Raw genomic sequence first — 144,179 nt, 5'->3', positions numbered from 1 at the left:
CTCTGAGACGGTAAGGCTCCGTTCAGACTGCAGCCGAGTCTGATTTTAGTTTCACAAATCGGACCTTTTGACTGTCGGCACGGTTATTTGCAAGTGATCAGATCGGATTTGTGCTGGCTTTCTAGTATCATGCAATAGATCTGTAACAAGTCTGTCTGTCTGTCGTGACAGATTCTTATGTAGCGCGATAAACTCTGAATGTTTTTCCTCCTTTTTGAATCTCAGATGCTCAAAGTAGGTTCTTTTAACCCTTGTGTGTCAATTTACCGTCCTCCTGGCAACGCAGGCGTTTTACTGACTTTTTATCGTCTATCATCAAACTAGAGAAGGTCTTAATTATTGGGGACTTTAACCTGCATATTGATGATTCTATATGTAACACAGCTGCTGATCTCCTTTCTATCACAGACTCTTTAATTTTACTTGGTATGTTACTGGACCCACACACATTAAGGGTCACACCCTGGCCCTTGTCTTCTCTCTTGGTCTGCATATAGTAAATGCACGTGTGGAAGATGTTCATGTGAGTGATCATAGCTGTGTTCTTTGACATTAACTTTCCTCTAGATCCTCCGCCCCTGAGAATTGGGGCCCAAAGGCAGATTATTTAATCATGATGCTGCTGAGAGGTTCTCTGCCCTGTTGGACCCATGTTCACTGATGGGATGCAGATGTGTTTATCCATTATTTTAGATAAAGTAGCACAAGTTAAATCAAGCATTGTCTCCCATTTAATAAAAATAAACAACCTTGTCCTTGGATTGATGAAGCAATCCAGAGTTTTAGGAGAAATTGTAGAAAACCTCTTTTGGAAATGTTCTGAACTCGAGGTTCATAGGCTTCACCTTTTTAAAGCACTAAGGGTTACCTTAAACGAGATGCTGAGAAATGCAAGAACTTGCTTCTTTTCTCAGCTTATATCCTTTAATAAGCACAATCCCAGACTCTTATTTGACACCATTAATGCAATAGTTTCTCCTTCTGGCCCTCAAGCAACTGTCATCTAAATTGGACTGTAATGAATTCCTCCACTTCTTTGTAAATAAGATCAGAGATGTTAGGGCAAACATCTCACCATCACTTTCTCAGAACTCTGCCTGTAACTTGTCTCCCACTCATTCTTAGTCCACTTTTAAACCTGTGACATTACATATCACCTCTCTGCTACATACATTGAAACCCTCATCTTGTCCTATGGATGTTGTCCCTACTGTGCTATTTGTACAAGCGTTGACTCCATTGGCCCCTGTATTGTTGAGCTGCTTGATACTTCACTTTTAACTGGTGTCGTTCCTAGTATTTTTATTTATTTATTTATTTTTTTAAACATGCTTTTGTTAAGCCTGTACTTAAAAAGCCCAGTTTGGATCCACTACAACCTAAGAGCTACAGGGCAATATCCAAACTTCCATTCATGTCAAAAATTCTGGAAAAAGTTGAAGCACAGCAACTCACCCTTTTCCTACAGAATCACGAGTTGTTTGACAAATTCCAGTATGGTTTCCGTTAAGCATTCTACGGAAACTGCACTACTTAAAGTTTCTAGTGATATTATGTCAGCTGACTCTAAGGAATATACAGTTTTGGTCCTATTGGACCTCATCTGCTTTTGACCCTTGATTGATCATAATATTATGATAAATAGACTTTGTGATCTGGTTGGGATGTCTGGATCAGTTTTAAAATGGTTTTCATCCTACCTTTCTGGTAGAAGTTTTAGTGTTTATGTGAATCAGATAATTTCTGAAACTGCAGAGTTGTTGTGTGGGGTACCTCAGGGTTCTGTCTTGGGACCTATTCTGTTCCTCTTGTAGCCATTTCCTCTAGAACAAATAATTAGTCAATTTAGCGACATATCTTACCATCTGTATGTGGATGATATTCAACTGTACTGCTCGTTTAAGGAAACAGTTCTATAAACTGTCTTCTTTAATTAACTGCTTGACTAGTATCGAACAGTGGTTATGTGACAACTTTTTTGCTTCTGAACTCAGATAAAACTAACACTAATTATCGCCCCTGAAGTAGAATCCCTCAGATAAAGCAGCATATTGGTGACTTAGGCTCGTCTCAGGAGCTTAGGTGTTTTTTTGATTCAGCCATGTCCTTGGAGCACCACTCAACAATTAATTATTAACGGTTTCTTCCAACTGAGGAATATTTCCAAATTAAGAACACTAGTCTCAAAGGGTGCGTTGGAGATGATCATTGATGCTTTAATTTCCTCTCGTTTAGATTACTGTAACAGTCTTTTCACCTGTTTTGAGTAAGAAGGAGCTTTACCGTCTCCAGGCTGTTCAGAACTCTGCTGCAAGGCTTTTAACTAACATTAACGAAAGAGCACACATCACATCTGTTGTAGCATCACTTTACTGGTTACCAGTCTAGTCTAGAATTCAATTTAAAATCCTGGTCCTTACTTTTAGAACCCTTCACGGTCAAGTTCCTCCCTACATCTCTGACTTGATACAGCTTCATACTCCCACCCGTAGTCTGAGGTCATTAGGTCAGAGGCTATTGGTGGTTCCCCGCACTCATTTTTAAAACTAGAGGGGACCGATCACTCCAAGCAGTGGCTCCTAGGCTGTGGAATGACTTGCCTCCCTCTTACGTTGTGTGAAATCTGTCGAATCTTTTAAAAAGCAATTGAAGACTATTCAAGCAGGCTTTTAGTTAGTCGAGGGGGTTTTATGGTTGTTTTCGATTTGTATTAAAATATTCTTGTATTTTAATTTGTTGTATTGCATTTTATTGTGAAGCACTTTGTGATTTATCTGTGAAAGATGCTATACAAAAACTTTACTTACTTACATCTTTTGGTTATATTGCTGTCATGTGACCCAGATAATGTAATAACAGAAGTACACAGCCTATGAAGTAAACCACGACTCTTATTTGCAGATTAATTGTGGTTTAATAAAGAAATGGGGATTACTTAAATATTCAACAGTTATTAAATAATTGTTACAGGCCTATCGTGCAATATCTAAATATTAAGTGTCAGAGCTCATTGACTTTACAAAGTGCTTCACAATTCAGGATGAAATCAAGTTTATTGACACAAGGAAATAATGGCTGGAATTTAAATAAATGTTTTGTTCATAAAGTTAAATCGATCACCTTAATTTCTTGTCTACCTTATATCACCCGCAGCTATCTCTTAAAAAAATGCGTGTTCGCCTGGTAGGAAGTATACGTAAGGGGACACATTCTCACTTTATAAATGGGTGTGAGAAATTTGATCATGCATGGTTTTTGTGTTTTGCATATCATTTATACATCTGGCTCCTGAACACATGACTAACTTCTGTTCCTGTAGACCCAATCGCCAAGTTTATTTACAATAACGTCCGGCTAGAAACCTCCTGCGTCCCGTACGTACAACTTAACGACGCTGAGGAATGGATGGCAGCATGGTGGCCCAATGGTTAGCACTATGGCCTCACAGCAAGAAGGTTCTGGGTTTGAATCCAGGTCGTGCCGGGCCTTTCTGTGTGGAGTTTGTATGTTCTCCCCATGTTTGTGTGGGTTTCCTCCCCCACCATCAAAAAACATGTACTAGGTTCTCTACTGGCTCAGATCTGGAGTTGGTCCCCAGAAATGGCTGCCCACTGTTCCCTTGAGGGATGGGTTAAATGCAGAGAATGAATTTTGCTACATGTATGTGTTATGTGACAAAGTACCTTTACCTTTGACAAACGTTAGCTTGGAGAGCTAATGTACCTGTTGGCTGGCCACAGACTAAAGAAAATGACACCACCCAAACTAGCTGTGAAGTCATTCAACTGCTCCCTGTCCTGTTTTGTGTTTCCAGGAGCAGCCACTGGGTGGTTGGGTGGTCCGGAGGTTGTACCCCGGCTCTGGGGACCTCTCCTTCTACATCCCCCCCTCCTACATCCTGGCTGCTGGGCAGACTCTCACAGTGAGTAGAACATTATGTGTAACTGTATTTCCATAAGCCCCCTTTGCACAGAGAAATAAACTCATGATAGGGTTTCCCCCCCAGTGTATTGTAAACTTGGTGACCCACTGGGCCTAAGTTGCCCCCCATCAGGCCTAAGCTTCTGGCAAGGATTTTATTTATTTTTTTATTCTTTTAAATGTATTAAGTAAACTTGGACGTAGCTTTCAGCACTGACTTAATGTAGGCTCCTATGGAGTCTGTCTTATAGCCTTTTTAAATTCTCAGTTTTGCGATTATTCTGTTATCACAGAAGCTGTTGGGCTCTACATTAATGCTGCCATCAGTCTAGGACTGGGCCGAGCCTTGCCCTTGGGGGGGAAAAAACCCACTGACACTTGCCACTGGGCTAAACAACTTTTCTGGGGGAAACCCTGCGTGAGAACATTAGACAGAGATGCACCTAGATTATTAGTAGCGACATAGTCTTGCATAGCCAGACCTATCTCCACAGCGCTGCAGTATGGTCTGGCTACACTGCATATCTATTCTGGGATAGGAGGGGGAAAAAAAACACCCTGGCTTGTTTTAGATTTCTTTAAACCAATTACGACTATCCTGGGCGACGTTAAACACCGATTGGCAGAGATGGCGAGAGGGGAGGGACATCCTGGATGTCAGGCTTTATCCTAGCAATGTTCATCAGCTGGCCCAGACTAGGGGTGGCACGGCTCAGGAGGTAGGTCTGTTGGTAATCTGAAGGTCACCAGTTCGATCCCTGGCTCCTCCAAAGAGGGTGTTGAAGTGTCCTTGAGCAAGACACTGAACACTTAAATAAATAGGGGACTTTATAAATGCAGTCCATATTTGGGGGGGGGGAGGGTCGAGTTTCAGTTTTTCTTGGCGCTCCCACATGTTTTTATTGTATGGCTGTTATTTTTTTCTCATGTTCGGTCTCTGAATTTGTTTAATGTATTTTATGCTTTGTGGTAGTTGTGTATTTTGTCAATCTGCTGTACAGACTTTTTTTTTTTTTTTAAGTGCTCTGTCAAAGGTGTGTGTGTGTGTGTGTGTGTGGTCAGATCTGGGCAGCAGGTGCCGAGGCGGAGGCTGATCCTGGGGACCTGATTCTGCAGGGCCACACGAGCTGGGGCCCCGTCACTGAGATCAGGGTGATTCTTCTGAACCCCAACCAAGAGGTAAGTGGAGCAGTGTGCACGCGTGCATTCTAGGAGATGTACTTTGCTGCTAAGACCATTTTTGATGCAATTTTCTTGAAAATAAAATGCCCCTTGTAGTGCTGATGACAGATGCTACATTTGACCCAAACCTAACCCTAGTGTTGGATGTAAGTCACCATAGGAGTAATGTGCTACACTTTTTCTTTTTTTTCAGGAAGTAGCAGAGCGCAGGGTGTGTATGCAGCACAGGGGTGATGAGGACACTGAATTGGAGTTTGATGAGGAATTTGTGGCGGGCAGTGACATCCAGCACTTTCGGAGACAGGTAAACATGCTGACTCATGAAACCAGCCCCAAAACCAAGAGTTCCATAACCTCAATATGAAGTGTGAAGTGCTCTTACAGATACAAGCACACATGCTTTACTATATAAAAATGTACGTCCCCTTTTTTTCTGCCTACACTGAAGCCAAAGAGGAAGAAGAAGAAGTGCTGTTCTGTCTCTTGAGTGCAGACAGACAGCGTGCTGTACAGTAGGTGAGAGGGCATTTCCACCCCCCCCCTCCCCCCGCTAGTCTCTGCTGTGCACGGCTCTGTGTACCAGTCACAGGATGCATGGCATGTTTCATAAATAGCTGCTGCCGCCTTTTTTATTTATTTTATTCAGCACGACTTCAGCATCACGAAGCAAGTTCAATTCTGTCTCTGTCTGGGTAACCTTTAAGTTTTATCACGATACGATATTGTATCCGTTCTTCGGACAATGATAGGATACTTTCGGATGTCTCAAAGTCTGCCACGGTACGATTTTGATTGAACTCGGGGGGGGTCGGGGGGGGCCTGGCCTGGGATCGATATGAGATCATTCATGACCATTTAACACAATCTGTTCCATTCATATCAACTCACAAAAAGCAACTAAAATAAGATTTAACAATTTTTGCAATGCTCTGGTCTGAAACCTGCCAGTCCTTGGTTTAAAGAAATGCCAGTTACCAGAGCACGTTTTTCCTCCCATCCTGAAAATGCTGTGGGGAGAGCTGTGGTTAATGTTAATGTGGTGCAAGGCAAACAGGCCATGAACAATCTAAATGAGCCGCTTACTAAACTGCTCTCTTAATGCACTTTTGTTGTGGACGAGATGCAACGTGGCATCTGCAAACTGCCTGCTAAACGCCTGACGTGTTAAAATGCTAATTTTCCAACCATTTGTGTACAAACTTAATTGAAGAGCAGTATTTCGTAATTTGCACAAATTGGTATAATTACGGCGCCCAGCTCCATTGTATAAATTTTCATGTCTATGTAACGTTTAATTGTATAGGTACAGGTACAACGGACACAGTAATGCCTGTAATGCAGTAACACACTGTGAATCAAACTGAAGCATAAACTACCTTGCATTTTAAGTAATATTAAAAACTTTTTAGTAAAAGACCTGCTGAATACCAACGTCTCAAAAGCTAAGTTTGGTTTAAAAGGATTTCAAGGCGCCCCAAGCCTCTGAACTTTCCCAAACGTCAATCCTTCAATTGGTAGGAGAAACGTTGATCTGGATTACCTGGATCACGTTCAGCCCCGGTAAAACGTTAGCTACACATTTTTAAAACTGCAACGGGGGGTTCGTTGAAAACCCTGTTGTGTGCGCAAGCGCTCTGCCTTTTAATACCACGAGTTTACAGACGCGTCTCTGCTGATTGGGTATCACCTGTGACACAGCCACCAAACGAGAGAGAGAACCTAACTCAAAGCCCATTTCACACCGTTCCGAGGAAAATGTGTCGTTCAACACAGTAGCTACACCGTGCACGCTGTTTTGAGATTGAACGTGCCCCTGGTTTACCACACGATGCCAGCTGTTTGCTGCCCACCAGTACCAGCCTGCTCCAGACTCATCTGCCGTACCTTCCCCTAACTGGAATGCACGTTCAGCGCTAACCACACTGCCTGTATGAGACCTGCATGTATCCCATGGTGCTAAGTGATTCAATATAATGCTGCCCTTTTTTTTTTTTTCTTTTTCAGGATCTATCTGGATCTAAGGAGGCGAGCTGTGCGGTCATGTGATTTCTGCTGTGCGTCTAGGAAACATGGAGCGCCTCTGGAGGACAAAACATCTGCTGCTGTCTGGTTCCGCTGTTGTCTCGTACAACAAACTGGACTCTGACAAACTGCAGTACATGCATACAGGACATTGAGCTGTTAGTGTGACTGTGACCAGCTTCGAGGCCTTAGAGCAACAGTACCCACCTCAGTTTTCCTCACGTTTCATCGCTCTAACTGCACAAGATATGAACTTTGCCTTGATTTAATTTCATTTTAAATGTGTGTGTCTCGAATAAAACTTGTTTAGCATAATAGTTATAAATAAATTAATAAAGTTATAAATGCAGTTTGGTCAGACACTTGTATTAAGACTGTTTATTACAACAAAAGCATTCTAGTTAAATTTTGCAGGAGAAGCTGTGCTGGAAGGCTCACACAACACTTAACTTACTGTTAAGAACTAAAATGAATAGCCGGAGGAAGCAGCACAGGTTAAAGGGTTGGTTCACCCAAATACCCAACAAATGTCATTTGCACATTTTCAAACACCCTTTCTCACTTTCCTCTGGTATTTACCATGCAGATTTTTAGAAACTGTATCCTGGTTTCTCAGGGTAGTCCACAAAACGCAACAGGTTTGATTCTTCCACTTTTTGATGTGCATAAATTTTGCGCATATGCATAAGTGTTAATGCAGGAAATGGCTTAAATATTGCAAAATGATTTTGCGTCTGGCTGCTGTGGTAAAGTTGGAATACTAACAAAGATCTCTGAGCAGCCCACAACTATTATTTTAGAGTGCCAAAAAATAAGAAACTGATGGCCGGAAACCTTCCTATCAATGAAATGATTACTAATTTTCATAGGGACTACTTCAGAAAGTAGTTCCAATGAAACGTCACAATGAGATCGGTGGATATAAGGGACACTGTTTCTGCAAAGACGTCATTGCATCGCTCTCGACTCTGGGGGGGGGGAAAGTAGGGAGAACCTCACCAACACAGCCACCACCATCCAACATGGCTGCTCTGAGCTTTAACAGTAGTAAAAGCTGTGGTTGTATACAGTTTTTGAGCACTTCTGTCTCATTAAATCAATCGTACACACAGTTCTGTCCAGCTTCTATTTGTGGGCATGTTGCTATGGTGTTTGACTGCACAAAGTACAACGTAGTGCGTTGCTATCAACTGGTATTGCTGACAATGGCTAGCCGGGCGGGAGTACCCCTTACCCCCGTTTTTTCCGACTTTTAACTAGAGAGGTACCGATACCAGTATTGGGAAAAGCCTCCGATACTGCCTAAAATGCTGGTATCAGTATTGGAACTCTGGATCTCTATGCATCGATCTGATACCACGTAATTTAGACCTCAAGAAAATCTACTTGGAAGTAATTTTTGTTCTTTGTCCGCTATGACAAACTGGAGAGTAAAATAAAATTCTACGGCATTCGTTGTTTGTTTGTGTTCCTGTTTCACAAAAGCTTTAACCCGAGCCAGACTGTACAAAAAATTATAGAAATCATATCACATCCATACTGGTATCTGATCGGTATTAAGTATCGGCCGATACTCAAAAAATATTATGGGACCATCTCTAGTTGTAACTGCGGTCAGCTCGGGTGTGACGTCATTTCCGACTTCTGAGGTAAATGGAACGCCGTAGAAACGCTACGATCAGCTATGTCATGAATAATGAGCAAAGCCTAACTTAAAAGTTTGTAATAGTATGATTCAAATCTGAACAGCTGAAGAGCTACAAAGCTGGACTTTAGTTCTTCTAATTATAAGTTAAACACACTCGCGTTGTAGATATTAGAAGTGCCAAGTTGCAACAGATTTGTCTTCATGAGCTTATTCCACGAGGAGGAAAAACAACTGGATTGTCAGATAAGTCCAGGATGCTTCGTTGTCTTCAGGAAACAATGATACTGATTGTCACTGTAGACTCTAGAAGATACCGAACATGTCCACAGTTGCCAGAATGACTCTTCTTATTTTGGGACAATGTCACATTTTATCGCTGTAAGACAAGTCAAAGGTTGCGAGGAGTCTCGGTTAGTCTTTGCTCCTTTAACTCAATTGTTCCCGAAAAGGTTCCAGCAGCTCTTGAAGGAGTCTTCCAACCCTGGCTTTAACTCTGCTGTTATGTCGGGATTGGGGCATGTCCTGAGTTTGGGTCCCCTCTTCCCTTCTATCTGAGGTATGTTCAGTAATGTAGACTGCAGTCTACTACACCATAGTCTCTTTGTTGGGGGCTTTGCTGAGGAGGTTTATGGACAGGGTCTGTTGGGTCGTTGTGGTATGGGGGGGCAAGGGAATCTGCAGTCGCACTCTCTGGTCCGTCTTCTTCCATGTCTGGAACAGATGCATGTGGTAGCGCACAGAGACCTGAGGGACAAATAAGCATGTTTCAGAACAGCGGTCAAAGGCCAGATACAGTAGCATATTATGTGACCAAAGTTCCATACGTAGGTCCACACTTATAACCTTTTTCTAACAAAGCTTACCGTGTATATGCAGGTTTTTTTAACTGGTAAGCCTGCTGAAGATAGCCGATAGACTCCTTTGCCAGTGATGCAAGTATTTTTTTTTCTGTTTGACATGACAAATGCGCCGGAAGACAGTGGTTCACTTTTCCTGCTACAGCTTTTCGATGCAGAGCAAAAAAAACTTGCAAACTCTGCTGTACATACACTTGATATCTTCACTTAAACAATTAGGGATTGCACAGTTGGTGCGTTTCGTTTCGGCAGGTGTGAATGCAGCACTCACACTTGGATGCGCGCCAAAAGCAGACCAAACAAGCTTCTCGCTACGCTTTCAAACTAAGTGCCGACTAATTTGACGTTCGGGCGGAGATGGACGGAATTTGTGGCCGAGACGACCGAAGTTACGACCACGGCATTGCACCGGAAAATGGCAGAAAATGAGTGTGTTTCCATCACTGCAGACCGGAGCCTACAGCAGAGTGTATGTGTGTGTATATGTATGTCTAATGTATTTTATTTCCTTCCTCTTGGTGGGTTTGCTACTTGTCAGGTTGCCATTGCAAATAAGAACCTGTTTTTAATGACTTGCCTTGAAAAAATAGATTTGAAAGTAACAAAATAAAGTAATTTGTCCCAGGAGAGAATGCTGATTGCAACATTTCCAAATGCAAACAAAAGCCAGATGTTAGTGGGTTTAAGTGGGTTATTTGGCCAGTGGGAGAGGGGTATTAGTTCAGCTGAGCAAACTCCAGTCTCTGATGAAGACCTTGTTGAAATTCTGGAAAAATCTGGTAAATTGACATTGAGCTAAGCTATTATTTTGTCAAATGGCTGTCAATCTCGCACTTTTACTCTGAAAAATAGAGTTTACAGTTTTGGATGTAACATCTAACAAATTATTTAACGGATTGATTTAAAGGGCCTGTATTCGATATTCAGCACATTAATATAGCAGCAAACAAATATTGTCTATGTAAAAAGATAGTGGAGTAATGGCATCCTGAGCAGAGAATAAAGCCCCACTCCCTCTGCGTGTGTTGTAATCTGAGCTCTGTTCTTTGTTCGGATAGCCGATCGGGCCGCACGTGCGTGTAAGTGCGTGTGAGTGCCTTGTGCGTCGGTATCAGACTCCGAAGGCGTGGAAATTTGATGAGGTGGGGTACAGGGTTAGGGTTAGAGTTCATGTGTCATGACAGTGTCATGTGTTCATGACAGAGGCATGTCACTCTTATGTAGATACCTTCAAGTAAAGTGTTACTGGGTACTGTCTATGAAAGCTGTGTGAAGGCAATCTCAGACCCCTTTTTTACTGAATATTAAAAAATGTCAGTAGTTAAAGTCAGGGTTGGTAATGTTGAAAAGCTAGCAAGATTGGAAAGTAGCATCTCCTCGGGGCTCCGTCTAACACCTCCCCCTACCCTCGGGGCTCAGCCCACACACAGACATGCATGAGCACCGCTTCTTCAGAGCAGAGCGGAGAAAACGCCGCAGCTTAACTTCCTGTCTCATTCACCGGTAAGCAGACACCTAATATTAACATAGCGGATGTTAAAGCAAACATGACTACTGTTAGCAATGCAGCGACGACGAGCATTGAGCTCAGGCTCTCACACGGGAGGGGTAGAGTACGCTCAGCGGGGCAAGGAGGAATTTCATTGGTTCTTTCCAAGCCGACCGCGAGGCAGTGATTGGTGGGCGTTTTTACAGGATTACAGCAGTTACCGATGACGGAACTTATTCGCTCCTTTTTCAGAGCACAGAAGTTACTTATTGCTGTCTGGCTGGGAAGACCATTTCAATGAATATACTGTAGTAAAAAAAATTGTATATTTGAAAAAGTTATCAACCCTGCCTTTAAAGCTGCTAAATTAAAACCGAATTAAAATACTTTGTAAAGTGAACGGGGCTGCAGTTCCCCTCAGCTCTAGAGTGCATTTGAACATCTTTCAGCTCATTGCTGACGTTGTACCCATGGTTGGATAAAGATCACATGTACTGTCTGAGTGAGAAGTTACAGACCCTGAGCGTACCATGGTCCAGAAGACGTATATGGTGAAGAGGGCCAGCGTGAGGACCAGCAGCCCAAGGGCCTCCATGGCGTTGGTGTAGTACAGGTCCATGGCTCCCTGGACACACAGCCATCCTGACAGGCTGGCCAGCGGCGTGATGAACAGGAAGCACACCGCATCGCCACACAGCGTCCTCCGCTGCTGCTGCACGGAGGGAGCGCACAGCCACTAGGAAGGGGTAGGGGGGGAATCTGGTTAGAAGCACATCAAAACAGCTCAACCTAAGGTCATGTTGGTCGGCATGGTGTGGGTCGGGCTGTTTTTACTGAAATATGGATGGGAAATTGAAGCCCTAGGGGGGTGAAGTAAAGCATTTGGCCAGCAGGTGGAGCTGAAGGATGGATCCTGTCAACTGTTGCATGCAGTTAGGAGAAGTATTGGTAATAGTGAATATAAAACCCCTAAAATATCTAGTACAGAAATGCTATCACACTACTTCTACTACTACAACTACTATCATATGCATTAATATAAATACATATGACAGTATTAAACTGTGTTCCATTTTAATGTTATATCAGACAAATGTAGAACTTCTTTAGTGTTTAATGCCAGTTTACTAATGCCAGTTTAATGCCAGAATTATTCAGTCACTACCAAAGCCAACATGATCTAGAGGAAAATATCCAATATAGTACACCATGAACCTGTCAATTTATATTAATATGATGTTTAAAGCGCTTGTGAGTGTATGTCTGCCTACCACCAGGCTGTGTGAGAGTGTCAAGATATAGTGTGAAGTGCGTGGGAGCTGGGGTGGGTGGGACTAGCACAATATCGGTGTACTGGGTGGATTAGCCATGGAACATTTATCACAAAACTTCTTCGCTTTTATTGTCACCCTTGTCAATTTGTAACTGTTCAATTCTTTGCAAAAACAACAACAATATAGACACTTTGAATAACAATGTGTGACAGTGATGTCACACACAAACTGTCAGACATTACTAATGTAAAGTATTGAACCTGTGTTTCTGTGCATGTGTGCGCATGTGTCCAGCGTTGCCCGACAGCAGGCTTATGGCGTTCACTGTGTAGCTTAACCTGGTGGAGAACCTGGTGCTTAATCAGCAGATTACTGGCTGTGAGCACACATGCAACAGGGAGACGACGAGGCCACTAATACACTGGCCTGGGCTGTGCTCCGCAGAGCAACATGGGGAGGAAACGTCTTCTAATCTGGCTCTCAGGCTAAGTCGCTTTAGGGGTGCAAGCGCTCGAGCTAATGGCAGCAGGTCCTCCAACGTGAAGGCAGTAACTCGCCAACAGGCTCCAATAGTTCAGTATTTTGTAAAATACGCTAATTTTGTTTTTTGAGAGTCAGATGAGATCTCATGACATGATGAAACCGATAAAAATCTTCTTATCTCACTCTTGGTAAGAAAGAGAAATAATTTCTACAAAGCTCTTCCTTTAAAGGTCCCATGGCATGAAAATTTCACTTTATGAAGTTTTTTAACATTAATATGCGTTCCCCCAGCCTGACTATGGTCCCCAATTGGCTTGATATGGTGATAGGTGTAAACCGAGCCCTGGGTATCCTGCTCTGCCTTTGAGAAAATGAAAGCTCAGATGGGCCGTTCTGGAATTTTGCTTGTTATGAGGTCATAACAAGCAAGATTACCTCCCCTTTCTCTGCTTTGCCCGGCCAGAGAATTTGGCCAACCCATGAGAGAGAGGCATCATGGCTTTCAAATGAGCAAAGTGGCAGTTGGTCAAAGCCTCCACCTTGCCCCTCCATCTCTCCTCCTCAATAGCTACAGGCACAGAAATGGCACATCCTAAGGAAAGTTCATTGTGGGACTGGCTCTAGTGGCTGTAATTCTGCACCAAGGCTGAATTTCGGGAAAGAGACTTCAGATACAGTATTAGGGGACCACTAAGACCTATAGAAAAGCATTCAAAGAGCACCATGTCATGGGACCTTTAACTGAATAAAAGGAAAGACTTGAGTGCATACTTCAGTGAAAAATTGTAAAAAAAACAAAAAAAGTCATACCACACACAGTGACCAAACTAAACCAAAGAAAGAAAGATTACATGCCTGTGCTAGAAAAAGGGAAATCTGAGGCTCAGATTAAAGTTTAGACTGCCTTAAAACCTTTCAGCATGGCTAACACGTCAGAATTCTTGACTTTCTCTCGTGCTTGTGCTTTTTTCGCCTCACAATTTGTTTGGATTGCGGTGGCACCCCCGGATCGTGGCTACGGATGCTGCCGTGGTCCTGCTCTTATAATTAGTCATAGTTCTATTATCTTTACTGTTATTATAATTGACACTGTTCATCATGTCATTCAATTGTACCCACTGCTACGAGCCATGTTCTGTCTGAGGTTTCTGCCTGTTAAAGTTTTTCTTTGCTGCTGTTGCAATGAGTGCAATTGCTCTTGGGGGTAATTGTTGGGGTCTGTAACTTTTAGACTTTGGTCTAGACCTACTCTATCTGTAACCTGTCCGGAGATAACTTCTGTCATGATTTAACGCTATAAAGAAAATTAAATTGAACTTTAATTTGAGCAGAAATAGCCTCAGTCATTAAATTTTACTATTCACAGTGAAAACTGTACTAATGTACAGTTGAGGACAATGTCATTCAGTCAGTCAGGGCTTTTACATACATTTTAGTGGATTTAATGGAGATTGCCTGTGAAACAAGCTAAAGAAGGGCATCCTGCCAATAAAAGTATTATTGGAGTGCTGTCCAAATTACCTTTGTGTATTTTATTGGACCATCTGACATATAGATATTTCTCAATGAGTGTTATGCTTTCTTTAAACTAGTCAGTCATATATCAAAGCCTGGAAAAATAAAACCGATGTGGAAGCAGTGTGTTGAATGGGCTACGTGACCATGCTGTGTATTGCGAGGACCTACCTCAGTAAGAGGTTTTGGCAGGCGCTCCAGTGCAAACTGGTGGTGGCAGAGTTCACAGTGGCTGCTGTTGGAGGCGGTGAGCCAGTGCTCCAGGCATGTGCGGTGCACCATGGCCAGGCTACCGCAGCACTCGCAGGGGGACAGCAGCTCCCCTGAGGCCCTGCCTTCATGGCAGATCCTACAAAACGGCTCGTCGCTGCACAGACTGGAACACAGAGAGACAACAGTCATGTCAGAGGAGAGTCTATGTCGACGCGGTTTCATTCAAGGGATTGTTCCGGTGCCGCTGGAGGATCCGCCGCATGTCCCTCACCTTCCGCTTTCTTTTTGGCATTTAAAACTCTGGTCGATTCGGGAAACATCCTCCGAGCTAGAACTGACAATCAAATTATATTTATCTTTTTTTAGGAAAAATTCTCATCACACACTCGACAGCCATTCAAATTCCAGAGCTTGCCTTCCCGAGGCTATTTTGCAGAGGCGCCACCCAAGACGATTGTGCACAGTGCTGTGGAGATAGAGCTGGCAATGCACGATTAAAGGAGAGTTAGTCTTGCAGGAAGGTCTGGCTAGTCCACACAACATTCCGGGATGGGAGAAAAACGTGGTCCGGCTTATTAGCATTTCTTTAAGCCAATCACAATCGTCTTGGGCGGTGCTTAGCGCTTGACGGAGCCACGGTGCCTCTGCAAAATAGCCTCGGGAAGGAACTTGTTTTGGTGGAACGTGTACGTTCATAGGTTGTTTTAGTCGTGCAACAGAAAACTCAGATTGGACAGATAGTCTAGCTAGCTGTCTGGATTTACCCTGCAGAGATCTGAGGAGCAGTTAACCATAGTCCTCATAAATCAACCAGAGTTTAGAATTCCAACACAAAGAAAGAGGAAGATGAGGGACATCTGGCCAAAAATGAGGGACATCCGGCGGAATTTGGTTTTGCTAGCTGCATAGAATTTGTGCAGACTATGTGTTGCTGTCAGCAGTTTGCTGTTATGTATTGTTTCTGTTCTTTGCATCATGCTGTGATTGTATTTTAACATTTAAAAACTGTAACATCTACATTTTCTGTATTTTCAGTTTTACAGCTGGTGGAGCATGCACTTCCCACTGGCCTTTCTAAATATATTTCTTCCACTGAGTGGAAGATAACACATCCATGGCACTAAGTGATTCTTCAAGTGGAAATAGGACCCTCTTTAACAAGACAAAATCACAATACTAACAAGTAAATATACAATGGCAGAAGACGAGAACACACACACACACACACACACACACACACACACACACACACACACACACACACACACACACGCCCCCATACACACACATTTATCCTATGTATATACAAATCTTAACAAAGTTTACAATAGTTAAGTGTTAACAGTCACTTACTTTATGCTCTCAGACCATTCACAGTTAACAATGACTTTGTTTGTCAACTTTTTAAGTCACAATGAGTCTTCTATGCAATACACTAAATGAATCCTGTCCTAAATAGAGACGCACTGTTGCCACATTTCAACATGAAATTGTTTTTTATAAAGTTTTTTGTAACTCTGTAATTTAGGGTCCAGGGAATAAAAACCTAAGATTTATTGAAGTGGATTCAATCACACTCTAAGTATTAATATATAACAGATATTACACTCAACCTCCACATTAGGTGAATTTATGCTTCTGTGCCGTTTACATTCAGCACAAAGCAGAGAATATGCTGGATAATATTTGCTCCTGCAGTCAGGTGTTAAATTGCATTTCATGCTACTGAAAATCTGAACACTCACACACACTTTCATTCATCTGTACATGCATTATACCACAGACCACTTCCTTAAATCCACACCCCATCTTATTATTCCTATTAATTTGTGTGAACTCCCTCTTGATTACGAGCCAGAGCTACGTTTGTAACAGCAGTAACACATGCCGAATTCCAATCGTCTGCATTGATGTGAATACCAAAATCCTGCTGCCAAGTTAGTCTATGACTATATGTATGTGATTTATATAAAGCCATCAGGCTATTATATATATGATTTTCTTTTTTGGCAGAGAACAATCAGGACAAAACAGATCTCCCAAGTTGTTCCTCACATTGGAAGATAATTTAAAAATGAGCCTTACCATATTCTATTTAACTTTGTTGAAATGACTTTAAGGTGCCATTACAAACAAATTTAAAAGTCATTCCATCAACCAGCTCCAATCCAATCTGAAAATGCCTGAACTAGTCATTAATGGAGGAAAGTGAGGATTGTTTGCCTGGGGGGCATATGATCCATATTTATGAATATATGTTTTTGATTTTTTCAGGGGTTTATGATCCATGTCGAACGACACTTTCAGTGCCAGTTCTAGACCATTTCAAATGGAGGGGCCAGGCTGGGGCCACATGCGATTTTAGGGTTACCAAATATATTAAGCCCAAGTGTTACATACCACCAACCCTCCATAGGTTTGGTTCCAAGACTAACGATACACATGTAACAAGAAACAATAATACTCATTCAGTGTTAACTAGTTTATATCCTTGGCGTTCCACTTCCGGGATTGCTCGTTGCCCGTTTCCTTCCTCTTTCTTTGTGTTGGAATGCTAAACTCTGGTAGATTTATGAGGACTATGTTTAACTGCTCCTCAGATCTCTGCAGGGTAAATCCAGACAGCTAGCTAGACTATCTGTCCAATCTGAATTTTCTCTCACACGACTTTTTCTACAGCAGCTCCGTGCTGAGTTTAGCGCCGCCCATGACGATTGTGATTGGTTTAAAGAAACGCCATCCCGGAATGCTATGTGGACTAGCCAGACCCTCCTCCGCTCCGCAGCGTGTGGATGGTCTGGCAAAAGTGTTAACCTACAATTTATTTATCAATGCACATGGATAATATCCCTGACTCCGCCAGATGGATTGCTTCGCATTTGCTCGGCATATCCATCTGGGAACTTTCCATTGGCGAAAATACTAGTTAGCTGATTGGATAAACCATCTGTCTATCACCACCTATGTTGGTGATAGACGGGCCAAATCAACCAATCAGATCAAACTCTTGCCGAAATCAGTCGGGAGAAGAGCAAAAACATCTTTTCCTCCGAGAAAAGGCTCCAGTGCCGTTTTTTGCTCTTCTTTCAATAAAGGAATACTTTCTAATTCAGATAAAACTGGCGCAATAGCTACGCTCATCTCATCCGTGGAAGCCGCCATGTCGTTTAGACTGAACAGTTGCTTCTCGTTGCATCATACCTAAACCCGCCTCAAAACCAACGCTGATTGGTCAATTGTTTGGCGAACGGCTCCAAATTTTCTCTATCTCAAGATGCCAGACTGATCTGCGAGTGGAAAACTGGAGCTCGCGAGATCAGTTAGGGGGGGGCAGAGGGGGGTAGAGGCTTAATATTATGGGGGTACTGGCCACCCCCCCTAGAACCGCCACTGGACTCTTTGAATAACCTTAATTAATGCATCATGAACCCTTAAGACAGAAAGCAAATATACTTTCCCAGAGGTATTGTGCATGCAGTTCATCTTCCTATCAAACAGCTGGACAGAAGAGATCAGATTTTTTGTGTTACCTGTCAGGGATTGCTGCACATTCCTCAGTGGCCATGTCACATGTGTGATAGTGCATTACTTCTTGGTTGCAGCTGTTGAGTTGCTCCTCCAGCCCGTCTTCAGGCAGTACCTTGACCTCCCCGACAGGGCTGGGCACCCACGGGCCCAGGGGTTCCTCTGATGTCATGTCTGCTATGTAAGGGGCCATTCACTCATGCCAGGAGCCTCACATCTGTTAGCAGACAGCGACAGGTACGCTATATACACACTGTTTCTCCTTTTATCATAGCGTTCATCATGTGCTATGGCAACAGCCAACACTTCAGAGACTATTACACATTTACTGAATGGATGCGGAAAAATACTATATATATTTCACAAAAGTATAAACCTAACAATTCCGCAATTAGTTCAGATAATAATACAGGCACAATTAATGATCCAAATGAGCCTAAGAGAGTTTGATACAGGGACCAACAACTTTTACTTTTGTTCGGCAGAGATACAAAAACAATGCTATCATTCATCTACAGCAAGGGTCAAACTCTGTGGTGTTATGTAGCAGTGGTTCCCAAAATGGGGTCTGGAGACTCCCAGGTTCTAGGGGTCCCCAACAAAAAGGGGGAATCATTTCATAAGTAACACAATGAGAGAATGTGTGATTATTTGGCTCAGGGGTTTCAAACACTTTCTGTTATAAAACATCTAAAAGCACAAATGCTATCAGACGGGGGACCCTGGGAGAAAATCTAATCAAATGGGGGTCCGTGGTCTAATTTGTGTCAGTTTAGGGGTCCTGGGGTAGCAGACAGATTTGTAATTGGGATTTGACAGACTAGAGCAGAACGGGCTGATTGCTTGGCCTCCTGTATTGCTCCAGAACCATTGACCCCCGAAATAACTCACAGAAGGCCCTCAAACCAACCCAACTGTATACTACTGACTTTCTGTGTACTTTAGAGGAAAACATTGTACTACTCCATTTACTGACTACTCTCATCGACATCACTTCAGTGAAAGCTCCAAATAACCAACTACATGCTAGAACCAAACAAGCAGACAGACAAAGTTAACAACCCTCAGCCTGACTAACTAATGATTTAGTTTTTACGGCCCGTAACTTTACGGTATTGTTTTAACTGTCAGTAGTGGAGCATTGAGCAGCTAAAGACACACAGGAGTTGATGGAGACCAAAAAACAGACTCTAACACAACTCCAAATGAATGCTCATGCTGCTCTGTGTCTGCTGGCTGTGTTCATAGGCAACTGTTTGCAAGCATTAACTTTATAAGAAAAAATATTTCAGCTTGTTCAGCTGCCCCAAGTTGACAAATTAAAAATGGATTCAGGCAGCTTTAAAATTTTATTTACTTAGACCAAATGAAAGTACACTTAGAAATATAAAACTATATATATATATATATATATATATATATATATATATATATATATATATATATATATATATATTTATATATATATATATATAAAATGACTGTATATATATATATATATATATATATATATATATATATATATAAAATATATATATATATATATATATATATATACATACAGTCATTTCTGGAAAATTCTTGAAAATACAATGGAATGTTCTCACTTCATTGGCAAAATTTCATCTATTTTTTAAGAAAATTAGTTTTTACAATGCAGATTTGAACTGTAAATGTACTTACCTGTCTAATGCAACAGACAGGTGACTCCAACTCATAACATTTGTACTAGAGTTTGTTCTCTCTTTTCACTTCAATAGTGTTAAGAGGCTCAACCTACAGGCCACTCTGTTTGAAATAAGCATGCATGATATCAGACTCGGTTCATGACAAGCTGGAGTTCTCCACAAACACAGAAGCCCCAGCAGTGACGCAGTGACACCCATAAACACAGCAGTGAACGGCTGCAGACAGAGCCTATCACACACATACAGTGCAGCTAATGACAGCTAAGCCAATAGGCTTCAAACAACACCTTGTACAAAAGTAACACGTCCATTTCTAACAGCAGTCTTACCACTAGCTTGGTATCCACAAACACCGTGTGATGCTGTGTGCTCCCGTACAGTGGACAGCAGCCCGTTTCCCCTCTGTTTATCAGAGTCTGTGTGTGCAAGCTTCTCCCCTTAAAGCAGATTAGCGTGGCTGACGGACGCACGGAACGGCGGTGAGAATAGTGAGGGATTAGACGCAGGGGGAAAGTAAGGGCCAGGCCAGACAAATGGAAATCCCATCAGAGTGAGTTACACCAAGCAGGAGCAGCACCTCACCAGGTCCCCCCTTAATCCTGTTAGGGGGCTCCGAGCCTTTCACTGGCCTCCCAGCTCCTATGGTAATGTTGGCGGGCGGAGGCTGGTTGGAGGCTGAGGCCGCTGCCACAGATGGGGAACTACAGGAGAGACTCTTGGTGGTATTGTCTTTGTTGTTGTTGGGTTTGGTTTTAGACAGGTATGTCTGTGGAGGGGAGAGGACCTCGTTCATTGCTCTATACACCAGTCAGTAGTCTCGCTGAGATGGATTTCTGATGGCAAGTGTGGACAAAAGCACAAATGTCCCCATTTTGAATGGATTTTAATGCCATTTGTTTGTTCGTAAAGCTGCCTACAGTGCACACACTCTGCTGTTTTGTGTGCCTTCACTTTCACTCGGATCCTCGACTGCAGATTTATTAGATGATCAGAACTACAGGCATAAGAAAACTGAAGATTTTTTTTAAATCTTTTCCTTTCCAAGGAATATTACATACATACAATGTAGGCTACATTAACAAGACACTTAGCTATAAACATGGCAGTGCATTTCCCTTGTTCCTACCTATTTGTAAAAGCAGCGCTGGAGTGTGGGAGTGTGAGAAAAACACAAGATGAGTTGTCATTGATGACTTTCTTTGCACTCTTTCCTAGTTTTACTACCACTTTCCGGGATGGAGCCCACCTTGACGACAGTGATCGGAAAGTTCAGAGATATATGCTCTAGTCTGGACACTTGGTTGTATAAATGGTCCAACTTTAACCTGTTTGGATATGTACAGAACAAAGTTCCATCCAAACCCATCTCCTAACTTAGTAATGTGTTACTAGTAATGTGTTAGTAATGGTGGGGTTGTTAAATGTTCTGCCATAATTTCATATTGTCAAATCTGTTTGATTTCTTCATGTTTACAGAGAGTTGGTTAAATGAAACACGTCCTCCTGGTTTGTATTATTTTCACCAGCCTGTCAGGTCGTGGAGGTGGGCTGGCTGTGATCGTTTTTAAGGGGACATAAGCGCTTGTGCTCATACATTTGGGTGTCTGGAGTGCCTACCAACCCACAAACCGTGAAATAAGACAACCCAGTCAGTGTTTTGTGGGCTGCCTGGATCAGAACACATGGGATTCAACAAGCCATTCTGATTTGGCTCCCCTTACTGTGTCACATGCAGGCTCATTATTTTTTACATGTTGCTTTTATGGAGTCTTGATTATGACTTAGGTGAACATGCATTTATTGTTTTGATTTATCCTGGAAATGTAGCATAATTTAAGGGTGATTGGGACAGTTTTAGAATTTTCATCTTGTCTACATTCTCTTGCCATAAATTCAAAGAAGTTGCCCAACACATGACGCATTATTGTCATACTGAAGGTGTTAACGTTACCTATCCATCTGCGGAGGAAAAAACGTCATATCATATTCCAAAGAGATGTGCCATACACTTTTGTGTAAACTGAGCCAAAAACCTTTTTTAATGTAACATTTGGGTGATTGGGACAGCACATCTCGTAATTTAATTCACACTTTGATTTCCCTTGCCCCTTGCATTTCAGGGTCAACTTCCTGTTTGATGCTTGCCCCGCCCACCTAGGTGATGTAACACCAATGAGGGCATGCAATTTTGATTATGAGGTTTCACAGCTAGGGCTCAGCAAAAAAAGTTATTTTCACTTATCAGGTGAGAAAATAAACCCTATATAGTTACACTGTCCCATTTGACCTTATGTCCCAATCACCCTTAATTCCCCCTACTTCAGTTGATCCACAGTCTTGTCCTTATGATGAAAACAGCCTGGAGCAAACAGAGACACATTCAACACACCTCCAACAGAGCAGTACCTCTGAAACTCTCATTTTGTTTTTGTCTCAACCTCTCTGCTTCCCAAAATCCCCAAAGCACTCCTGGCTATCCCCAGCCAGTGTTTCACTTCTCATATGATGCTGAATCCCACACACGTATGCAGTGAGGACTTTTACATTTGTCAGGAGCTTTCCAGCCCTGACAAAAATAAAATGTGTAATGCAGAAGAACTGTGGGTAATCTGTTTTTAATGTGAAAATATTCCAAAAATTTTGATTGTTAAATGGTAACTACTGTTTTTTTTTCAACCCGGACCCTATTTTCCTATGTTTTTGTGTCTAAGTGACTGATGGGAACAACAATCTTTGAAATGAATCCAGTATTAAGCAAGAACGCTGCAGTCGGCAGAGGCGAAACAAGCTACAATGTAAGTTAATAGGGCAATTGTCCAGCTTGTATTTACCTTCACAAAAGTGCTCGTTTTTAATAATATATTAATATAATAATAATTAATAGATAATATTCTAAGTGTCTGACAACATTATGGAAAGGATTTCTAAGGAGGTCGACCTTTCTGTTAAAGAGTAAGATCCTTTTTTTAAACATAAAAAACATCCACGAAATTAAGTTTGCTAAACCCACCAGACTCCATGTAAATAAAGAGTAATTTTAGCATCTTAAAATACACTTCATTCAAAGTCGACAGGAAAACAAAACTATGAAAAGCCGTTTTGGGTCGTCTTTCCACTTTTCCAATCATCACAACTCTAGTTTTTGTTGAAATAAACACATAATTTACAGATTTACATGTGAAAATGTGCTGGCTCTATACACGCTAAAGTATTACTTTTTTAAATGGAGTCTGGTGGGTTTAGCGCCTAGGTTTTTAAAGGTCTATCTCTGAAGGGATCCTTTCCATAATGTTGTCAGATACATAGAATATTAATCTGAGCCTGTCAGCGACAAAATGAGCAGTTTTGTGAAGGTAAATACAAGCTTGACAATTGCCCCATTAACTTACATTGTAGCCTGTTTTGCCTTTTAATACTGGACCAATGTCAAAGATTGTTGTTCCTATCAGTCACCTAGACACATAAACATAGGAAAATAGGGTCCAGGTTGAAAAAAATAGTAGTTAGCCTTTAAGACATATACAAATTTAAATTGAAAATGGTGATGTATTCCTACCTTACTACAATACTTATGTATTTTATATCAGGAAAACAACTGTCCTTAAGTGACACTAACTAAACAGAGTAAAAAAAAATTTCTCTCTTGGTATTTTTTTAAGAAGAAACTAAAGACTTTTCTTTTTAATCTGGCTTGTAAATTGGAGTAATGTTTATAAATGTTAATAATTGTTTTTTTAAATATATTTTTTAACCCTGATGTTCATTTTATCCTGTTGGTTTTAACATTTTATTGTCTTAATGTTGTAATTTTTAGTCTTGCTTTTTTTTCATTTCGTCATTTTGTGATTTTGTCATGTTGTTCTGTGAAGCACTTTTGGGCTGCATGCTTGCACGAAAGGTGCTATAACAGTAAATCAAAGCTAAAGTTAAAACATGTCTGTGTGGAGCCTGTGTTCTAAAGGAAGCCCTTCCATTCATATTTATAGTCTGTTTCCCCCTTTTTCTGCACATAAGCTCAGATAAAAGTCCTGCTGAAAAATAACTCCTATAAGCATCGAGGAGAAAGAGAAGGACTTTCTCTTTCTCTCCGTCCAGCTCTAATCCTGTCTCTTATTCATTCCCAGGCTGCTGCGGACAAAGCCCAGAGGGAACGCACATCGTTGGCAATTCCTTTATGAGCAGGCTGAGAGGGTGGAGAATTCCTTTGACACTGGCGGGACAGCAGCAGCGCCGGGAGCTCCAGACGTACTGGGTAAAAACACACACACACACACACACACACATATATATATATATATATATATGGCCCCGCCACCCCACTCTGGAGGGAAGCCACTTCCTGTTTTCTCTGTGGCTGGTGCTGGGTGCAGGCCTTTACAGGTGGAAAGTAACAAATAACAATTACTCACGTTACTGTAATTGAGTAGTTTTTCTGTGTACTTTTACTTTTTAAAGTAAAGGCTAAAAACTGCACCTTGGATAAAAAATTAAATAAAAACTTACAGTTGCACTTCTAATATGGCTCTTTGTAGTTTGGCTTATTTGAAGCTAATGTACTTGCACTTACTTCTTGCATTATAATTGAAAGTCGCTTTTGGATAAAAGCATCAGCCAGGGCTGTAGTCAAGTCCACCTTTGTTGAGTCCAAAACCAGGACTAGTCGAGACAGAGACAAGACCAAGTCCAAAGAGGTTCAAGTCCAAGTCCAAAAAACTTTGAGTCCAAGTCAAGACCGACTCCAAATGAGAGACAGTCAATACTGAGACAGAAAAAAAAGAATCCACTTCAAGACCACTTACTTACCTGTTTATAATTGATGTGATGTGAGAGACAGTATATCTTCTATTTTAAGATGATCATTTTACTTTATTATTTGTAATAATCAAAAAGCAATTGCAGAGTAACACACTATGGGATCAAATTAGGCCATATTATTTACTTAAAATACAAAATGGAAATGTTCCCATTCTTGAACTTATTACTTGTCCTGAAGAATTCATAGTATAAAGTGCTTCCTGACATTGTATCTGTGGCCAAAATCAAAATGATTGATACCTGATGATTGAGGTAGCCTAATGTATATGATGCAGCCAGGTGTATACCAGTTCTAGATGGATTTTTAATTAAACTAATAACTGTTTTCTGAATGAGCGCGCTTCATCAATGGCTTTGTTTTAAGATAAGATAAAATAGACTTTATTAATCCCACACTGGGGAAATTCCTGTGCTAGGAGGAAGTTACTTTAGAAGAAAAGCATATAGTGCTGGACTCGGTTGAGACCAACTAGAATTTTTGGCGAGTAAATGACGTGATGTAATGTAATGTGAAGTTTTTACAATCTGTACTTTTACTTTGACGTAAGTATGTTTTGTAGGTACTTTGTATTGTACTTTGCAACATTTTTAAATCACATCAAAGGAAGACAATAAAAATATAGACATAATGAACATCATACAAACAACACACTTACACACTATACAAATGTCCCTAAACTAAATCATATGCCAAAGAATAAAAATGTGTTTGAAGACGAGACTTAAAGATCTCGGCAGTAGAGGAGGACCTAATATGAATGAGAAGTTTGTTGACCAGTGAAGAGCAGCCAATATCAGGGAGATATGATGCCTTTGTTTGGTACCAGTCAACAATCTAGCAGCCGCATTCTGGACAAGCTGATAAAGATGATTGGCAACTCCCAGAATACAAGGAATTGCAGTAGTCAATACGAGACAAAATAAGAGCATGACTAACAGTCTCCAAGTCCTTACGACAGAGGAAGGATTTTAGTTTAGTAATAGTCCTGAGACGAAAAAAAGCTACATTTGACAACAGAACTAATTTGTTTGTCAAATTGTAATGCTGGGTCAAAGATGAAACCTATATTTCTGGCAAAAGGGTGCACAATTGAGGCTAAAGTCCCCAAATTTTTTGAAAGTTCTTCTACTGAATTTGGGGGGCCAAACAACATGACTTCCGTCTTCCTTTCATTAAGTTGGAGAAAGTTGTTAGCCATCCAGCACTTAATGTATTTCAGGCAGTGCAAAGGGGACTTTAAAGAGTTGGTATCACCTGTTTTTAGAAGCAGCTACAGCTGTGTGTCATCAGCATAACAGTGATAAGATATGTTATGTTTGTGAGGAATGGAGCCGAATGTGAGCATGTACAAAGAGAATAAAATTGGCCCTAAAATCAAACCTTGAGGTACACCGCATGTAATCGCTGCCGAAGAGGAGGAGATATTTCCAATTTCAACAGAAAATGTTCTATTTTATAAAAAGAACTGAACCACTGTAGAGCAACACAATACATTTTATTTCATGTTGTGTCAACAAAAACGAAATGTTTTCCAAAGGACTTCAAACATTGGGCTGTTTGGACTATTATTATTGCAACTTGCCAGCTGATATTAGTTGTTATAAAAAAAATTGGGAATTAGTTGGAGGGACAAATTATTTTTGTACCCTCAACTATTATCATTATCGTTATCGATTTGTTAAAACTCAAAGTAATTCATGCAACTAGTTCACTCGTTATTTTAAGTTGATACAACTAAGCACTTTTTACAGTGTATCTGTCAACAAACGAAAATCTAAAGCAAAAGTATAAGTATAAAAAATATATTAAAGAAGTATATATACAAGTATATCTCACCCCAAACTTTTTACTCTGAGTAAATTTTAAATGAGCTACTTTTAACTTTTACTTGAGTAGATTTTTATACAAGTAATTGTACTTGTACTTAAGTAAAAGTTAATCAAAGCAATAGTACTTTTACTTAAGGAGAATATTTGTGTACTCTTCCCACCTCTGTGCCTGTTGGCAGCGCCTCTGGGCCGCCCGATGTTGTGTCTGGGCTTTAGTCAAGGTCCATTTGCGATCGGCGGACCCTTTAACCCCCCTCCTCCATTTGCATTGTGTCAGATGGGACCGGGGCCCTCTCTAATCCTGCCTGGAGCGAGGGGCCACTCTCCAGTCTATCGATCCCTCGCTCCATCAGGTCCCATACCAGTCATTAAAAGATGGTAATCCAGCGTGTGGCTCAGTCTGGATCGATAGCAGACAAAAGCTCTGTCGGAGGCTGTCTGGACATTTACTCACACTCTGTGCGTGATGCTTTACCTGTACACCATCTTCATCAACTTCCAAATATTGCTGCCACCCCTCTGATGCTGCCATCACATTCACACGCTGTTAGACGATCCCACAAGCACTTTATTTGAAGCATATCTAAGAATATATGTAAATTCTATTCAATTTGACTTTTATTTCAGACACACAGGTCAATATCAGTATGACAATATGTAAAACACAACAACACAGACACGACAAAAAAGTTATATAAATTGAATTTCATAAGATCAAAGTGATTAAAAAGACATACAGGCATTTGTTCCAATGTTTCCAAAAGCAAGAAGTGCACCTTGTGTCACTCTGTGCGGGCTTAGTGAAAGCCATTATAATAAAATTTTTAGAAAAAGTTAAGGGACACATTCATTTGTACATGAAATTTCACAACACAGCATGAAGGTGGGAACATTACTAGTCGCTTTGCCAGACCCTCCTCCAAAGTGCGCTGAAGGAGGGTCTGGCTACTCCACATAGCATTTGGGGATGGGAGGAAAACGTGCTCTGGTTTATTGGCATTTCTTTAAACCAATCAGAATCATCATGGGCGGTGCTAAACTCCGCACAGAGCTGTTGCAATATAGTCGTGCGAAAGAAAACTCAGATTGGACAGATAGTCTAGCTAGCTGTCTCAATTTACCCTGCAGAGATCTGAGGAGCCATAGTCTTCATAAATCCACTGGATTTAAAATTCCAGCACAAAGAAAGCTGAAGGAAACGGAAAATACATGCATCCGGCGGAATTTCCTGCAGCACCGGAGCAATCCCAGAGGTGGAACGTGAAGGATGTAGACTACAAACATATGACTTGCATTTGGCAGTTTGAGAAATAATCTGAATGCATCATTAAAGCTATAGTGCGTAGTTTCTCTCTCCCCCATGAGGAATTCTAAGTAATGACAACAAAACTGTCGGCGCGTCCACATGATACAAGCCTTCCGTGAACACGCACTGCCCCCTCCAACTCCTCCTTACACACAGTTGCTAGTAGCCAAGGAGGATGCGGAGGATTAAAAAAACATGGACTCTTTGGAAGAGGTAATTATCTTTACTTGAGTTTCTGTGCACGAAAGTCGCCGGACGCCACAATCTTCTGAAGATAGCCATACTGAGAAATACAGAGAGAGTTGTGTGGAGCTGATAGTCTTAGCTGTGTAGCAACTCATTTGGCTATGACTTGAATGTAACGGACGTTCATTAATATCAAAAAGTTACGCACTAAAGCTTTAAATGCCACCTGAAGCTTTCTCATTTTTGTCTCGCTATAGCTGCACCACAGGTGGGCTGTATAGAGTGGAGTACAGTAGGCTCTAAAAAGGGCAGTTTTAACATCATCTGTGCACGTGAAATTTACATGCCAGCATATTGGCTTGTGCATACAGTTTGCAACGCTGGCACTGCAAATCATCATCACATGAATCATTTCTGATGATGCAACCCACATATCTCACTTTGTTTACCACATGTAGTGCTCGGTCTGCCATAAAGAGTGAGTGAAAGGGCATTTGAATCTCATGCCACACCAAATGTTCCTGTTCACGTCGTAAACAGCGAGTGGGCAGAGCTCTGAGAGCGAGACTGAGACGGGGCTTGGCCAGGACTGTTTGAAGTGAGGAAAGGGGTCACTGAGTGTTTTATCTGGGGACACGGCCATTTCATGCTAGCAGACCTTTCAATGGTCTTTTTTTAAAACACAGATAAGAGGATTGGCAAGTGGCTGGAGAGGAGCAGTCACAACAAGCCCTGGAACAGAAAACCAGACACAGGACAGCAGATGGAACCCCATTCAAATTAAAAACAGTTTGCGTGTCTAACACATCATTTCCTGCATTATGGTGATTTCTTTATGCCTCAATTTATGGTGCAAATGTCTTTATTTATGTAAAGGAAATTATTATTCTCGTGGATTGTTCAAAACTTTCTGCATATTCAAAACATCACACTTTTTACGGGATGTTTATTTTAGGAATCATGTACAGCTCAACAACAAATCTGTTAGAGAATGAGACCGTGTTAAAGCCAAAAGGTCCATAGTTTGAATCTACATAAATCTCTTTATTTGTCATCTTCCTGTTTGTGTTCTTTAAAGCGTTAGATAATGCCTCATTTGCATATTCAAACCTTCAGGAAACATGTAATGCAACATAGATTGTCTTAATGTCAGTAATCGACTGGGTAAGTTTCATAAATGTGTTACCCTATTCACCCGTAGTGTGTTGCACAATTTATGGAATTTTACAATCCATATCTTTAAAGGCCTTTTTCACCAGATGAATTTTTCTCAGACTCTGAGCCAGACATCTCCACTTCAGTAGCACTCACATACACCAAACTTTCCGCTATGAAAGTATCCTGTCTATATTCTAAAGCTTTTAGCTGAGGGGTCGTTCATATATCATTCATAGCTTGATTTGTACAACATTTTATAAAAAAAATAGAAATAATTGTCTTATGTCAGTAATCAAGAAGTGAAGCCATAAAGATATGCATGCTAGGTGACTGAGACTACAGTTGGAAATTAGCCATCTGGCTAACACTGGCGCATTTTACAGAAATGTTGAGTATTGTGCATTGTCTTAATAAAAAATAAATAATAATAATAATCAACTGGGGAGGTTTCATGGTGATATGTCAGAGTAACCACACTCAGTCGCACTTCTGTGACTGACTGGTTCAAGAAACCCCTTGACCGCATGTTGTGTGTAGACTAATCTCGTTTTGCCATACCTTCCTCCACAGGGCTGCGGAGGAAGGTCTGGCTATAGTCCACACAGCATTCCGGGGTGGGAGAAACACGTGCTCTGGTTTTTTGGCATTTCATTAAACCAATCACAATTGTCTAAGCTCTAAGCTCCGGACAGAGCCACGGTGTCTCTGCAAAAAAGCCTCGGGAAGGAACTTGCTTTGGTTGTTTTAGTCGTGCAACAGAAAACTCAGGTTGGACAGATAGTCTAGCTAGCTGTCTGGATTTACCCTGCAGAGATCTGAGGAGCAGTTAACCATAGTCCTCAGAAATCCATGGGAGTTTAAAATGGCAACACAAAGAAAGTGGCAGGTAAGGGACATCGGACGAAAAGACATGCATCAGGCAACAACCTTTGAACCTACACATCTAATTATTGATACTGTGGTACTTGCACCATTTTTTAAACCTGATGTTACTATAATTGATCTTAGTAACAACACAAGTTCCTTCCCGAGGCTATTTTGCAGCGGCACCGTTGCTCTGTCTGGCGATAAACCAATAAACCAGAGCACGTTTTTCTCCCAATGCCGGAATGCTGTGTGGACTAGCCAGACTATGTACTGGTCACTCATAAAGTTGGCTCACAGTAGCTCACACGCAGCAGACTACAAAAGAATAGCATGTTATTTTAGCAAAGAGGCTAGCTAGAAAGTGCAGTATGCCTGTATTTTAACATTTTAGCACTTGAAAAAGTACAAAAACCCACTTGTAACTCTTTTTATTAATATTCCCATTAATCACAGTGCACATATGTTCATACAATGAATATACAGACATAAATACACAATAATTGTACACCGTGCTGCACTGTGCAACTGACTTTGGGCACGTCTGTCATCATTGGCAATGGCAGCCAGTGGCATTTAACAACTATCTCTAGAGAGAGGGTGCCCTTAAAGGACAATTCCAGCGCAAAATGAACCTAGGGGTTAATATCATATGTGTACAGAGTCGAACGTTCTCTGGGATCTGTTTTCATGCTAACTGAATGTGTCTGTAGCTTGAAACTAGCTACCGCAAACCGGTGTTTAGCTGCTAACGCTAGCTTCCACGAATGCGGTGTTTGAGCTATATTACTGGTTACTGGTTGCCCGGCGTTCGTCGTTTGACTGGTCATGACTGTTATCCAAGATGGCGGCCGCATGTAAACATTAACGCTACTGTCTTTATAATCTATCTTTGTAATAAACTGTCTGTACACTTACAAAGTTCTCAATGCTTTGGTTTGCATGTAGGGACCCTCATTATGCTACCGTTTAAGTGTGGTGCTATTTTGAGCCTTGTTAGTGGTATGGAAATAGTGATTTACCCTGAAAAGCTAGCGTTAGCAGCTAACCCCCGGTTTGCGGTAGCTAGTTTCAAGCTACAGACACATTCGATTAGCATGAAAACAGATCCCAGAGAACGTTCGACTCGGTACACATATGTTATTAACCCCTAGGTTCATTTTGCGCTGGAATTGTCCTTTAAGCCAATACATCTATACAAAATGATATTAAAAAACAATAATGGCAAGTAGAATGACATAATATATAAACCCTGTTACATTTGTTCAAAGTTTGACTCTATTCACCTACAGTGTCTTCCCTTCATTTGCTCAGTCATGTATCCTGACACAAACTTCTTGATGTCTTTTAGTATATAAAAGCATTCACTGTATGTCATCCAGAATTTAAAAGTGATTATCCCCTTCCATACAGGTCATCATTTAAAATATGCCTCTCCATTAAAGGAAGAGCCCGTTTGCTTTCAGAGGACTAATCTGTGAAGAATGCTCTATCAGCCGGCACTATCAGCAGCTCCTCCAGCAGAGGAAGGCTGATGTCTCTCAGGTTTAAAATGGATCCTCCAGGCTGGAGAGAGACGGGAGCATGCCAAGTGACTCATGTCAAGTGGACATCCTTATCTGTGAAAGATGGGGTGGCTCTTTCTCTCTCGCCATGGCTCCAGTGCTCTCAGGGCAGCCTGGCAGAGAACAGGCTGAAGCCAGGGAGGGAAGCTGCTCTGATTTCAGACGAACCTTAAGAAGAAGAAATGAGAGTAAAAGTTTCTAGAATTGAGGAGGGGGGAAAAAACTCAAGAGCTCAAGAAGAAGTAGTGTAGGCTAGCAGAGCCAATTTGGTGCCCTAGGCAAGATTTCAACGTTTTTGTCGGGTTTGTTCGATGTTTTTGGCATGCTTTTTATCTATTGACTTTTTTACTCTTTTGGACTGCCGGCGCCACTAGCATTTGCCTATATTGCCTATGCCCCGGGCTGGCCCCGTAGATTAGGAAGGATCCGGTGGTTTAAGATGTCAGCGAGTGCAACAGGGTAGGAGTTGAGGAGGAGGAGAGAGCCCCCCGCCCCCCCCCAGGCCGCCTGCAGCCACAGGCCACCATGACGGAGTGGACCTTGCTCAAACGCCTCCTGGACGCCGTGCACCAGCACTCCACCATGATCGGCCGCCTGTGGCTCACCGTCATGGTCATCTTCCGGCTGCTCATCGTCGCCGTGGCGACCGAGGACGTGTACGCCGACGAGCAGGAGATGTTTGTCTGCAACACGCTGCAGCCGGGCTGCTCCACCGTGTGCTACGACGCCTTCGCGCCCATCTCGCAGCCGCGCTTCTGGGTCTTTCACATCATCAGCGTGTCCACGCCGTCGCTCTGCTTCATCATTTACACCTGGCACAACCTGTCCAAGCTGCCGCACAGCTCCACCCAGAGGCAGGGCCAGGGCCCCGTGGCTGGCCCGGGCCAGGGAGGCCCCGCTGGACAGCAAGGCGACGGACGGGAGGTGTACGATCGGAGCTGCGACTCCGACAGCTGCTCCATCCGCTCCCATAAGCATCTAGGTAGGGGTGTAACGATACAGCCATCTGGATCCATCCAATGATCCATGGTTAGGACTTGGCATCAAGAATTGGCTCCAACTTGGAATTGTAATTGTTTGAAAAATGTGGTCCGTATCATATCACAGTATCCGATCATTGGTTCCAAATTTTACACGGGCAAGTTTTGGTTTCTGCAGAGAACGCCGTATTTCCAGGCGTTTGTTGTGTTGCAGCCATGGAGCACAGAAAGCTTTGCTCTAGTGTGGCTTTATTTTACGTTGAAAAAGCCCGGTAAAACTGTAAATCACCATTGAATCAAAAATAAAATTTTCCTCTTATCTGTGAAATGAGCATGTGACCCGTTTCAACTCCATCTCTCAAAGAACCGGAATCCAGAACCGATAAGAACCGGAATCAAAAGGAAGATTTCGAATTGCATTCAGAATTATTAAAATTCAAACGATCCAAGATTATCGATGCAAAGTGAAAATATCGTTAACGTCTGTAAGATGTTCCTTTATTTTAGATCTCCATTTTATGTTTATTCTTTTAGAATAGTTCTAGCTCATTTATAAAATTGGCAAATCATATTTTAGTTGCTTTTTTGAGTTGTCATAAATGTAACCTCATCGTAGGTCGAATCGAAACCTTCGCTTTTCAAGTTTTTTGTCCCAAGTTTTTTAAAAAACATTTTTGACACTTTCTACGACCGAATCGAAAATCGTATCGTGACTTTGTGATATCAGCAAGTATCGTCTTGGTCTGCCAAAGAATCGATATAATATTGTATCGTGATAAAACGTGTGATTTACACCCCCTATACATCTAGGTCACAGCCTGGCAGACGTGCTGCAGGGCATCACCGCCCAGAGTCTCCAGACAGGAGACCCAAACAACATGGCGCCCGTGAGCCACGCCCGAGCCAGCTACTTCAGGGAGCGGGGTGCACAGGGTCCCGAGGCCTCCGGCGGGGTTCTGTCCAAATGCTATGTCTTCCACGTGTGCCTGCGGGCCGTCCTGGAGCTGGGCTTCGTCCTGGCCCAGTGGAAGCTGTTTGGCTTCCGGGTGCCCGTGCACTTCCTGTGCACATCGGCGCCCTGCAGCCAGCCGGTGGACTGCTATGTCTCCCGGCCCACGGAGAAAACCATCTTCCTGCTCTTCATGTTCTGCGTGGGCGTTTTCTGCATCCTGCTCAATCTGCTGGAGCTCAACCACCTGGGCTGGAAGAAGATCCGGCAGGTGGTGCGGCTGAGGGAGCGGGGGGCGTCCTGGGGAGGGTGTCCCGGTATGAGGGGGGGGTATGAAACCTTCCCTGCGGACAGCCCCTCTCCCACATCCTCCCTAGGCTTTAGGGGCGTGACCAGCACCACCTCCCTGCCCACCCTGGACCTGGTGGTGGGCCACCGGGCCGACTGGAGCTGCGCTGCACCCGGGGACACGGGCCCGGGGAAACCCAAGAGTCAGGACTCCCAGACAGGAGAGAGGCAGCCTCTGAAAAGTCAGAGAGCCGTCAGAGAGTCCAAACAGAGGAGCACCGAGGTCTGGATATAGTCTTCGACTACGGGGACGCACGCCGCTGCCTTTCTTTGTGGAGGTGGAAATACAATTACTCAGGTTTCTGTAATTAAGTAGTTTTCAAAATATGTACTTTTACTTTTACTTAAGTATGTTTTGTTTGAAGTATTGTACTTTGCTACATATTAAATCACATCCGTTATGGGGTCAAAAAAAATTAAACATAAAAGGTCTCTAACGTTTTGCGCCATTGCTTTGGCAAAATATCTGTCAACAAACTAAAATGGAAAGTAGCTTGAAATCACAAAAGACTTTGATTTGATTAAAAAAAAATATATATATATAAGAACTATAAAAAGTACTATATATCTCCCCCCGAGGTTAAAACGTTTTACTTTGAGTACATTCTAAATTAGCTACTTTTAACTTTTACTTGAGTAGACTTTTATGCCTGTAATTTTACACGTACTTAAAGGAGAATTCTGGTCAATTTCAATACATAGCTCTGTTGTTTGTAAATTTGGAGTGCTGTCACTAGCAAGAAAAATGAAATCAATCGGTGTTGCCTACACCGTGTTATCCACCTGCTACAGTTTGCACCCAGGAGGCTGAAACGGGGCAAGTTTTAAACGTGCTTTCAGCCTTTTAAGATGTTTGAGATGTCATTACATGTGCCTACCCATGTGAAGTGATTCCTTCAAAGTGAACACAGTGAATCTGACTGCAGTAGATGTGAAAGAAATGCATAAAAGTTGTGCTAATTCAGTTTAGTTCCGGTGTTGAGACGTCAAGACTTAGGGACCGTCTACAAACTACAACACCGAAAAGAGATACAACAAAAATATTTACTAATTTAATGATTAAATAAGATAATGTCTCCAAACTTACCTCAACTATAACTTGTATCCTGCTAGTTGTACTATAGCACTTACTTTAAAAAAATAAGCATATGTCTAGTTTTGAAAATATTTTTGTATCTCTTTTCGGTGTTGGAGTTTCAATTCAATTTCAATTCAATTCAATTCAATTTTATTTATAGTATCAAATCATAACATAAGTTATCTCAAGACACTTTACAGATAGAGTAGGTCTAGACCACACTCTATATTTTACAAAGCCCCAACAATTCCAACAATTCCAGTAATTCCCTCAAGAGCAAGCAGTGCGACAGTGGCGAGGAAAAACTCCCTCTTGGGAAGAAACCTCGGACAGACCCAGGCTCTTGGTAGGCGGTGTCTGACGAGCCGGTTGGGGGTGTGATGAACAGTGGCGATAGTAGTCACATTAATAATGGAACAGTGACTGGATGTAGCGGGAAGCTGCAGGGTTCAGCAGGACGCAGCATGACATTGCAGGGCATCGCTGAGCTCAGCAGGGAGTGCAGCAGGACCACGGCGACAGCTGCAACCAGGGTCTTGGTGCAAACGTTTTCTCCAAGGAAATACGCTGGGGGAAAAAGCATAAGGACTCCGGGGAGTAAACTCCCCAGAAGCTAGGATTAGTAACAAGCATTTCTGGGACGGGCTGCACACAAATAGTAATAGTAATAGTAACAGTAATAGAAACAGTAATAGAAAGGGAGAAGAGAGAGCAGCTCAGTGTGTCAAAGGAAGGAAGTCCCCCGGCAGTCTAGGACTATAACAGCGTAACTATAACAGGTAACTAAGAGAGACAGGTCATAAGGAGAGGTAGCTTTTTCGGGCTTAGAACTCTCCCCCTGCCGGATCTGGCTTGGCTGGCCTGCCTCCCTCTACTTTGTTATGTATTATTAATCTAACAATTATGAAGAGAAGCAGTTGGGCCAGTTAGGTGAACACTGCAACTCCTCACTCCCTAACTATAAGCTTTATCAAATAGGAGAGTTTTAAGTTCATTCTTGAATGAGGTGACAGTTTCTGCCCCCCGAACCCAGATCGGGAGCTGGTTCCATAGGAGAGGAGCCTGATAACTGAAGGCTCTAGCTCCCATTCTACTTTTAGAGACTCTAGGTACCACCAGTAACTCTGCATTCTGGGAGCGCAGTGCTCTAGTAGGACAATAGGGTATTAGGAGCTCTTCTAAATATGATGGTGCTAGACCATTTAGAGCTTTGTAGGTCAAGAGAAGGACTTTAAACTCAATCCTGGATTCAACAGGAAGCCAATGCAGAGAAGCTAATACAGGAGAAATATGATCTCTCTTTTCTTAGTTCTTGTGAGAACACGCTGCAGCATTCTGGATCAGCTGGAGAGTCTTAAGAGACTTATTTGAGCAACCTGACAGTAGGGAATTACAATAGTCCAGCCTGGAAGTAACAAATGCATGGACTAGTTTTTCAGCGTTGTTTGAGACAGGATATTCCTAATTTTGGCAATGTTACGAAGATGAAAAAAGGCTGTTCTTGAGGTTTGTTTTAGATTGGCATTAAAGGATATATCCTGATCAAAGATAACTCCTAAATTTCTAACAGTGGTGCTGGAGGCCAGGGCAACACCATCCAGAGTAGCTATATCTCTAGATAATGAAGTTCGGAGGTGTTTAGGGCCCAGCACAATAACTTCAGTTTTGTTAGGGTTTAACATCAGAAAATTATAGGTCATCCAGGATTTTATATCCTTAATGCACTCTTGAAATTTTGCTAGCTGACTGGTTTCGTCTGGTTTGATTGACAAGTATAATTGGGTGTCATCCGCATAACAGTGAAAGTTAATTGAGTGTTTTCTAATAATATTGCCTAGAGGAAGCATATATAAGGAGAATAGAATTGGTCCAAGCACTGAGCCTTGAGGAACCCCATGGCTAACTTTAGCGTGCGTGGAGGATTTATCATTAACATTCACAAATTGAGATCGATCAGAGAAATAGGACCTAAACCAACTCAGAGCAATTCCTTTAATGCCAACCAAGTGTTCCAATCTCTGTAACAGGATTGAATGGTCAATTGTGTCAAATGCAGCACTAAGATCTAGTAAAACAAGAATGGAGACAAGACCTTTGTCTGCAGCAGTTAAAAGGTCGTTAGTAATTTTCACCAGTGCGGCTCTCTGTGCTATGATTCTTTCTAAATCCTGATTGAAAGTCATCAAATAAACTGTTGCTATGTAGAAAATCACATAACTGATTAGCAACCACCTTCTCAAGGATCTTGGATAGAAAAGGAAGGTTAGATATAGGTCTATAGTTTGCTAAGACCTCAGGATCCAGGGTGGGTTTTTTTCAGAAGAGGTTTTATCACAGCTACTTTAAATGACTGTGGTACATAACCTGTTAATAGAGACATATTGATCATATCTAGTAATGAGGTGTTAACCACAGGTAATGCTTCTTTGGGTAGTCTCGTTGGGATGGGGTCCAAGAGACAGGTAGATGGCTTAGCTGAGGATATCTTTAACAATAATTGTTGAAGATCTATAGGATAAAAGCAGTCTAAGTATATGTCGAGACTAGTCTTTATTTCTACGACTCTGCGTTTAGAGGTGAACCGTTAGAAGTTGAGTGTAAAAGGTGATGAATTTTATCTCTAATTGTTGTAATTTTATCATTGAAGAAGCTCATGAAGTCATCACTACTCAGAGCTAGAGGAATAGATGGCTCAGTAGAGCTGTGGCTATCTGTCAGCCTGGCGACAGTGCTGAAAAGAAACCTTGGGTTGTTCTTGTTTTCTTCTATTAGTGATGAGTAATAGTCTGATCTGGCCTTTCTTAGGGCCTTCCTATAGGTTTTGAGACTTTCTTGCCAATCCAAAGGAGATTCTTCCACCTTGGTGGAACGGCAGTTACATTCGAGGTTTCGCGAGATTTGTTTTAATTTGCGAGTTTGGGAGTTATACCAAGGTGCTAGTTTCCTTTGCTTCATCATCTTCTTTTTCAGGGGGACGCGGAGTCTAAGGTCGTCCGTAGGCATGTCGTAACACCGTCTACAAATGCATCAATTTGAGAGGGACTGAGGTTAACATACAGGTCCTCTGTTATGTTAAGGGCTACATAGAGTCGAATGCTGTTGGAATATCTTCTTTAAATTTAGCTATAGCACTGTCAGATAAGCATCTGGTGTAGGAGCTTTTATCTAATTTAATATAATCAGGTAGTAAGAATTCGAAAGTGATTAAAGAATGATCTGATAATACCGAATTCTGCGAAAATATTATTAAATCCTCAATTTCAATACCATATGCCAGCACAAGGTCGAGGGTGTGGTTAAAACAGTCGCGTCGCCTTGTGCACACCTCTGACTGAAACCGATTGAATCCAGTAATGAGTTGAAAGCAGTACTAAGGCTGTCATTGTCAACGTCCACATGGATATTAAAATCACCTACAAGAAGTACTTGGTCTGATTTAAGGACTAAACATGATAAAAACTCTGAGAATTCAGATAAAAATTCAGAATACGGACCTGGAGCCCTGTAAATAACAACGAATATAATTGGCTGTAATGTTTTCCATTTTGGATGTTGAAGATTAAGAACAAGACTTTCAAATGAGTTATAATGTAATTTAGGTTTAGGAGTAATTAGCAGGCTTGCATCAAAGATGGCTGCAACTCCCCCTCCTCGGCCTGAGCCTCTAGGAATTTGAGTATTAATATGGCTGGGAGGAGTGGCTTCATTTAGACTAACATAGTCTTCATGGCCCAGCCAGGTTTCAGTAAGACAAAATAAATCAATTTTATTGTCTGATATCAACTCGTTTACCAGTAGGGTGATATCAGGTAAATTGGGCCACTTTTTGGTAAATCGTTTGGGACAATAATACAATACCATATATGCCTTTTCCTTGTGTTTTTATGATTACTAATGACTGTTTTTGATAATTTTTTGTTGAAATGATGTAATAAAATATAATTATTTAGGCCCTACAGTTCTTGAAACATCAGCTGTGCCAACTTTTTTTGCATGAGCAGTTTCAGGTAAAATGGGCCAGCTGTTCAAGTAAAATGGGCCAGTCAAACTACAAAGGGAAATAGTAATTTATCATCAATATTAATTTTAAAACACAGTTGCTTATACAGCCACATAACATTTAAATTGCATTAAACAAACATTCATATGTGCCATTAAAAAAAAAAAAACATTTTGGGTGCAAACCCACATATTCAAATGTGCAATTAAAAAAGTCCATTATGGAACAGCATAGATCAGTGAACTGATGTCAGTGGTGTGTGTGTGTGTGTGTGTGTGTGTGTGTTGTGTTCTTGTTTAACTATATTCGTGGGCCCAAAAACCGGGAGTCCAGTATACTTGTGGGGTCCCGACAGCTTTGTGGGGCCAAGATGCTGGACCCCACAACAAGTTTAAAGGGCTGTTTGAGGGTTAAGACTTGGTTTTAGGATTAGGGTTTTAGTTAGGTTATGGTTAGGGTGAGGGTAAGGGGTTAAGGTTAGGCATTTAGTTGTGATGGTTAACCCTTGTGTGGTCCTTCGGGTCCCAGTGACCCGAAGGACAACACAAGGATTATGTACTTCCCTTTACTTTGTTGAGAATTGCTCTCTAAATCCTGTTTCTTGTAAAGTAAGTAAGTAAAGTTTATTTCTAGAACACATTTAAACACAGTTTAAGCTGACCAAAATGCTGTACAAACAAGAACTAAGGTGCTGTATTAACCCTTGTTTAGAGAGCAATTCTCAACAAAGTAAACGGAAGTACATAATCCCTGTGTTGTCCTTCGGGTCACTGGGACCCGAAGGACAACACAAGGGTTGGTTAAGGTAAGGGGCTAGGGAATGCATTATGTCAATGACGGTCCCCACAAAGATAGTGCCGCAAACCTGTGTGTGTGTGTGTGTGTGTGTGTGTGTGTGTGTGTGTGTGTGTGTGTGTGTGTGTGTCACGCACGCGATGCATTACATACACTCACTCACTCACTCACTCAAACCGATGTATGTGTGTTTGTGAGTGACACAGATGATGGCCCATTTTAGCTGAAACCATGTTGCCCATTTTACCTCAGTGGGTTAAGGTAAATTGGGCCGCCAAGAAAAACATTGTTTTTTTTAAAAATATGTTCATATACCAAACTAACAACATTGTTTCTGATTGATGCCATCAAGACAGATATTAAGCATAGTTTTTTTATGTGCATTTTTTTTATATAGATTTATCATCCTTATAATAGTTTAGTTAGATTTGGTATGCCAGGCTACTTACCATGCAGCTTTCTGGTGCAGTCTTGATTTGAATTATTGCCCCGCCCACCATAGCAACCATAAACCAATCAAATCACCTGTTACTTGTCAAGTACAGTTAAGACAACAGTTTGAAATCCTTTGCAGTCATTGGCTCTAAATTCCAGAGGGGCTGGGACCCCCAAACCTTAAATGGCCCATTTTACCTGATGGCCCATTTTACCTGATATCACCCTACTGCTTTAGAAGACAGAGATCTAATATTTAATAGTCCACATCTAATTTTCCTATTTTGTTCTATTGCAGTAGTTTTAATTCCAATTAGGTTGTTAAGTATAGCGCATCTTTTGTTTACCTTTGATTTAACCGATCTGAGCCGGGGGACAGACACCGTGCTTATTAGACTATGAGTGGGCGACTGCTCCAACGGAAGCACAGAGGGGCGCGTAGCACTGCACCTCTGATTACTAATATCAAACTTGGGTTGTCATGGTTTATGTCTGATAAACTCGTTCAGATTTTTTGATATGAGAGCGGCACCGTCCCAGGTGGGATGAATGCCGTCTCTCTCAATCAAACCAGGCTTTCCCCAGAACGCCCTCCAGTTATTCACATAGCCCACATCATTAGCTGGGCACCACCCCGACAACCGCGGTGGAAGGATGACGTAGGCTGTACATTTCATCACTGGTCAGGTTTGGCAGGGGTCCAGAGAAAACTACTGAGTCCGACATTGTCTTTGCGTATGCACAAAGTGACTCAACATTCATTTTAGTGATCTCCGATTTACGACCATTACCACCCGGGGACGAAGTATGATCTTACTGTATTTACGGTTCTTTTTGCCAGCAGCTTTAGATGGGTTTCTATATCGCCCGCTCCAGCCCCGGGGTACATATGACCGTAGGTAGGCCTACTGTAGCCGCCCGGGGCGCGGCTTTCACATATCGCAGTATAGAGCTCCCAATAACCAGAACTGGCTTCTCAGCGGGTGTATCGCTGAGTAGGGAGAACCTGTTAGAGAGGCGAAGACGCTCCGGTTTAGAGCGACCTTCATCATGTGCACTCCCTGGTCTAGATCTAGCGTCACGCTTCCCTCGGACAGTCACCCACTCGCCCGGCTGCTCGGGGTCTGCCGGGGGACAGCTAGCAGAAGCTACAGAAGCTACAGTATGTTGGCCCGCATTAACTACATGGTGCTGGCGGCTACGGAGAGCATACGATTCTGATTCCATGGTGCGGAGCCGTGACTCAAATTCACTAAGCCTTGCCTCCAAAACAGCGAATATACTACATGTATTACATGTATCGTTATCACTAAAGGAGGCAGGGAATAGCTAAACATTTGACACACAGAGCAAGAGAGAGCAGGAGAGGGAGAGGAATTAGCCATTGCTAATGGCTAAGCTAAAGTAGCTAACAGTGTTTTAACAATTGTAAATTCAGCGAGTCAGTCGCTGTAAGTGAAGCTAAGTATAAGTGCTTGAGTAAAACAATTGTAATTCAAATGCAATCCAGGCAAATAGCTGCTAATTTAAACAGTGAAGCAGAGTTCAGTAAGTTTTTGCCGGAGCAGCAAACTAGCGTTTGTAACACGGGAACACCGGAAGTGACACAATACGCTCACCTTACACGTCGGCACGTCACCTGCCGAAGGAGGGTCTGACTAGTCCACACAACATTCAGTGAAAGCTGCAGATCCTAACACCAGTTTGTAGGCGGTCCCGAAGCACTCATCTTGCCGTCAAAAATCAGACCCGGGCAGAGGCATTAATAAAAACTATATTAAAATACCGTTCTTTTTGCTGTTAGTCTTGTTTGCTGTTAGAGGTCATTTATGATCATTATAAGAAATATAACACAGTTTCAGAAACATTTAAAAGTTACTTATAGTCACTTTAAGTAAAAGTTCATCAAAGTAATAGTACTTTTACTTAAGTAGAATATGTTTGTACTCTGTCCCCCTCTGGTCTAGACTGATTGATTGACATCTTCCTGACTCTGTGGAAGCTCTGTTGACCCCGACAGGGCGGGACATTCTTATTGGTAGATTAAGATTTGAGAATTAAATTAAATTCCCATCCAAGATCCAGCCCACCTTCCCTCTGAACAGAGGTCTAATAAGCCAGAAGAACTGAAATCACTTGTGTGGGTGTTCAGAGGCTTTAAACGGTCCCTTGCTAAATGTAATGTTTAAAGCAGTGGTCAAAAAGCTTTTTCAATTATGTACCAAACTTTGAAATATATTTTTATCCAAGTACCTTTACATTTCCTGAACAAAAAAACAATACTAGCTATTCAAAGAGGCACAATATTTTCATTTCGACAGGGGACATTTGTTGAATGTCACCTCTCTCATGCATTTCCTGTCTGTATCTCTACAGAAATAAAGGCACCAATGACCAAAAGTGATTTCGCATTGTCAGACCCTTCTCCACAGCGCTGCGGAGGAGGGCCTGGCTAGTCCACACAGCATTCTGGGATGGGAGAAAAACGTGCTGTGGTTTATTGGCATTTCTTTAAACCAATCACAATCATCTTGAGCGGTGCAAAGCACCGGGCGGAGCAACGGTGCCTCTGCAAAATAGCCTCAGGAAGGAATACAATGATGTGTACTCTGAAGGCAGAGTGATAGACTGAGTTCAGAGGTTCAGAGTTGAAGAGGATGCGTGCCTATAAACATCACTGTAGTCCAAGACCGACGTGAAAACTGCCTTAACAACCGTGTAGAAACGTGGAAAAGATGTTTTTATTTCTGTAGAAATAGCCAACCTTTTTCCTCGAGCCAGCAGCACACAAGATTATCTGTGTGAAATTTGAATGAGAGGTTTTCATCAATCCAGATAATTGTATTTGGTGACTGTCTTGATAGTAAGCTTGTTCGTAGTCTATAGCACTGGCTCTGGAAAAAAGCATGGACTTTGTTTTCATCAACATTTAGTCCAAGTCTTAGGTCTCTTGCAGAATGTTAAAGGAATGCTGTAAGTTTTCAACTGCTAGGTGCACAGAATCAGCAACATAATACAGCACTGTCCTCCGCATACTAGTCTGGATCAACGGAAGTACATTTCCAGCATAATTGCCTGACATCCGGCGCGGGTTGGCACGCCTGATGTCCCTCACTTTCCGCTCTCTGTGTTGCCATTTAATATTGTATGTGGCGTTTTCTTTTGCGGGGTACAAATGTTCCACCAAAACAAGTTCCTTCACGAGACTATTTTGCAAAGCCACCGTCGCTGCATCGAGTGGCTTTGCACCGCCCAAGACGATTTTGATTGGTTGAAAGAAATGCAAATGTTTTTTCCCCCTCCTATCTAGGAATGTATGTGTGGTGAAGATAGGTCTGGCAACGCGAGACTATCTGCATACAGATGGGCACAGCAGTTTGCCAAAGATGAAATAATACTGTTGATAGATAGTGAAAAGGACGGGACCTAAAATTGAACCCTGTGGAACACCTTTTGTTACTGATAAAACAAACTTTACCAATTTAACAGATGTTGTCTTTCAACACTGATTGTAGGTGATAAGATCTGGCTCCAGTTCATCCCAAAGGTGTTAGATGGAGGTTGAGGTCAGGGCTATGTGCAGACCAGACAAGCTTTTCCACACGAAACTGGGAGAGTGTTTTTTATGGAGCTGGCTTCAAGCACTGAACTGCTGACACAAATTTAAAAGCACACTGCGGTCTAAAATAACAATGTGTACCGTAACCATTGGAACTACAGGGAGCCTACAGCATTACAAACAGCCACACAACAAAAATACACATTATTTTGGCCATATTGTATAATTCAAAGATAAAGACACACAAACAAAAGCACACATGTGAATGGTGGCTCAATATTTGCTTGTCATTTATTTACGCAATATATTTATTCATATATTCATTCATATATTCATTCATATATTCATTTACAACATCTATAAAACACATTTTGCATAAATTATGCTACTGGAAAAATAAAACGCAGAACTGCGCAGCCAGTTTCCTTTGCCCAGTATGTGGTTGTAAAATGAATAGTGAGGAGAGACGTGTGTGAACTGCAAAGGCAAACAGAGGTACAGTGCTTGGAGAGAGATCTTGTTTTAGTGTATCAAAAGTCAGCCATTCATACTGTGGGGCTAACTGCAAGAAGTATTCGTTTAAAACCTACTCAGTCTTAAATCTGTAAACAAAGTTAAACACTTTGGAAATGGATGGTTACTATGGATGGTTTCACGATGACTGCATAACTGCAGTCTTCTTCCCTGCTGTTTTCTGGAGACTGAATGGAGGAATAAACTTCTGATGGACATTCATTTCTGTGATGGGTGTTGTTGTAATGTGTTACAGATGGCACCCTGTGCTTAAAGCTCCCCATTATCCAACATCCAAAATAACAATCTTTAGAAAGAAAAATGTATCATGCAATATCTTGAACATCTAAGCAATTGCAAGCTAATAGTAAGTATCCGATACATTTTCTTTATTTTCTCGCTATTGTATAAAGTCTTTGTTGTTTTATTGGTCCACATACGATAACAAAAAAAAACTTAATAATGTAGATTAAGAATGTAGTCCATTGGGTACATTTAGTGACAAACACCCAATATAAACTAAGGAGACATACACACAGTCCTGGAGAGAAATAGGTGTTTTGTGGAATTTACGAGAATAATTTTGGGTGCCATAAAAAACGGTATTCACATAGTGGTTGAACAAATAAAGGCTGGCACTAAAAAAGGCAGCTAAACATTGAGTTGGGGTGGGATTACCTGTGCTGTGATGTCATGTCATACTTACCACTGTGCTCTTTGTTTTTTTTTTTTAAAAGAAATGCTGTTTTCATTCACTGATTATTAATCCCAATCATGTCTGATTTGCCTTTTTTTTTATTGAGCGCCGACAAGTTACTATCAAACTTAACATTTCCTGCAAATCTTTCAAACTAAGAGCTTCCTATGAACAGCATGTTATAATAAAAACATTTTTAAATACTATCTTCAAGGTTCCTTAACACATAAACCCTGGGCTCTGCTGGATAATCCAAAAAAAACCCACCTTTATTTAACCTACAGCTTATCACTAGCCAATCAGAGAGCTGGAATGAGCTTCACAAGACAACAGGATCATCTGCTTCCACGGACATCTGATTTTAGATATATTATTCCCAATCTACATCACAAAAATGTAGATAGTGGATTCATTATACAGTAGTACAGTCTTAAGAACATCTGTGGTTATATAAATCTAAGCATCTACCACTGTGACTTCACGTATACATGTGATGCGGCAGTGATTCTAACCCGGTTGCGAACAACACAAAGTGCAACGCTGAAGAAAAGGAGAAAGTAAATATCGAAAAACGAAAAAGGTGCGTGTCCATGAACATATGTGCTGGGTCGATTCTAACATTTCAGTGCAAACAAAGACAACATTCCAAAAAAGCACTTTCATATGGTTGCAGTGTGCCAAGGCATTCATCCCTATCTGACACAGAGTGGGCCGTTCAGTCCTTACATTATGTCACAATAAGTCAGAGAATGTAAACAGTGAGAGAGAGAGAGAGAGAGAGAGAGAGAGAGAGAGAGAAAAAAAAAAAAAAAAAAAAAAAAAAAAAAAAAGGAGTTCAGTTCCTCACAGTCGCAAAAACAGGCGACACTTAAGAGCGCAGCAGGCAAACAGGCAAAGTTAGTTTGGGATAGGAGAAAAAACTAGAACGGAAATGTACAGAGTTACAACACGAGACGCCTGAACACAGGCAGAGTCTAACAGAGGAGCCATTTACATCCACTAATGTCTGCCATGGTCCCACTGGAATGTAAGGCTGTCAAGCACCAACTGTGACTTAACTCTAGCTAGGTGGGATCACTGTCCGAGAGCTGTGGCTAGAAAAGTTCACAAAATCATAACAAAGCATGTCTAAAATAAATAGTTTGTGTGAAAAGAAAGTTTGTCATTCAGCAAAAAGCCTACATGGACCAAATGTTGTATTTTGATATTTTAAAGGATAACTCTGGTTTATAACAAACTTGGGTGTTATTTTTGAAACCTTGGCCATCATTTCTATCACATATCAAACACTTACATATAACGGCCTTACAAACTGTTGGCAAACAGTTGCCCACGCACCCAACAGACACGGAGTAAAATACTAGCATTTATTTGGAGTCGTGTTTTCCTCTGGTTTTGGTCTCCACCACTCTGGATCAACAGAAGTACATATCCAGGATAACTGCCTGACATCCAGCGCATGGCAATGCATGGCGGTGCATGGCGGGGTGTGTGCATGATTGTAAAGACTTGCGAAGAAAATGTTTAGGACAATCTCAGCAGTTAACTTCAGGAGTGCAACGTTATCATTACTGATAGAAATAACGGCCAAAACTACGACAACAACAACAAAGCTGTAATCAACTGGAATAATCCTTGATCTTTGGCAAGACTTCCCCATGAAGGCCTCACAAAGAGTCATAAGTAAAAGCATAACATTGTTTTAAAATACAAAAAAAAAAAAATCTGTGGAAAACAGCACTGCGGCGGCCATATTGGAGGGCTTTTAGGGCTGATAAAATTAGTTTTTTTCTTAAACGTACAGGCTTGACTATCAACTCATCAAGTCTTCATCTCTTTTTTAAAAGGTCTAGTCCACCCAAACTTGAAATTTTTTTTTAATTTTCTTAGCCACCTTTCTATTATATTATATATATGTATATATATATATTATTCTATATTCCCCTCATTGTATTGGGGTGGAGCCATAAACCTTAGAGACAAACTTGTCTCAAAACTTGGACAAATAAAACCAGAACTTTCTGCATGGCTATCTTGGTGAAGCGACTCTTTAAACGGCATGCTGACTCATCTGACTACATTTGTACTTGGGTAATGTTAGCTTCTTAGTGAGCTAGTCTGTTGTCAGCATGATGCGGGACGTCTATGACAGTTCAAGCAATCTCTCAAGGCCTCTATCTTTTTTGGGGAAACTACTGTATATGACAATGTAATGGGATGGAAAATATCCTGAAAGGCATATAATGTTCCTAATGTTCCTATGATGTAGGGCTGGGCAATACATCGATATTATATCGACATCGATATATGAGGCTAGATATCCTCTTCAATTTTGGATATCGTGATAAGACACAAGTGTTGTCTTTTCCTGGTTTTAAAGGCTGCATTACAGTAAAGTGATGTCATTTTCTGAACTTACTAGACTTACTAGCTGTTCTGTTATTTGCCTTTACCCACTTAGTCATTGTATCCACATTATTGGTGATTATTTATCCAAACTCTCATTGTGTTAGTATTTTGTGAAAGCAACAATAGTCAATACAATATCGCCGCGTGATATGGACATTGATGCATTTGGTCCAAAATATTGTGATATTTGATTTTTTTTTTTTTAAATCACACAGCTCTACTATGATGCAAATGAAAGCAAATCAGTCGTTTGTAGTTAGAAAAAATTTGGTCATGATGTGCAGCAGTGAACTTTAAAAGATGTTAATGAGCCTCGGCTTGTGGTGAGGCAGGCAGTTTACACAGATCAAGCAGATCAGCGTCATCGGAGGGGCTGACAGGATGGATTACAGAGTTTGACGACTGTTAGACTTTTTTTTTTTACCTTGGTCAGGACCCAAAGGACACAAAGGGTCCAGCCAGGCAGAGCGTCCCACTTAATGGCTTGGGTTTCAGTTGGCTTCAGGTTCAGAAATATCATCAGAGAAAAACAACGTAATCTGGGAAATTTGAACTTAAGTCAGTTTGGGACCAAACTACAGTACAACCTCTCTGGCTCGGTTTGAAAATCAGAAGACTGGATTTGTTTTCCCACCTTGGGGCTGAGCTGGCCCCACGTGCATGTCGCGTCCCGAGTCGGGCTGAGGCCAGAGGCCAAAGAGGCTGAGTGGGGCGAGGAAGGCGTTTGGAGTCTGTGCGGGACTCCAGGTGCCGGCGTTCACTGAGGCAGGGGTACAATCACCTCCACGTAGTTGATGGGGAAGAAGCCCGACTCGCCGTGGATCATGCCCTCGTACCAGTTCTCGTCTATCTGGTTGGTGAGGATGATGATGTCGCCCTCCTTGAAGCCCAGCTCGCCCTCGTTCTCCGGCTCAAAGTCGTAGAGCGAGCGGCAGCATGGCTGGTCCAACAGCTCGGACTCTGCAGCACAGGGAGACATTAGGACACGATCAAATCGTTATTTCACCTCAGCACAGGGATGATGACAAATGGCTCCTTTACTACCTGGTATAAGTGTAAATGTATATATTAAGGGTGGGGAATTCCCTCACAATCGATATTTCTTTTTAATTTAAAAGTCAGCTAAATATGTTCTGTTTATATGGTACCACTGACAGCGACTACATCATATTGGTTTCCAGCGAAACAGAGAGAAAGCAGAAAATCCATGTTATCTTCTTCTTTACAAATATATAATGGAGAAAGAAGAAGAATTTAGGAGGAAAAAAATAGGATATTCTCTGAAATTATAAACAGACTGACTGACGTGATGTGCATTTTTCTTAGTTTTTACAAATGTCTCATGATGTATGGTCTCTATAAGTGTATTATTTAAATCATGTTTTTGTTAAAGGGGTGATAGAATGCAAAACCGATTTTACCCTGTCATAGTTGAATAACGACAGTTCAGTGGGTAAAAAGGACATACATAGAAGCTCAAAATCCCATTGACACCCCTTTACTATGAAAATCTCATATTTTGAAACTGCCGCTGAAAACGGGCGAATTTCAACAAAGCTGAGTTGCTTGCGTAAGCATCTCAAAATCCGGAACCTTAAGAGAACAGTCACACCCCAACATTTACATACACAACTGACCTGAGATCAGGTAGTCTTCTGAATCTAGCTAGGTCACGCAGATCTCTGCTATTCCATTACAAAATTCACTTCTGAAACTTTTTTATGTGAGAAATCAACTATGTAAAGCTCAGATATGGGCCGTTTTACAAAAATGGATGGCTAATTGCAAATTTTGTCCGACTGTGGGTCGGAATTAAGCAGCCGGTGCTGCCTGGGTTGTTGCCTCGCCGCCCGGCCTGCTGTGAGCTCCGTTACGGCTGGCAGCCATACCCGCGCAGAGTCACCGGTAACACCGCTAATGGACCAATAAACGCCGCGGCTCTGACAGAGCTCCAGGGCCTGCAGCTCCCCTCTTCCTGCTAGCTAAATGCCCGGTATGTGTGAGTGAGAGCGCGGTCAGCGAGCTTGTTACACCAGCAATCTGTTACCACAGGTTCCAGTTACTCTTTTAAATGTGTGTAATTGTAATGTGTTGAGTTATTTAAACAAACGATTGGGGAAATAAACGCCGCTTGTCCGCGAGTCTCATTGATAGCGCCTGCGGCTGGACGTAGCTCTATCAATGAGAGCTAGCTAGCCACCTCTTAGAATTCCTCTGGAATTCACAAATATTCATTAACTTGAAATCGGACACCGTTGTTAGCTTTATAAGACCTTTAGTTAGATGTTGTGTGGCTAAGTGGCGTGACGAAATTCAAACTGTAATATAATCGAATTAAGGTGAAAAGGAAGCTAACTATCCGTGATTTGTAGCTAGGATTGAAGGGACAGTCACAGCTAACGAAACACCTAGCTAGTCTTCACAAATATTCATTAACTTGAAATCGGACACCGTTGTTAGGTTTATAAGACATAGTTAGATGTTGTGTAAGTGGCGTGACGAAATTCAAACTGTAATATAATTGAATTAAGGCGAAAAGGAAGCTAACTATCCGTGATTTGTAGCTAGGATTGAAGGGACAGTCACAGCTAACGAAACACTTTGTCTTCACAAATATTCATTAACTTGAAATCGGACACCGTTGTTAGGTTTATAAGACATATAGTTAGATGTTGTGTAAGTGGCGTGACGAAATTCAAACTGTAATATAATCGAATTAAGGCAAAAAGGAAGCTAACTATCCGTGGTTTGTAGCTACACATAGCTAGGATTGAAGGGACAGTCGCAGCTAACGAAACACTTTGTCTTCACAAATATTCATTAACTTGAAATCGGACACCGTTGTTAGGTTTATAAGACATATAGTTAGATGTTGTGTAAGTGGCGTGACGAAATTCAAACTGTAATATAATCGAATTAAGGCAAAAAGGAAGCTAACTATCCGTGGTTTGTAGCTACACATAGCTAGGATTGAAGGGACAGTCGCAGCTAACGAAACCTTTAGTTAGATTTTGTATAAGTGGCGTGACATGTGGGTAACATGAGGTAACAGATTGCTGGTGTAACAAGCTCGCTGACGGAGCTCTCACTCTCACACAACGGGCCATTTAGCTAGCAGGAAGAGAGGAGTTGAAGGCCCTGGAGCTCTGTCAGGGCAACGGTGTTGGTAGTCCCTGCTGTGGGCTGCCAGCCGTGACGGAGCTCCAAGCACTCATAGCAGGCCGGGGTCTGTGAAGGAAGGCAGGCTGGGCGGCGAGGCAGCACCGGCGGCTAAACTCCGACACACAGTCTTACCAAATTTGCAATTAGCCATCAATTTTCGTAAAACGGCCCATATTTGAGCTTTATATTGTTGATTTCTCGCTTAAAAAAGTATCAGAAGGGAATTTAATAACGAAATAGCCCGATAAACAATGTATAACTTTGCAATGAGACCTGCTGTCGAGTTTCCCATGTGTTTCTATGTAGTTTGCTCAAACCAATCAGCGCGTAGCTCATTCTGAATATTCATCAGCATACCATATTTGGAAGAAAAGCTCTTCTTCCAAATAGAGCCATATTCACAGGGTAGTTAAGGGCCTAATAAAATATCATTCTGGCAATTTTCAGCCCAACCAATGTTACATACCCCATTAGGAGACCTTAAGGAACAGTGTAAAATACCCTATATAATCATTCTATCACCCCTTTAAAGAAGATAAAGAAAATCGCAATACTCAATACTATCGAATCGCAATACTTCAGGAATCCCAATACATGAAAATCGCAATACAAATCCAATCAGCACTTATGTTTCGTGAAAGAATCAAATCATATTATCCCAGCCCTAGTACATATACACATATATATATATATATACATATACACATATATATATATACACATATATATATATACACACATATATATATATATATACACATATATATATATATATATATATATATATATATATATACACATACATACATACATACATACATACATATATATACATACATACATACATACATATATATATATATACATTATATATATATATATACACTAAGGTGGCAACTAATGATACATTTCATTATCAAGAGAGTTGGGCTGGGAACCAGAAGGTCGCCGGTTCAAGTCCCCATATGGACCAGAGTATGGTGGTGGACTGATAGCTGGAGATAGCTGATAGCTGAACCGGGGTTCGGAGCAAGGCACCGAACCCCCAAGTGCTTGGGGTACCTTTCAATGGGCATCTTTCCATTAGTGCGTGTATAGGTACTGAGCATGTATGTAATTCAGGCCTGTATGTCATAACAAAAGAGTGAAAACATTTTATTAATTTCCCCTAGCGGGATTAATAAAGTATACATTATTATTATTACATTATTGCCGTCTTTCAATTCAAATTCAAATTAAATTGCCTACACAAAAGAAAGAACAAACCACCTGCTGATGAAGACTGTGGAATGTGGTTAAAAGCCCAGAAATGCTAACACTGTAAGGGGACATTGACTGGATGGAGTTTGCTCAGTTGCAAATACTCAGTACTAGTACTGAGCCATCTCCATGACAACCAGAGCAAACTTCATCTGCTGATGAAGATCGTGAGATGCGGTTAAAATCAAAAATCAAAAGCTAGTAGGTGGACCTTGAGTTAAGATTTTCTGAAAGTATTTTATTTTTTATTTTTTTTTTAACGATGTATTTTGCCATCTCCATGACAACTGAGCCATCTCCAGCTACTGATGCTAACTGTGATATAAGTTTGAAAGTTTGGGAGAAAAATAGTAAGTGGACCTTGAGCGGGTGATTTCCTTATTTGTCATTACTCAGTACTAATACGGAGGCATCTCCATGACAAATGAGAGTACTACATCTGCCGATGAAGACCCTGAGATGTGGTTAAGAGCTCTGGAAAATGATAGTAAGCCTACCTCGTTCCAAACTATCGTTTCTAAGATCACGAATGAACTTCACACTTTTTAATTGTTTGGTTTTAATGAGACTGACAGTCCAAAACCCAAAGACGCTTACATTTGAGCAGTTGAAACCAGCTGCATTATTATATTATTATTATTATTATTATTATTATTATTATTATTATTATTATATATAATATGTTTGCCTGACAATTCAGGATTTATTCATCAGCAAATTGTTGTTGGTTAACTGTCTGTGGATGAATCTTTTCAGGACTGATGCAGAGTTGGTGTGTGTTACTCACGGTGAGCGTCGCCATTGGTAGTGGGGCTCTCGGGCCATGTCAGAGGAACAGAGGTTATATGATCAGCTGGGTGACATGGAGAGACACATGGAGATGGTGTTGAGCACAAGACAACACAAAAATAATGAGCACACTCAGTGAACAATGGAGAAATCAGCCCTAATGTGCTTTAATCTACAGCGTATCACTCTACACAGCCTGACTTTTACCAGAAGAGGGCGGCAATGTGCTACGGGATAAATGTAGTCTAGAAAAAAATGAAGTTAAGCACAACTATGAATGAACTGATTGCACAGGATCCAGTAGGCTGGCCCTTGAAAAGACAGTCGACCCACATACTGGCGTGTGGGGTCGTTCAGTTCAGTACAGGAGTTGAGTGTGCTTATGGCCCGGGGAAAGAAACACTTTAAAGTCTTTTTTTAAGAACACCAATTAGCTCATATTTAGTGATATAATAGCCACATTACTTACTTTTGACTGTAATTCTCATTTTTCAGTGGTAACTGCTATGTAGCTTTTCACTTTTGTAAATAAGCACAAACTGCTGGTAAGTCACATCTTTTTATGAAGCTGAAATCAATTGCTCATAAAAAGCATACGGACGGCTCAAATAGCAGCAAACTATGTGGTTTTGGTTCTACTGGTGGTTGGGGAACAAGAGAAATGTTTACTGTCAGTTTCAAAAGATCTAAAAGATGCCTTGCACCTAAACACTTTATAAAGGGATACCTACTTTTCCCATTGACTGCGGGGTGGATCTGGATATCTGTAAGGCATAACAGAAAAAAAAGCCTAACTCAAAGCAAACAATGGGGATGGGGCTGACAGAGAACATTACAGAAAAAAAAAGAAGCAAAGGTGAAATGAAGCCAGGGCTGTGTCAGCTGTACCAGTGGATCGGAGCGAGGAGCGGTAGGACAGGCCGTTGTGCTGACTGTTGTCCAGGAGGTCTACGTTGCTCCTGATAGACTTTGGTTTGAACTCTCTTTTGGGCCGGCTGCTGGCTGTGGATATCCTGGGGGGAGAAGACAGCAGGGTAAAAAAAATGTACTCTAAAAAAAAGACTGTTTTTGATATCTTATACGTCAGTAGTCGGTTCTTATGTCTCCATTTTTAAATTGTTATGTTTGTTTCATGTCTGAAAGCGTGTTAACTGAAAAAAATGTAATGTGTTCTCTTAAAGGTGCACTATGAGTTCCTGCATGGTTTCAGCGCAATTACATTTTTGTCTCAAATCGCAGGCATCTCTCCTGGATCCGCTAGCTGCCTGCCCCCCTGAATACACTGTGAAAAAGCCCGATCTCGGGAGACAACACGTCAAACAAACACTAGGGGCACAGGCTGTGCACCAAAATACAACAAACCACGTCAATCACCGACAAGATGGTTGGGGGAGGGGGTGCTTTTAGAGCAGCAGCCTTAATTTCAGTGAAAAATACGCACTAACCCCCTCCCCCAACCATCTTGTCGGTGAATGAAATCGCTCTGAAAACCATGCAGGAACTCAAAGTGCACCTTTAATAAATCGTTAAAACGTATCTTGTTGATGCTGTGGTCCTTGCTAGTGAATCGCTAGTTGTAGCACTACTCCAAAACGACAGAGAGCATGTAGGTTGCATGCTGGGAGTCAGTGCCAGGGAGCTGTAGCACAGCACACTCATTCAAGTACATACGCCACCTCAGTTTCTAAATCTACTGCTCAGAGACACCACTTGCATCGACGCTTTTAGTGTCACAGCCACTCTGAGTGAAATTACTTTTTTCAGAGTGAGCCTGTGATTCTCACAGAGGGGATGAAAAGCTGCAAAGTAATTACCAGTGTGGCCTCCAGCCCCTCCCTCACCTCTGCTGCAGCTTCCCGCTGAGCTCCTGCAGGATCGCACACGACTGCTTGTGGTAGTCTACGGCCGCCTCGATCAGCGCCGCCAGCTGGCTCACCTGCTCCACCTGTGGGCCGTGGGCGCGCACACACACACACACACACACACACACACACACACACACACACACACACACACACACACACACACACACACACACACTTACCCTCCAGCTAAGTGACATAACTCCTTTGGAAAACTCATTACCCTTAATACTGTATAATACTTACATACTTAATACTGTAATGACTTTGTATACACTGAATGTCAGTGCATTGTAAAATAAAATCATGCCTACTTTTTAAGCATGTGACCCCTTTGACCTGAGATCAGGTAGTCTTCTGAATCTAGCTAGGTCACGCAGATCTTCTTGTAATATTCCATTACAAAATTCACTTCTGAAACTTTTTTATGCGAGAAATCAACTATGTAAAGCTCAGATATGGGCCGTTTTACAAAAATGGATGGCTAATTGCAGATTTTGTCCGATTGTGGGTCTCCATGTGTTTCACAATGTGTGTATCAAAGTTCTCTGCATTATCTGCTTCAGAAAACTGTAAACTGTAGGCGTCAACAAAAAAAGGCAGTGTGGTGCGCCTGGTTCTGTCTCAGAATGTCCCGATGCATCATTTCAATGGATACCTGCCAACCAATCAGAAACAACTATACTGACTCCATCTAAACTATTTTGATGTCTGTCATATGAATTTCTATGGAGCCCCCCTGGGGTCAGCTGAGGACAAAAAAAAAACTAAACCGTGTGCACAGAATAAAAATCCGTTCCCTCGGTTTAATAAATGTAATGTAAATGTAATGTCACGGATTCATAATAATAATATTATTATTATATATGCATAATATTCCCCAAAATTATGCATGCGCCTATTTTTCAAAAGTAAGTGATGTAGTACAACCAGCAGAAGAGTCATTATCTGTGAGGTAAGTTTAGAGACACGACTCTATTCAATTATTAAAATATTAAATGTTTTTGGTAAAAAATATTCCCCAAAATTATATTATGCTTATTTTTGAAAGTTAAGGTGCTGTAGTACAACCAGCAGGGGGCCTTCTATGTGTGGAGTAGTTTTGGAGACATGACTTTGGATTTAGGACATACATTAAATTTTTTTGGCAAAAAATATTTACCAAAATTATGAATATGCTTATTTTATTAAAGTAAGTGCTGTAGTACAACTAGCAGGAGACAGGTTATAATTGAGGTAAGTCTGGAGACACTACATTATTTAATCATTAAATTAATAAATATTTTTGTTGTATCTCTTTTCGGTGTTTTAGTTTGTAGACGGTCCCTAACATTTCACTGTCGAGTAATTGATCCCGGAAGTTCAAATTTGTGAATATCTTTCTAACTTTGCGCACGTTTATAAAACTGAGGGAACAGATTTTTATTCTGTGGGCACGGTTTAGTTTTTTTTTCTCAGCTGACCCCAGGGCGGCTCTGTAAATTTCTCACTTATTTAATATCAATATATCTACCCTTCATGGTAAACAGCTGGCTGTTCACGATTTCACAATTCTGTAACTCATATTACATTTTATATATATATATATATATATATATATATATATATATATATAATTTCTAGGTATTTGCATGTTTCTAGTTGGTAAGTTGACATGTTTAAATGATGTTTAATACTCCCTATTGGTCTATTGTTCCTTTAGAAGATCTACGCTCTCGTACGTCATTCTCCAGGAAATTGAACATGCTCCTCTCGGCCAGCTCTTTGCTCTCGTCGAACTTCTCCACAGCCTGCCGGATCTCCTCGTCAGGGATCTTCCCCTGACGCTTCCTCTTATAGTCAAAGTCCAACCGCCGGCCCTCCAGCTTCTTCAGGTGGTGCTGCAAACACAGACAGGACCATGTATCTTCATCCTGTGCAACGGATCATTCTTCTAATGTGTCTTTTGTATCGAAACTCACACAAACATAGTGTGCTAAAAGTAAAGTAAAGTGTCATAAAAAAGCACTACATAAATAAAATGTATAACATAATAAGTTATTTGTTTGTAAGTTCTCTGAGAATTCAGATTCATGAACACATCAGGATCAGTAAGAGCTGAATGACCAGCTGTGAGTCAAGGAGCGGACTATACCATTAGGGTAGGTAGGCAACGCCCGAGTCCCCCAACTAGAGCAGCGACAGTATGGATACTACTACTATTCTCACTCATTTTAGTACCGCCTCAGCGTGGCTGGTCCTCATAGCGGCGCCGCAGTAAACTGCCGTGACCTAACGCGACACACACGCAGAACGTCGAGGGTGTGTTGTTGTAGCCACAGCCAGAAGACACCTTTTGTTTCAAATGAAGCTGGAGGCAGCAAAAAAAAAAAAACACAGGACACCCCCCTTTTCATGCTGGCTTGGAACCTCGACTGAGGTGGTACTAAAAAAAGGACCTGAAGGCAGGTACCAGGCGAGTAGAGTCGAGGCGATGTGAGCAGGTAGCAGGTAATGGAAAAGTGCCATTAGTCAGTCCCTCCAGAAAAACGTGATTATGCGATTGCATAATTCAATGCATAATCAGCCAAAGTCCGCATATTTATGCGGGGGCTGCACTTTTTCAAATACGCCGCACTTTCGTCGCATAAATTGCCGATTTCCGTGCAAAATACGCGGGGCTTGCATGATTTCATAATCTCCGCATTTTCGTTGCAGAAAAGTCACATATATCCTAGTAGAAAGTTGAAAAATGTTGTGTTTACTTCACACAAGAGCAGCCATTTTCCCCTGTTGCCATGGGAACGTTATGAAGTGACGTAATTACGCGACATGAACATCATAGAAAAGCAGGGTGTTGGGGGAATCACTTTTTTTCTCTTTTTCATCAAACCGCAATTTTTGCAAGTTCCCGCAATTTCATCGCATAAAATTGCATAAATATCCCGCATATTCCATAGCATTTTTTAAGCAAACGTGCTGCATAATCAAGGAGTTTTGCCAACAACAATCACAAAAAAAACTCTGCATTTTTCTGGAAGGACTGATTAGTGGTTACTTTTTAGATTGAGATTTGATCTACAAAACATATGATCAAACAAAATGTAATACAGTATTAGAGACTGTGAACTGTGAAGTTATTGAAGTAATTAAAAGTAGCTCCATCTCGAAGAGACTTTAAATACTTCTGATCCTGATGATTTTCTAAATAATACTTTTGTACTTTGACTTAAGAATTGTTTTTGTTTGTTTGTTTGAAAGCAGGGCTTTTACTTTTCACGGAGTATTTTTTATAGTGTAGTATTAATGGTTGGAACTGAAAACCTAAGACCCACTGTGTGCATTCTGTAGATGAAATGAAGGCAAGATTCAATGCCTGACAGCAGATTACCGCTCTTGGCACACCCTGGAAGTGTTGTCACGTTTCCCCTGTGTTGCAAACATTAGTCTCTCACAGTGCAGTTTGTGTACCCTGCCAATCATATATTTAGAAATGGCACACGGCTTGTGTTTTCACCTTGTATGAGTTCAGTTACCAGGGCACAAGCTGCTGCAACGTACCGTGATCTCTTTCAGGTCCTTGTCCTGTAGAGTCTGCAGCGGGTCAATAAAGTTCTGTTTGACACTTATGTCCAGAGAGTCCTTCACGTCTGCCATCTGCCTCATGGCCTCGCCCATGTCCAACAGAGCACAGCCTGCAGGACGCAGAGACAAAGCACATCTTTTCAATAAACCTGTGTGCTCGTCTCAGCGGGATACTATGACACGGAAATCATTTGGACACGTGCGCCACGTCTTAGTTCTAGCCTCACAGGTTTGCTGTGTGTCTGTGATAGTGTTTGTTTTTAAATACTACCTTTTTGAAATCCTACAAATATGGGATTCAAAGTCTGAAATTGTCAGTAGAGAAATATCTCATTCTCCCTATTTTAAGCTGCTATGGGTAGAAGGCAAAAATCTCCAGGATTTGGTGTAGAGCACACAAGAGTGCGGATCGGGCCACATTTTTCTGTCAGAGCCCGGCCCGCGTCCGACAGGCATTAAGATATTTATATCGAGCCCGACACAGTTAAAATCTTGTTTTTTTTCTCATACTAATGACACATTAAGCAATGTGCAACTGTAGGAAGGCATTCCGAAATGCCAACAGATGAGCGCATCAGCGCACACGGGGCAACAAGCGCACATTAACACAGGCGCGTACCTACATGATAAGCTTTTTTAAATTTAAAATGTTCAATGCCTTATCGCGCTGATGTGACCGAGCCTGACCCGAAATCCGAACATAATTTCTAAATATCTGTCCGAACCCGGCCCGGCATGTTGGGTACTGTCGGGTCCTGATGGGCTCAGTTGAGGTATCCATCCTCTATCCAACCCGGCCCTTCGCAAATTTTGATCCGGCCCACAAATTATGGCCCGCCTTGTTGTGCGCCAAACCAAAAGGATGGGAAAGAGTTTTTCAGACTGTAATTATGCGAAACTCAAAGCAGAATTTGGCAGATTTGCCGACTTTGAGACTCATAAATTCCCACAGACCCAGAGAGTGTGCATATTCAAACCTGTGAAACAGGTGTGAGTCGGGTAGCCTTTTAAAAATGTAATCATGATTGTTTGCTTGACTAAACTCTATGATAGCTAGGGAAAATCTTTCCTGACTTTTTTTTAAGGCTTTTGTGTGGACCAAACTGTAAGTGGGAAAAGCTATTTGAGACATGCAACAATCCAGTCAAAGATATTTTGCTCTTTCGACTATATAAAAGCATGTCAATAAACTCTACACGTCTGGACCTTGATGGGATTCTCATTTTCCAGTGTGGCTCTTAGTGAGATAGAGTTTGACATCCCTGATGTAGAGAGACCTCTTCTTTAAAATGTCAAGAAAAATTGAATGTGGATCAGTGTTTCCCAAAGTCCAAGATGATTGTCCTCCAATGTCTCGTTTTGTCCACAACTCAAACATATTCAGTTCACTGTCACAGAGGAGGGAAGAAAACTAGAAGATATTCACATTTAAGAAGCTGCAGTCAGAGAAGTTTTGATTTTTTGTCATACAAAATTAATTATCAAACCAATTAATTGATTCATCAAAATAGTTGCTGATTAATTAAATAGTTGAGAACTAATTGAATGATTGATTTATCTTTGCAGCTGTAACTCCTAATTTCCAGCGGTTGCGGAACGGCTCCGTGGCTGAACGGCTCCATGCTCCGCCGTCCGTCAATACCCACCGGGTCTGGATTTGTTGCGGAACGGCTGCGGCCATGACTGACAGCTGTAGTCACGAGGACCCACGAGATCTCGCGAATTCACGTAGAATAGAACCACGAAACCAACAACAGCTTGTTTCCATCCAGAGGAGTAGAGGGGAAACAGCTCTGTGCTGTGTTTTCAAGGTGTAGTGCGGGGAAATATGATCCGCTGTGCGCACGCTGTATTTTATTTTGAAAATTAACCGGATGTTTTTATTTTGTTTCTGTGCTCGACTTCCTGTCCCGCACACAATCTGAATTGTGCTGAATTGCTGCGGAGCTCTCTGGTGTCCGGCAAAAATAGAAGCTCTGCGTATCTGCTCCGGAGGGCTGCGGACCACCAGAGCTGGGCCCTGGAACGCAGCCGTTCCGCAGTCTAGAAAATAAACACATTGACTTTAATGGAAACCTAATGACTCGTTTCGGAGCCGTTCCGCAGCCGTTCCGTAACCGGTGGAAATTGCCAGTAATACAGAGCCAGGAGGAGGTGCAGAAGTCTAGTTTCCTCTCAGACCCCTTACTCAGACCCCTCCCAGACTCCAAAAATAAACTGCTTTCCACGGCTTTAATCACTTAAGCTGTAAGCAGTCACTAAACAGTTCAGAACTCTCAAATGTGCATAGGGGGGATTTTCATGAACCCATGTTTACACCAAAAACTTCCATGATGCAAAAGTGTGTGTAATGCTGTATTATTTATCAGTGACAGGGGGATCATAAAAAGAGACTCTGAACACCATAATATACATTTTTCACGGCAGACATGTTGACAAGCCATAGTAGGAAAAGCACAGGTGTATTCAAAACCATTAATGATGGCTGCATTCCACTTAGGAGAGGCCCTGGTATTGTGCATGCTGACTCACTGAAATAGCTTACTGGGACACTTGATGGAACTGAGCCATCGTTAAGGTTATCAGTTTCAGCTGTGCTTTTCCTACTATGACAAATCAACATATCTGCTGTGAAAAAGGTCAATTCATGTCGGCAAGGGACATAACGTTGCCCATCTGTGGGCAGCACCTAAATCATGTTTCACAACGATCAGTAGTTCAAAACTCTAATTTTCAGGACAAACAGGACAGGATTTGGGACAACTGCTCCTAATTCGGGCCTGCCCCGAATATTTTGGGACGTCAAGTCACCCAACTGTGAAATAAATTCGCCAGGCCCTATGATCAATACTTTTGGGGATCAGTTTCATTGCGGGACTCTCTGAAACAGTGTGACAGCTGCAAACTAATGGCTTCGGCTGGAAAATGCATCACGATGTTTTGCTTCGAATTTTTCAGGGAAAGAAATGTGTGCAGAGTCTCATAAATGAAGCCTGCATTGACAGTTTGTTAGGAGTGAAGTTGTGACTGTATACACTTGCAGGCGTCGGTAGTTTTGCTGAGATTACAAATCTAAAATCTGCAAATTAAAAAAAAAGTTGAAATACTCCATCAGGAAGACAGGAACTGGGGAGAGTTGGGACGGCAGGACACGCTAACACGACGTGGTTGAACTGTAATGCCTGCCTAAATTCTCTTCCTAATTGAGCGTTCATTAAATGCTCCTGTGTAATTCATCAAGGTCTCCTGAATCTTCTTCACGTATGTGAAATTAGTTGTGCTGTTCCTGAGTTTTTCCTTGACAACACTATCCTGCAGCCCTGGCCACTATCTAAGAAAGTCTGAGAATGTGAGAACGGGTACCAAAGACAGAGTCCTCTCCCAGGTCCTGGCCGTAGCGCAGCATGCAGTCTCCCAGCAGGCCTTCGCTCTGAGGGTAGCCCGTGGTCTTCACCTGCCCTCGTATCTTCGACACCGTGTTCAGCATGTTCAGTTTGGCTCGAGAGGCTGCACGGGAAAACAATCAATACACCACGCACTAGATTCATTTTGCCAGACAGTGTTGTGGTGGTAGATACAGCACAATAGAATACACAGAATAAGATAGGATCCATATATATATATATATATATATATATATATATATATATATATATATATATTTTTTTTTTATACCTGGGTTAGGCTGGAGGTATTCTGTTGTTTTGGACAAAAGGTCAAACACCGACTTGTTGGTCACCTCAATTTTCTAATGGGAGCAAGATACGAATGTTAAAAGAGACGAGATATTGCAGTTATGTGTAAATACATTCCAGTTCTATAGGATATTTGAAACATTACATTCAGTTCATGATTCAGTTGTCCAAGCTGGGCTCATGGTTGAATATTACAATGTTTTACAAACTGTGAATGACGATACTAATGACTGCTGATTTTTTTTTAAAACACAAGTGTGACGACTCTTCAACGTGATCTATTCCCCCACACCTACAATTCACAAGAATGAATACTATTGTTTTTATATTACTAAGCTAAAATAATTCAAAACTTCTTTTTTTCTTTACTAAAAACATTTAATTGTAAATTGAATCAATCTGTCACTCTTAGTTTTTAAATGCATTAATAGGAATTGTAATTATCTACCAAGGAGGTTTATGTTTTCGGCTCAGTTTGTTGGTTTGTTGTTTGTTTGTCGATTTTCATGCCACTTGGTAGAAGGGTGTAGCACGGGCCAAGGAAGAAGAACCTGTGGGTGTCAGGGGGTGCATGTGTAGGCTCGGCGCGGTTGTGTGTGCGGTACAAAAGTATTTAGGCTCTGCTACGTTCTCATGTGAGTACCTATACATTTTTGTGTTTATTTGCACTTTCATAACAACCATAATCTGCATCCTCCGATGTCAGCTCCATTGTACCGTAGTGTGACCAAATGAAAACCTTAAGATTATCTGCCTATCATAGCTTTTTTTTCTGAAACCAAACAGAGATCAAATCCTGTTCAGAGGAGATTATTGAAAAACTTTAAGTTAAAGGGTAACTACCGTTTTTTTTTTCACCTATTTTCCTATGTTTTTGTGTCTAAATGATTAATGAGAACAACAATCTTTGACATTGGTCCCGTATTACGCCAGATCGCTGCAGTCGGCAGCGGCGAATCAAGCTACAATGTAAGTTAATAGGGCAATTGTCCAGCTTGTATTTACCTTCACAAAAGTGCTCCTTTTGCCACTGACAGGCTCAGATTAATATTCTAAGTGTTTGAGAACATTATGGAAAGGTGGACCTTTCTGGTAAAGAGTAAGATCCTTTTTTTAAACATAAAAACATCAACCCACAATTGGGTTTGCTAAACCCACCAGACTCCATGTAAATAAACAGTTATTTTAGCATCATTAAATACACTTCATTCAAAGTCGACAGAAACAAAATCAAACTATGAAAAGCCATTTTGGGTTGTCTTTCCACTTTATCCAACCATCACAACTCTAGTTTTGGTTGAAATAAACACATAGTTTACCGATTTACATGTGAAAATATGTTGGCTCTATACACGCTTAAAGTATTGTTTTTTTTAAATGGAGTCTGGTGGGTTTAGCGCTAGCGACTTCAGAGCAGTTTCTGGTTAAACAGAAAGGTCTCAAAGAGGTTTTAAAGGGCTATCTATGAAGGGATCCTTCCCATAATGTTGTCAGACACTTAGAATATTAACCTGAGCCTGCTGATATTTTCTTTTCTATTTTCTTCTTCAACTAACAAAAAATCTCTGAGAGTCTTTAGCTATGTGTCGCAGCCTTTCGCGATGTGGTTACTGCGCCAGTTGATATTGCGATGGCGATAAAAAACAACAACATATATTGAGCAGCCCTATTAGGAGCTCTTATCTCCTGCCTGTACTATATAAAAAATAACCCCGCACTGCCATGTGTGACACTATGCATCCACCATGAGAGCATGTCTGCTCTGAACTCAACTCACCCTCTCCATCTCCATGAAGTCTTCATCCAGCTTGGTCCCCTCGGCCCCGCTGATCTTTTCACTGAGTAGCTGCACACAGAGAGCACAGAGAGCATTATGGAGGACTGAGAAATACGAGTTTTTGGAACCGGAGCGAAGCCAGCAGGTGACGGAACCGGCTTCAGCAGGCTTTACGGACATCACGGCAGAGGCAAAGAGACTGAAGAGGACACTGAGGAAGCAGTGGTGTAGTCTAATGTATTGTAGTGGGTATACTGTACTGTATATGTATGGGCCAGAATGGGACTTTGGGGGGGGTGGGGTCTGGGTGTCCAGCCCCAGGGAAATTTTGAGCGTCAAAGACTTCATTTCTTGCATTTTGATACACTTTTATGCACCAATTCACAGCTGAAATACCTTTATTTAGCCTATGCAAAGAAAAAAAAAACTCATATTCAAAATATGTCAAAAATATAATGGAAAGTATGTTGTTGTGTGTCATTGGGCATTTTTAAGTGGGTGTATGGAAATCCTGGAGCTTTTTTAGTGAGTTATACCGCGTATACCGGCGTATCACCACTGCGAAGAAGCTTGGAAGAGAAAAGGAAGGAGTGACCGAGCAAGAGAAAATCTCAGATGGGCTTTTAGCCGTCGGCGAGAGATTTGCAAAATAAAAGTCAGACGGCGAGCCGAGCTGGCCATGTTGCTGCTGGATGAGCCGGTAATAGTAGCCGGCTGGCTAGGTCGGCTACGTCTTGTGTTGTTGCACTGGCTTGATGTTTGGCTTTTGTTAGCAAAATTGTGGACTCGCTAGTTTTTGATCCTGAGTAATGTAATCATAATGCACGTGCACACATCTGTCCACATTCACAACATAACACAAACACTGTAACTTACACCAGTAAATCTAAATCTATTTTGATTTTTTGATCACATTCATTTACACATCCAGGGATGCCTGAATCACCTGCAGCTCTGCTACAAACACGCGCACGCACACCCACACACTTACTTACATCAGTTTAGGGTTATCTTTTGGCTGAGAGAGCAGCCTTTCTCCTGACATCACTTCATGTTCTGTTCCCTGATGATAAGTCACACACACAAAATTTGGAAAAAGTATTTATCCATCCCTCAACGCGCCCCTGGACGATATTCATTATTAACTAATGAATGACAATGTCCTCGGGGGACACTTTGTGAAGTTGGTGTATGGATGTTGAGTTAGTAAGGGATTCTGTGGGCTCATATATGTTGTATAATGTAGCCATATGTCAGTACAGCTATGACCTTGTCCCGGCAGTTGCGGCATAAGGACTTAGATGACATCATCATCGTCCCAATCTGTCTCTCTGCTGTTGAGCTTGAGTACAGACTGGTTCCCATCAAGTTCAGCTGAGCTGTACTATATTATGAGAAGCACATGCTGGATGAAGTGGAAATCCCCCCCTAATTTATGACTAATATTGGCAAAGATCCAGTTTCAGTTTGAATTTAATTTTAACTGTAGTCCAAACATTTAGTAGTGGTTCTACAGTGGTTACTGTGGGGAAATGATTTAGTATCAATATAGTACATCTCTGTTTAATGTAACTTATGAGCAGACCCAAACACAATCTGCAGATTTTTTTTTCAGCTTTCAGTGATCCGGAATGAAAAACTGCGGAATTGAGCTTTAGCTTTGGAAGGAGATGTCTTAACAGACTGAGTGCTATTTCATTTTTTATTATTTGTTTAAACAAATCTGGGAAAATTCTGCGGAATTCTGCCGGATCCGCAGAATACCAATGAACTGATCATAATGACCATGAATACTGCTATTCTTTTCACCCAGAAAGAAGACTTTGAGAAGCAAAAGCGCTCTTGTGCCAAGCCAAGCAAGGGGGGGCACCATATTAGTTTCTTTATTAACGCCTCTATGTTTACACACAGTTCCATATCACTGTTAGAAATTTGTCATATGACGTGGCCGGGTTGGATCAGTGGGTAGAGCAGGCGCACATATATTGAGAGGTTTATGCCTCAACGCAGCGGTCGAGGGTTCGACTCCGACCTGTGATGATCTCCTGCATGTCTTCTCCTTTCTCACCTGTCCTGTTCATTAAAGGTGGAAAAGCCCAAAAAATAATCTTTAAAAAAAATTGTGTCATATGACAAATCATGAATATAGTTAGTGTACCATCAGGATAGAAAGAATACTACAATATTTTACTGTAAAGTACTTTTGCTTAAAAAAGTGACATTGCTTGTCTAAAGAACGTGTAACTTTGGTTTTTACTCTGTAAACACATGCAAGCTGAAATGTAGCAAAGTGCAATATTTGAATTTAAAATTAATTAAATTAATGATAAAAAAGTACAAGTAAACGAAAAAACATTGTGTTACAGTACCGAGTGTAAATGTATTAAAATTACTGTCACCCCTGCTTACTGGGAAAATATATATAACTTGATGGTGCATAGTGAATGATAGGCATGGTTTCAGATGTCAGATAATTTATCCAACCTTTCTTAAACAAATGTCCTTTTTGAAAAAGAAAATCTGTTTCTCTTTATAAATTCACATCGTAATGAGTGCGAGTGAGAGATCTGCATTTGTGATATGGATTTAGTCGTTTAGGTAAACGATTGCTCCAGTTAATAAACTGATATTAATACATTCCACAGTCAACACTTGATTGAGCAGTGATACTATTGACCCTGCGTGGTTTAAAAAGGTGTGTCAAACAGAGGACTGGGACTTTGACACCATTCCCCGGCAGATTTGAAAGAGGATTAAAATTCTGTGTGCACAAATAGTGGCCTAATGCTGAAAGATTTAGGGCAGTTGGCCAGTTAGGAAGAAAACTTCCCTTTCCCGGTTCAGTAGTTCTTATAATTATGTGTCGCAATTTACTTTCTGACTAGTCTCACATTGCCACACCTACCTCCACAGGGCTGCGGAGGAAGGTCTGGCTAGTCCACACTGCATTTTGGGATGGGAGAAAAACGTGTTCTGGTTTATTGGAATTTCTTTAAACCAATCACAATCGTCTTGGCTGGTGCTAAGCGCCGGGAAGGAACTTGTTTTGGTGGAACATGAGTACGTTGAAAAGTTGTTTTAGTTGTGCAACAGAAAACTCAGATTGGACAGATAGTCTAGCTAGCTGTCTGAATTTACCCTGCAGAGATCTGAGGAGCAGTTAACCATAGTCCTCATAAATGCCCCGCAAATGCCAACACAAAGAAAGAGGAAGGTGGGGGACATCCTGCCGAAAATTAAAAGGACATCCGGAAAAATTTCCGGCAAGCAATGAAACGTCGTTGATATGGACTACTTTCTGATTAACCCACTTTCATGTCAGTCTGCTTCTACTATTCATCAACGATATTCTGAATAACCAAGAATACCTTAGAAAAACCCAAATGGGAGCAACCACCTACTTCTGGCTATTTCTTTGGGGGGGTGGGACAGGTGTTTCATAATTCTTCGGTTTCCTAAGGCTTTTCCAGTCTTCTACGCATCAACTCTACACTTGGTGCGTTGGTAAAGTCCCTTCAAGATACACTATACTATTGACTTAAATCAGCAACCACAACTGCAGTCACTGTGCATACAATATCAATGGAAGGAAATACCCCCCAAAAAAAGAGGATTTGGAGCTTTTCAGATTGTAGTAGTGCTATGCAGCCCTCCTGCCAACATATGAAACAAAACTACAGTACCGGGTCTTCCTTTAGGATGCGTTTAGTAAAGTAGCTGGCAGATGGTGATGATGGGTGCTGCAGCACAAACAAAGCCCAGCCAAAAGTAGCCCGATTGGCAGCTTTGTGAACAGCACACCATTTAACAGGGAGCTACTAAATGGGAGAACCCAGAAAAGAAACAAGACATGAGTCATCGTGACTAGTGCTGTATCGCAGAGTCAACAGGAACATTAGGTGTCATATATGGAATGTAAGGATTAATAAGTGCTGATCACTAGAGACTTTAGAAGCAGGAACCGGATTGGCAGAGAGCATGATAACTAAGGAACTGTGTTCACATATCAGTTTTTTTCCAAGCGCCAGCGTCTTATATCAACTGTTCCAAGCGAGAAAAGAGCGTATGCGCCTGCATGCAGCCTCCAGGAGAAATAGCGCTGATGAGTAGTACCACTCGCGTGCAAATTCATGTGATTGCTAAAGTATAAAAACTTATCCTGAAAAAATAAATATATGGCATGCCTAGCTGAGCAACTTCAAGGCCTCTGGTGGCACAATTTGAAAGACAAGAAAATGGGACATTGCAGTAATGGAGTCGGGAAGACACAAATGCATGGATTACAGTTTCAGCATCACTAAATGATAAGATGGGTCCAATTTTTGCAATGTTACTGAGATGGGAAAAAAAATGGTGTCGTGGTAAATTGCCAAATGTTTGAAAGGTATTATTTGTCTAACAAATAGGGGTGGTAATCTTCACTGGTCTCACGATTCGATTACGATTATCCTGTCAACGATTCAAATCAATTGATTATCCCGATGCATCACCTTATCAATATTATTATATACTCTATTGCTGCACAGGTTTTCATCAACAAATTCAAGAAGTCATATATATATATTTTATTGTATCTGTTCTAAAAAAAGACACTTCCTGAATGTAGCGGAGTCTGAACACAACAGGCAACAGGCAAAAACTAAAAAAAGCAGGGCGCCTGGATAGCTCAGTTGGTAGAGTGGGCGCCCATATATAGAGGTTTACTCCTCGACGCAGCGGGCCGGGGTTCAAGTCTGACCTGCGGCCCTTTGCTGCATGTCATTCCCACCTCTCTCTCCCCTTTCCTGTCTTCTGCTGTCTTACCAAAATAAAGGCTGAAAATGCAAAAAAAATGTATCTAAAAACAAAAAAAGCAGCGACCGGAAAGTAACATCAGAAGGCAATAATCGATTATGGTCTGTCACTGCATCCGTGCAGAATCGTCGCCGTCCGCATCGCGATGCATCGATGTAATGATTCATTTCAACCCCCCTAGGAAATACGGCTACTTTAAAAACAAAATGTTATAAAGAACAAGAGCACACGGTGACAGCAGTCCCTTAGAATCAAATAAATTTCACAGTACAGTCTTCTTAGGTTTTTTCACACACTTGATCACAGTTTAGCACTCTGTGCTGCTGGCCTCATGTTTACTTCACTAATGATCATCCATACAGGGGAGCAACACAGCAATATCATCCATAGCACTGAGTACAATTGAATCCACAATAGAACTCGACTTTTTAAAATGTCACAAAATATTTTCAGACAAGATTAAGGGATGAGACAATTCCATTCACATCGGTATAGTTTAGTATTGCGTTACACGACCCATTTCTTCGGTAAAGCCGTGCCAAACTCATTTGGTGTCAACTCAACACTGACTGCTGCATTGCAAATACATAGTTTGACAAAAAACTTGCCACTTTGCCACATCAACTGCACCATCGCTACTGATGCTACAACAAGCTACGATGCTACTATGATGCTTGCATCAGACCAGTTTTGTCTACAAATCTGTCCCTATGAAATAAACAAAACATAAATACAGGCCAATCATAATCCAAAGCTTTACCTTTCAGTAGTTTAAAAAATACAACCACAGGTCGGTTATTTAGCTAACATGGCAAATCTAAATGGAGACCCATACTGCCCCTCTCCCAGTACAGGTGTGAGTGTGTGTGTGTATGTGTGTGTGTGTGTGTGTATATAGTAGCAGTCAAAAGTTTGGACACACTTTCTCATTCAAGTTAATGGGAAAGTGTGTCCAAACCTTTGACTGGTACTCTATGGCTGTGTGTGTGAGCTTGTGTGTGTGTGTGTGTGTGTGGCCCAAGGCTGTACTACAAGTGCTGCCAGCAGTAGGAGAGTTATCGGCACCAAGTGGGTCAGAGCCTGGATAAAATTAGCAGACTCCAAGTGGAGAAATGAGCCCATCCTGGCTGCCAGAGCCTTTCTAGGACAGTGGTGTGTGTGTGTGTGTGTGTGTGTGTGTGCGTGTGTGTGTGTGTGGTACATCTTGACAGTCTGGGCCATCGAGTCATTTGCTGTTACATCCTTAAGATCGTGTTTTTCACCATTTTTTGTACATTTATTCCCTTTCTTTAGCAAATAAATAGCATTATGGGCACTGAATTTGAATTTAGTGTTTATCAGATCCCCGATGAGACAAGAAGCTAACGTTAGCGAACCCTGCGGTCCCTCTGATTACCCAGATGTTGGATTTCCCCGACCGGTTTATTCACTTAGTGTTTAAAACTTTTTCCAAGTTAGTGGGGGTGCACACCATTAAAAACCAACGTGAAAAACTGTTTATGTGTTCGCAACATTTTGTTTTGTTGTTAAAATATGTGAAATGAGCGGTGACGTTAAATCACCTGTTTCGCTTAATTTGTAAAGTGGGAGGTCCCGGAGCGCAGAGGGGGGGTGGTGACTCAAAATGAGGGTTGGAGGTAACGGAACAAAAAAAATGAATTACACTGCCTAGCTTCTCTGACTAAAAAAACCTAAACAACGCTGTGTGTAGGCTACATCAGGGCAATGTTTATTTGAATGAATGAAAGTTACTAAACATAAAACATAATATAAGTACAACAATTTCATTACAAACAAGGGTGGTAACCGAAAAGGCGTAGGCTGAAGCCATAGCTTATTACGCCTACCCTATTTACAAAACAACATCCACCCATCAGAAGTTAAACATAAACAATATACATGCATAAACATATGTATTTCAGAACACGCACTGCATCGGTGCGAAATGTAAAAAATAAAATAAAAAAATACACTGCAACAATCGTTTTCACGGACTATTAAATTAACCAAAAAACCCACTGTGGTCTGCACATTCTTGATCGGCAGAAACGGTTGTTGCTTGTTTGGGATCCGCCTGGCCAGCTTATTTGAAAAAGTTAAGCAAACTTTGTTGTCTTTTTGACATTTTTCCCTTGACTGAAACGAGGCTATAACAGCAATCTCAAGCAGCACAAGTGCTTGTGTCACTAGAAGTGCAGCGCCGTGCTGCTGAAGTGCCTCCTCTTCCTCCGTCCCTCTCCCCCCTCCGTCTTAAAATTCACCTCAAAACTCATTGAAAATGCAAACACAGGATTTTTGTGGAACTTCAATGGGGAATAAAGACTAACAAGACAGATAACAACATTGAACACTACACAAACAGTAGTTTATTTTTTTCATTTAGGCAATTCATTTTTCCTGGTGACACACGAGGTGCCCGATCCAATAAAAAAGGTTCCAACGTCGGAGGTGCAGGAACATGTTCCGGCGTGTTCCAGCTCAAATTAAGCCCTGTGCGTATCCTAAGTTGGCGTCTATTTGCTGGATTTTTCCTTAGCGGTTGATAACTAGAAAATAAGCCCACTGCCGCCCGACGTTATTGTTCAAATTTTGACACAATGTTATGTTAATAAAAGTCTTGCATTGCCAGACCTTCCTCCACAGCATTCTGGGATGGGAGAAAAACGTGCTCTGGTTTATTGGCATTTCTTTAAACCAATCACAATCGTCTTGAGCGGTGCTAAGCGCCAGACGCAGCAACGGTGCCTCTGCAAAATAGCCTCGGGAAGAAACTTGTTTTCATTGGACAGATAGTCTAGCTAGCTGTCTGGATTTACCCTGCAGAGATCTGAGGAGCAGTTAACCATAGTCCTCATAAATCCACCAGAGTTTAGAACGCCAACACAACGAAAGAGGAAGGTAACGCACATCCGGGCGAAAAGGAGGGACATCCGGCGGAATTTCAGGTGGCACCGGAGCAATCCCGGAAGTGGAAGGTCTTGGATATAGACTATGTTATTAATGACAGCAGTAGCGGTCATAGTAAGTGAAACATTACAGCGTGTCGGGGAGTACAACGTGACACTTAATGACAACAGTCATAAACGTTCATAAAGGCTCCTTCATGTTCATGAACGGTGCCATGTCATGGTTATAACAGTGTCATGTCAGTGTTATGACATATACTTTAATTTGATAGACTACTAAAGGTGTTTTAAGATTAATGTTTGTTGCGGAAGATTTTCTTAGATGAAACTTCACCTTGTCACTTACCGTATTTTCCGGACTATAAGTCGCACTTGTTTTCCATAGTTTGGCTGGTCCTGCGACTTATAGTCAGATGCAACTTATATATCAAAATATATATAATTTAATATGTTTTTAAATGTTAATTCATACTGACTGACAAGAACCAAGCATGAAATAATTACCGTCTACAGCCCCGATAGGGCGCTCTAGGCTTGTGACAACTATATGTAGTGATTTCTAACAGAGTGTAAATTGTAATTTCCCCACTGGGGATCAATAGTACAGTATAAATTATTAAATGATAAGCTGATGTGGAATGAGATCGGGAGCTTGGTGAACTTGCTTACCGGTAACTATCTTGTTGGACTCGCTGGCTTGTTATGTTCATTTAGCCTATTCAGCCTCCCAGGTATGTTCTTTATGCTATTGTGTAGCTGAATAATTTAATGTATTACGTTAACATACCGGTCACCTATTCAGCCTGTTGTTCTGTGTGCTATTGTGTAGCTGAATAACTTGCCTTTCCAGATTAAATGTCTGTTCTTGGTCTTGGATTTTGGGAAATACATTTCTAAATAAATGCGACTTATATATAGGGTTGGGCATCGTTTGGATTTTAACGATTCTGATTCCAATTGTGATTCTTCCTTTCGATTCCGGTTCTTATTGATTCTCGATTCCAATTCTTTGAGGGGTGGAGTTGAAACGGGTCACATGTTTATTTCACAAATAAGAGGAACGTTTTTTGATTCAATGGTGATTTGCAGTTTGACGGGGCTTTTTCAACGTAAAATGAAGCCACACTAGAGCGCCGCTTACTGTGCTCCATGGCTGCAACGCAACAAGCGCCTGGCCGCTACGGAAACCCAAACTTGCGCATGTTAAATTTGGAACCCATGATCAGGTTTGAAACCAAATCCTCCAAACGATTCCAATTAGGAATCGGTTCTCAGTGCCCAACCCTACTTATATATGTTTTTTTTCCTCTTCATGACGCATTTTTTTGACTGATGCGATTTATACTCCGGAGCGACTTATAGTCTGGAAAATACGGTAAATGAAGATCAGGTTTGAGTTTGATGGTGTTTGAAATGAAAGGGAGATGTGGGGGCAAACAGCGGTGCTCACTGGGACAATGAGCGGCTCTAGGGCCAGATGCATTAGTACAAGCTGCAGCCGCAGGTGACAGCTGGGCCAGCAAATGACTGCTTTTAATCCACACTGACAGCATCTAATCTACACTTTAGAGCTGCAATTATCCTGCGCACTGAATTGAGAGTGAATACAAGGCTCAGCAGGCACTCTGGAAGTAAAAGAAAAACGCTCCGATCGACAGGTGCTTTCACATGAAGGGGACTCGACACCCAGCGAGCTGCGATCATCCTCGCAGGATGTTAGTTTTTTTTCCTTTTGAACTCACAGATCAAACAAGCCACCAGCAGTGCATGCTCGTTTACCGTCATTTCTTTGATTGTGTGAAAGAGTTGTTGGCTCTGTGTGTTCTGTCTTCCTGCACTCTGAACACAGGTCTTTACAGACGGGCCTGGTCGAGCAAAAGGGGATGCAAACCCTCTGCTTGTTCCTTCCTTTGCAGAGAGCACACACACGTGCACACTCACGCACGTACACACACACACACACACACACACACACACACATCAGCATAAATCTTTGTCTTTTCGCTCACTGTGTGTAGTCTCAACAAACACACACACGGTGGTCCAGCAGCTTTACAATAACACTGTAACAATAGTATGCATTTAGTATGAAGCATTTCCCAACACAGGGGTTCTGCAGTCAAATTTAAGACTGTTTAAGCCCTTTATGAATTAAATTTAAGACCTATGTATATCATTTTTTTTCCGATTACTTAAGCACACACAATTAGCAGAACACCTCAGACCCTTTGCATAATGAAACACACTGTACACTGATGTAATAAAAACCATATTTTGTTACTATATGAAACACACACGTTTCATATGACTTAATAATAACGAAAGTGCTGAGAACTTTTCTGTACCCAGAGTTTACTAAAAAGAAAGGTTTTGAACAACTCACTGTAGCTCTTGTTGTTTCTGGCCGCCACCACCTCAGCAGTCAAAACTTAGTCGATTTCAAAAAAAGTAGCCACAGTAGGGCTGTCCTCGACTAAAGAAATTCTTAGTCGACTAAAACTTATACGATTTTGTCGACTAATCGATTAGTTGATTTAATTGACAGAGCTGTGCGCTTTGAGAGGTGGTTAAGACTAGAAAAGCACAATATAAATGTAGTTAATTAACCATCTGTAAAACTGAGTTTCTCCACAATTAATCCTGCAAAAGCACCACTTTAAATCTTGTGTTTACCATAAATGTGCTCATAAGTTTCTTGGAAATGAGTAATTAAGCACGAATAAGCATAAAAAATGACTTACCAACTAAATAAATCTTAGTCGACTAACACCAAAACGACTGATTAGTCGACTAATCGACTAAGAGGTGGCAGCCCTAAGCCACAGATTTAGTATATCCCTTGTACGCCGGTGTAGTTAAGGTGTAGAGCCCCTGGTGATACCTAGAGCAAAGTTTCATGTTTCACGTCGAGCCTCAGTGTTTTAAAAATAGCTATTTTGAGGCTAGCATAAAAGTGCCCCTTACCACTCCCATTCCAAATACGGTAAATCTTAAAAATGCCGCTTCCGTCCTAAATATGCTTTTAAAAAAAGTTTGACTCGGGTACATTCACAAAAAGACCCTAGGTTGCATTTTGGCGAGAGTTACGCTTTAAGCTTAACTTTATCTGTGGATAGCTACCTTACCTACAGGCCAGTAAGCCTATCATCAATGTGTACATTTAAAAACAAATCACAAATAGGCCGATTTATCTTCCCTAATAATATGTTGGGCTCATTCTTACTAACTTTTTGAAAAAAAAACAAAGAAGGAAATTAACTTGGGGCCCCCCTGCAGTAACTCTGAGGACCCCCTAGGGGTCCCGGACCCCCTATTGATGATCTCTGATTTAGACAAACAAGAAGTAAACAAAAAAAGTATAAAGTAAGTAAGTTTAAAGATTATCGTGATAATATTGTTCACCGTGACATCTTTGGCCACAATTATTGTAACAATTCGATGCGGTACATACTCTGTATGTGACGCTCTGTTGGAGCGCCTGTCTCTTTAAGCCCCCTCCCGAAATAGCCTAGTCTGCTCTGATTGGCCAGCGTTTCTGCATTGTTGTTGCACTCCGTTAAAGCCTGAGTCTGACTGCAATGGAATATATAGCAGGACTTTGTACTATGAAAAATCACCAATAAAGGCTTCTAAACCAAAAACTACACAACCAGACATGTTCCGGCAGCAATGTAACCCGAAGTTGGGGACAAATGAACAACATTGGCCAAGATTACAGCTTTCTCTGCCATTAGCATGCAGCTACTTGTAGTTGGTAGTGGATTGTAATGGAATAAAGCAGCACTTTCTACAGTCAAAAATCACAGCTTCTGAACCAAATACTACCCAACAGGATATGTTACAGCAATAATGTGACCCGAAATTGGGGAGAAATGACCAACAATGGAAGCCAAGATTGCAGGATTCCCTGACTTAGCATGTAGCTACAGGTAAACACAGCAGCAGCCTGCCTCATAGAAACACAGAAAACAACATTGAAACCGGAGCATTCAGAACAGTGGGAAATTTGAGGTTTTTGCTTATGGGATTTCTCTGTAATACGTTTACCTCCTTATTTGAAGCTCTGGCCACGTTTAGCATGAAAATCCGATATTGTGACCAATACGGAAGAGCATAATAGGTCACCTTTAAGTATAGATTAAATCGCAACGAATGGCTGCAATGTGGTTTGTTGTATTTTGGTGCACAGCCTGTGCCCCTAGTGTTTGTTTGAGGTTTACGACCCCTGTGTTGTCTCCCGAGACCGGGCTTTTTCACAGTGTATTCAGGGGGGCAGGCAGCTAGTGGATCAAGGAGAGATGCCTACAATTTGAGACAAAAATTAAATTCCGCTGAAACCATGCAGGAAGTCATAGTGCACCTTTAACTTTTATTTAACTAATATTAAGATATTAAGAAGTCAATTTTTTTTTCTGAAAAACTCATTAAACCATACTGGAAGAGGTGAAATGGTCTTACTCTCTTTAAAAAGAGATTTGACTTTGGATTACAAGGCTAATAAGAAAGGTTGGATTTAAAGACAGCCGGGTTCATTCAATTATTAGGATTTTGCAGGGTGTTAACATCGGTTCACACTAATTAATGCAATGCAAAGATAATGCTCAGCACAGACTCCCTTTCCTTGAGCCTCACAGCCGGGTGGGTTGCGTGGGGGAAATTAGTCTGGAAAAGTTATAAAGGCATTCCAGGTTGGCTGGACTGGACGAAAGGAATGCAGAAGTGAAAAACAAGAGTGGGATGCTCTGCCTGTTTTAGTGCTCTGTGACTCATTGTCAGTCTGTCACAGATGACACTTTCCCCCTCGGCTAACATATGCTATTGATAGGGAGGGAAAGTGACATGAAGCCAAAGCACACAGCCTTCTGGAGTAAACAGCAGTTTGGAATATCTCGAGGAGGTGAATCACTGGTCTGCACACAAACACACCAACACAGGGATTTTGTTGTTGTGGGAATGTGTGTGTTAGCAGAACTGTATTGCAGAGGCAAAGAGTAGGGGACAGAACAGCAACAGTCATTCCTGGCCCGCACTAAAAGTATTTTCAAATCTTAGCAGTAGGGCTGGGCAATAATTAAATATAATTAGTCGTCTACCAATGGATTCCTATTGTGATGAAATCATATATCGAGATATCGTGATACACAATTACGTTGTCTCAATTGATAATAACAAGCACATACTAACTCAATTTTCTGTTGTGAAACATTTTGAGGGAATATCATTTGAAGAATTGCAGATTTGTTTTAACATCACACTATCTTTGTGCATGCATGTAAACATATCATGTCAGTATATAGCTGGACAAAAATTATAATTTTTTTCTCTATAATTTCACTTGAAACTGTTTACCGCAATATTGTTGATTATTTATCTAAAATCTTGATAGTTTTAACAGTTTTGTTACTATAGCGTGTAGAGAGCAACGGTTTGGCCAGAGCCCACCACACACTAACAGATTTCATTCACAACCAGAGTCCCGAATCTAGAAACCGGAATTTTCGCGTGATTAAAAAGTGACTTTAGAACAGTGTTTCTCAACAGGGGTGTTTAGAGGATGACGGGGGGCGCTGGAAGCAATATTGTGGAAAGGGGGGCGTTGAGGTGCCTTTGGGGGGCATTAGTTTTAAGGTGAGTTTACACCAAAGGTTCACAACAATACAAGTTTACACTACTTGCAAAAAGCAGTGGTCTGCAACATTAAAACCTGCCAGTTGCGACTGGACGAGACTGTGGATCGTAACTCCTCTTCTCTTTAGTGTGTCTTTAGGCTTTGTGTGGTGCAGCTCCGTGCTGCCTTCGTGGGAATGGGACGTCAGAGTATCATCTTAAATAAACTCTGTACTGCAGCGTTATGAATCGGTCTTGTCGTGAACTTTATAGTCTATATTAAACGTTAACGTCATGTATCTTTAATAAGTCTATGAACATAGCTGTCGAACATTTTTCATTCAATGATATGATTTTTTGATGATTTTTTATAACAATAGTAACAACAATAATAGGACTAATAACAACAATAATAATTATCATAACAATAGGACCTAATCATTCATATTCAGGGCAATTTTAGATTCCTCAAAGTACCCACCCTTTGCTTTTTTGATAACTCTGCAAATAGGGGTGTGCATTGGCACTGCCCTCACAATTCGATTCGATTACGATTCACCAGATAAAGATTCGATTCAATTCGATTCTACGATGCACTGCGATGCATCAAAATTCTACTGCACACAACAAGGCAAATTTTTCATCAGTCATGAGGCAATCAGTCAGATATCCTGTTAAGATTTGGCTGAAATTTCATGATTGTTGGTCTAAACGACATACCCAAATTAAAAGTGGTACAGCTCCTACATACTTTGACACTCTGGGGTGTGCCTGACATCATTGGAAAGGAAACACTCTCAATTTTTTTGTTACAAGTGTCAGGGTGATTCTAGGCCTTACTGACACAGAGTTACAGAGGCTAGAATGAAGGTTTTTTATTTCCGTCCAAGTCATACATCTGTAAAATTATCAAAATAAAATACTATAAACACATCTGGTGATATACAGATACACCCAGGCTATAGCAACATGTCTCAGGTTATTATAGAAAAAATCCAGATGCCAAAAGACTCAAAAATGGATTTTTCTACAGAAATGTCTGTCTGTTTTGCTGTCATCGGCTTGTCCGCTTTCATTGGCCATATCAGAGGCAAACCTGAACGGATTGGCTCATATGAGATGTCTATCAAAAGCTTAGAAGCTAGGGAATTCGATGACGCCCACTTTGAGCATGTAGCAAGCTGGGCAGAGAAGCTAGCAGCGATAACAAGTGCGTTGTGATTCGGTCAGAAACTTCAACATTGTGAGGCGAACAGATCGTTTTGGAATATAAAGCTTGGATATTACATTTCCTTGGACTCTTGGGGATTTATGAAAATCAAGTTTTGGGCAACATACCACTTTGTTGCTGAAAGGACAACGAAAACAGGTATGGATGCACTCTTGACAGCTGCGCAGATTATGGCTGAATTGTTTTAGAGGCTAAGCTTTCAATTGGTGTGTATATTTGGAAGATTTAATGCTTTAAAGTTATAAAAACGCTCATGAGTGGAAGTTTTATCGAGGTTACAGCAACGCAGTGTCCCTTCAACGGGACAGTGATCCTTGAGAGGATATTGAACAACAGATTTTATTGGCTGCTATGTGTGTATTATCACTCTCCTGTATCTTTGATACAGAAGTAATTGAAACTTTACAACTTTATTGTCCACTCCAGAAAATAAACAGTGACATAATCGATTATGGCACTTTGCCGCATCGATGCTGAATCGTGCATGCCCCGCATTGCAATGCATTGCCGAATCGATTATTGTTGACCCCACTATCTGCAAACCCTTGGTGTTCTCTCAATGAGCTTCATGAGGTAGTCACCTGAAATGGTTTTCACTTCACAGGTGTGCTTTGTCAGGGTTAATTAGTGGAATTTTTTCCCTTATTAATAAAAAAAGCAAAGGGTGGCTACTTTGAAGAATCTAAAATATAAGACATGTTTTCAGTTATTTCACACTTTTTTGTTAAGTACATAATTCCATATGTGTTCATTCATAGTTTTGATGCCTTCAGTGAGAATCTACAATGTAAATAGTTCTGAAAATAAAAAGAAAACGCATTGAATGAGGTGTGTCCAAACTTTTGGCCTGTACTGTACGTCTTCGAGCTCAGTTGGAGGCTGCGCAGTAACGTTCTGCGCTCAACGGAAAAGTGCTTCTAATATCCTTCACTGATCTCCGTCCAGACCAACGGGATCTGTTGGTCCAGTTTATATACTGTCTATGGATCTACGTCATGCCGCATTGCATTTCTGGCACGCCGCTCTCGGTTTACATTATTTTCCACCACCCACACAGCAACAAACACAAATCAGCAGAGAACTCTGTAATGAAACATTATCAAACATGTGTAGTGAAGCGGCTCTGTTGTAAAAGGCCAACGTTGCTCGGTTAGCACAATGACATTGTCATAAACTAGCTAAGTAACAATAGTGTTAGCCACGATGCTAACGGCATTGATAACTAGCTAAGCCAAACTGTGCTGCCACTACTATTTTAGTGATTTAAAAGCAACCTGTTTCTTGCAGACTGTCACGTTACTGAGAAGACAGCTGTTAGAAGGTAATATATTTAGTCAAAGCTAACTCTGACAGCTGTAGGGCAGCTAATATTAACTTTAGCTGTCTCCATGAAGCTCCCAGCTAAGCTCCTATAACTTGCGAAGCAGTTAGGAAACCAGAACGAGCTAACTATTGACAACATAAGCATTTTGGCTCGGTGGATGTTGATTTTAAAGTCATGTTAAAACTATTTCCCATCCTTACGATTTCCAGCCGCAGCCTGTCACTCCCCCTTGTACTAACGTTACTCGGTACGTAACGTTAGCTCACAATGCTTTGTGTTTCTCACTCCCGTAACTTATTGTTCATCAAACGTGACATGAGAAGAGGGAGATTAGCTAACGTTAGCCAGCCTATTTATAAAACAAATCACATTCGAATAGTAATTTCAGCATTCGAATAGTACTGATTTTTTTACTATTCAAATTTTATATATTCGACTTTCGTTCCAACAGCCCTAATGGGCTCATGTATCGTCTTGTATCGATCGCAGGCTGCTGAATTGAATCAATTCGAAATCATATCGTGGCAGACTTTGTGATATCAGTAAATATTGTGTTGTTGTCCAAAGAATCAATATAATATTGTATTGTGATAAAACGTGTGATTTACACAAGGTAAATATTGAGCATGTTTAATATTTCAGATATGTGGGATGTAAAAAACACTCATAACACACCTCACACAACAGGCAAGATAATCTTTAGAACCCCCCAAAAATCAGGGCTTTGCTGACCATTGTCGGGACGGGGGAATCAGGCCCATTTTGGGCCTGATTCTTGTGTGGTGTGTACCCCGCATTAGAGACGTGTGTGTGTGTGTGTGTGTGTGCGTGCGCGTGTGTGGTGGATATCAAACTGTACACACCTTTTGGAATTGAATTCTCCAAAGCACCAAAATACTGAGAGAATTTTTAAAACAACAAGTAGCTATTGGACAAAATGTATGACCTTCCTGCTGTTTTGAGCGGGACCGTGTTTGTTCAGTGGTGGGGGGAAGAGATGGAAACTGGAGCCACCCAATGGTTTCCAGCTGAGATCATGTACAAGCAAATAAGTTCAACAGTATTTTTTTTTAATGGCACTACAGAAGGTCTGTATAGTAGTTTGTTCAACTGAAATTTGATTTCTCGCTTTTTGTGTACATTAACGATAATGATACTGCAGCTAAATAACTTTCCATTTTTCCAAAGCGGATCAAACTTTTTGGACATATTTGTGGACACAAATGTGGAGCATCTAAACTTCAGGCCTCTAAATGGACGCTTCCTAGGGCAGCGGTTGAGTGACAACTGAGAGCTGGTGTTGCAAGGAGACATGTTATCAGCTGAACCGAAGAAAGTGCTTAGCTATCAACCTTCAGCCGTCTGTCTCTTTAGAACAATCGACATTTGGACATTGTGCTGTTATGTTTGTGTGTCACTCGGAAAATGGGAGCTAGTTAGTATAGCTCCGCTACCTTCTTCGTTGCTCTGCCTGGTTGTATCTATCCTATTGCGTGCAGAGGGAATTTGAAAGACAACCATTTATCCCGCCCCTCGGATTGAGCTCCGTCAATGGTGAGTTCCCAGTCAGGCTAGGCCAGTTCATCTTTAATAATTAAATTGACCAATGATAAACAATGACCTAACAGAGGCTAAAACACTCAGTAGAGTTAGAGAATTGCATAAGTGTATTTGGGTTTGTTGCTGGCAGCCACAGCTTTATTACACATTGACTGGTAGAGCTTTAACTATCATTTGTTTGAGGGAAAATCCTTAGTAAGTATGTCCTTAAAAGTAGCGGAGACATCATCTTGGACACACTGAGATTACACAAGGAGGAATACATACCTAAACTGCTCTGAATTCCAATCTCTTTAAGTAATCTTCTGTTACAGAGGTTTCAACTGTGTGTTCAATAAGAGCAAAAGAAAACTCACTATAGATAGGTGCTCCTCGTTGATTTGTTAGGGACAAAGAAAGGTGACAGCTGATTGTACAACTGGCTCAATAAGTAAAGTGTTTTCAAAGTAAGGTTCAGGGATCAGGGACCACTCAGGGTCCTTGAAAGGGCTCTAAGTGTTCCCAAAATGAGGGATGAATAGTTTGTCACAGTTAGGTTTTCTCGCATAGCTGGACCGCCCATCTCCACAGTGCTGTGTCAGTCAGTGGTGGAAGAAGTATTCAGATCCTTTACTTAAGTAAAAGTACTACTACCACACAGTAAAAAAATACTCTGTTACAAGTAAACTTCCTGCACTGAAAATGTTACTTAAGTAAAAGTATGTAAATATCATCAGGAAAATGTACTTAAAGTATTCAAATTAAAAGTACTCAATGCAGAAAAATCCCCACATTTTAGAAACTGGAAACGATCCAAACAGTTCTGTGTTTAATGGTCTAATCATTTCAGCTAGACTTGGACTACATGTGTTTTGTGTGCAAAAATCTTAATGTGTAAAGTAACTAGTAACTAAAGCTGTGAGATGAATGTAAAATGTACAACATTTCTCTCTGAAAAGTAGCGGAGTAGAAGTAGAAATTGGCATGAAACGGAAAAGACTCAAGTAAATCACAAGTACCTCAACATTTGGACTTAAGTACATTACTTGAGTAAATGTACTTAACTACTTTCCACCCCTGGTGTCAGCCTACACCGGTTAATCATTCTGGGATAGGGCAAAAAATGCTCTGGCTTGTTTGTATTTCTTTAAACCAATCACAATCGCCTTGGGCAGCGCTAAGATCCGGACGCAGCGACGGTTCCCTTGCAAAAATAGATGGCAGAGATAGTGGGAACGGGCCTGACATCCAGCGCGTCAGGCGTTATCCCAGCGCTGTACATCCGATGAGCCAGACTAGTTTTACACCAGCTAGAGAAGGTTGAAGATTCCCAAACAATATTATCTGCGTACATGTATATCTATACAACTCTATATTAAACAAACTAAAGCAAAACGATTCCCTTCCCTTACATGTACTGTATGTGTTTTGGATTCAAACAAAGCTGTAGTGTCTCACAGTGTGTCTGTTTGTCGGGTCTGTAAATTGTTAAGCTCGAAATGTCCTTGGCGAGATAACACAGTGAAAAGAGCCTTTCATTCAGCATCTACTATACACACACAGTTATAGACCCAACAGCATTGTTAGTGTGTGTCTGTGTGTGTGTGTGTGGGGGGGGGGGGTTACTCAGGGTTGTTGGTTGTTCATGTGTTGCAGTTTCGGTGTGTGCAGTAAGGAAGAGGCAGCAGGCAGTCTTGCAGACATTGTATTGTTTTATGCTTCCTTTTTAGACAGACAGGAAGGCAGATGTATCTAACCGTAACCTGCGATACCATACACCGCTCTGTTTCCGGGAATCAAAGCCGCTATCAGTCGTCACAGGAGAATCATCTCCTGATAAACTGTGAGCGACTTAACAAGGTCGTCTCCTGAAAACAGACACTCGGGAGATTTACAAGAACATTAATTTATCTTTTCTTAGCGCAAGAAAAACAAATCAAGACAGGGTGGCATGCCGTTATGGGATTAATCCTCCTTGGCCGTGCCTGGGTCATTGCAGGTAATTACCTCATTAGAGGGCCGTCCAGAGCTGGGACACACTTGTCCGTTCCCATCAGTAGCGTCGTTAGCTGACGAGCCTTTCTCCGATCTAACGCAATTATTATTCATTAACTCAGGCCACATGGTGTGAGTGGAACACAAAATCATAATGACAGCTAGTAAACGAGCTAGCATGAAACATAACTCCCATTTAAAGTGCTCATATTATGCTTTTTGGCTTTTTCCTTTATAGTGTTATATATCTTTTTTTGTGCACGTTATAGGTTTACAAAGTGAAAAAGCCCAAAGTCCACCCCAAGGCACTTACCATCTCCAACAGAAAACTCTGTTCACAAACTGCTCCAAACAGCTCTATTGTAGTCCAGCCTTTACTTCCGTGATGAACGTGCATCACTTTGTAACACACGTTATAATGCTCACCTAGCTGCTAGCGCGGCACTCCCTCGCACTCTGCTTCTGACTGGCTAGTAGTCCTTACCTAGGTACTGCACATGTGCAACTCCCAAAAAAGATGGGACAGAAGTGTGATGCCTCACTCTGTAGCTAAAACAGAGAGCTCAACACACAGGGTGAAAAGAGGAGCTGCAGCAATGTGCAGTACAACAAAAATATGGTGTTTTTTGAAAATTAAACCACATATACCCATTCTGATATAACCTCTAAATACAATTATGAACCTGAAAATGAGCAGAATATGAGGACTTTAATGGTTACATTTCCCAACCAAGTTTCTCTGTTGTTAATTCATAGTTAAACTGGAAAAACGGCCACTGTCAAAAAAATGGCCGCTTTGTTACGCCATTGATATATTGTAGGGCTGCACGATATTAGGAAAATATCTAATTGCGATTATTTTGACTGACATTGCGATTGCGATATGATTCACGATATAGGAGGGAATGATCATTTTTGTATCATTATTCTCATTTTCATTGAAAAATATATTTTAAAAAAAATGATTGAAGTGTGATTTTTTTGCGAAGATCTGTACCAAACAAAGATGTTTTCTTTAGTCTGTAGGATACGATTTGTAGGCCGGGACGTCTCTGCAGCACCACAATACTTTATTTTAGAATGGTTTGACACATATTTTGCCTTTAACAAATATTGCGCCCCCCTGCGATTTGGATATTGCACTAGTTCACATTGCGATAAAATTGCAATTAATTGTGCAGCCCTAATATATTGTCAAGACTACAGCATGACTGATCCTGGAATTTCGAGGACAATGCTGATATCAAACCTTGAGTTAAAAATGTAGCAGCCCATCGGCTGATATTGAGTTTGATAAATTGCCTCAAGCAGGGTGCGATTTGTGAAAAAAGGAGGGGGCCACTTGGCCAGTCATGCCAAAACACTTATTTATGAACACTAAATATCCAATGGAAAATAATCTCAAAATGCAATAGCACAACGTGGTGTTAACAGAAAACACAGCGCTTTCAAGCTGGAGAGAGGAGTTCACTTTGCAGGGAAAACAAAATACTTTGACCCAGGAAATGCTTGTTCGTTCCTCGGGAGTGTTTTAATCCAAACCTCCATCTTTTTCCTAAACTTAACTAGTTGTTTTGGTGCCTAAACTTAACTGTCATCGCTGCATGGCGCTCTACCACTACCACGGCCCCTGAAAAAACCTGTCATCTGGCAGTGCCTGTAGCCGGCTCACAGTCACCTATTGGCAGCTTCACAGAGCGCAACGACGAAAAACTGTCAAAAGATTGTTGTTACTTACTTACTTATGGAATTACAATTAATTAGCTTCACCTGATAAAGTCTGCAAGCAAAGTTTGTCATTTCCACCAGCGAAAGCAACAGTCACAGGTTAAAATGGGAAACCTATAGCCTCAATGTTTGATCTTTGCTCATAAAAGATGAGCTTACAAACTAAAAGATTTACTAAGAGATAAGTTGGAGGTGAACAGATCCAGGTATTCTACTAAGGCTACATTTACGTTGCTACGTGTTGGTTTTAAAAGGAACATCTTTTACTACGTTTCCCCCTCTCATTCCCCCAGCTCTGGCCTTTCCGAGCCCCTAAACCAGAGACATTCGGTCTCTGAGACTTAAGCTACTAATGTTACCATGGCAAGTACAGTATACGAGAATGTTGATGAGATATTTTGGTTTGGGCGTGTTAGTTTAAACGGAGATTAGTTCTTCTACTGGAGCAAAAAACACTTGGTGCACGGAGATGGCTGGTGGCTCAAAACTCTGATTAAAAACCAAAACGTAGCAATGTAGATGTAGCCTAACTTTGGAAATGGATCCACAATGGACACTGCTATGGAACACATTCCATCCATACCCATGATCCTTTCTGCCCTAGCTCATTTCCTCTGTATTTCTATTTTTCCTGAAGAGCATGAAAAGTAACCTTTCTATCAGGTGCTCTTAACCAGAAACAAATTTGGTCTGGGTCTGTTTTCTGATTGATGCACCCACCTTCTCCCACTGCTTTTTAAGCCATTACTCCCTGGTTCTACACTTCATTGTTCCATGTCCACCACAATCTGTATCTCATGCCAGCCGCAATGTCATTTCCACAAATGAGTCCCAACTGATTATTTGTGCAAAAGTTTCCCACAAATGCTTTTTCAATGTGACGAAGACGTCAGCTACCATTTGCATGCTATAGGATTTCCACCGCACTGTTACTAGTGTAACATTAAGGATTGTAATAATAGTTACAATCCAATTCAAACAACTTTATTTAACCCCTAGGGGCAATTAAAAGACAGGAAGAGTAGCACATAAAAAGACAATTCACAGATAAGGTACAAATACGAACTCATATATAAATAAATAAATAAATAAGTAATGCATTGCATAAGGCTGTGCACTCTAAAGTACTAATCTTTCTAAAGTAGTTCTCCATAGATTTTCTTAAAAAAAATGATGTGTTGCACAAATGTAATTTATGTCAAGTACAAATAAAAAAATTTAAATACAATTTTGGGTTTTTTTCTCCATAAAACACTTATAGCTTTAGTGTGTGACTTTATTTATATTGATGAACGTCCGTTACATTCAAGCGATTGCCAAATTAAGCTGCACATAACTCACTCTGTATTTCTCAGTATGGCTATGTTTAGAAGATTTTTGGCGTCCGGTGACTTTTCCGTGCAGAAACTCCAGTGAAGATAATTACCTCTTATGTCCATCATGTTTGTTTAATCCTCTGTGTCCTCCTTGGCTACTATCAACTGTGTAGAGGAGGGGGGGTTGTATGATGTGGACGCGCCGACAGTGTTGTTGTCATTACTTAGAAGTCCTCATGGGGGAGACAGAAACTACACACTATAGCTTTAAACATGAAACCACGAGATAAACTGTAACATTCTAGGCACTTTAAAAGAAACAAAGTCTTTCGTCAGTGGAAGAGAAAAGCTACTGGTATCATATTTCCCTCTTTTAGGAAATCCTCCCAGAGGACACCCTGTTTCTGTATATCATGTACCAGCTGCTGGTCAGCTGGAAAACATAACCACGTCACAAAATGATGAGCTGCTGAAAAGTTAATGAGCCGACAGGCTGCCTGCCAGACCTCCAGGCGACTGTGGCTCCGGTCCCTCCATCACCCCGTCATTAAAGATGGATAGAGTCCTTCCTCCGAGGTGTCAGCTGTATCTCTGTCTAGTGGAGTTGTGTTTCTGTGGCAGGCTGCAGGCGTACATAGATTACATCAATAACATGTTGCTACTGCACGGAGAAGACAATGGACGTTGCGTGCATGCACGCGACAGCACACACGTACAGCACCCTGAGCCACTTTAACAGGATCACTGATAGGGAGTTGGGGTTTTAACCTTATACGCTGCTTGACTAAAAGCTTCAGTATGACGGCAGAACCCAAGGCGGTTGCATCTAACAATTTTTGTAACGCAATCCAATTCATTGAACTTTACGTATCTATCAGGAACTTCATTAGTGCAGAACATCAGTGCGTACAATCCATATACGCAACGACACAACACAGTTCACATTTCGCGTGTACAGTTCACATGCTCAGCAACACAACACAATATAGCGCACACATCACATATCAGCAGTCCAGCAGTCAGAAGGTAAAAAAATTTATAAAATAAAGACTTTCTGAAACAAACAATCCGTGAAGTTTTACGCAGCGATTGGTGCCTTTGACAGATGTGGAATGACATGCAACAAATGTTTCCAGCCGGACTCATATCAGGGACGTTGCCATTACATGGTCAGCACCTCTAAACCCTTAGACCACCAGGGCACCCTGCCATTTGTTAACATTGTGTAAACTCAAAAGGTTTTCTAGTTGTGATTATATGATTTAAGCCATTTCAAAGATTTATCAAAAGCTGTAGACACGCAGAAAAAGTGAAACTGTCGCAGTTTCTAAGGAATTATTCGTGACTACATTCATTTCAAGTTGACTTAGAGGAAGTGGAGTAGAGGACAGAGACATTGGGTAACTGCAGGTTTGTATGAGACTGACTCCCATTCCTGTGTGTGACATGTCAGGAGCATTAGTCACACAGCTCCAGTGGGTTCCACCTGTACTGTGGACTTTGGCCAGTAAACTGAGCAGTGGGTCCGAAACAACAACAGTGACGTTATCAAGTCCCAGATAGAGGCAGGGCAGATCGGGCCCTCAGCTAATCTCCAGGTCTCCTGCATGTGTCACCGGACTCACCACAGTGCCAGACCACAAGCACAAACTAATGCAGAAACGTAATTGCACCTTCTCACATTCACAGTCACACTCAATTCATATGAGTCATCTTTTATCTTTTTAGAATGACTGTTCATATCTTCAATGTAAGTATTATCCAATTTACAATATGAAGTGACCCGAAAAATGCAAGATGGTATACAGTATAAACTAGGGCCGGGACTATATGCTTTTTGTCCAGATTCGATTCTTTCACGATACTGTGCATGGGTGCCGATTGGATTTATATAGCGCTTTTCATGTATTGTGATTCGATAGTATTGAGTATTGCGACTTACTTTTCCTTACACTTCTAGTATGAACAGAACATATTTAGGTCAATCATTGGTAAAAAATTTAAATATTGATTCTAGGGAAAAGAATCAATTTTAAAAGCTGTAGCAAAAAAAAATGAAAAAAATGTCAATATACATGCGCTTTTAGATTTTCTTCCCCACCCCTAATATAAACACATATTTGCTTCCTTTTTTATACCTATGCTTTTAAGTGGGCTATTTTAATTTCATTCTTTTGTCATATACACTACCAAAATCTGTAAAAAAAACAAAAAAAAAACAGACTCGGCTTTTGGAGTTAGTGCTTGCTACTTTCATTGGAAAAAAGTTGCCAACACTTACCGCAGTTGTCCATCTTTTGTTCATCCTTTGTCATATTTTTAATTATTGCACAGCAATTTTGATAAAGCAACAAGTATTTTTTTAAGCATGAGTGACAGACATTCTCTAGCTCCAGCTTCTCATGTGTGAGGAATTGCCGGAATTTTCTCCATTTTCTATTGTTACTAACCTGAATATTGGGTTTTGGACTGCTGGCTGGACAATTAAGACATCTTAAAGGTCCCATGGCATCACAATTTCCCTTTATGAGGTTTTTAACATTAAAGGGATACTTCACCGATTTAGCATTCAGCTTTGTATCAGTAGAAACCCGATAGTATTTCTGAATGACCGTGCCTCACTCCCTCATGTCCCCCTGAGACAAGAGATTTCAGCGTTTGGGGCCTGGAAAAAATCTTCCGATGATGTAAAATGATGATTTTTGCGTCATTGGAAGATTTTTGGGCCAGAGGCAAAGGACTACAGCCAGTAGTAGGATCTACTTCCGTATGTTTTCAACACGCCCACAGGGGGTTGGACTGCCGAGTCTGGCCGAGGTATTCCGAATGAAAACGACTGTCAGCCATCTTGAATCTTCGCTAAACAGGCTTTCGGTTTTCAGCAGAAAACATTTACAACAATTATCTGCATTCAAACTACCGGACGTGTGTACCACCGGGATACATCGGTACAGATCGGAGAATATGGAGGAAACGTTATTACAGACGCAATACTCGGCACACTACGTGAGCTTCGCCTGCACGGAGACCAGCGGTGTCGCTCAATGCCGCTAGCCGGCTAGGGGACATCCTCATCGGCTAGGTGGAAAGCTAACGCTAGCTGTCCACCTGTCCCAGCCATCCTGCTTGCAAGTGTCTGCTCATTAAACAACAAGCTGGACTACATCCTCCTTCAACGAAAATCCCAACGTGAGTTCAGTGACTGCTGTGTTTTTGTTGTTGTGGAAACATGCCTGAACAACAGTGTACCGGAACCGGGACTATCCAGCTACCAGGCTGCTCTCGCCGGCCCGTGGAGGTGGGCTGTGTTAAACGGACTGGTGTAGAAATAAAATCCAACTAGCTACTGCTAACTGCTGGTGGAGCTTGTGACTGTTAAATGCCGACCATTCGACATTCCACGCTAATTCACGGCTGTGTTTATACTCTGTGTTTAGCTACACCAATGCTAGTATGCGTTAGCTGAACTTTACGGATCCTGCTTGCAAGTGTCCGCTCATTTAGACCACAAACTGGACTACATCCAACTTCAACGACACTCCCAACGTGAGTTCAGAGACTGCCGTGTTTTTGTTGTTGTGGAAACCTGCCTGAATAGTGTACCGGACTGTCCAGCTACCAGGCCTGCTAGCCCTCCGAGCTAGAGATGCTCTGTCGCCAGGTAAAACACCGATGTGGCGCAGAAAATGTGGTGATTTGTATCTATTTAACTGCTAACTGCTGGTGGAGTTTGTGACTGTTAAATGCCGACCATTCTACATTACACACTAATTCACGGCTGTGTTTATGCTCGGTGTTTACAGCCCACCAAGCGCTAATGCTAGAATGCGTTAGCTGAACTTTACGGAGCCTATAAAGTGTGTGTACTAAATGTAGCCTGTTTCCGATGTCGTTTTTATATAATGTCGTTTTTATATATGTTAAATGTGTAACACCACTTGAGTCACGATGAAACGTTGTTTCGTGTATATGGTTGAAATGACAATAAAACACGCTTGAGTTGAGTTGAATGCCTCTGTCGGTCTGTCAAGCGGTAGGCGTGGCTTGGGAGTGGACTCAAAGCAACGAAGCAGGTGCATTCTGGGATTTGGTGTTTTTCATCCATATAAGACCAAAACACATTTTCTGGCTTTTCTCGGCCTAGAAGGCACCAATTTCAATTTTTTTTTCACATTTCTACTACATAAGTGACCCAATTTAAAGATATATTCAGCTTTCCAGCGGTGAAATATTCCTTTAATATGCGTTCCCCCAGCCTGCCTATGGTCCCCTAGTTTCTAGAAATGGTGATAGGTTTAAACCGAGCCCTATGTATCCTGCTCTGCCTTTGAGAAAATGAAAGCTCAGATGGGCCGATCTGGAATCTTCTCCTTATGAGGTCATTAGGAGCAAGGTTACCTCCCCTTTCTCTGCTTTGCCCGCCCACAGAATTTGGCCCACCCATGAGAGAGACATCATGGCTTTCAAACGGGCAAAGAGGCAGTTGGTCAAGGCCACACCCCCACCCTCCACCCTCCTCCTCAATAGCTACAGACACAGAAATGGCACATACTAAGGAAAGCTCATTGTGTGACTGGCTCTAGTGGCTGTAATTCTGCATCAAGGCTGAATTTTGGGAGAGAGACTTCAGATACAGTATTAGGGGACCACTAAGGTCTATACAAAAGAGACTTCAGATACAGTATTAGGGGACCACTAAGGTCTATATAAAAGAGACTTCAGATACAGTATTAGGGGACCACTAAGGTCTATATAAAAGCATCCAAAAAGCAGCATGTCATGGGACCTTTAAACCTTGTGTTGTCTTCCATTCGACCATGCATCGTCCTCTTGGGTCAAAACTGAAAATCCCTTTTTCCAACGTTTTTCGTCTCTTTTGGTGCTTTTTTCAATGTTTTTGGCACTTTGACATTTAACGCCTCTTTTCACTACCATGTATAAACACCATTAACACCAAGTCATTACTAGATTAACACTTATTTTTGGAATTCATGGTCAATAAACCATATAGGAAATTATAGCTTATTCTTGAGTTAAAAAGCAGAAATTATGATTTTATTTTTTACTAATATTAAAGGAAGGATAATCACAGAATGACATACATGTCAACGTTCAGTCGATAATGTTTTTTTTTTTTCAAATGCAAAAAAATTGAACAAAACACACAATTCTATGAAAGTATAGATATTTTGTTGTACTTGCAAATCATCCATGTTATTTTTGGGTAATAAAAACGGAGTGTCTGTTTGCACACTCGGTACGAATAGCCTCGGTCACACAGCTGAGCTATTCACACCCTGTGACGTAACAACAAAAAGACGTTGCTCGCGTGCACCGAAATCATGGCGGACGTTCATCTTCCATGACAGCAGAAACTGGCATATTAGGAAAGTTTTGTCTCTAAAGTTTATAACAATTGAATTTCTAGCAGAAAATGGATACTACAGTTGCGCTTTCTGTCTGAAGTGAAAGCATACAACCGTTAGTTTGTTAGTTAGTACCTATTTTTTGTATACAGTATGGTTACCTAGCAACCGAGGCTTGAAGACACCAAGTGGTAAACAGTTGTACAACATTCTGTAAGAACTGCTAGGTGAGTGGTTAGAACACTGAGCTTTGGCCAGGGAGTCTGGAGTTCGATTCCCCGGTGAGGTGATCTTGTCTTTTTCATTTTGGATTGGATAATTTGCATGCCATTGCGCAAGTCAGGGGCCTCAAGCGCGAAATTTTTTTACAGGGTGGTAGGGGAAGACTCATGAATAATCATTAGGTGACTCATCCCTGAATGGCTAGTACTCGTTGCCTGCTCTGGTTGGGTTGGTTAGGTTTAGGCAAGAGGAGTGGGATTGGTTATGGTTAGGGTAAGAATGTCAGGGCGAGCCAATCAGGGATGAGTTCCCTAATGAAAATTCATGAATCTTCCCCTACCACCCTGTAAAAAAATATCACGGCCCACGCAAGTGTATGTATTAGCGTCTCTCTGTGTGCGAAATATTGGACACTGCAACGATAATATTCCAAAAAGGTGTAATACATGAGTAATATGGATAACTGTGTGAATATATGCCAAGGTACTGTAAATGCACATTGCACATGTACATACATTGATATTTGTACCAGACGGGGTATTAATGGAACACATTGGTGTGTGCTCCGGCGGGGTACGAATAGCATTCATTTCTAATTGCACCAGGGGTGCAAATAGCCTCACGCTAATCAAAATTAGGTAGTTAAAACGAAACCCATTTTTCTAGACATTTAGAAAACGGGTCAAATTTGGGGGTTAAGATGTCAACTTGGTCTCTGGTAAAAAGGTGGTGGTCATTTCTTTCGGGTATTTTCTAACATTTCAAACACTAAAAGATTGATTGGTGAATCCAAAAACTACCCAACAGATTAACACATAATGAAAATAGTTGTAGTAGTTGCAGCCCTAACTTAAAGACCCCACCCACAGAAAACAGTTTCCTGGATTCTCTCAGCCAACCAGTGTTGACTTAGAGGGCGAGGAACAATGCACACTTCGAAAAATTAGCGTTGGTTTATCTAAAAAGGCCAGCGATTATATTCCCCCTACGTTCCCCTTGCTCCTTTTTCCAATAACAGTGGAGAAAAAAAAAATCTGATATGGTTGAAATAAACAGGAAGCGACAGTGCTTCCCTTCCCAGTTATCTATTGCTGGTTCAGAGAGATTTCTACATCTCTCAGCCCCGGTCTCTACTTTTCCCCTTCAGGAAGCAGGTGAAAATACCAAACAGTATTTTCGACATAGATGAAAAGGCTACACGTAGTTCTAAAAACTGATATTTTTGCTTCTTGTTTTTTTTTTTGCAGTGGGTGATTAAGTGTGATTGGGACAGTCTGGTTGTTATTTTCAGAAAGTTTCTCCCTGTGTTTCCAGTAGCAGGAAACCACTGCGGGTGAGGTCAATGTTAGAAACGCTCTGAATTGTTTTACAGCCGGGGCTTTGGCTGCTCATCGCTGTATGACTCAGAGAACAACAAGGAGATCAAAGAAGGTACCAGGAAAAAAAAAATAATCAGGTAGAAAATACTGTACACGTTTATATGTGAAATCACTGCCCACAAAAGGAAAAACCTGTATTTCGATTATTTTCACTGTTGATTAATCTGTCGAGTATTTTCTGGATGAATGGATTAGTTGTTTGGTCTCTAAAATGTCCGAAAATGGTGAAAAATGTGGATCGGTGTTTCCCAAAGCCCAAGACGACATCCTCAAATGCCTTGTTTTGTCCACAACTCAAATATATTATTACTGTCACAGAGGAGAGAAGAAACTAGAAAATATTCACATTTATAATATATATATATATAATTTTTTTTACTTTTTTCCATTCAAAAATGACTCAAAGGGATCAATCGATTATCAAAATAGTTGGCGATTAGTTGATTAGCTGACAACTAATCGGTTGATCGACTAATCTTTGCAGCTCTTTTTCGTTTCACAAGTGAGAGTGGAGAACGTCCCTGTGTTGGAGACCTGCCCTCCATGCTGTCTCCTGAAAACAGGGCTGTGAGAGAGAGACTGCATGTCTAGTTCAATGTACAATCACACCGATCAAAGTGTGGAGGGGGAATCACACACTGCAACCACGCGGAGCACAGACCGACACACAAACAGGAAGTGGCAGCTTGACATTTAGCTCACACAGGAGTGACTTTGCGAGATGAATAATGACGTCCATATTCTCCTGCGTATGAGCCCAGATGGCCAACATGAGGTTTCCTCTCTGTTGGGAGGCAACAGGAGACTGATACTCTGAATCAGATAATATATATGTCTGATGCTTGGCCTGATCCATGATTAACCCAGACGCTGCTCTAAGGTCATTACCAATGCCAGCACTCTATACGCAGATAACTGATAGTATTTAGTCTGGGAATTTCTATATCCAACGAGATATTAGCTGTGTTGGTAAACCGTTCCCTATATAGTGCACTATATAGTGTGCTCGCCATATTGTAGTGGTGTTCCAATTCTCCCCGGTTAATTTAATTCACTATACAGTGTTTCCCAAACACAGGTTCACCTTGGGCGCACCACCCAGTAGGGGTCACGTTGCGCAATATTATGTTGAGGGGTGCAAGATATATCGACTCAATATTGTTATTGTAATATATCAAAAGTGTCGCAATATTTTGTTTATTTTGTGGAGTGCTGCGTCCCGTCCGTTGGCTGTGTGGCTTAGTTGTGTTTGATTTAGAGCTCGCTTGAAACGCTATAATGATCCAGTTTCATTGGCCAGTTACCGTGCCACTTGCACATGGTAGTGCACGTCAGCGCACGGGGCCACTACGTGACAAACCCTATGGAGCGTACCACGTGACGTGTGTGCATATTTCAACAGAATGACAGTGTAAGTGAAGAAATAGATGGAGACAACAAGACGGAACGAATCAGAGAAGAGAAAGAAAAGCTGTGTCCTGTTCTCTTTATTTATATATTTTATACTGTACAACCAGTAAAACATGTCCTATTCTGTAGACATGGTCCTTATTTATTTATTCGTGTCGTACCAGTCCAATATGACCGTCAGTTGAAATAAACCTTGTGTTGTAAGACAACTTGTTTAATTTGTTATGAATCTATTTTGATGCGTTTTCCCGTAACTTTTGTAATTTTACATATGTTTAAAAATATCAAAATTAATATCGATATCGCAATATTCATAATCGATATCGCAATATCACATTTTGTCAATATCGTGCAACCCTACCGCCCAGGTAGATTGAGACCCGCCCAGGTAGATAACATCCAAATTACAATTTTTCCCAGTCAACATGTATTTTTTATAGCGCACAAAGACCAGTGGCCTCCACTGTATAACACTACGTAGGGAATAGAGAGTGAGTGAGGGAGCAGTTTCAAACACAGCTAGTGTGTTTCTTCGGTTAGTTCTAATCAGAGGCAAGTGGAGGGAAGTCCTACTGAGGATGGGGCAGGGTTGGGAGGAATTTCAGAAAAACATCTAATCAATATTATAATTGCAAATTAAATTGCAATCTGTAAATTTTTCTAAATGACTTATTAAATCCTTTATTTTCCAGTTACTTCCACTTTTCAGTTTATCAATCGCTGTTAAACTCAAGCCTTAAGCCTCAAGCTGTGTAGGCTCAGTTGCGATGTCAGGCTACGGCCTAGCTATGTTGCTACATGGTCATTAATATGGACATAACCACGGCAATTCGTGACCATCGTTTTTTGGTGGAAAAATTACGTTTTGGAATAATGGATTGTATGTGTTCGACAATCGACTTCACCGGAACTAAACAGAGGTATGTGCACTAGCTGGATTAGCACAACTTTTAGGCATTTCTTTCACATCTACTGCAGTCATATTCATTGTGTTCACTCAGAAGGAATCACTTCACATGGCTAGGCACTTGTAATGACGTCTCAAACATGTTAAGAGGCTAAAAGCACATTTAAAACCTGCCCCGTTTCAGCCGCCTGGGTGCGAACTGTAGCAGGAGCATAACTCGGTGTAGGCAACACCGATTATTTTCGTTTTTCTCGCTACTGACAGCACTCTGTGACCACAAACAACAGAGCTACGTGTTGAAATCGACTGGAATTCTCCTTTAAGCTTCCGTCTAGGCATGTCCCGATCAGCCTTTTTGGTACGGCGATCCGGTTTTTCAAACATTGAATATCTGACGATACAGAGTCCTGATCCAATACTTTGCTTAGATAACAGAGCTGCACACCAGTTTTTTGTTTACAAAAATAACTAATACATTTAACTTAGTGAAGCTAGAATTTTTGTAAAACTAGGGTTTGGTTTTTTTTCGATACCAGTGCCAAAACGATACTTTTAAAACGGTGCCAGTGCCTAAACGGTGCCTGAACCGATACTTAAAAAAATAGGGTAATAGGGTATTGTACAGTAACTTTGAATGCACCACAAGACTTACTAGTTTCAAGTGAACTGTCTGTGTTGTTTTTCCGACAAAGGCAGTGGCACACTGCTTAACGTCCCGCTGTTGGAATCCTCTACAGACACCCTTCACACCGTTTAGCTGTCAGCACTTTAACCGTGTTTAATCCAGCTGCTAGCTAACGGTAGGCTAACGTTACCTGCTGTCGAGTGAAGTGTTAACTAGCGTCACGTGCAGCGATGCTCCTGTTGCCTCTAACAGTTTCAGCGCATCAGAGAGCAGCGCAAAAATAAAATCAACTTCTACTTTCGATTTGTGTAGGATTTACTGATGTGAATGATCGGAGTAAGGTGAGGTAAGGGTGATTGACGATACCCGATCAGATTAAAAAAATGCCCATATCGGCTCCGATGCGATACATCCCAATCCGATCGGGACATCCCTACTTCCGTCAATAAAACTCAACACTTCCTGCACACATGTTTAACATTATAAGCTTTCCAGGGGCTCAAAGTGCAAAATCCCTCACTTTCTTGGCAGGCTTTTATTTTTAAATATCTGCAGGAAGTGTGTACTTTCACTGTCGGCAACTCTACAGCAATCCCAACAAAAACCTAGTAGAAGCAATGCAAACATAAATAGTAGTTCTCTATTAAAGAGAAAGTGAAAGCAGCAGAGCGGTGAGTATGACATGACTGTTGTACCGATAGACTAGTGACACATTTTTATGGACACCCTGCAGCCAATCAGAATCGAGTATTCACCCAGACCATGGTATAATATTTAATACTATTCAAATAGAATCATGTCAAATTGTATTTTTGGGGTTATAGTGGTTCCTGTATTCTTATTTCTGTTTATGCTAATGTTCCTGCCTATAGTTTTCTATTGAAGGGACATAAAAACCCTGTTTTTAATATATAGCATTTTGTGTTTTCTTGTAATGAAAGGTACTATAAAAATAAAAAAAATTGCTGTGGCCAGGTTAGCTCAGTTGGTAGAGCAGGCCTGCGCACATATACAGAGCGGCCGCAGGTTCGACTCTGACCTGTGGCACTTTGCTGCATGTCATTCCCCAATCACACTCTCTCTCTCTCTCTCTCTCTCTCTCTCTCCCCTTTCATGTCTTCATCGGTCCTGTGGAAATAAAGGCCTAAAATGCCCCTAAAAATTGCCACTGAAGTTGTAAATTCTACATGGTCTGTCTGGATGTCTACAGTCACACATAGGGAGCTGGAATCGTTAGGTGACTAATTATCATGTCATGTTTGTATCTGATAAGACAGGCCCTGGCCTGTTAGCCTGCCAGGATTGACCAACAGCAAGGTGTGAAAAGAAATTGAACATGCAGAATTTAATATTTAACTAAAAAAACAGCTCTTGGGAAAATAAAGCTTTGTTTTTCACAGGGAAAGGCTAATCAGAGCTAATTAAAAGGTAACTATATGCTAGGTAATAAACCCAGTAGCTGAGGAGTTAGTTAGTTACACAGTAACTCTAGTGAAACTCTCCCCTCTCCCTGCCCCCACAATGCATCAGCGCTAGATACAAAGGTGAGTGTGTATCTCGGTTACGATCAGAACAATGTTTCAAAGAAGGCATCAGGATTGATTACATGTCATGTGGTAATGTTAAAGAAATTACTATCAGCTTGATGCATATCCTCATCAAAACTCCCAAATATCGGTATAGTATTGGACTCTGGACAGTCTGGGTCTGCCAACGTTTCTTCCAAGGGAGTTTCTCCTCGCCACTGTCGCAATAGCCACAGCTAATGCTTGCTCTTGGGGGAATTATTGGAATTGTTGGGGCTTTGTAAATTATAGAGTGTGGTCTAGACCTACTCTATTTGTAAAGTGTCTCGAGATAACTCTTGTTATGATTTGATACTATAAATATAATTGAATTTAAATTTAATTGACTCAAGAATCCAGTAATGATCAGGTTATAAAACACTAGGACTGGGTGTTGTTCAAAGAATGACGATACCGGTACCCATACCAATACTGTGACTTAAATACCGGTTTCTAAACGATACTTTGTTTTTATACCAATTTTATAAAACACAAATGAATTACAACATTACGGCACAAACCATGTCATTTATGTTTAAGCTCCTACTGCGTGAGCCGTCTCTGTGTGACGTAGAGTTTTTTTGTGCGTGTCTCTACGACGTGTGACGTTGGACAGCTAATCACAAGCACTATTAGATCTTCGTAGAAGCATGCTGCATGCTTATTGGCTCACTGACCCTGATGAGATCTACTTCTTAGTAGACATGGGCCGGTTACCGGTTTCAAGGTATACCGCGGTTTGAAAAAGTCACGGTTTTAAAACCACTAAAAATTTTTGTCATACTGTTCCTGCGGTATGAGCTATTTTTTTATGAGTCTTAAAGGACAGAAAGTGCACTTGAGAAATCTGCAATACGTGAAACCGTGATATTTTCACGGTTATGATACCGTCAGAATCTCATCTCCTTAGGTATTGAAATTTGCTATTGAATGAGGCATTTTCCGATACTTTAGAGGCAATTCGGTTGGTGCCTAAAAAGTGTTGAATTCGTTACCCAGCTCTATAAAACACACAGTAAAGTTGCAAACCGTAAACCCATAACCATGAGCTGAAAGAGGGGCTAAAGGGTTTCTTAAAGCAAAACATTTAAATACATACAAATATTTATTATAGTCCCTTTAAGACTCGTATGGCACCCAGCTCAAGACAAGGCTATATTTGTGCGTTGTTCCCAAGCCATTTTAGACAATGAAAACGGCGAGTTCATGAGTTCGCCACTTATAAGAGACACGAGAGAGAAGCTCATGAAGGAGCATGTTGCGTGTCCATTGTGACGTCATGGGCCAACAATGCGGACGATCTGAGCTCCATGTTTGCTTTATGCGCTTTTGAGCACTCTCATTGGAACGTACAGGGCTTCCCGCCCAACACTGTATCCAGTTCTCTTAATACATCCATGGTTGTTCCATCCAGTACTGATCGTTAGGGTTAGGGTTGGCTACACTCTAAAGTTATATTGCTGCGAAGAAACTCCCGCACACTGTCTAACTTAGCAAAAATTAACTTGAAATAGCTGGCGATGTTTCGGTACTAGCCTGTCATCAGGCTGAGAAGCCATCTTTGGAGACTGTTGGCACCCATCACCAACTTCCACATAAAATAAGGCAACATTACATAATATTCATTCACATTTCCGTTACTGTAGGGGTGTGAATCTCCACTGGTCTCACGATTCGATTACGATTATCCTGCCAACGATCAAAATTTATTTGATATCATGATAGATATATATATATATATATATATATATCTCAACATAATTAGGCAATAATCAATTTTGGTCGGTCACTGCATCCATGCAGAGTCATCTAGATCGGCATCGCAATGCGTCGACGCAATGATTAATTTCGACACCCCTACATTACTGTGTGGTAATGTTGCCTTGTTTTATGTGTAATGTTGGTGCAGACAAACAGTCACCTCCTATAAAAGATGGCTCCTCAGTATTTAACACCCGACATTTGCCTGACGATGGTCTTGTACCGAAACGTTGCCAGCTATTCAATTTATTTTTGCAAGGTAGACACAGTGTGTGGGAGTTTCTTTGCAACGTTTGACCTACTCGTCCCTCTCTGAGGACCCTGTTTCACGTTATGGATGTGCATAATACTTTTCTGTACACCCATTCTATTCCCACTGAGCAGTGTGTATCTGCTTGGGACATGCCACACATAGATGCATCTTATTGGAGAGAGAAAGAGAGAGATGATAATAACAAAACTGAAAACCCAGCAATATCTTAAAGTTCTACACAACAAACAATCCCACCTCAACCTGAAACACAATACTTTGTTGTCGGGTGGCGGAACCCCTGTATGCCCGATGGCCAAATGCATCAGCAGGCGACATGTATGATAAGGGGACACCTAACAAATAAACAACAAGCCTGTGAGGGGGAAACCCCATGCCAAACTCCAGTTTAATCCAATCCATTTCCACCTGGCTCGCTTACTTTAACCACAAAGGTTCCTAACGAATTTAAACAGAGCTTAAAACATTTTTCAGTCATTAAAAGCCACTGCTCATTCAGATGAACAGATGATCCATCAGGCAGCATTTGATTCCATTAACATGTTATCTAAATGTTGGAACTGGTTCACAGTTACTCCCAGCTGCCCACCATGGTTATATACCAAGTATTTTTGGTGGCAGGAGGCTGTGGGAATAACATGCCAATCTGGTAACGTTAAAGTTCATTTCAGAGAAATGGATGCATGCCCAGATTTTTAGGGGTGCGAGATATATCGACTCAATATCGTTATCGCAATATCACGTTGCGCAATATTTTATATGTTTAAAAATATCGAAATTAATATCGATATCGCAATATTCATAATAGATATCGCAATATCACATTGAGTCAATATCGTGCAACCCTACCCAGATTACAGCATATTACAGTTTTTGCCTGTTGCTTGAACACTATAGACACATGCTTAAACCAAAGTAACATTACTTGAAGTTGTTGTTACTATACCTTAAACAAAGTGTAACCATACCTTAAACAAAAACGCTGCTTTGCACTTTAGTTGCAATTCTGTAACACACTTGCTCCTTTCTGCAACACACTTGCTCCTAGACACTACACACTATTTCATACATAAGACACTTAGTTCAAAAATGAAATCTCAGGGTACCATTGGGAAAACACATCTATTCAAAATACAACACACATTGGTTAATTGAAAAGACGTAGACACACACCTGAAAATACTTACTTACAAAACTGAACACCAATCAGCCAGCTACAAAAAGGCCTCAGTTAAGCCATTTTGAGAACTTTGCAAGCATGGAGGCATGGAGATCTAGAGGCAGAGGAAGAGGAAGACAGAGAGAGAGAGGAGGATGTGGTCGAAGAGGCCATGCAAGGACCATTATTTTGGATGACATAAGAGCAACTTTGGTGGACCATGTCAGAAACCATGGCCTGACTATGAGGGAAGCTGGGCAGAGAGTCCATCCTAATCTAAGCCGTTTCACAGTTTCATCCAGAATAAGGACATTCCAACTGGAAAACAGGTATGTCTTCAACTCTCTACTCAGACTGTATCTAGAGTATTTACAGTACTGTACCGTATCACGTTACTGTATCACATGTATTGTATTCCAGGGTGGCTAATGCTCCTTTTCCAACAAAAGTGGTAGTTTTGTGAAACATACTGTGATAACGTGTTGAGATGTTTCAGTACTGTGTATGGTAAATACAGTAAAGTATAGTTCATAGTTCAGTATACACAGTACTGTAAAAAAGAAGCAAACAAGAACAATTTGTGGTTGCATTTTTCTACAGAATGGCTAGAAGACCACCTGGGCGTGGACGCCAACGCCTGTTCACCCAACAGCAGGAACTTGCCATAGTGAATCTAGTCAGAGCAAACAATGCAATCCGTCTCCACCAGCTACAGCAACAAATACTTGCAGATAGGCAAGTATTCAACAACATAAATCTAGTAAGCATTACAACTATCAGACGCATCTTGGTAAAGCACAACATGACCATGAAGCAATTGTACAGGGTCCCATTTGAGAGGAACAGTGTCAGGGTCAAAGAACTTCGACATGAATATGTACAGGTAAGTGTTTCAGTCCTTTAGGCTACATTTACAATAAAGAATAGGTGCAGTCCAGTAACAGATGAATATGTACCACTGGATTAGTACCACATAGATACATTCAGAAACCTGTGTGGTGGGGTGGGTCGGTTCTGTATGTGTAGTAGTGTAGGTGTGTGCTATGAGTAAAGCCATCCACAATATGTATTTATTTTTACAGAGAATCTTGGACATGGATGGAGCTGCCCGCATGAATGTATTTACATTGACGAGGGTGGATTCAACCTTAGCAAAAACAGACGACGGGGACGTAATATGATTGGCCAAAGGGCAATTGTGCACGTCCCGGGGCAGCGTGGGGGGTAGGGCTGTCCTCGACTAAAGAAATTCTTAGTCGACTAACACTTATACGATTTTGTCGACTAATCGATTAATTGATTTAATTGACAGAGCTGTGCGCTTTGAGAGGTGGTTAAGACTAGAAAAGCACAATATAAATGTAGTTAATTAACCATCTGTAAAACTGAGTTTCTCCACAATTAATCCTGCAAAAGCACCACTTTAAATCTTGTGTTTACCATAAATGTGCTCATAAGTTTCTTGAGAATGAGAAATTAAGCATGAATAAGCATAAAAAATGACTTATCAACTAAAGAAATCTTAGTCGACTAAGACCAAAATGACCGATTAGTCGACTAAGACCAAAACGACCGATTAGTCGACTAAGACCAAAACAACCGATTAGTCGACTAATCGACTAAGAGGTGGCAGCCCTAGTGGGGGGAAATATCACATTGTGTGCTGCCATGAGTCTTCGAGGGCTACTGCACCATCATGCCAAACTGGGTCCCTATAATGCCCAACACAGGATTTTTTTTTTTGTAATCTTTTGTGTTTTTGTTGTGGGGTTTTTAGGGGGGGAGGAAAAGCGCCGGGTTTTTGTTTTCTGGGATATGTTAGTTTCCATCGGTCTGCTCTGGTCCAGAACTGGTTCACCAACCATGATCAATTTGAAGTTGTGTACTTGCCCCCTTAATCGCCATTTCTAAAAGGAATTTTTTTCTGCTTGGAGATGGCGCGTATATGACTGCCAACCACATGCCCGTATGCCTCTTCTGCAGGCAATGGAACAGGCCTGCGGAGACATTGAGGTGAGGTCAATCCAGGGATGGATTCGGCACACAAGGGGATATTTTCCCCGATGCTTAGCGAGAGAAGACATTGCTTGTGATGTTGATGAGATCCTGTGGCCAGACCCCAACAGACGGCAGGATCCATAAGCCCACTTGCGCACAATTGTGTTTTTCTGTGTTTACAGTAGTGTATTGTTTGTTTTATTTTTGATTTAACAGAATTTACTGTACTGTAAAATATACTACTGTAATGTAATGATTTTGAATTCAGTATTTAATTTTTTGGTTGTTGTGATAACATGCCCTATGTGGAACTGAATAAAAACATTGAAAACAAGAGACTGCAGTTTTTTATATAAAGTAGACTAGTGTGTTGCTGCTGATCTGAAAGTGTATTCATATGATGCAAGTGGGTATCATTTTGACAAAGGATTGTTAGGTTTTGATAGCAGAGTTTCAATTTGACATAGATGTGAATGGTTTATTTCCCAGTGTTGTGTCTTATTTGCTTGTGTGTAGAGTTTTGACACAATGAGCCAAGTTTTGCAAAACGTGTTCAAGCAACGGGCAAAAACTGTAACAACCTCCGTGTGAAATCGTTGTTATAAGAAGGCCTGTTTGGGTCAATGTTTCTGATGGCTCCATATCATTCCTCCTGCCTTTAATTTACACGGTGTTGCAGACAGACGTGACAAGTTGGATTATTGCTATCAGTAGCGTTTTTTGGCACGGGCGAAGCGGGCAGCCGCCTGTTGTGGAATTTTTTCATGACACATGGGGGGCACTTAATATAGTTCCCAGTTTGTATACGGTTAGAAGATGGCTGTCTCTCATGTGACCTTGTTATTTGTACATGCTGTGACTATACAAATCACAACATGTAAATTGGAAAATGCTGGCTTTATTTTGTCACTTATAGGAACCGGTTACCTCCAGGACCTGTGCTAAGCTAGGCTGGCGGTGGGTGCGTCAGACAGTTACGACACGCACGGAGATGAGAAGGGTATGTATGGGCTTATCTAACTCTGGGGGATACGGTAAATAAGACAAAGTCCCAATAAGTCGCCGTGTTCCTTTAAGAGACAGCTTTGGTCCTTTCAAAATGTTATAAGTAAGGGTTAATGCCCGACGAGGTGTCCATTGTCAGGTATAGTCCATTAATACCTGACAATGGACACCTCGAAGGGCATTAACCCGCTTATACCATGGTCACTTCCCAAATAACATATTTTTAAAACATTAGTTCATATTTTAATTAGTTTTACAATCGAAATCTAAAGTTTATCCAAACAATAACTCCGTTTCCCTGGTTACGGCTGACGGTTTGACTAATACCTGGAACAATCATTCCCATCCATCAGGTTCTTATGCAATGCAAACGTTGTTCTCTCCAACAGGAATTAGGAAGAACCTTAGATACGACTTGCCTCCCTTAGCAACCGGAGATATTTATATAGTCCACTCAGCTGATAGAACCCTTCAGTTTAGCTACGAGCCAGAAAGCTAACGCTATGCTAGCAAGATCCAAAGTCAATAACATTGTGTACAGTTGGCAATCAGTAAAAATAATTTGACAGTATATTGAACAACAAGACAAGCTAGCTATCAGCCATGTCATTGTCCCCAAAACAATAAAACGACTTTTACGAAGAATTTGATCCGCGATGTGTAACGTTGCTGTTGGCTGCAGCGGCGCAGCGAGCTGAGATATATGAGATAACGTTATTCTCTGTGAAACAAAGTCAGTCCAGAGGGCCAGTAGAACTTACTTCTTGCAGCCTGTGTGTTTTAGCGCCATCCTGTGGTGTTCAGAGGACGAGTTGGAAATAATAAATCCACATTTCCTTATTGATTTAATGTAGCGCATTCATTTAGAACAGTAAACAGTCAGTTTCACCAGAACTCCTTTACTAGGTGTCCTACATCACTTTTTAATGGACACCCTGCAGCCAATCAGAATCGAGTATTCACCCAGACCATGGTATAATAAAATATAACTGTTTGTGCAGTTTGTTGTGGTTTCTTTTTTTTTGGGGGCTCGAAGTGGGTCTCGCCCAGGGTGTAATTCAATGTTGAACCGCCACTGATTGCTATTCTGCAGAAGACAGCTCCGCTACTTTTGCAGTCAAAACAGACCCTTGGATAGTAAGACATGTGCTGTGACATCTGTACAAAACATAATGCTCACTAGCTTAATAAAATCCTAACAGATAGCTAGCTAGTGTAATACCCTTGTTCTATAGTAAAATTAGGCTTAAGCACACATGTAACGTTAAAGACTCAGAATCGGTTATCTCCCCTATAGAGATAATGTCACGCCAAACTACGGCAGAAAATGTTAAGTTTTAAGCTAGGTAAAATATTTAAAAAAAAAATTTAGATTCAATAAACAAAGATTTAAAAAAAAAAAAAAATGTTTACAGCTTTTCCTGACAGTATGATATCACCTTTTTCCGCCACTGATACTAGCTCGGAAACAACGGCAACAGGATCTAACATTTGAAATTGTATTAAAGTGTTAGTGTTTTGCGAGGTCAATAATTTATACGTCAATAACATTGCCGAAATATCCATGAGATTTGAGTGTTTCGTAAACGCTCTTAAATTACCCCTAACAACGCATGTGTGTTTGCCTATATGCGAGAATACGTTTAAATTTCGGATTTTTCAACGGAGTTTGGTGTGACGTTGTCTTCGTACAAAACGAAATTATCTGAATAAAAAGTAACGGTACACAGAGATAGCTTAAAATGCCTCGAAACATTGTCTGATTTTGCGCCACTATCCACCACAGTCACATGTAAGAATATAAAGTTCGCTACTTTTAATGTTTTCTAATCACCTGAAAGCCCGATTCCGTTTACCCGTTAGCAGCAAACATGGTCCACATCTAATGCAATTGTCATGAACGAGCAATAACAGGCGGCTCCATACCTGACTGGCTTTGTGGAACTGTTTCTTCAGTCCGGCCACAGACATCTTCGATAGACGTGTTAAGGCTTCACCTCTCGAGGAAATGTTCCGTTAAACACTGAATAAAACTGGTAAAATGTACGTTGAAGACAGAGCCAGCCAGACGACTCCACAACACTACACTCATCAGTCACTACCGTTCAAGATTGCAGCAAGACCTGAGGTGAGTCAAGCTCAGACAGCGAAGGCCGACTTAACCGGAAGTTGTTTTGCTGTCTTAAAAAATAAAAGTGTCAATTTTTAAACCCTTTTTTCACCGCGATTTGACCCTTTTTATTTATTTACTTTTATTGCCTTTCATGAAAAATGAACAACGTAAACAGTGTCCATAAGGGAGAATTCTTTACTGTCACAACTTAAGTTTCTCCCAGTATTCTTAAGACAATGGATTTAGTTGTGTGACATTGTGATGTGGTTTTTGTAACTCCACTTTAAAAAAACAACAACTTTGTATTCATCTCAGACGGTTGAATTCTTAAAGTATGTTGGAATTTTTCATCACATATGTCCTCCACTAAATTACTAGTCGGGGCATCCACTTTAGAAAACGTTCTTGAAACCTTTCTGAGAAGTCAAATAACCTAGGGACTCTGCTCACAGGAGCCTAGGCCTATTCCAAAAGAAACCTTGAATGCCTCGATAGAAGGTCCAAAGGCCTTTTATCATTTTTATCGTATGAACATACACATGGGCTACAAAGCCTTGGTGTGCTAAATATCTTCTTAGTCTTCTCTTATAATTTTTTTTATTCTTTAGCCTAATTTATCAAGTGTAGGAGGAAAGGCCTATAGCCTACGTATTCCTCATTCCACTGCAGAACAGCCTATTATCTTTCACTGCCAGTTAAGACCATCTGTGTTGTGAGACGTTTGTCAGTTACGGTTTTATTTTGAAAGGGAAAACCCGAAATGGGATCGACGTGATCTTGCTTGACTTGTTGAGTGGCGGACGGTTGCGGAGGAGGAGAGTTTCCTGAATCGCAGAGATGTGGCAACATCTCGAAGCCCATTGGCTGACAGCTGCTCGTGCGGAGGAAACCGCGGTGGAGAGAAATGATCCAAGGCATCAACAAGCCAAGTATTCTCCTCCTCAATAGATACAGACACAGAAATGGCACATGCTTAGGAAAGCTCATTGTGGGACTGGCTCTAGTGGCTGTAATTCAGCACCAAGGCTGAATTTCGGGAAAGAGACTTCAGATACAGTAGTAGGGGACCACTAAGGCCTATATAAAAGCATCCAAAGAGCACCATGTCATGGGAACTTTAACATTTAATAGCTAGACTGGATATTTAATGCAGATATCCATAATTCAACTCTTCCTAGTCAAAAAGAACAATTCAGATATCCACAATGACATTCTCCCTATCTACAATTGTCATTTCAGATATCCACAACGTCATTCTTACTAGTACAAAGGACGTCAACGTTTCCCATTCGTGTGTATGGGGCTTTCAATTTCAGATATCCACAACGTCATTCTTCCTATTCAGAATGAACATTCCAGATATCTGCAATAAAATTATTACTAGGAAGAACTCTAATTTCAGATCCAAAATGAAACAAGCATTCCATGTTTTGCGGCATGCAAGAGAAGACCGCCGGACCGCCGTGAGAGATGTGAGTCCGTTTTCCCCGACCATACTGCCAAGGTAGCCCGGGCTCGGGCCGCCTTCAACGAGCTTAGGGAGCAGCTGCGGGGGAGTGAGGGAGTCCGCTACGGTCTTTTCTACCCGGCCCGACTGCCAATCAGCTATGGAGGTGCGGAAAAGGACTTTGTCTCAGCGGAAGATGCCAAAGCCTATTAGCCTGGCTCCGCCCTCCAACGTACTTCCGCTCAATTTTCATTTTCCTTCAGTACTACATCTGGGTTTGGGTTATATTCGTGGGTTTTCTCCGGTCAAATCTTTACCGGTCCAACCTGCGTTCAGAGGGGGTGGTTGAGAAACGATGACGTTGAGGTTGTGTGCTAGTTTGAGTTGTAGCTCCGTAATGGCGGCGGAGAAAGATGTGAGCGATGCCGTTCGGTCCGTTGTGGCAACACTGCCGAATATCCAGACGTTAAAGCCCGAGCGAGAACAATCTTTGCTGAGTTGTGCTGGTGGCCATGATGTTGTGGCCCTCCTCCCCACGGGGTTCGGGAAAAGTTAGATTTTTCCAGCTCGCTCCGTTAGTGGTGAAGGAGTTGGCTAAGGCTAACGATGCTAAGCCGACGTCACGACCAAACGTTAGCGATTGGTTATGGCAGTGGCTCTGGGCAGATCCAATAGTTTTAAACTTCAACAGAGTACCCGCCCACAAGGAAGTTACAGTTTTTGATTGCTTTGACCTGCTTAAAGGAACTGGGATCCACTCGGTTTTCATCATCAACTGTCTCAGCAGAGCAGAAGACATCTCGTGCAAATGTGTTAACCCTTTCTCATTGGATTGACACATTTTCCCTAACTATTAGAAACTACCTACATCAGTATGAAATCACTGAACCACCTGTTTGACACTCGTACACGCAAATCTTCAATTAGCAATCAGTCTGCAGGGTTAAGCTGCTTACACACCAACCAGACGGCCGACCGTCGGCAGAAAAGGCAGTTGGACTGATCAGTCTCCCCGAGTTGGTCAAAAAAGTGCCTTGGATAAAAACAAGGAGACGTAATACGTCTCCATAACAGTAGGCGGCGCTAATCTGTATTGTTGCCCAAAAAATTTAACCGGCAGCTGATTGGACGAACGTGTCACGTGGGGCTGTTTTCTCTGGAAATTCAAAGACAGACTTTCATGGCGGCTCGTTAAGAATACCACCTCATATTGTACTAATACTACTACTAATAGTTCACCAAAACATGTTTCTGAAAACATTTTAAGCGAGAAATAGGCCATGCAGTTGCTGAATCTAGTCACGCTTCATTCCGCTCCCCATTTCCGGGTTAGCACTCTACCAATCAGACGGGTCATTTGAGTCCGACTGCCGGCAGTGCACGCCCCGCCGATTATACATGTCAAATTGGCCAAAATGAAGGACAACGGCCCCTTGGATGGACGATGGCACGGAACACCGAACAGACTCGAGTCACTGATCTCGCCAGACTGTCCAACGGCCGATTATTGGTTTGATGTGTCCGGGCCTTTAGGCCATGTGGACCCATCGTCCAGTGGCTATTTCTTATACTCTACAGTAATAGATGTTTATACTTTACTGTAATAGATTTTATTTTTATTTTCTTAATTTCTTATACTCTAATAGATTTTATTTTGGCTTACATGTATTTGGTGTAATATTCACAGCATATCAGTTTTCAGCCACAGTTTGAAAATAAGAATCAATGGAATCAATAACATTTGCATCAAAGCATTTCTGATTCTGTATTTTGTTGTCCACTGTGTAATGGTTGATTGGAAGAGCTCATACACTTGTTTGCAAGTTGTGTTGTTTGAAGGCAAAATTTGCTTCCGTTGCATATTTTAAATGTTTTGGCATGGTTAGAGCCTTTTGCAAACAAAATGTGTCATTTTGACTATGAGTGCCACCTTTTGGCCTGTGTGTTAACTGTTTTGAAAATGTGGAGTTTGAGTTGACTGCTTTGTGTCAAAGCAATCAAGAAAAACTGTAACACTTGTCAGTGGAGAGTGGCCAGACTCTTTGTACAAATGAAATGTACCAGAGTCTACTAGGACCAGGCTAAAAGCCTATGTCAAGAAGATGACATTGGGCGATGCTTCCAGATGGCATCTTATAATAATGTAAACCCTCCGTCTTCAGTTTACATTTGAATATTGTTTACATCTGACATTCAGTTACATTGAGGGTATTCTTTATTATAAGTTTTTTTTTCCGCTACACATGGGGTGAATTGAAATTATGGTGTGATAAGGTAGTCCGGACTAATATTTAGTCTATAATATAAATTAAGCTACAGTGAGCAGAGTGTTCATACTTCCTCTCAGATAATTAAATTAGGCCTAGTTCGCAAACTAACCCAATTCACATCCTGTAACTTTTAGGTCAACCTGCTTCGGGGTATTTCAGTATTAATTGTGCCTTGATGCTATGTCTGACTCTGTGGGAGTATCTCTTGGGTTTAGCGCAGGTGATTCTCTGAGTTGCTGTCACAGTTTTTGTGGCAACATGTTTTTTTCCTGTTTCCTGCACTTCCTTGTTCCCTTATGTTTCCCTTTGTTTTGGTGCATGTGGGTATATGTGATTATTTGTATGTGTCTGTGTGAGGGAGGTTGGGTGGGTGGGGGTTTGAATACTAGCGCCCTTAATGTAGGCACGCCAACCCGTTTTCTCACTTGGAATATACGTGGTATGGGCAATCCCTTTACAAGATCCAAGGTTTTTAATCATCTGAAGCGGCTTAATGCTGACATTGTGTTTTTGCAGGAGACCCATCTTAGACTTAAAGGTGCCCTGCCACACATATTTCATTACTTTGTGGTAATGTCTGAAGTTCTACCATGGACTTTGTAATCTTTTTTTGAAAAAAATGCCTTGGTTACCTTGTTTCAAGCCATTCTAGTGTGGTATAGAAAGCCTACAGGAAGACTCAGCCCGATTTCTGCCAGTTCTCATTAATAATATTCAACAAGCTAAGCTGTTTGAATCTGATTGGCTAACAGCTAGCCAATGAGAGCCTGGCTATCAGAATCCTTTACCCAACCCAACTGGGCGAGCTAATGAATAGTAATGAGCTCCGGCAATATGTAATTGGCCTGATTTCTCTGCTTATTTCTTTTCAGTGGTTAAAGCTGACAGAGGAGGTAGCAGTTCATTTTCATATTCACAACATAATACAAACACATATGGACCTAACATATTTCAAAAAATGCAAGTAAAAATGGTTTTGTATGGCAGGTCACCTTTAAGGATCATCATAGGCTCCGATCTCCCTGGACAGGTCAGATTCACCACTCCAATTTTAACTCCAAAGCCAGAGGAGTTGCTGTTTTAATTGGTAAAAAAAGTTCAATTTCTATCTAGTGAGGTAATTGCAGATAAAAATGGCAGATATCTTATAGTTGCGGGCACATTAATGCAGACTAAAGTGTTGCTTGTCAACGTCTATGCACCTAATTTTGATGATGTTGATATCTCATTTAAACACCCATTTGTTAATTTTTGGAGGTGATCTGAATTGTGTGTTTGACCCGGTGTTATATCGTTGTAGTCCCTGCACCTTGTCCCAATCATCTATGTCTAAATCTTTCGCTGATTTCATGACGCAGAGTGGTTTGGTTGATCCTTGGAGGCACCGTAACCCCTTAGCCAAAAAGTTCTCTTTTTTTCTCACAGGTACATCTATCGTATTCAAGAATCGATTACTTTTTCATATATAATAGTCTAAATTCATGTGTTGTTTCCACTGATTATTCAACCATTCTAGTATCTGATTGTGCTCCATTATTTCTGGATGTCCAATTATCGCCACATAAATCTACTCCACCGCTTTGGCGACTCAGTCCTATATTGTTGGCAGATAGAAAATTCAGTGAATTTATTTCAAATTCTATTGATGAGTTTCTCTCTTTTAACCAAAAGGAGGCTACATTGTATTCACTACTTTGGGAGTCGCTGAAAGCGTTTCTCAGAGGACAGATTATCTCATACTCCTCCCACGCCAATAAGAAACACAATGCCAGGGTGTCAGAGCTTTCGTCAGCTATCAGTAGCGTTGATCAAGAGTGCGCATCTGACCCCTCCCCAGAGCTGTTTAAAAGGCAACTTAATCTTCACACAGAGTTTGATTTGATTTCAACTAGAAGTGCTGAGCGTTTGCTATTACTAACTCATGGTACTTTCTATGAGCACTGTGATAAAGGAAGCCGTTAATTGGCCCATCAGTTGAAACGAAAATCCACCTCACGTCTCATACCTGAAATTAAGAATTCCTCTAATATAATTGTCACAGATTCTGTTGAAATTAATGCATATTTTAAATCATTCTATTCTACACTGTACAAATCAGAATTTCCCACCGATACCACCAAGATGAGTCAGTTTCTAGCTAATCTCGAAAATCCTACTATTGTCTCTGATCGTGCGAAAGAGTTGGATGCTCCACTCTCCCTGGAATAATTTTTTTTCCAGCCAGTAGCTTTTGTGGCATTACACTGTAGCAAATTCTTAAGTATTGTAGATTGCAGAAGTTTTGCATAATTTTATCAGTGTGATATTTTGTCCAAACAGGCTTTATTTTAATGTTGTTGGTACTTAGTGTGACTATTTTTGTATGTAGCCTACTTTGGAGGTACAATTTCTTTTTCAGGACTTAAAGAATAAAATATGGAAGCTATATATGACATTTGTATGGGGCCACCCTGTTGTGTTGTGATTGGTCGGTCTATTTATCTTTTAACACTGGACTCTAAGAAACTGTAAGATACCGTAATGTTAGTAATTAAAGTAGATATGATTAGTTGAGACAGAAATGGTAACTAAATGCTATTCCGCCGGTGAGTGTGTGTGTGTGTTTCTGACTCATGGTATGTCCATTGCCAAGCATCATTTCCATGCTTCCTATTCATTTTTATGGGAGCAGCCGTTTCATTTGCATAAAGTTGAATCCAGGCAACTTTATGCAAATGTGAAGTGGAAGGCTCCGCTCGACGCCTGTCAAAAGCTCACAAAAATCTTTTAAACTGACCGTTTTCGATCTGAAATGAAGACTAAAATGCTTTAAAAATAAGAGAACATTTTCCAAACAGGCTGCTATTAATGTCTGTTTTGAAATCCGGGGGAGCAGACAGCCCCACGTGACTTGTTCGTCAAATCAGATGCAGCCATCATCTGTCGGAGGGTGTACAGTTTTCTTCAATACTATGTTCCTGCAGTACCGGAGGCTGCATTTTCAGGACCGCATTTATATGACTGCATTTCCAGGAGCGCATTTCCAGGACCCTAGTTTTAACTTTACTTCAGCGTCGTACCGGAGGCTTTACATTTTCAGGACCGCATTTCCAGGACCCTAGTTTTTCAAGGGGGTCAAAAGGTTCATTCCACCAAAAAGCTACTTTCTTTTTCAAAATATTCAGTTTAAAAAAGGTTTTTCCACCCAGATACTACTTTCAGTCTTGCAATTCAACTTGGTTGCTAAGAGTTGCATGTTGGGCAATTTGTTTAAATAACACATTAGCAAGTAAAATAAAGATGTTCTTTTTAAATGTATTTGAATTGAAAACAGTATGTTAAACAAATTGCACAACCCACCCCTTCAACAAAGAACAAAGCAAGCAAATAAGTCAAAACGTTTTTAATTTTGGCATTTCCACATGATGTACAGACAAACAGGAAAATGTCAGTTTTACTTATTTCTTGTCTGCTGTTTCTTTTCTTCACATAATTAAGCACTTTCTACAGTCTCAGTGATTCCTGCAAGACAGAGAGTTAGAGAGAGAGAGAGAGAGAGAGAGAGAGAGAGAGAGAGACAGATGCAAGAAAACAATAGAAATTAAATGGTAACATTTGACGTTTCCTCACCCTTCAATATTGAAACCCACATCGTGAAGTAGGTAACAGGACAGGCTTTTATCATCTTTTGAAGTTTAATGTGCTGGCTATAATTAATTATTATAGTCATAAAGTTAAGTAATATAATAGGCTACATCCAGTTGGGCTCACCAAAGATTAGCAAGACAGTTAGCAAGCTATCATAAGCTAACGATGATTGTAACATTAGGAACTTTAAGACTATTAACGTTGACGTTGGTTAATTCACTCCCAATTCGGCTAGACAGCTAACGTTACTTTACTGTCCAATTCAACATACCAACTGTTTTCACAGTAAGCGTTAAACAAATAAAAATAATGTTATTCACAATCAGTAGGGATGCACCGAATCCAGATTTTTGGGGTTCGGCCGAATACCAAATCCACTGGTTAAGATTCTGCCAAATCAGAAACCGAATACCGAATCCTACTCCCATCCTCAGTTCATTAACACATGTACATATTTTCATTATCGAGCGAAGGAACTACTCATCCCATAAACCACCGCGCACCACTGAAAAAGGAAGCTACGTTAGTTTAGCTAACAGCTAATTCGGCTAACCGCTAGCTGAGACAGCATGTAATAACTTTAAAAGACCCTCAAAATAAAACCTGAAAATAACCATAAAAATATAAAACAGCTGTTACGTCAGCTGTAGCCTGCTTTACCCAGTGTTTAGTTTGAGTTAACGTTATTTTAGACTGAATCAAGCTGTCAGCTAGCGGTTAGCCGAATTAGCTGTTAGCTAAACTAACGTTAGCTTCCCGGTGGTGGCTAACAGCAGAAGCGTGGAACAGATCGTGATTCGTGCAGTGTCGTAAATCCTCGTAAAACAGGATTATCATCTTGGGCACCAGCATGAGTTCCACCAATCTGAGGCATCACTGTGGGATTGTTCAGGATTGTGGGTAATGGAGTACTTATCCAAGACATTGCAAATAAAAGACATTTATCTCAAAACAAGGCTGGTGCCCCATGAACCTTTGGCATCTATATGAGCATATACAATCGCTTAGTCATGTCGTAGCTGGTTTTAAGTCTACCATCGACGGTTACAATTTTATGGCTTATACTAGAATTGTCAATGGAGAAATTGCATTGTATTTTTACTTCCAGAACACACTGTGGGCGGGAGTGTTGAGCTCTATAGTTGTCCAGGCAACTGCCCGTTTGCCTTGATTGGCTATGCCCCTCTGGTGAAAGAGCCTAAATAAACTTTTCTTTACTTTCTTCTTTATTTTTTTGCTGTGGTGGCTGCATTATTACGATAATACGCCAATCATTACTAAAGTTAAATCAAATTAAATCGCTATATCATCCAAGTCACGTGACTTGTTTATATTCTCACACACGAAGAACTGCATGTGATGTGAAAGAGAGGGAAAGCTCTTCAGCCTTCACATGAGTTTTTAAAGTTATGGAGATTATGACAAATGCCCTGTGAATAGTAAAAAAAAAAATCCACTTGAGCTTTGAATAAAGTACAGCTTCAGCTTGTAAAGTTTGCATCACGTCGTGCAGCATTGCCTTAGCTATAGTAACATAAAATGCTACGTTATCAACCAAAGCTAATGACAGCCTATGTTGCAGCAGCAGGCTAACGTAGCAACGTTACGTCCGTTACATGAGTGTGCGCTAGGTTATACGTTGTTTACAGCCAATATGTTACGCGAGTTTTCAAACAACAATCAGATGTGACGTTAGTGAAAGTGAAAGGTGCCTTATTTTTTTATTAGATGATAAATTAATGTCCCAGTTGGTTAATTTGGCTAATAAACTTTGAATTTTTAAAAAAAATGATAGCCTATGCCTTCACAACAAAGATGACTGAAGAAGAGAGAGAAAGAGAGCTCAAAGAAGCAGCTAAAAGATCTGCAACTTTGCAGAGCTGGATTAAAACTGCCAGCAGGCCAGCTGTGAGAGAGGCATTTGATAATGTCAAGCAACCATCCTACATTATTCATTTAATGCGAAGTTGGCCTATTTTATCAGAAGCATTTTCTTTAAATTGGAGTAGGGTAATAACTCATTAAAACAAATGTTTCATTTAATAATAAATGCACAGTAAATTGTGTCTGTGCCGTGTATAGCATTGTGAATTAGTTATTATTTTATGTATATCAAAAGTTCCAGTTGAGTAAAATACTTTTACTAGCTGTAGTCATGTTGTAATTGTTCTTTATAATATATATATATCTATATATATAAAATTCTAAGGTTCAGCAGAAACCGAACCCCGTCAAAAAGCCCAATATTCGGCCGAATCCGAATCCTGGATTCGGTGCATCCCTGACAATCAGTAATGTTACTCACACTTGGCTTGACGAGCTCTTCTTCCATTTTTGGTGAAAATGCAGTCCTGTCGCGTTATTATGAATCCCACTCGCTTTCTTTGCAAGACCCGCCCTCTAGTTAGGGTCCTAGAATTACGATCCTGAAAATGCAGTCCTGAAAGTGCAGCCTCCGGTGCTGCAGCTATATGCTACTCATGAAGAGAAATGGATAACTGCTAGTGGCCCATTAGCCTGCAATGTTGGGAAGCGGGGCTATCCCTGCTGTGAAAACAATACCACAGTGGACACGAACCGTAAGGTCACCTTTGGAGATACATTTCAGACTAAAGACCAGTTACAGTAACAACTACTTGTAGATGTTGCCTGGTATTTGACGTGAATAGTTGATGATCTGTTGTACCAGAATGTAGTGAAAATGATGATTGACTTAGTCTGTAAAAAATATTTAACTCAGAAGAGAGACGCGTGGTAGGGCATTGCCCTAGACAGCAGAAAAAGATCATGTTATATGTCTATTTCAATCAATTCATCCCACCTGATCCATAAGCTGCCCTTTGAGTGCCAGGAGTTCTGGCTCTGAAAGGGCAGAACCAAAGGTTAAAAACATCATTAGGACAACTAGGTTCTGTATGTTTTAACCTGTCTTCTTTACTTTAAGATCTTGAAGTCATCTTACTCAAATTCTTATTTCCACTACATAACTAACCATTTTAAAACTATATAGTTTTAAAATCATGTATGTCCTGACAGAACAAACCAATAGTGCATGTAAATAAGAATCGATATATGTTGCTACAGAAAAAAGGCCAAAATTATACATATGTATATATATATATATATATATGTGTTGCATATACAAAAAAATATAGCATCTTTATTTGTTTATATATCAGTCCCTCCAGAAAAACACGATTATGCGATCGCATAATTCAATGCATAATCAGCCAAAGTCCGCATATTTATGCGGGGGCTGCATTTTTTCAAATACGTCGCACTTTCGCCGCATAAATTGCCGATTTCCGCGCAGAATATGCGGGGCTTTGCATAATTTCATAATCCCCGCACTTTCGTTGCACAAAAGTCACATATATCTTAGCAGAAAGTTGAAAAATTTTGCGTTTACTTCACACAAGAGCAGCCATTTTCCCCTGTTGCCATGGGAACGTTATGAAGTGATGTAATTATGCGACGTGAACATCATCGAAAAGCAGGGTGTTCGGGGAATTTGCAAGTTCACGCAATTTCAGTGCATAAAATTGAATAAATATCCCGCGTATTCCATCGCATTTTTTAAGAAAACGTCAATCACAAAAAAACTCCGCATTTTTCTGGAAGGACTGATATATGCTACTAATAGTTTTCATCTTACATTGTTTACTAATCTGAGTATGTGTTGAGACGTTGTGCAGAGATTGTAGCCTGTGACTTGTTCCTTGCACCACCAGGGGGCACTGCAGGCCTGCAGAGGAGCACATGGTGGAACCAGTACAGATGTGGTTCCCAGCAGCAGGGGGCAGACTAGCAGCAGTTACCACTCCTGCGCTGGCATGCCCTGCTGCGGTGAAGCTGGACCATGATTAGGTTTGAATTTGTGTACACAGTTGAATTAAGGCTGTAGGATATTACACTGATTCCAGGATACCGGGGATCATTGGTTAATGGACATTTTAGCAATGAAATTGAATTATGAATGTTTTTTTAGTGTCTTTCTTAATAACATAACACACAGTATAAATAATGGTCGATGTAATACCTATGTAAACGATATTTTTAAATCGTGGCAGGCACACAAATTGCTTTTATTAACATGTTACAGCCTAGAGAAGGAAAAGAAAAACTGAAACTTTCACCTAAGCCTGTCTCGTCTCTCCTCCTGCCCTGCCCCTCCTCCCTTCTGCTTTAACTCCTCTCCACCTCCTCCTCCTCTTCCTCTTTTTCCTCCCTCGGCCTGCAGAGTATTCGGAGGAACAAAAGTCATCTGCTGTCCATCTGGTCGGTGTGCCGGGCGGTAATACCCCCTCATATTCCTCAGCTTCCCAAACACCCGTGGACAATCCATTCTCTCCCCCCTTCTCTGCCTTACCCTCCAGTTCCACTCCCTCCCCCCCGCCAGCCCTGATCCCCATCCCAGGGCCGAGAGGTGGGATCCGGTGTCAGTGCCCCAGAAAGACCCCTCTCTCTGGAACATGTGGGGGATCAGAAGCAGTGTTGTTCAGAGGGCTCAGTTTCACTGTTTGGGATTCTCACAGTAGCGTGCACGTATCCACTGCTTCCCAGGTGCTGGCTCGTAGCAAATCTATCTTTCAAGATAGCAATCAGATGATGTATGCTCAAGAAAAGCATGGGAATATTTTGATTTACTTGTACTTTCTGGGGGCATCTCAGAGACTTAGATTAATGGCTTACATGACACTGAACAGTGTCACACTGGTGTGAAGGACAATTAAAGTTTCTTACTGTTTGAGTCTTTTTGTATTTGTTTAACCATCGTTTCTATCAGTCATGATCAGTTTACTCACATACTGTTCTTAAGTACAAATTTTGAGGTACTTTCTACTTCTACTCCGCAACATTTCAGAGAGAAATCTTGTACTTTTAACTCCACTACATTCATCTGACAGCTTAAGTTACTAGTTACTTTGCCAATTAAGATATTTGGACACCAAACACCTGTAGTTTATAAAACAGGATGTTTTATTATAAATGAAACTAGCCAACAATATAACAGCCTACAAGTCCAGCTGAAATGATCGAAATAGACCATTAAACACACAACTGTTTGGATCCTTTACAGTTTCTAAAATGTGAGAATTTTTCTTTACTTTTAATACTTTAACTACCTTTACCTGATGATACGTACATACTTTTACTTAAGTAACATTTTCAATGCATGACTTTTACTTGTACAGAGTATTTTTACCGTGTGGTATTTGTACATTTATTCAAGTAAAGGATCTGAATAACTCTTCCACCACTGGTCATGATACCATTGTAGATACTACCACTGCAGCTGATTTGGGAACAGGCTACGTTGTTTTATTTTTTAAAGCTGCACTATTTTTGTTTTCATATTTACAGTGGATCAACTGCCCGTGAGTAATGTGAAGGGCTTCACTTATAGAGACAACCCTAACTCTGTAGTTCCCCACAGTTCTACAGAGCCCTTTAGCCTCTTTTAGCTCACTGTTTTGGTTTTACAGCCCACGACTTTAATGTTTGGTTCAGTCCCACCGCTCTCAGGTAGCAGCAGGCAGCTGTTTTCAGTTAATAAGCTCTGATAACTTTACTGTATATTAACTTATCAGCAGAAACAGCAGACAGACAGGTATTTTTTTCAGAAGTTGTTTGCTAGTACACAACGCATTGTCATTAACAGGTTCGTATGAGATCGTACAAAAACTTATGCACAACAATGTCCTACGAAATTACAGCGACCACCGGCCGTTCATTTAGGGACAGTTCACAGTTGACAGGTCACATGAGGTTGTGAGCCAGGTACAGGGCGCTGTGGTGCTGGTCCTGTCAGCGGTCATTGCAGTTGAGTTTAGCCGACAAAAGGTAATGCGGCGACGACAGTTAATTTAAGGAACTAAAACGAATAGTTAAGATTAGAAACCAGATTGTGGTTTGGGTTAAAACATCGGTCCCCTTAAAGTGATGGTTCGGAGTAATTTCACCCTAGGGTCCTTTGCACCATGACCTCGAGACAAACACCCCCCCAGAAGTTTTTTCACCTGGGTCTAACATTGGGAGAGCGTAGAGTAGCGTTAGCCGCTGAATAGCTTAGCGCAGAGGCTAATGGATCCGAAGTGTCTCTTAACATCCCCACTAATAATGCCCGAAATGATACCAAAGGTCTACACTAGTATATATAGGTTATGCACTCATAAAACGATGGATTGTAAAGTTTGTAAGTACACCAGAAGGTTATGTAAATAACACTTGCCTGCTGGCTTCTGCTCTCTGCTGTTGTTGTTGCTGCTGTAAGACGAGTGCTTAGGGACATCTACAAATTACAACACCGAAAAGAGATGCAACAAAAATATTTTTTAATTTAACTTATTTTTTAAAGTAAGTGCTGTAGTATAACTAGCAGGAGACAAGTAATAATTGAGGTAAGTTTAGAGATATTACCTTATTTAATCATTAAATTAATAAATATTTTTGTTGCATCTCTTTCGGTAGTTGTAATTTGTAGATGTTCCTAAGCACTCTTACTGCCCGGTAGTAACAGCAGCAGCAGCAGCAGAGAACAGAAGCCAGCAGCAAGTGTTATTTACATAAACTTCTGGTGTACTTACAAATTTTACAATCCATCGTTTTATGGAGTGCATAACCTATTTGTACTAGTGTAGACGTTTGGTATCATTTCGGGCATTATTAGTGGGGTAATGTTAAGAGACACTTTGAATCCATTAGCCTCTGCGCTAAGCTATTCAGCTGATAACGCTACGCTACGCTAACGCTCCCAATGTTCGACCCAGGTGAAAAAAGCTTCTGGGGGGGTGTTTGGCTCGAGATCATGGTGCAAAGGACCCTAGGGTGAAATTACTCCGAACCATCACTTTAAGTAGTACTCCTGGAACTCTAGTTTCCTGGGTGAAAGTCTTGTGTTTTCTCCATAACTTCATCCGGGACACAAACTCAGCTCCCCCACTTGAAAGCACTGTGTTTTAGGACCCAGTTGGGTAATACTTTTTTCATCTTTGTTTTCTCTTCCAAAAAAGATTGGCTCACCTGGTGGTTTGTTTTCAACCTGCTCATCTGACTGCTTATTGACTTCAGCTCCGCATTCAATACCCTCATTCCACAACAGCTGATAAGGAAGCTGGACACACTGGGTTTCAACACATCTCTCTGCAGCTGGATACTGGACTTCCTCACCTGCAGGCCACAGTCAGTCAAAATTAGTCTATTAGTCTAACATTTCATTTATATGGGATTGTTCAGGTGCCCCAGGAAATTACGCCGGATGTCCCTCATTTTGGCCAGATGTCCGTTACCTTCGTCTTTCTTTGTGTTGGCATTTCAAACTCCGGTAGATTTATGAGGACTATGGTTAACTGCTGCTCAGATCTCTGCAGGGTAAATCCAGACAGCTAGCAAGACTATCTGTCCAATCTGAGTTTTCTCTTGCATGACTAAAACAACTTTTGAACATACACATGTACCACCAAAACAAGTTCCTTCCAGAGGCTATTTTACAGAGGCATCGTCATTGTGTCCGGCGCTTAACACCGCCCTAGACGATTGTGATTGGTTTAAAGAAATGGCCAGAGCATGTTTTTCTCGCTTCCCGGAATGCTGTGTGGACTAGCCAGACCCTCCTCTGGTGCGCTGTGGAGGTAGGTCTGGCAATGCGAGACTGGTCAAAATAGGAGGCAAAACATCTAGCACCATCACACTGAGCACTGGCGCCCCTCAAGGCTGTTTGCTCAGCCCACTTCTGTTCACCCTACTAACCCACGACTGCTCTGCCAGGTCCAGCTCCAACCACATTATTAAATTTGCTGATGACACAACAGTAGTTAGTCTCATCACAAACGACAATGATGTGCAATACAGAGAGGAGGTGCAGCAATTGGTCAAGTGGTGTGACACCAACAACTCCTTAAATGTGGAGAAAACCAAGGAGATGGTTGTTGATTTCAGGAAAAGACGCAGTGTGAACATCCCAATGACCATCCATGGCACTGTTGTCAAAAAGGTCAGCAGCACCAAGTTCCTGGGGGTGTACATTGCCGATGACCTGAACTGGTCCATCAAAACCACAGCCATCACCAAGAAAGGAACCATCGAGAGCGTCTTAACTTACAGAGGAGCCATCAAGAGCGTCTTAACATACAGAGGAACCATCGAGAGCATCTTCACATACAGAGGAACCATCGAGAGCGTCTTCACATACAGAGGAACCATCGAGAGCGTCTTAACTTACAGAGGAACCATCAAGAGCGTCTTAACATACAGAGGAACCATCGAGAGCATCTTCACATACAGAGGAACCATCGAGAGCGTCTTAACTTACAGAGGAACCATCAAGAGCGTCTTAACATACAGAGGAACCATCGAGAGCGTCTTAAAATACAGAGGAACCATCCAGAGCGTCTTAACATACAGAGGAACCATTGAGAGCATCTTAACATACAGAGCAACCATCAAGATCGTCTTAACACACCGCGTCACTGTCTGGTATGGGAACTGTTCTGTCACTGACCGCAAGCCCCTACAGAAAATAGTGAGGGCAGCAGAAAAGTTCATAGGTGTCTCTCTCCCCTCCATAGCCAACATATACAAAGACAGATGTGACAGTAAAGCCGCATACTGACCGACCCATCCCACCCATCCCAACACCTCTTCACACTTTTGCTATCTGGTAGGAGGCTCCAGAGCATCAGGGCAAGATCCACCCATTGCTCCCTCTACTTGAGATGACACACACATAATGTATACATGTAAATGCTCAAGCACTTTCAATGTGTGCCATCGCACACTGGTACCATATCTTGCATGTGTACGGTACTCGTCACAACAGCACTTTTTAAAAATTGTTTTACTATTTAATGCTGCCCCTTTTTTAATGAAATTTTAAGGAAAGTCTTTTTTTATTTTGTCTCCGTCTATTATGTGTCAGTTCTTTTTTTTTCGTAACATACCATGAACTATGGAGAACAATATCTAGCTTCCATGTATGCCTAGTGTGTATTATGGTAGTGACAATTAAACTGATTCTGATTTATGCCCCTGACTTCTTTTTAGTAATGTTGCAGTGTTCAAAGATCTCAGCAGTTAACCAGTTGGTAATAGAAATACTGTTTCACCTTGTGTTATTCCTGCAAAAATAAACTCTGGATGTTTTTTTGCAGTTTGTGTTTAGTTACACCAAACAGTCAATACTATAAAGAGGTAACTGTAAGCCAGATACCGACGTACACACTGACTGTGTAAAAAGTGTGCTGATGGCTCAGCCTCAGTTTCAATCTTTTCCATATTTACCACTGAATGCTTTCTGAAAGTGGTCCAATTCTTCTTAAAAATAGCCCTAAAGTTGCAAGTTGTTCCAGATAGATACAGCTCTGTGGAGGAAGCTGAGCAAGTGCTCCACCTCTACAGATCAACCAGGTTCTCTGCTGAATATTGTCGCCTACATACAGCACACAGGAGGGACTGAAATAACCCATTGTGCCCTCTCTGAGTGGTACTAGATTTCTGCAACGTGCCAGAGAAAAAGGATGGGGGGCACTTGTCAGAACTGGGTTTTTCAGCTCCAAAGTGATGAGGAACAGCTCTGCAGGCTCACTAATGTACAGTAAATGTGATGGGTGGGTTGAATTGTTGAGTTATGCAAGGCTTTCAGCCCTCTGTAATAGTGCAATACTTTGGCATGTTGCGTAACAGATTTGTCATCCTCGCTCTTTTTAATGTGGGCCCAACGATACTTCCACTGTCCCTGGTCCATTTCAATCCATGGCCTTTAACTTTGCATAGCAGTATTACTGCGATTAATTCACCTCTTCAATAACTGTGAGAGCTTTTTTTTCAAGGAGTGTAGTGTATGCCATTTTACTGCAATGCAAATTTTAACAACTGCTGGATGCGACTACCATCCACGTGGCAGGATCACAAAAATTAAAATATAATCGTAACACTATTAATCAAGTTCAAACAAAATATCCTTTGCTCGGTGGATGTTTTTCAACACTATAATGCTGCCTCTGTGTTCTGTGTAGATTTCGACATTGCTGATGCTGCATCTGTGTGTCTATGAATTTGTCTGTGTCTCCAGCTGTATCTGTGTCTGTTTTGTGTGGTTGCCCAATCTGGGACATGTAGCCGTGATGGGGTCAAGCAGAGGTTTACCTGAACACAGTTATTCTGTGGACAACACCCCTCCTTTGGCCTGTCAACCATTCCTGATGGCAAGATAACCTCGGAAAACAAGTCCTGCTTAATGAGACATTTAGGGCCCTATTTTAACGATCTGAAACGCAAGTATCAAACGTGAAACGCAAGTAACTTTGTGGGCGGATCTCGGGCGCTGTTGCTATTATACCCGCGGGATAAATGACTCTTGCGCCCGACGCAAATCTAAAATGGGTTAGTCTGAAGTAGCTTGGTGTGGTTTGGGCGTAACGTGCAATAAACCAATCAGAGCGTCATCTCACATTCCCTATAAGAGCAGGCGCGCTTGTTCCATGGCGGATTGCTATTATGACGGCGGATTTGCCTGGCGCATGCCAGCAGGAGCTGTCCGGGATGCGGCAAAGTAATAAATGCCCGTCTTGACCGGGTGGCGATGTTGCTGCGGCCTCACGGGCACATCTCCACAGTCTGGAGAGGGTTGCTGCAGCCATGGAGCGTGGGCTTCCAAACGCACCACCTGCTCCTGTTGTGCCCCTTCCTCCTCCCCCCACTCCATCTCCGTCCACCCGCTCCACCAGGAGCGCATTGCCACTCCTGGACCAGATCCCACCGGAGTGTCCAATCCCGCCATAGTTCAAATTTAAGTCCTATAATATTTCCTCATTTATCTCATCAACACATCCATGATTTATGGAAATGTTGTGTAAAGTGTCTCCTGATCTATCCAAACACCTGAAGCGCATTTCCAGTAATATTTTTCCTTGTAAATTATGTATGGTTTGCAAAAATGGGAACTGCTGCGTCCGTGTAGATGAGAGAAGCAAAGTGTATGCACGTTGTGCACACGCTACATTATGGCCAAGCATGTGCCCCTAAAATAGCATCTGAATAACGCGCCATTGACTTTAGACTAGGTTTTTCCTGGTCAGTGGGGGAATTTTTTCTGAAACTGCAAAATAGCACTAGGGAACGTTTGCGCCTGAACACGCCTTCTCTTTTCGCTGAACCGCCCCCGGGAGCGCAAATACATTCCCTAATTTACAGACGTGAGTCTGTGGAGGGAAATGATACATGCGTCGGTGTACAAAGGCAATTGCGCTGAATGCAAGATAGGGCCCTTAGTCTCTTCTTAAATCCTCATTTATCTTGACTCTGTTAAAACATTGTTCTGAATGTGTGAAATTGTCCTGTTGTGTATGTATTGCCTAAGGCAAAATAAGGCAGGTTGTTCCATTAAAACCAAGACTGTGACACATGATTGAGCCAGAACCAACTCATTAGACATTAAAGTTTTTTTTTAAAGGGTTGATTCACCAAAATTACAAAAAAAGTATTTTTGTCTCTTGCACTTTAACCAGTTTGCATATAGGGACTATTTCCTCAGTAGACAATTCACCTCAAGGAAGGCCTGTGGACCCTGTTTCCAGAAAGGGACATTTCTTGGGACGGACATCTGACCCATTCTGACCTTAAGACTAAAAAAGGCAACTTTTTTGCTGCTTTTGGATGTTCAACCAAAATAAATGCTGAAAGTAAGCAACATGGAATAAAAATTCACAGATCAAAAAGGTGTTTTACAACATTTTACTTTTACGAACGTGTTGAATTTAATATCACAAAAGGTGAGGTTAATCCTTCTTTTAAGCCAACATAAAGTTAAGTGACTGTCCTGATTCTGAATTAAGCTAATGCTAGCTTATGTCAGTAAAAAGATTTTTTTTTTATTTAAGTAATAAGTAATATATCAGTATGATGCTGAAAATTATGTTTGTCATTTATGTTATTCAAGTAGCTGCTCAGTGGCTGAACTGGAGTTCCTTGAGTTGCCACCATGTTAAACATTCCCAACTTCACAGCAGAAATAAACATGGTTTTTGTATCATAAATACACGTCTGGCATTTGTAACTAACATAAACTGTAAAAATAGTGGAGATAACATCCGTGATGTCACCCATTGGTTTGTGGAATGTCTTTTTGAAACCTTGAGTCTGGTGATATGGGCGTCGCCATCTTGGTTAGTACTCTGGGTACTGGCGCCATTCATCAGCATGTACAGAACAGAACTACATCAGTACAGAAAATCTGCAAACTTTCCCTTAAGTTACCAACACTAGCAGTAGCTAGCTTGTTTGGCAGAATGCTGAATAAAACATTTTTAGCCCACCAAATGTTCCAATTAACTTTGAAGTGAAAACTGTATGTGTAACGGCATGCCACTACCTTAGAGGGTTTGGAATCTCCTCACCATAGTTTCACAAAATAGGGGCCCCAAAACAACATTCTGCACAAGACCCCTAAAAGGCTAGAAGTGGCCCTGGTTTCCGGAATGAAAAATTGCTGAATTTCTTTAATGTCCTTGTGTGTTGCGAGAAACTTAAATTCAATTCTGTAAATTAGATTTATTAGACACACTGTCTGAACTGTTATTTGCAAGTGATCTGATCAGATTTGTGTGTCAAGACATTACCAATCTATTTGCATGGTAACGGTGTTGGCGTCAGTAACCATCTAGCTACGCTGGTGATGTGGCTTTCCAACATGGAAGCATGACCTAGCTAACTAGCCAGCTGCTGAATGAGTAAAATTTAACAACTTAATTCTTTATCCACACGCTCAGCGCAGATGATTGACAACTTTGTTCAGCTCATTTTCTGTAACGTTAATCAGTGTAGCATAAAAGCATGGTGGAATTAACGCTAGCTAACTAGGAAGCAACCTACTAATTAGATAGCTAGCTTGCTAATTCCACCATACTTGGTGCTACACTGGCTACACAAAATGAGCCCAGCAGCTCACTTCCCCCTGCCAGGAGATTACGCTATCCACCAAAGAAGTAGTCTGCAAGGGAGGCGGAGGGACCGCATGGGTGTGCTAGCTATCTAATTCTTATCTCATATGTGGTCTGATAAACAGCTAATTCATGTCGTGGCTGTTGCCTGGCAAAGGTGGCAGTGTCAGCACTGTCGGCTGTGTCGGCGTTCCCGTGGGACGTGTGGTCATACTGAGACACATCTGTAGAAATCCGATTGGAATAGCATTTCAAACCACCTCCTTTTTTCTGGATACAATCTGGATATGCCAAATAACGGCTTTATGCTGTCAGTCAGAACTAGGCCTTAATAATAATAATAAAAAAACAAGTAATACTGCACGAGGTGAAGTGAGAAAATGTGTTGGTATGCAATTTGGGTGAAAAGTCTAAATTTTAGTTCCACGTCTATTTTGAATGACTTGTTAAGAGGAATATTTTCTGCAGTGAAGCCTGTATGTTATCCTCCCAGCAGCCAAGGACTCAAGGGAGTCAGCCTGGATCGGATGATACTGCTGTGGAGATGAGCAAGGCGACAATTCTGTTTTTCTTTGTTTGCATCGGTGTACTTAAACATGTTCCAAACATATATAAGAATATGATGTGCTGCTCATATTGGCTTATATTGGCTCTCCTGCACTAACAACTGTGCTAATAATGGATATAAAATTGAATGGAATGAGGCTTGCAAACATATGGCTTTTTATTTAATTGGAATGAATATTGTAACATTAAATCAAAGGAAACATGAACACCTGTCAACATATGTAGATTTTGCTCCTTTTTTTAACAAATTCAAACAACAAACTAATGGGATCTTAAATTGGGCCCATTCCATTTAAATACAGAATGAAAACAATATGCAGATTGTAGAGCAAAATCAGAACAATAGACCATGATGAAATAATCATAATGTACAACACAATGTTCTTGTTCATTCACAAAAAAAAAGAAAAGAAAAAAAACCATGTAATGTTAGTGGTGACATTATTTTATACAGTATATTTTTTGGTTTCTTTCAGATAACAAATTACTCTATTCACAGAATATACAGTTCAATAAACATATTGTTTACCAGTTCTATTTTAGGGTGTGCTCACGTGTGGGGCCATTATTATAAATTGCATTTCTTTTTTTTCTTTTTATTTCTCAGTGTTTGACTTATTCACAGTACATGCTTCTAGCCTCCAGACACAGCATTTATTCCTGCTGTTTGTCCAGTCAGTCAGGATACTGCAAGCAACCACACAAACAATACAAGAGCAATACCTTAATCAAGTCTAGTCCCATGAGCAGATTTTGTTTACAAAAACTCCACCAAAATCAAGATATTCTTTTCACCCAGATCAGTCAAAAGCTGTTTTTTTTGATTGTGTTGGTGAATTCTATTTTATCTTACAACAGAGCCCACCCCTGAATACTGCTGTTAATCACAAAGTAGATGAGAAAAGACTGGGCGGGCCCTTTTAATACTGCAAACCCTTCACAAATAATGAAGGGGTTTCTATACACACCTGTGGGCTGAAAAAAATCTTTGGTCAACATTAGCAGTATGCAACAAACAGTAAAGACAGATCATATATAATACCACACAATAACTTATTGGTCAAGCTTACAACACTATAGCTTTTCAACAAAGACTATTTTTGAAAACTATTGTCCAAATGAATGAAATGACACATGTAGAGGTTACTTCACTACTGCTTTTGATCAATACATTATGCACAGCTTCACAGGGAAGATATGGATATCTGACAACAAAAACACCAGAAAGAAATAACTCGCATGATACAGTTTCATGGATCAACTCTCACTTTGGACAACACATGGACAAATTCAGTTCATACAAATTCATCTTTTTAAGGTCTAAACTGGGCTGTAAGGCAAACCAATGCAAAACAAAAATCAGTACTGCGTCACAACAGAAGATTAAGACTGGAAGGTTGCATTGCTCAATGTTGAAAATTAATTTAGTGTATGTTTCAGTTATTCTTTATATGTTGAAGTGTAAACACAGACGGATGTGTGTAAAGCCATTTGTTAGAAAAGGAAGTTGCATTTGCCACAACAAATGAACTCCTTATTGTACTTTATTTTTTTTCTCTCTGACAAAAGTATTGGACTACGATATGGAATTTAAAAAGTGCTAATTGGTGAGCCTTCTTTAGGTGCCCAAAAACAACAACTACAACAACAACAACAACAACAACAACAAAAGAACAATTAGAACCAAGGAAATCAGTCATGTTGGCATATGAGCTCAAAACCCTACTCCTGGTCTATTGTGGCACCTGAGCTAACGGCTAGGTTCCTGTGAAGGTTCGGGTTCTGGCTGTGCCGGTTTCTGCTTCGCACAGAGGAGAAGGATGTATCACAGCCAGGGACTTTACACTTGTGAAGCAGTCGCAGATGGACAGTCTTGTAATGGGCTCTGAATGTGCCCTTGTTGCTGTAGACCTTTTGGCAGACATGGCAGGTTATGGGAGATCCACCCCCGCCTACCTGAAGCCCGCCTTGTCCTCCCCAATACAGCCCAGGGTCCTCTCTTCCCCGAGTGCCAACTCCTCGACCCCAGGCCTCCCCATGCCGATCCCATCGCAGCTTTCATCGCTGTCCTCCATGGGGAGCGCCTCCTCATCCTCTTCAATCCCTTCCCCTTCCTCACTACCGGCACCGTCTGAGTCCCAGGAAGATCGAGCACTGCCGCTGCCACGAGGTGGGGCAGAGGAGGAAGTGCTCAGGTCCAAGACTGCCCCATCGTCCCCATTTCCACCCCCTTCTCCTACTCCTGATCCCTCCATTTCTCCTAAGGGAGAGGTCTCAGCATTGGTTGGTGCAGTAGACATTTTGCTCATTGGGAAGACCAGGCCCATGCGATTGTGTCCTCGGAAGATGACAGAGGTTTGGCTAGTTGGGTCTCGATGGGGCAGATCTCTGTCCCGCTGGTCTTGGTAGTAGTCTCGGCCAACAGAGTCTCTGTCTCTACAGTGGGATGAGGGCAAGTATAGGGTGTTGGCTGGGCTGAATGAGTCTTTGGTCAGCAGTTTGTTGTGTAGGTTCAAATTTGCACTGTGTCTGTAGATTAAAAAAACAAACGATGAATGTATTACACCACATGGTGAAGATCTTTTATCTAATATAACTTAAAACCACATAAAATATACGTTCTTATTGTCATGCTCAAGTGACTGAGGCCATGTCCACCCTAAAATGCCAAAGCAATAGACGAATGCTAGAATGTCTCCTATAAGTCATCCTAATGATTATAGAGTCAGCAGTTTTTTTTGTTGCTATTTTTGCCACATTATTTATTGTTAACAGATGAAGTGTAAAGAAAAGAACAGTCAGACGTGTCGGATCCAGTCATCTAATATGGACTTCCCTTTAAACAATGTAAATCAATATGTAGTATGTGCTGCAGTATAAGTTCTGTTTATTCTACGTTTAGTGTCTGCATATGGGCACATGTTCACACAAGTGAGGACAACTGTCCATGTGTACAGTCTTAAAACATTTTGGTTGCATGCAGACATCTGCACAGAGTCTGCGCAGCTCCTGTGTGGACAGGTGACAATATTTCCGCCACGCAGATAGTTGCAGCTACATGAATGCAGAAAGTATGATTTGATCATAAGGGCCCAAGTGTTTGCATGTTTCAGTATAGGCTGGGTTAAAATAATCAATTCTCCTTTAAATCAATCTTTGTTTTAGTATTGATTAATAAAATCCCCCAGATCTTTTCATATATTACTTTTTACCATGGATGTGTTGAATTGACTCCCTTTTGGGGGTTAAACATTAACCTGGTGCATTATAAAAACAATATTTGAGGGTTGCTTCTTGCTTGTACAATTTACAGCATAGGTTCTCTGAGAATATCCTTTATATCCAAGCAAAACTGGTATTGTAACTGAAATTTGCCTAACCTAATTGATATTGAATGGTATCAGAAATGTATTTGAATCAGGACCTTGTGAAACAGAATCAAATAGGGAAATTATTGGTGATACTTAGCCCTATTTCAGTAGCACATGATTGAGATCCACTGATCTGATGCTATATTGCTGATATACAGGGTTTCTGCTAAGTAGACCCATGAGGAAACTGTATATATATATATATATATATATATATAGTACACCTCATTCAATGCATTTCCTTTATTTTCATGACTATTTACATTGTAGATTCTCACTGAAGGCATCAAAACTATGAATGAACACGTGGAATTATGTACTTAACAAAAAAGTGTGAAATAACTGAAAACGTCTTATATTTTAGATTCCTCAAAGTAGCCACCCTTTGCTTATTTTGATAGTGCTGCAAACCCTTGGTGTTCTCTCAATGAGCTTCATGAGGTAGTCACCTGAAATGGTTTTCACTTCACAGGTGTGCTTTGTCAGGGTTAATTAGTGGAATTTTTTCCCTTATTAATAAAAAAAGCAAAGGGTGGCTACTTTGAAGAAGACATGTTTTCAGATATTTCACACTTTTTTGTTTAGTACGTAATTCCATATGTGTTCATTCATAGTTTTGATGCCTTCAGTGAGAATCTACAATGTAAATAATCATGAAAATAAAGAAAAAAACGCATTGAATGAGGTGTGTCCAAACTTTTGGCCTGTACTGTATATATATATATATATATATATATATATATATATATATATATATATATATATATATATATATATGTATATATATATATATAACATAACAACTGTATATGTCCTGAATAAGCTAAATGGCAACGCCAAAGAGTTGTGATATGAACTCTTCGGAAACAGCTAAATGTACAGGTTTACATCTGTCAGCAATCCTAATAACACACGCTGGAACAATAAGAAAATATGGCTGCCTCTCACCTGTCTCGGCTCCTGCGGGAGGGGAAGGCAGCATTGCAGCCGTCCACTGTGCACATGTGCATCTCCTTCAGGTGGACATTTTGGTAGTGCATCTTGACGCTGTAGGGGTTCTTAAAGGTCTTACTGCAGATCTCACAGTGGTGTGGCAGGTCAGCGCTGGGGTCGAGGTGAGACAAACCTGAGTCACTGTAGTCGTCTACACAGCTGTCCAATCCCAATCCCTCTCTCTGGCGGTCTATGAGCTGGAGAGCTCCCCCGTTAGTCAGCCTGTGCTCACCCTCATCCCATCGGAGCTCGGAAATCTTGTCAGCTGCATGCAGCGAGTTTGCATGATCCCTGTCCTCCCTGTCTTCATTGCCATTTGGTTCCTGACAGAGTAAGTTGTTGTCACAGTGATTCTCCATCAGTCTGTCTCGGAAGGGCGAGGGTGCAGAGGTTTCAGCTTGCCTTTGCTCATCATCTTTGTCCTCTCTCGCTGTCATTTCTGTATCTAAGGATTGGTCCAACAGATGCTTGGCGCCCTCCCTTTCCTTCTCTTCCCCAACGAAAGCCCCTCTCTCCTCCCTAGCTTGTCTTGCGCACATATGTCCTTCTGCTCGGCGTCCGTCACACTCTTCCTTGTTCCTGTCCTGTAAAGGAGCCTCGTCCTCAGAGCTGCTCCCCTTGTCCATCTCCTCATCCCGCTCTATCACTTCCTTCTCTATCTTTATTGGCATGCTTGACTTCCTTGACTTTTTCTTTGGTATGGGGTCTGTCATGCAAGGATCAGGGGCTGTGATGGGCTTGACAGGTACGGAGGAGGATAACAGAGGTAGGGAGGGTAGTGTGCCTGGGGTGTTGGCAAGCTCTGCCGGAGTTACCAGGCTGCGGTAGAAAGGCAGGACTGGCTGTACTGTTTTTAAGTTAGGGAAGAGGATGCCACTCTGGCCCATGCTGGGGAACGAGCTGCTGTGGAGTTTCGAGCCAGTGTCGACATGGCTCACCATGTAGCTGGGCACTGACTTATGGCTTTCTGCAGAGCAGACAGGGATGGGGGTTCCATATTCAGACCTCTTCTCTCCTTGAGAGCTCTCATCACCAGACAAGCTGCCCCGCAGGTCTTTGTCCCGGTTGTTGCGGTTCATTGGCATGTGTAGCCGCGGGTTGGGGTTGGCACTATGGCGATTGCGACTGCGCAGCGAGCTGAACACCATGTTACAGCCCTCGATGGTACACTTGTGCTTAATCTTCAGGTGCACTGCATTGTAGTGGATTTTCAGAGTTCCTTTGTCGTAGAATGTCTTCTCACAGGCATTGCAAAATACCCGACCTTTCTTCAAAGAGCATCCACCTCCTCCCGAGACCCCTCCACCGCTGCACCCATTCCTGTCCAAAGAGCGCAGCTTGCCCTCGGGTGACATCTGGGTTACGTCAGAGCTCATGGAGGGTGTGCACGGCGTGGATGGCCCATCCGAGTAGTTGTCACTAGTGGAGAAGTCCTCTGCCTCGATCTTTGTGGTGGTGGTGGAGAGGCTGTCCATTGGCTTGTCTCCGCTTTGGTCTAGATCAGCAGTGAATGAGACAGAGCTGGAACCTAGCAGGCTGCTCTCTGGAGGGTGGGAAAGAGGGAGGGGATTGTCCCTTCCTAGACCATCCCGACCTTGATCATCTCGTCTCTGAGTCTGCTGCTCCATTGATCCGCGGAATGGCTGCTGGTGCTGCTGGTGGTGCTGGTGCGGCGGTGCCCCTGTTGGTGAGCCCAAAAACGGAGCAGGAACAGAGCCTAACAGTTGGAAGGGCAGCATAAAGGCCATGCTGTTGACAAAGTTCTCAAAGTGGTGCATGCTGTTGCTGCTCAGCTTATCGACTTTGGATGTGGAGAGGTTGGCAGCAGTGCGTGGGGTGTTGCGCTCAATGAAAGTGCGGATGTCTGAGTTGGTGCGAGTGCTGGGAACCAACACTGCCTGGCCCTCCTTGTCCTGCAGAGCCATCAGCTCCACTATGGACTTGGTCTCGCCAAAACGCAGGAACTGCTGCAGTGTGGCAATCTCCTCCTCGAACGTCATGATGGCCCACCGGTCCAGCACCTTCCCTGCTACATCCTGCAGACAGAGCAGGAAGTAAGCAACACGGTAATGGTGAGGGGAGAGGGCAGGGGTATGAAATAGATTGAGAAGGAGAGGGAAATTGAAAAAAAGAGAAAGGAGAGAGAGCAATTTCATCATTAGCATTATAAGTGTCTGTTGGGTTGCTCATATGTATTCACAGAGTGGTTTAGGTGACACACCCTATAAAGCAGACTGGCAGGGCAGCTAAATAAAGGAATCAGATGGAGTGTTAATACAAGCAGGCAGTGCAGAATCCTAAGAAGCCTCATTACACAGACGCACAGTGTTTCATCTTGCAGGTCATTTCTCTTCATTTAAATCATGTGGATGTACTCACTCTGCATCAGCAGAAGCAGACAGAGCACACACACACACACACACACACACACACACCCTGGTGAGAACATGCATACAAGCATACTAGCAGACACGTACACTCATATACACACTCCCAAAGGCATGCAAAATAAATACTCGCACAAACACACACACACACAAACACACACACACACACACACACACACACACACACAAAAAAAAAAAAAAAAAAAAAAAAAAAAAAAAAAAAAAAAAAAAAAAAAAAAAAAAAAACACACACACACTGATCAGAGGGCGGCTCACATTGATCAAGCAGGTCCTCTCTCCCTGAGCCCTGCAGTAATCACATGTGAGTTTGGGTGTCTTTGAAAGTGAGGAGCGGCTTCGTGCCGTAACCGTGATTAATATTTCATCACAGAGCATTCATTGGGCGCCTGTCGAGGATTCTGACTCTACGTTGGCCATTAGATGAGCTAACATGAATTAAACGCAGCCCAACTTGAATACTTGATGATGTACTAATCGAAGTGAGAGCTCACACTGAAGCGGGGCCTGCAGCCCAGGCCTCGGCCGGCTTGGCTCCAGCTTGAGAGGAAATCTGAAGCAAAAGACATAATATTTACAAATGTACCCGGCACAGTTCGGAGACCTCCCCAAGCTGGTGCTACCATGGCATCAAGCCGGCTGCATAGGCAGGTTACCAAGAGAGTTCATGGCATTGGTCGCTACATCACATCCCTACTCTCTCCTGTCTTCAGCCATGCTTTACTGACTCCTCTTCTCCCTCCTCCTCCTCCCTCGTCTTCCTCAAAAATTCCTTCTGTCTCTCCCTTCATTTTCTCCCGCTCGCTCATACTCTGAGTTTTAGGGTCGCATGTTGGCCTCCAGGCTGTTTTTAGAGGCTTCTCCACCCTGAGATGAATTACACCACATGCTACGTTGGAATTGTTTTCATATTTAAAGGAATAGCTTTTCATTTTGGGAAATAGTTTACATTTCTTCAGAGATTTAGAATAGAAGATTTTATACCAATCTCATGTCAGTGTGTTAAGCACAGAGCTGGGGTCAGAATGTGTCAAAGTAGCTTATCATTAAGACTGGAGGCAGGGGGAAACCAAGCCAAAGCTAGCCTAACTGTCCAAAGTAGAGAACTGCATATCTGGATTTGTGGGATGTGTTAACATTACTGCAGGGAAAGGAGGGGCGGTCCGAGAATAGACAGTGGGTCCTGGGATTTAGGAGCGCTGCTCCTGATCAGTGCTGTAACCGGCTGTTCATAGGTTCGCCTAGCTAGGTTTTATAAGGAAATAATGAACGTACACAGTGCATCCAGTTGAACACCAGCCAAACGCTTTATTAACCCTCCTCTACTTCCTCTCTTTCTTTCTCTCCTCCTCCCCGGGGCCCTCGGCCCCGCCCCTTTCTCCTACGGCAACCTGAAGGATCCAATCAACGGGTCTTCTCTGCTTCTCTTCATAGCCGTCAGATTCATCTACCAACAATTATAAAACTGGCTCAGGTTTACCTTGCACCAGCTCTTAATTATGCTGTTATAGTTTTAGACTGCCGGGGGGACTTCCTTCCTTTGACACACTGAGCTTCTCTCTCCTCTTTCTTTCTTTCTTTCCATCTGTATGAATCCATGTCCCAGAAATGCTTGTTACTAACCTAGCTCTGGGGAGGTTATTTCCCGGAGCCCTTATGTTTTTTGTCGCCCAGTTTTCCTTAGATTAGGGTGGCACCTAAATCATGGTTGCAACTGTTGCCGTGGTCCTGCTCCGCACCCTGCTATCCCCTGTTACACCCTGCTACGCTCTGCAGTGCCCTGCTACGCCCTGCTGCACCTTGTAACGCCCTGCAGTGCCCTGCTACATCATGAACTACTACAATTACTATGTCATAGTTCCATTATCTTTATTGTGACTATTATTGCCACTGTTAATCACACCCCCAACTGGCATCGTCAGACACCACCTACCAAAAGCCTGGGTCTGTCCGAGGTTTCTCCCTAAAAGGAAGTTTTCCTCACCACCTGAGGTTTCTCCCTAAAAGGGAGTTTTTCCTCGCCGCTGTTGCACTAAATGCTTGCTCTAGGGGGAATCACTGGAATTGTTGGGTCTTTGTAGATTATAGAGTGTGGTCTAGACCTACTCTATCTGTAAAGTGTCTTGAGATAACACTTGTTATGATTCGATACTATGAATAAAATTGAATAGAATAGAATTGAATTGAATTGACTAACATAAAATCTGTTAGAGTGCCCCAGCTAAACAAACCCCAGCCAACAACACATGTTCTAAAATAATAAGTGTAAAAAAATTAATGAATGCAATGTCACGTTGCCCTTATTGCACTAGAATATTTGTAATTATTGCACTAGTATAAATGGAATTATGCACTAGAACGTAGTTTCGCTACTTATTACCGACAGGTATGCATATCTTTATTAATACTACACAGTTTTTCCTGCGGGACAGGAGAGGACATAAAATCAACGGTCAATCTATTGACAAATCAATTTAAGGTTTGTGGTGCGGGCGGTAGCAGACACACACACACACACACACACACACACACACACACACACACACACACACACACACACACACACACACACACACACACACACACACACACACACACACACACACACACACACACACACACACACACACACACACACACACACTGCGGGAGCAGGTGGCAATGGTCAGCACTGGGAACGGCCGGGAGCAGGATTGAGAAAACAGTCCCGCGCAGGGATCTAGTCCAAAGTTCAAAAACAGGCCTACCAACCAGGGTTCAAAATTAATTTTTTAGTCCACCAGCCAAATGGCTAGTGAATGTTCAAATTTCACCAGCTACTCAATATATTACCATTGTTTTTGTGGCTGGTGAGTGAAGCAGATCTACCAGCCACTTGCATATTTGGCTAGTAGATGGTGCTAATTTTGAACCCTGCTACCAAGACCTCTGAGGCTCTTTCACATGGTGTATATTAAACCCATGCGCATGAACACATATATAAAAACAACTATTTGTGATATATTCTTTTTAATTTTAGATTTTTCAGTCTCCCAACACTTCTTTGCAGCATCTCAGGCTGCAGCACCCGTTGCCAGATATGGCCAGCAAACACAGGTTCTGGTTTTGGTCTCTGTACAGGCCCAATGGTCCAAAACCTGACAACCTCATTGTGAAAACAAGGCTTCAGGTTGCTGTGCACAGTTTTTGCACCCAGGTGTTTTCTTTGCCAAAAAAATAGTACCAGCACATTTTTAAACTTGAACAGAGCCAGGCAAGCTGTTTCCTTTATATTAAGCTAGGCTAGCTTTGACTCCTGCTCTGCACTCAACACACAGATCTGAGACTGACACACCCACACACACACACACACACACACACACACACACACACACACACACACACACACACACACACACACACACACACACACACACACACAGGGGCTGCACGATATAAGGAAAATGTACGCGATAACGCTGTTGAATATCGCTGTAACGAAATTACTTGCAACAAATAAACAGATATTAAAGTGTTCTCAGTTCTGCTGCTTTCAGTATTCTGCTAAAAATCAACAAACTGCTTGTTGTATTTAAAGCAAATGAAGGAAATCATTTCCAACATTCTTTAATTGAACACATTCAACACTGAACTGAACAAAAAAGGCTGCACTAAAAAAAGAATGACCGTTACATTTTAAAGTGCAGTGTTCTACTGATATTTTCTTTCAATTAATACAGAAAAATCTCTGAGTGTCTTTGGCGATGTGTATATTGCACCAGTTGATATCACGATGACGATAAAAAAATTATATATTGTGCAGCCCTAACACGCACGCGGGCGCTCGCACACACACACACACACACACACACACACACACACACACACACACACACACACACACACACACACACACACACACACACACACAATAAAATAGTACTCCCCCACTGCTAACCTGGAGCACGTATCCCCGTATGTAGTCCTGCAGGGTCCAGTCCAGTGCGTTGAGGATCTGGATGACCTCCTCCTGCTTGAGCACGGAGAACAGGCGGTCCAGCAGGATCTTGAGGCGGATGGGGATGGCCTGGGTGCCGTACAGCATCAGGCTGCAGATATCGAACACCACGTTGGAATGCACGATCTCCACCTGGCTGCTCTGGTACATGTGGTGCACCTTCAGTTTACTCAGGGCTAGAACACACACACGCACACACACACACACACACACACACACACACACACACACAGACATACAGACACACACATACACAACACAGACACAGACACACACACACACACACACACACACACACACACACACACACACACACACACACACACACACACACACACACACCAGAGTTTACAGGATTAGATTTGTATGAAACTTCACCTCGGACCCTGAGCAAAGAGAAACAAGGGAGGCTAGAACAAGTATGTGTATATATATATATATATATATATATATATATATATATATATATATATATATATATATATATATATATATATATATACACATATATACAATTTATAAATGTAAGCAATAGAAAAAGTAAGAAAATAGCAAAAAAGATTGTAAAATAAAAAAAGTGACAAAAAAACGACTGATACTGTTGATACTGTGGAAAAAAAACGTGTGGTTTGTGTGTGTTTAGAAATTCACTCTGTCAAATAAAAAAAAAAAGACTGTTTGCTGTTAAAAAGCTGACCAGTTAGAGATGTGATTTACACAAAACTAAAGGGAAAAATTGGAATGGTATGAGCAATAAACCATGAATAAGAAAACATTATAGCTGTGCGTACACTGTAATATTATAAAATGCCACCCAGATTGAGTGGTGCTCTGCATGAGAACATATGGCCAGGCCCGTCCTACATCGGTGGATAACGTCAGTTGAGTACGAGTTTGTCATCTGGAGACAATAATACATGATTCAACATTCAAGGGGAATGCCGTTTCATTTTCATTGTAGTCAGAATCAGAACACTTTATTGATCCTCTCAGGGAAAGCATTTAGTTGCAGTTGCTCACAGTCAAATTCAAGGTAAGTAAGAGTAAGAAAAGAGCAATAAGTATAAAAGTATAGAATAAATATAAAATAATAAGTATAAAGTAACATAGCAGTAAGAAATAAAAACGTTAAGTGAAGTAAGATTAGGTTAAAAAGATTGTTTCAAATGGATTGTGCAAATTCTATTGTAGTGCAGTGTCAACATAATACTGTACGGACATAAGATAAAATAAGATAAGAAAAACGTTATTGTCCGTCACGAGTAACAGAAAAAAGGGCAGGCTCAAATGACATAAAAAAATAAATATTAAAATACATATTAAGAACATAAAGATACATATAGAAACAGTGTAATAACATTGACTGTAGGAACATGTGCAAAAATGCAAAAACAGTGCAAGAAGAAGCCTGTATAAGTACAGTGTGAATAATAAGTAGCAGCAGTGAAAAAAATAAATCAATTATGCAGAGCTGCAGCTACTCCTGAATACATGTGTTCATAATCAGCATGTAAACTAAATGAAGATGATGATGATGAATCAAAACGGGTGGGAAAAGTACACAAATGTTTGAGACATCAGTTCAAATGACTGTCAACAACGTAGCTGTTACTGAGAGGCTTCACAACAGCAGTAACAATAACAACGCGTTTTCTTATTTGTAACGCTGTCTATGTGCATGTTCTTTTTTTTTTGCATCACAAAAATAGCCCCGTTATGGCACAGTCTGTCATTTTTCATTTTAAATACCATACAGACCATTTATATTAGTGGTGAGTGATAAGGTACGTATTTTTTCTGAAAGCAACAACTAATACTCATACTCATATTTTCGAACAGAGCCTCGAATGTCTTTGCAGAGGGAGTTCTTACCGTGTGCCACCCAGCCATGCTTGCAGTTTTCACACTGCCTCCTCTTCAGCTTCCCGGACTTGAAGCTGTCACAGTTACAGTTCACCAAAGTGCAGCAGATAGCCTGGTAACACACAAAAACACAGTTTTTCTTATTTTGATGAGCACAAAAAATATATACTTCCTGTTTTTAAACCATACAGTACACCCTATCATGTTAATGGAATTGCTGACCCCTTCAGAACTTGATTACCATCCTAAATGCTCTTCTTATAAATTAAATTCACAGTGTCAGTAAAAAAGAAATATGTATTTTCTTCTTCCAACAGTTTTATTAAGCAGCTGATGTATATATTGACCGAATTATTCAGACCCCAGACAGACAATTATTTTGGCTCCAGATGAAATGAAAATGAAAATATTGCAAATATTCACATTTGACCAAATTCAGCCCCGACTAATGATATGAAATAATGTTGTTGTAAACTTCTAGATCTTGGGCAGAATCTTAGCCGCTGGAGCTGGCAAGTGTAAAAGGTTGACGTTCCATTTGGGCTGCGAAACATTTCTAAATTCCTAAAATCAAAGGTGTGAGCTGTTATGCCTTTTTTATATTTTGCATCATTCCAAAAGGTAGGTCAAATTTGTATGAATCCAACATAATAGCGCTAATACAGAATCTCTCTCCGAAACCTCCCCCTGTCTGTGCAGCGAAGAAGTGTCAGAGTGTGTGCGTGAGTGTGTGTGTGTGTGTGTGTGAAAGTGTGTGTGTGTGTGTGTGTATGTGTGTGTGTGTGTGGCTGCAGCTCTGCTGATCTCACACCGTTCCATGAAAAATGTACAACCATAGAGTTGCCCACGGAAAGAAAGAGCAGAGCTCCATTCAGTAATTTTGCTCTGTCTTCGTGTATCACTCATTGCCTGGTTTCTCCTGCACAGGTGTGTGTGTGTGTGTGTGTGTGTGTGTGTCAGTAGTGCTGCAGGGCAGGTCTTATCTACATCTACAACGAAAGGTCTCGGACACAGCTGGACCAAAACCATCTCAATCAATGAAGGCCTAAGGCGGGCACACGCACGCACGCACGCACGCACGCACGCACGCACGCACGCACGCGTTTATTGTCACATGCACAGTAAGGAAACATGTTTTGCTGTGCAATGAAATTCTTCCTTTGCTGTCCACAGAATGTCAAACTATGTAAAAGCTGTACTTAATACTACCAATATACAAAATAAAACAATTTTAAAAGGCAGCATGTGAAAAATAAAGCAAAAAATAAAATAAACACACACAAACACACACACACGGTCAGAGGACTATGTCCATTAGCCCGTCTGCTAATGGCTTTTATCTTTGCAGGACGAACGTGCAGGAAATCAGAGCGAGTGGCCAGACACACAGAGAGCCTCAGAGTGAGGAGTGAATGACAGTAATGAGTCAAGTTTTCTGGGTAGCTGCTGACTCGGCAGCGACCCTGCGGAGAAGACTCCAGCTCACTGATACACTAAGAACAACTCTGATTCCCCTCTCTCTCTCTCTCTCTCTCTCTCTCTCTCCCCCCGCCTTGGACCAACAAAAAAAAAAGCATTTACACACCAGGAACTGAGGGACAAGCATCATCAGATTTATGATCAAAGCCACAGTTGTTAGTGCTACATGCTGGAAAGCGCAGAGTGGCTGTGCTACGCCACCTCTCTCCCTCTGCATCTATAATGCATGATCAGTGGGGGTTTAGTATACATGAGCGGCATGCTTAGCTCCTCGCCGGAGCTCCCTCTCTCTCTACGAGCGCAGAAAGAAGAAAACGTGTGGGTGTATGTGTGGATGGGTCGGGGACCTCCTCCCCCTCCTCCACCCTCATTTAGTCAGCCGCTTGGTTCTGCGCTCCAGGCTGGGCCTGTCCTTGAGATCTGGGATCACATTATTTCACCTCGCAATAACCTCTCATCATTAGGACGGATAATCTGACCCGAGATGAAGGCTGCGGCAGCTACCTGGCCTTGAAACGCAGCGGGCTAAAAGCTCTGGCCTTCAGTCCCGTGACATCTTTGCTTGCCTATTTCGTCTCTATCGCCCTCTACGTCGGCTTTTTTATCTCCGGCTGGCTAACTCAGCCTCGTCCGGACGGTGGTGAGGTGTAAGAACCCCCTTTTGCTCATCTCTCAGCGACTTAATCCCATCATTACAGAGCGCCGAGAACCAACACGGCCCAATTAGGCTAATCCCATCCCACTGTGGGCGCACACACACACACCTCCTGCTGCTGTTCCCCCTAATATACATCTCAATCAGGTGGCCAGCCTGTAACACGCACACACACACACACACACACACACACACACACACACACACACACACACACACACACACACACACACACACACACACACACACACACACACACACACACACACACACACACACACACGTTCATCTTAATAAGCAATTCATTTCATGAGTTCCTGAGACAAAGAAGAAGACGAAGAGGAAGAAGACAAACAAACTTCCTCCATGCAGGTGCGTTGGAAAATGACACAAAAACTTAAAGCAAAGGAAAATCCCGCACACTGCTCAGGCTGAAGCATAGCCAATTATTGAAGAAAACATTTCACTTCCTCTGGACCTTCATCAAGAGTATTAATAATTAATAATTCATCGGCACTGTCCCTTTCTTAAATAAACTGAACGGAAGAAGAAGAAGAAGAAAAAGAAAGAAACATGGCAGTGCAGGCAGGGCCGAGGCAGCAGTGGCTCTCTGTGACCAAGCCCCCCCCCACCATCCCTTTCTCTCTCTGTTGTCACAACAAAGCCACGGCTGTTCGCACGCATCACTGGCGTCGCTGACAAGAAGACTAATTGCACCAAACGATGCGGCTGGGTCAGTGTTTTTGAATACTTTTGATGTATAACAGCGTAGCAACACATCAGCCCCTACACACACACACACACACACACACACACACACACACACACACACACACACACACACACACACACACACACACAACACACAAAACCACACCTTGAATACAGGACACATGCCTCCAATTAGCATGTCTCCAGTACAGGTTGTTCAATACATGACAAGTGGTGTAGGCATAGGCGTAATTTACAGGGCCAGTGCCCTCCCCCCCAAAATCTAATCATTTCCTTTACTTAAATAAAGACATTTGCACCATAACTTGTTGCAGAAAAGAAATTGAAATTGTTGGGGGGCACACATGATAAAGTCAGGGCTTCTTCACCTAAAACGTAAAAAAAATACTTGTGGATAGTAATGTTAATGCAAAAACAAAACAAATATTAGAAATGTTGTTTCATTTGCGGTTATATTTATTGTTATTTAGTCTCCATTTTTACTTTTTTACTAGACCAAATGTCACCTTTCCAGTGTGAGCCCATACAGTACCTGCTCCAACGAACGGATCTGGGACAGTGCGAGAGAGTTGGCGCAGCAGGGATGTATAATAAGACCTGGATACAGCGTTGGGGGGCCGGAGCCCCGCTCATTTCCCCCTTTCATTTCTATGAGAGTTGCTCAGTGGCGCATGAAGACATCATGGAGCCAAATACTGGCGCTGCTTCCTCCCTATGTGGCCCGTAGAGCAGGCGCACTAGAGACCTCTGCCCGGCCGAACGGCATATATGGCTATGTTTTACTGCTTTGCCGACGATGCGTATTGGCAGAAAATCGAGCGAAGTTAATGACCTCTTCTAAAGAGTCCATCATGTTTTTTTAATCCTCCGTGTTCTCCTTGGCTACTAGCTGTAGAGGAGGGGGAAGGTGCGCGATCACGGAAGGCTTGTATCATGTGGATGCTCCGACAGTGTTGTTGTCATTACTTAGAATTCCTCATGGGGGCGGCGGAAACTATGCGCTATAGCTTTAAATGATTTTAAGGTCCTGTGGCATGAACATTTCCCTTTATGAGGTTTTTTAACATTAATATGAGTTCCCCCAGCCTGCCTATGGTCCCCCAGTGGCTAGAAATGGCGATAGGTGTAAACCGAGCCCTGGGTATCCTGCTCTGCCTTTGAAAAAAAGTAAGGTCAGATGGGCCGATCTGGAATCTTCCCTTTATGATGTCATAAGGGGAAAGGTTACCTCCTCTTTCTCTCCTTTGCCCATGGCAAGCTGGTCAAGGCCACACCCCCACCCTATACCTTGCCCACCCCCCCTTCTCTCCTCCTCAATAGCTACAGACACAGAAATGGCACATACTAAGGAAAGCTCATTGTGGGACTGGCTCTAGTGGCTGTAATTCTGCACCAATGCTGAATTTCAGGAAAGACACTTCAGATACAGTATTAGGGGACCACTAAGGCCTATATAAAAGCATCCAAAAAGCAGCATGTCATGGGACCTTTAATGGTGCGGCTCTAGACTTTCCAAATGTCAGCGGTCTGAATGGATCAAATTCTGATAGAGAAACGAGTCATTTCGCGGGGGTTGTGATGCTTAAAAGAATATATCCACTGTATAGCCACAAGAATATATCCACTGATTTACAGACGCGTCTTTCACCCTATGTAACCCTATGGGAAAAAGTGTTTTTGGGCCAGAGGGCATCACACGACGGGTTGGGAGTTGTGTTGCCACGCACTGTTTGGCCGCTATGTCAAATTGCTTCAAAGCCCGGCGCACTTCCTGGGGGCCTAGCCTCCAAGGCAAAACCTGGGGCAAAACGCCCACCTCCTCATTGTAAAGTTGATTCCTGTGAGCGCACAGTAATAATTGAAGGCAACCAGATGAGTGTAGCAACATTTGTATTAGCTCAGAGCTTCTCCGTTGGTGATCATTCTTGACCTGATCGTAATCTAATCAAAATAAGGTCCAATTACTACATTTGTTTCCCAGAGCTTTCAACCACCATCTCAGAGTTTGGAACAGGTTTACTTATGTCATGCGATGACAACTAAACTAACTCCATGACAACCGGAAAAACACACTCCGTCTGCCAATGAAGGCTGGGAGATGCGCTTGTGGATGCTTGTGGATGCGCTTGAGATGAGCAAGTGGATTTAAGTAAAGACTACTGCGAAGAAATGTGATTTTTGAATAATGTGGAGGAATGAAATAC

At 41.5% G+C, this 144,179-nt stretch overlaps 5 protein-coding genes across 10 annotated transcripts in view; 2 read left to right on the top strand and 3 right to left on the bottom strand.

Moving 5' to 3' along the window:
- Window positions 1-7,483, top strand: part of lmnl3 (lamin L3) — a 14,049-nt gene extending 6,566 nt beyond the window's left edge. Inside the window, exons 7-12 of one of the 3 annotated variants that reach the window (XM_039794989.1) lie at window positions 1-10; window positions 3,815-3,922; window positions 4,984-5,100; window positions 5,297-5,407; window positions 5,552-5,619; window positions 7,108-7,483. The exon at window positions 1-10 is cut by the window's left edge and continues 210 nt beyond it. In XM_039794989.1, coding sequence (XP_039650923.1) covers window positions 1-10; window positions 3,815-3,922; window positions 4,984-5,100; window positions 5,297-5,407; window positions 5,552-5,590 — 385 coding nt within the window. In that variant the 3' untranslated portion in view covers window positions 5,591-5,619; window positions 7,108-7,483. Of the gene's footprint in view, window positions 11-3,814; window positions 3,923-4,942; window positions 5,101-5,296; window positions 5,408-5,551; window positions 5,620-7,107 lie in introns of those variants that run through there. The other 2 variants (XM_039794988.1, XR_005638761.1) reach the window with 2 other exon arrangements.
- A 5-nt stretch (window positions 7,484-7,488) lies between these two features.
- On the bottom strand, window positions 7,489-20,282 carry LOC120555848 (E3 ubiquitin-protein ligase MARCHF3-like). Of its 2 annotated transcripts, none has more exons than XM_039794993.1 (5): window positions 20,147-20,282; window positions 18,135-18,346; window positions 14,563-14,767; window positions 11,638-11,855; window positions 7,489-9,517 (listed from the first exon to the last, which is right to left on the bottom strand). In XM_039794993.1, exons 2-5 carry the CDS (start codon window positions 18,320-18,322, stop codon window positions 9,400-9,402), a joined length of 729 nt encoding a protein of 242 aa, XP_039650927.1. In that variant the 5' UTR covers window positions 18,323-18,346; window positions 20,147-20,282; the 3' UTR covers window positions 7,489-9,399. The 2 variants fall into 2 exon arrangements, with proteins under 2 accessions (XP_039650927.1, XP_039650926.1); XM_039794992.1 differs by having other exon boundaries at window positions 11,649-11,855; window positions 20,147-20,280.
- Window positions 20,283-31,860: 11,578 nt separating this feature from the next.
- On the top strand, window positions 31,861-34,107 carry LOC120555843 (gap junction delta-2 protein-like). The gene is made up of 2 exons (XM_039794980.1): window positions 31,861-32,523; window positions 33,332-34,107. Exons 1-2 carry the CDS (start codon window positions 32,067-32,069, stop codon window positions 34,051-34,053), a joined length of 1,179 nt encoding a protein of 392 aa, XP_039650914.1. The 5' UTR covers window positions 31,861-32,066; the 3' UTR covers window positions 34,054-34,107.
- A 13,213-nt stretch (window positions 34,108-47,320) lies between these two features.
- On the bottom strand, window positions 47,321-105,643 carry sh3gl3a (SH3-domain GRB2-like 3a). Of its 3 annotated transcripts, XM_039795969.1 has the most exons (11): window positions 105,448-105,643; window positions 63,414-63,482; window positions 61,617-61,689; window positions 61,305-61,448; window positions 57,918-58,051; window positions 56,099-56,257; window positions 54,357-54,460; window positions 53,404-53,528; window positions 53,247-53,279; window positions 52,514-52,579; window positions 47,322-48,264 (listed from the first exon to the last, which is right to left on the bottom strand). In XM_039795969.1, the coding sequence occupies exons 1-11, from the start codon at window positions 105,490-105,492 to the stop codon at window positions 48,062-48,064; spliced, it is 1,155 nt and encodes a 384-aa protein (XP_039651903.1). In that variant the 5' UTR covers window positions 105,493-105,643; the 3' UTR covers window positions 47,322-48,061. The 3 variants fall into 3 exon arrangements, with proteins under 3 accessions (XP_039651904.1, XP_039651905.1, XP_039651903.1); XM_039795970.1 differs by lacking the exon at window positions 53,247-53,279 and having other exon boundaries at window positions 47,321-48,264; XM_039795971.1 differs by lacking the exons at window positions 52,514-52,579; window positions 53,247-53,279 and having other exon boundaries at window positions 47,321-48,264.
- Window positions 105,644-126,613: 20,970 nt separating this feature from the next.
- The window catches only part of bnc1 (basonuclin 1), a 24,849-nt gene continuing 7,283 nt past the window's right edge, over window positions 126,614-144,179 (bottom strand). Inside the window, 5 exon segments of the mRNA XM_039795696.1 lie at window positions 126,614-128,435; window positions 128,438-129,009; window positions 130,800-132,880; window positions 137,187-137,422; window positions 139,119-139,221. Of these exon segments, the coding sequence (XP_039651630.1) occupies window positions 128,203-128,435; window positions 128,438-129,009; window positions 130,800-132,880; window positions 137,187-137,422; window positions 139,119-139,221 (3,225 nt within the window). The 3' untranslated portion in view covers window positions 126,614-128,202.

This window comes from Perca fluviatilis, chromosome 3, assembly GCF_010015445.1.
Source record: "Perca fluviatilis chromosome 3, GENO_Pfluv_1.0, whole genome shotgun sequence".
NCBI classification, from domain to species: domain Eukaryota; kingdom Metazoa; phylum Chordata; class Actinopteri; order Perciformes; family Percidae; genus Perca; species Perca fluviatilis.
The sequence above is the reverse complement of the archived record's forward strand: the minus strand, read 5'-3'. Positions and strand labels throughout refer to the sequence as shown.

Excerpts from the sequence above, each read along its gene's own strand:
- LOC120555848 (XM_039794992.1), bottom strand. The coding sequence starts at position 18,322 with ATGGCCCCTTACATAGCAGACATGACATCAGAGGAACCCCTGGGCCCG. Across the intron at positions 14,768-18,134 it reads TGTGCAGCAATCCCTGACAG|TCTGTGCAGCGACGAGCCGT; the intron begins GTAACACAAAAA and ends TCTGTGTTCCAG. Across the intron at positions 11,856-14,562 it reads TGCCAAAACCTCTTACTGAG|TGGCTGTGCGCTCCCTCCGT; the intron begins GTAGGTCCTCGC and ends ACCCCTTCCTAG.
- sh3gl3a (XM_039795969.1), bottom strand. The coding sequence starts at position 105,492 with ATGTCTGTGGCCGGACTGAAGAAACAGTTCCACAAAGCCAGTCAG. Across the intron at positions 58,052-61,304 it reads GGGAGAGGACTCTGTCTTTG|GCTGTGCTCTGTTGGACATG; the intron begins GTACCCGTTCTC and ends TGCGTCCTGCAG. Across the intron at positions 53,529-54,356 it reads AGCGGGAAGCTGCAGCAGAG|GATATCCACAGCCAGCAGCC; the intron begins GTGAGGGAGGGG and ends TTCTCCCCCCAG.
- LOC120555843 (XM_039794980.1), top strand. The coding sequence starts at position 32,067 with ATGACGGAGTGGACCTTGCTCAAACGCCTCCTGGACGCCGTGCACCAG. Across the intron at positions 32,524-33,331 it reads CCGCTCCCATAAGCATCTAG|GTCACAGCCTGGCAGACGTG; the intron begins GTAGGGGTGTAA and ends CTATACATCTAG.